The 144,179-nt window shown below is 40.5% G+C and overlaps 3 protein-coding genes, 3 long non-coding RNA genes and 1 pseudogene across 11 annotated transcripts; 3 read left to right on the plus strand and 4 right to left on the minus strand.

Annotated features, from left to right (window-relative positions):
- The first annotated feature begins 7,048 nt into the window (after window positions 1-7,048).
- DEK1 (calpain-type cysteine protease family) lies at window positions 7,049-23,764 on the plus strand. 2 transcript variants are annotated; one of them, XM_078572275.1, is made up of 33 exons: window positions 7,049-7,349; window positions 7,510-7,530; window positions 7,780-7,964; window positions 8,744-8,994; window positions 9,428-9,610; window positions 9,693-9,828; window positions 9,944-10,074; window positions 10,144-10,258; window positions 10,329-11,286; window positions 11,366-11,476; window positions 12,163-12,221; window positions 12,635-12,797; window positions 13,540-13,813; window positions 13,903-14,053; window positions 14,147-14,258; window positions 14,357-14,522; window positions 14,627-14,697; window positions 14,771-14,862; window positions 14,934-15,096; window positions 15,181-15,252; window positions 15,758-16,135; window positions 16,264-16,379; window positions 16,478-16,775; window positions 17,037-17,356; window positions 17,799-18,150; window positions 18,587-18,907; window positions 19,357-19,461; window positions 19,536-19,664; window positions 19,784-20,164; window positions 20,302-20,439; window positions 21,015-21,254; window positions 21,893-22,337; window positions 23,417-23,764. In XM_078572275.1, the coding sequence occupies exons 3-32, from the start codon at window positions 7,837-7,839 to the stop codon at window positions 22,193-22,195; spliced, it is 6,417 nt and encodes a 2,138-aa protein (XP_078428401.1). In that variant the 5' UTR covers window positions 7,049-7,349; window positions 7,510-7,530; window positions 7,780-7,836; the 3' UTR covers window positions 22,196-22,337; window positions 23,417-23,764. The 2 variants fall into 2 exon arrangements, with proteins under 2 accessions (XP_078428401.1, XP_078428400.1); XM_078572274.1 differs by lacking the exon at window positions 7,510-7,530.
- Window positions 23,765-24,447: 683 nt separating this feature from the next.
- On the minus strand, window positions 24,448-37,183 carry PPC4 (phosphoenolpyruvate carboxylase 4). Of its 2 annotated transcripts, XM_078572277.1 has the most exons (20): window positions 36,719-37,181; window positions 34,641-34,804; window positions 33,033-33,147; window positions 32,660-32,737; window positions 32,502-32,570; window positions 32,337-32,415; window positions 32,172-32,248; window positions 31,983-32,078; window positions 31,279-31,417; window positions 30,731-30,850; window positions 30,118-30,167; window positions 29,767-30,030; window positions 29,558-29,683; window positions 28,978-29,079; window positions 28,682-28,828; window positions 28,197-28,295; window positions 27,570-27,658; window positions 26,962-27,088; window positions 26,567-26,773; window positions 24,448-25,637 (listed from the first exon to the last, which is right to left on the minus strand). In XM_078572277.1, the coding sequence occupies exons 1-20, from the start codon at window positions 36,872-36,874 to the stop codon at window positions 24,831-24,833; spliced, it is 3,111 nt and encodes a 1,036-aa protein (XP_078428403.1). In that variant the 5' UTR covers window positions 36,875-37,181; the 3' UTR covers window positions 24,448-24,830. The 2 variants fall into 2 exon arrangements, with proteins under 2 accessions (XP_078428403.1, XP_078428402.1); XM_078572276.1 differs by having other exon boundaries at window positions 29,767-30,167; window positions 36,719-37,183.
- LOC144700765 (uncharacterized) lies at window positions 24,842-33,181 on the plus strand. Of its 2 annotated transcripts, XR_013580846.1 has the most exons (4): window positions 24,842-24,962; window positions 30,303-30,358; window positions 32,687-32,799; window positions 33,043-33,181. It is a non-coding gene; the product is annotated as an uncharacterized LOC144700765 (long non-coding RNA). The 2 variants fall into 2 exon arrangements; XR_013580847.1 differs by lacking the exon at window positions 30,303-30,358 and having other exon boundaries at window positions 24,843-24,962.
- LOC144700767 (uncharacterized) lies at window positions 26,684-27,129 on the plus strand. The gene is made up of 2 exons (XR_013580848.1): window positions 26,684-26,816; window positions 26,901-27,129. It is a non-coding gene; the product is annotated as an uncharacterized LOC144700767 (long non-coding RNA).
- A 3,922-nt stretch (window positions 37,184-41,105) lies between the features above and the next one.
- LOC144700768 (Transducin/WD40 repeat-like superfamily protein) lies at window positions 41,106-77,774 on the minus strand. 3 transcript variants are annotated; one of them, XM_078572278.1, is made up of 16 exons: window positions 77,478-77,774; window positions 76,285-76,671; window positions 75,957-76,080; window positions 75,826-75,863; window positions 74,926-75,019; window positions 71,665-74,054; window positions 69,998-70,129; window positions 69,193-69,262; window positions 59,141-59,180; window positions 58,888-58,960; window positions 52,848-52,913; window positions 51,952-52,029; window positions 51,693-51,865; window positions 42,062-42,108; window positions 41,771-41,963; window positions 41,106-41,670 (listed from the first exon to the last, which is right to left on the minus strand). In XM_078572278.1, the coding sequence occupies exons 2-16, from the start codon at window positions 76,464-76,466 to the stop codon at window positions 41,399-41,401; spliced, it is 3,972 nt and encodes a 1,323-aa protein (XP_078428404.1). In that variant the 5' UTR covers window positions 76,467-76,671; window positions 77,478-77,774; the 3' UTR covers window positions 41,106-41,398. The 3 variants fall into 3 exon arrangements, with proteins under 3 accessions (XP_078428404.1, XP_078428405.1, XP_078428406.1); XM_078572279.1 differs by lacking the exons at window positions 76,285-76,671; window positions 77,478-77,774 and having other exon boundaries at window positions 74,926-75,014; window positions 75,957-76,058; XM_078572280.1 differs by lacking the exons at window positions 75,826-75,863; window positions 75,957-76,080; window positions 76,285-76,671; window positions 77,478-77,774 and adding an exon at window positions 75,768-75,824 and having other exon boundaries at window positions 74,926-75,014.
- Window positions 77,775-79,307: 1,533 nt separating this feature from the next.
- LOC144700771 (uncharacterized) lies at window positions 79,308-83,432 on the minus strand. The gene is made up of 3 exons (XR_013580849.1): window positions 83,035-83,432; window positions 82,240-82,343; window positions 79,308-80,053 (listed from the first exon to the last, which is right to left on the minus strand). It is a non-coding gene; the product is annotated as an uncharacterized LOC144700771 (long non-coding RNA).
- A 22,003-nt stretch (window positions 83,433-105,435) lies between these two features.
- On the minus strand, window positions 105,436-106,189 carry LOC144701484 (heavy metal-associated isoprenylated plant protein 39-like; annotated as a pseudogene).
- Window positions 106,190-144,179: the final 37,990 nt, after the last annotated feature.

Below are 144,179 nucleotides of genomic sequence, written 5' to 3' on the forward strand. Positions count from 1 at the left end.
CGTTATGCTCTAAGAATGGCTTGGAAGCAGAATGGAGGACGGTGGACTCGATTACTCAAGTCTGGGAGTAGGAGGATCGGTGAGTGGTCCGAGTATTATCTCGGGAGGATCTCAATTTTGATGGTGCACTGCATCAGTGCAATGCTATTAGTAAAACAGCGGTCGATGCGTTCGTACATACGCGCGGCTGCTTGGCGTGCATTACACCAAGTCCACTTCTCCCTGACGGTAGGAGGCTCCGCAAGTGATGTTTGGAATTAAATCGTTTTGCATAGATTGTGACTTGGGTGGGCGGCCTCCCTGGCATTCTCTGACTGCTCGTATGCAGTTGAAATCCCCAGCTAGAAACCAAGGGAGATCAACAAGCCGTGAGTGGGAATGGATATGTAAGGAGAGTTCCTCCCAGAGGGCCTCCCGCACTAGGTGCCTATGTGAGGCATAGGCTACAATAAGGATGTAGGTCTTCAGTGAGTATGGTACGTCAAAAGTGGCGTATTGAGTCCCTTCGGCCAGGAGTTCCAACGAATAATTCCGCTTCCAGAAAAGCCACAGCTTATTCTAGGGATGACAATAAACACGATCCATTCCGAGTTTCCTCGCAATGGTATGGGAGCTCTCTGATGTAGTCATCGGCTCAATAAGTCCAACTATTCCTAGTTTGTACTTATTGATTAGGGAGAGGAGGTGTTACCGGGTTAGAGGGTTGCGGATCCCTCTACGATTCCAAACAAGACTTGAAATCATAAAGCTATCAACTCGCATGTCGTACCCTCGATCGGGTGTTATAGATGCGATGTGTATGTTGGGTGTCCGAGTGATGACCTCAAGAAGGGGGGGTGTCCACGTTTGACTCCTCGGAGATAGTTGGAACGAATGAAAGAAATTGATTTCATGATCCATCAATGTTGGTTGGGTTTCTTTGCTGATTGAAGTTAGAGAGGAAAAGAGAAGTGGGGGGGGGGCAAATTGGTTTCAAAGAGAAGTTCGCTGATTTCATGATCCATTCATTACACCCACTTATTTCATTCATTCATATATAAATGTTCTACGTATATGTATTTGAATATCATCCTTCTCATCTCACCACATTATTTATTAATAAAATATATTTTATCATTTCCTAGTCACTCGATAAATGACGCTAAAGTATTCATATATAATCCATGTGAAGATGACCCTAGCTCATCACTTGTTAAGTTTTTATGAGCCACGTTGCATAATTTTTTATTGATTAACTCAAATAACAAACACTTACTATCGCCCTAAATTTGAGTTGATCAACCATATTAACTCAAATAACAAACACAGACATTAAGGAACATGCATAGAGAGGAAAGGGGTACACAAACTAGGATCAGATGTCCACATCTCATTAATAGTGTGATTATAGCTAAAACTTGGCCATATTCATTTGATCCTATTTTCTGAACTTCCATTTGGCCCATTTAACGCATACACCTGATGTTGATTGGATGTTTCACCATGGGGAAATTTTTGTTTTGTTACTTCTGAGATAAATGCAATAAGTGGCATATGTCATGCAAAAACTAGTGTACTTCCTCCACTTTTCCTTGTGACTCATGTGACCGTGATATAAATATTACTATTAAATTTATACTGCTTTGTCACATTTAATCCATAAAATCATGTCATAGTGCGATCAATTATCCTTGACCATTCCTGATGGAATTATGTGGCGAGAAAGCCAATAGCATTTCTATGTATAACTTGAGTTATTTAAAATAAGTAATATTCATTATTATTAGCAGCTGATTTTTATAATGATTTTCAATGATACACATAATAATGAGTTAATGATGCAACACGCTCAGCCGGGATCGGCAGCTCGCTTTGCAACACAAGGCGTAGGGACAGTCAATACGGAAGCATTCACAAGATGATGAGATGATGCAAGTTGAGAAATAACGAGAAGCACATTCCACGACCGAGTGGGGCGAGGTCCTGGCAGGGATCCGTACGTGCCACGTACGATCGGACTCCCAATGACCTGATAGATCACGATGAACACCGACGGAGCGGGTATCCTTGATCTGACTATATATTCCCGGTGTTAGAGGGAGTGGAAGGACTCAATGGAACTCTCCCCAACCCCACAGAGCGAATAGGCTATGACGACTAATCGTCGGCGTAGGAGCACACGAGAAAATATTGGAAGAAGTAATGATACTCAAAGGGGGTATAGATGATTGACCTGCGGGACCGTAGTCCGGAAGGCCGCGGTGGACCGAAGGCCGGTGACTGGTGTGCGTTGGACCGTGGACGTGGTGAGCGAGAGGTGGCAAGCGGCGCTGGAGGCCGTCCGATGATGATGTTGGTACGGCGTCTCGGGAGGAAGTCGTGGCCCTCGGACACGAGTGCCGGGCAGTGGCGATGGCACGAATGCCAACAGTAGGAGGGGCCGGAGCTCTGGACGGGCTGGGGCGCGCAGGGGCACGGGCGGAGCGCGGACGACGCACGGACGCAGTGGCGATGTGCGGGCGCAATGGGCGGCGTGCGGGCGCTACGGGTGGCGCGCGGACGCGGCGGGCGGCGCCTGGGCATTACGGGCGGCGCGAGGTCGCTGTGGGCGGCACGCGGCTGCGCCGGGCGAGATCAATCCTTCTCCCTAGGGGCTGGCGGCAGGCGGAGGTCTTCTTCTCCTCCACAATCTGCAGGCAAAGCTCACGGCATCTTTCTTCCAAATCAATTGATAATCAGCAAAAAAACTTCATCCCTTCCTCTAGGGCATCCCTTCTCGCTTTTATAGGAGAGTGGAGAACCCTAGGGGTTGGCTCTAATTAGGGGAGAAAACCCCTATCCGAGCCGTAAAACAAGACATGGTCTGGGACAGAGGGGGCCAAAACACAGAGGCCCTCCCAAAAATGCGTTAATGAAAAATTCACGAAGATGAAAGGAAATGGTCTGGGAAACTCCCTCCTCAAGCCGTATACTTGAACTCTGCATCCTTCGCGTCGGCTCGAGCTTCACGACGTGGTTGCTCGTGGGTCGCAGCGGGCCGATCTTGTGCCTCGGCTGTTGGATGGTCCCCCATCAGCTAATTATGATGATATCATACCAAGATGGTCACTTAATCTTAAACATGTCTCCTAAAAAATCATATTCATAGTACATTAGAGAAGGAAGCTGATAAAACCAAATATAATAACACTATCTACTCATGTTCATATGATGTAGATGGTTGATCTCAAAACCATTAAGGTGAGATAAAGAGTCATCTTTAGGGAAATATTTTAAAAAATTTAGTTGTATGAATCACTGGATGGTGTTATACCAAACTGTATGTGAAGTCCATGGAGGTCGGTCCAAAGCTATGGTTTAAATAAATACATTATACCAAACTCTTTATCTTGTGGGCTTATACTTATTTTGCGAGTGTGACCATATATCTAATTATAAGATTTCAAGTAATACTAGTTTAAATTCAGCAATGAGTCCATGGAGGCAACTTTATAGTCAATATGGGAATTTACTCCCTTTAAATATGAAGAGGCATAGTCAAAGAATGTGGTGTGATAAAGTGGTAGGTTAAAATGATGGAAATATCAGATTATGATTTTTTGATGATTTCTAATTGCATCACTTCTGACTAGAAAGATCCATTAGGGTAAGAGACGTGTTCATGCCCTACATCATTCTCATAGTATCACGTCGAAGAGGGAATTTTCGTACATGAAAAAAGTGATATTAGACATGTTCTAGTAAATGGTTCATTAAACCCCTTGTACCTTTGGTATGCACCGTGTATCTAGGCTTCACACATATCGGCGACTCAACCTTTTTGGTTAGGTGAAATATATACATGATTAATTAGTCTATATACTTTATAATATTTATTTAATTAAGTTGGACAATGAAGAATTATTGGGCTTATCGAGTCATCAACTACACTAGGACGTGGGTATTGGGGGCTGATTAACTCACATTTAGGGTGTTAATTTATCATTCATATTTGAGTTAATAAATAACAATTTATAAACCTCTTACTCATCAAATAAATTGACTAGTTGGTGATGAGAAAGGATCTTCTCCATAGGTAACATATATCAGGGTTTAAATACTCTTCAAGTGGTGATTCAAGAAGGATGAGTGAAGATACATTTAAAATAGGATATTGTGATATGATGGATACAAGGTGGTTAGAGGGTGATAATACCTATTTAATAAGGATGACATGAATAACAATATGAGGAGTAGGTAGGAGGATGTGGATAAATCAAATGGAAATGAGCAAGTGAGATAGATGAATATGGGAAGTGATGATGATGAAATGGACAAATGGACGTGAGAAGATGTAGATGGATGATGGTGGAAAAAAATAGTGGAAGAATAAATGATAATAATCTAACTAATGGATATGACAAAAGAATAAAGGTGGTTGTGATATGGAAAAGAGGATGATGGACTAAATGATTTAGGGTTTTTATATGAGATGAAGGTGATGAGATTGAGATTAGAGATGGCTGTGGTAGGTGAGATGATGAAAGATGGTGATGAGAAGGAGATGATTAAAATAAGGATGTAGATCTAACTAAAAATATGTAAAATAGAGAAAGAAATGAAAGGTAAAAGGTTAACATTAGATTCCTATGTTTTGCCGGGATCAAGGTGCTTTCCTAATGCAGATCAGCTTCTCTACTTCTCTATTGATCTTTCCCACTTACTCAAGACATCGAAAACACTCTTGATAGACCTTCAAAACTTTAATTTCTTTCAATCTAGCTATCTAGGAGGAAGTGAGCTTAAATATAATTTTATAAAATCAGAGGTTCTAACTATATATCCAACCAATGAATGGAAATAGACAGGAAAAGGAAGCTCCGCTCAAAAGTTTCAGCTCTGAACGAACACCTTCTGAATCACGAGAGCTTGTGATTTGAATTTGGATCATTCTCAGCCCTTCGATTTTTTCTCTCCTCCAATTTTATTTGTCCTTGGATTTTCGAAGTCCAGAAAAATCAACGAGTCATTAAAATTTTCAAAAAATAGATATTAGTTCATAAAATGTTAAAAATATATAGTTTGAGTTTAGAAAATGATCTCTTCAGATATAATGCCAAAAAATTACATAAATATTATATTTCAACTAAACAATTATGTTCTTTCATAATTTGACATCATAAAATCATTACTTAAAAATCCTTAAATTCAAAATATCATTATAAAAATAAATTGAATCATTTAGGCTCGATAACACCCACATATTATCAAGTTAATGCAAATAAACATGTAAATGTGATCATGTTAACCTGCCAAAAAGCACACTGTTACGGGCCATGCATCAAAGTTTTATTGGATGCCGGATGATATAAAGTGCGAATGACTAATACGAGAAAATATAGAACAAACCGAATGATCTAAGGTGCTTAGTTAGAAATATCTGCTCAATTTTCTCCTTAGGCACCAACTTCTTCTCCCTTTCTTACTAAGAACCCTTCATGCTAGTGTGACTTGAATGTTTAGAATATCATACATAACCTTTATCAACACTACTTGAGAAGGAAATGATGATAGCAGATGTTTTGTGGAGTTGTGGGCCAGGCAGATACATCTAGAGGCCGGGAATTTTTATGGGTCGAGATGACTTAATCGAATACTTATAAAATCACATATTTCAATCTGTGCTAGGTGATTTGATTTTCAATATGCTTCATTTTATCTTTAATAGTTTTATTTGAATTTATTTTACTGGACAATTCTAATTAAAGATGACTTGTGGCTGGACCCAAAAATTTCCCATCTCATTCCTAGCTAATTAACAACCTTCTTCCACAAGGATGCGTTAAGATCACTCTCTACCTATTGCTTGTCTTTCTCTATTCTTTTCGTGATTCAAACATTTCCTATAAATCAAAAATATAGGCTTTTCTTATTTTGGCCCCATTTTTTAATTATCTGGAGAATATTACGAGGCTTAAAACTACGATAAAAATTTCCCATAGGGATGTAGGCTTAATGAATTTGGCGTTTGATTTTGATTTTTTTCAAAGCCATATTACATGAAAATCATATTTTGACAAAATTCAAACCTCTTAATTTTTTTATATGTTTCAGTAACACATAAGTCAGTCCAGACACTGTTTATACACTTGCTTACCAAAATAATACATGTGAAGAGACCTGGCAGATAGGGGCTATAATTAGGCCTCACATATGTTATATTTCCCTTTAGATTTTGTTTGAGCCCCAATAAGGAAGAAAAAAATGACCCACTGGAGCTAAACTATCAGTACAAACATAAACAAAAAAATGATAAGACTACTAAACATTAACATACAATATAATTATTTGATGACATTGGTCGAAAGACAAGTGAAATATACCGTAACAGAGACTAATCTATTTACTTATCTCCCACTTTCTAAGTTTATTCTAGACATCATTGGGTCCACACATTGTATAAAAGGCGGGGGCTTATGTCATATTGGATCATTTAGCTGCTAAGTGTATAATGTGGTGTTTTGTCTATCAATTACTTTCATAATGTGAAAACCTATTTGAGATTCTACAGAGTAGGACTGGTTGCATTCAATTAACTAATTTCATATCTAATTCTAAAATTTTCCAAATGTATAGTACCATCATGTGGGTTGGAGGTCATCCTAAATCATCACATTTAAGCTGGTATGGTAGAATACTCGGGTATAATTCCTACACAGTATACTACCATCATATAAATATTAATCTCCACGACATTTTTATGGAAATAACTTATATTCATGCTCCTATCCAGTTAACATTCATCATAAATGTACAAGTATTTTTCACAAGACGATATAAATTGCACATCAAATAATCATATATATATATCTATCTAATTTGTCTAGAATAAGGATATTCAGAGCAGTAAAATTTAGCAAATCAATAGTCCGCCAAGCGCTGGAGCACGTTAACTCTGAACTTATTTTTGCCAGCCTTTAAAATGTTTCGCAGGTTTAGCAGACCGCCAGATAAATGTCCACGCTTTACCCATGATTTACCCCCTCCCCCCCCCCCAAAAAAAGGACTAGACGTTTCAGTCGAGGTAGACAGAAGAGAGAGAAAGTAGAGCGAGAAACTAGAGAGAGAGAGTAGAGAGAGAGTGGTGGGGCTAGAGAGAGAGCGGAGAAGATAGAGAGGAGAGAGTAGAGAGAGAAGAGGAGCAGGGATAGATGGGGGAGTAGAGAGAGAGAGAAGAGAGAGAAAGGGACAGAGCTCGTTTTGTTGGTATGCCAATCGGAGCACCGGCGCCAACCCTGTCGCCATTTTCCTCTTGTCTGCGGATCCCTTGAAGCGGATCGAGCCCAGATGCAGAGTTTGAGCTCAAGCTGCTGCCTTTCTCTCTCTTCCCCGTGTGTTTCTCTCTCTTTAAACCCCCCCTCTTTCTCGCCCTTCAATCTCCTCCCAAGAACTCCTCTTTTCTCCCGGATTCGTCTGCAGAAGTGCATTTCAGCTTCCCCTTTCTCTCCCCTCTTCGCCTTCTAATCGGTTGTTTTCCCTCTCTGGAAATAGGGTTTTCTGCGGAGCGCGCTGGTGAGACTTGGTTTTCTTCTGAAACTTCGCTGTTCTTGGGTATTTGGGTTTTCCCCGTTTAGGGTTTTGATGGGTCCTCTTCGAATGCTTTTTGTTTCCTGTTGAACTGCTGGTAGAACTTTTAATTTGATTATCTAGCTTTCGGCTGTCTGTTGGGGTTGTTTTTTTACCTCTTTCTCTCTTTTTTTTTCTTGGCACTATTTCGATTGAGATTATATTTTGATTTTTTTTTATTGATTTGATGTACAGGTTATACTAGCATTTGTAATGGTTTGACGGGGAGAAGGGAGAGGGGCAGGAGAAGTGATGGAAGGAAATGAGCATCACCAGTTGGTGGTGATATCAGCTATATTTGGGAGTATTTTCTCAGGGCTTGGTGTGCTCAGCTTCTCTCTGCTCTGGGCTGTGAATTGGCGCCCTTGGAGGATTTACAGGCACGCCAATCTTTTTTTATTTTCCTTTTTTATTGTTGAGTTTATAGCTCAGCTTTTGATTCATCTTCGCTAATGATGGAATTTTTTTCAAAATGTTTTTTCAAAGAGTTGTGAGCATTTTTCCTCTTTCATTTGTCTGGTGTTCGTCTTGGGGGTATATAACTTTATAATGGCGTGCATTCAAATTAATACGGAAATTAGACGGAAAACAAGTTGGACGTAGAACGAAGAAAACAGTGTCAGCTTTGTGATGCCGACTGCGACATTGGCTTTGCAATTACTCATAAAATTGTGACTGTCATTTGATTGCCAAACGTAAAATTATGTACGATGGAAAAAACCCAGAAATTAAAATGAGACAAATGAAAAGATCGGCCTTGAGCATTTTTATTAGAGTATTCTTGGCTGGAGATACTGTTCGCCAATGATGAGAGGACAATGGCGAGTCTTCATTGTCTCTGTCATTCGTCCTCGCCATGATGAGGGTGTCGACGTTGATTGAGTCTCGCCTCCCGCCCCTTTGTTATCCTCGCTTATGTTACAGCTCAGTTGATGAGAGACGATGACAAAATCATTGATGTCATTGCCTACCGTGCGATGACAATGATCAAATCATCAACATCACTCGAGCCATGTGCGATAATGACGACAGGTTTTTGATGATGACGAAAGTTTTCTTCATAGTCCGCAAAATTTTCCAGTAGTTAATGTCGCGCGTGGATTAATTTTTATTAAAAAAATGCTCGTCATAATTTTCAATTGTTTTCATATTGGTGCAGTTGGATTTTTGCAAGGAAGTGGCCGGACTTCTTACTTGGACCCCAACTTGGCATACTCTGTGGTTTCCTTTTTCTGGTTGCATGGGCAATAGTAATTTCGCCCGTCATAGTCGTGATCACATGGGGAAGCATCTTAATTACAACGCTGGATCGGGACATCATTGGCCTAGCTGTGATAATGGCCGGAACAGCGCTTCTACTGGCATTTTATTCTATAATGTTATGGTGGAGAACGCAGTGGCAAAGCTCAAGTGTGTATTACTAATCTTCTTATGGTTCTCATGGCTCTTTCTTATTTTATCTGAAAAGTTGCATTAGCTTTTCTTATTTTATGCATTCTGAACGATTTCACGTGGGATGTTTTGTGGCATTTTTCTGACGTTGACTCAAAATTGGTCTTGGCAGCCACAATCCGTTTTGTCTCATGGTTCTTGTCTTTTAACGTAGTGAGGCTATTAACGACCTGGCAATTCATGTTTTGAAATTTTGTTGTTATGAGCGTTACATGTCCTCACGGTTGTTTGATGGTTCACATATTATAATACATTTATCTATTACCACTAATTTATGGGGATTCCATAGAGTAAAAGAAATGCATGGTTAATCGAATGATACAATCTCTCCGTTATGGCATTATTGTTGTAGATTTCTTGTCACTGTTTTGAGTTGGCGCTCTGTTTACAGGAGCTGTCGCTGTTCTCCTTCTCCTTTCTATGACCCTGCTTTGCGCGTACGAGCTATGTGCTGTATTTGTCACGACAGGAGCAAATACCTCTGAGCGTTATTCTCCCTCCGGATTCTTCTTTGGAGTGTCTGCCATAGCGCTAGCCATCAATATGCTTTTCATTTGCCGGATGGTATTCAATGGTAAGTTAGTAAAGTGGACTGAATAATGATCTGATGAAACATGTCCATTTTTATCGAGCTTTTTTACTGGTTATCATTGAAGGAAACGGGTTGGATGTGGATGAGTACGTACGAAGATCATACAAATTTGCTTACGCGGACTGCATTGAAGTGGGACCAATTTCCCGTGTTCCTGAACCACCTGATCCTAATGACTCATATGTCCGGAAATCCAGCAAGTGAGTCCATCTCCGACCATGAAGCACTTCTGGGTTTTATTTTTTGTTTAAATTATTGTCTTACCTAATATTTTTTTCAAATGAATTTTTTTTTTTGTTCGCGTAATCGATGCAGGGCTTCTCATCTGGGGCTGCTTTACTTTGGTTCCCTGCTTGTGCTGATTGTTTACTCTATATTATACGGGATGACAGCTAAGGAGTCCCGTTGGTTGGGTGCAGTAACTTCAGCTGCGGTCATTGTTCTCGGTATGTATGGATTAAATCCAGGTTGTACTTAATGATTATTATATGTTTACCGAATCCTTTCTTTCTTAGACTGGAATATGGGTGCGTGCTTATTTGGATTCGAGCTTCTCAAGAGCCGAGTTGCTGCATTGTTTGTTGCGGGGGTTTCAAGGGTTTTCCTCATCTGCTTTGGAGTCCATTACTGGTTTGTGCTTAGTTGACAATGGTTCTATCTCCCAAACTTTCTAGTCATACCTTTTCTTCTCCTTCTGTAGGTATTTGGGACATTGTATAAGCTACACTATTGTAGCGTCTGTTCTATCTGGGGCTGCTGTTTCCCGCCACCTGTCAGTTTCAAACCCTTTAGCTGAAAGGCATGATGCATTGAAGAGCACAGTCATTCGCCTGAGAGAGGGTTTTCGACGAAAAGATCAAAACAGTTCGTCTGCTTCTTCCGAAGGCTGCAGGTCAAGTGTAAAATGCAGTAGCAGCAGTGTTGAGGCTGGTCAACTCGGTCGACCCATTAGTCAAAACAACTCGCAGCTCGTAACCGAGGCCGGTGGTTGGGCTAATAGTTCCCATGAGAGAATAAACAGTGACAATAGCGATAGCGGAAGGCCGAGCTTAGCTGTTCGCAGCAGTTCTTATCGTTCTGTTGTCCAAGAACCTGAAAATTCTGCCTCCACGTGTCAAGGTGCTGTTCTTCCTTCGAACAGTAGTGAATCCAACGTGAGATTACCCAATCAGTTGGCGTTGGAGCTGAGTTTAGCCCAGGTTTTCCAAGAAAGATTGAATGACCCACGCATTGCTTCTATGATTAAGAGAAGGGCTAGGCTGGGTGAACAAGAGCTGGCAAATCTACTGCTTGATAAGGGTTTAGACCCCAACTTTGAGGTGATGTTGAAGGATAAGGGTTTGGATCCTACTATTCTCGCATTGTTGCAAAGAAGCAGTCTTGATGCAGATAGAGATCATGGGCAAGCTGACGATGTCGCCTTAACAGAATCTGATAGGCTGGATTTGATGTTCACCAATCAAGTCTCATTTTCTGAAGAACTTAGACGGCATGGTCTGGGAAAATGGATGGAATTTTTAAAGCTTGTTTTGCACTATATGGCTGGCACACCTGAGCGTGCCTGGGTTCTTTTTAGTTTTCTCTTTATTCTTGAGACTGTATTTGTGGCAGTGTTCCGTCCGAAAACTGTCAAATTGATAAACGCCAGGCATGAGCAGGTAAGATTGTGGGTTTAATTATTTCTCTGCTGATTTAAAATAATCAATTTGACCTGCTTTGCCACTTTGGCTTTTGCAGTTCGAGTTTGGCTTCTCGGTGTTGCTTTTATCACCTGTTGTGTGTTCTATTATGGCCTTTCTTTGGTCTCTTCATGCAGAAGAAATGACAATGACTTCAAAGCCCAGAAAGGTATTTAATGGCTTACTGGGCCTTTTGATCTGTCCATAGTATGCTGCCTTAGACTGCCCTGTGCGCTTATGAACTCTTTGCATTTGATTGTTTTACCCTAATGTAGTTTTCATTCAATCTAATCTTGACTTGGACAATTGTGAGATTTATCTGCTGATGTAGAATTATCACATGTGTTTGAGTATATTAATATTTGTGTAAGACCCAGTGTAGCACTCGTTTTATTTTATGGATATTTCTTTACTTTAATTTCCTGAGGGAGACAGCTTGATTTTTCTTACCCGTTGGAAAGTGAAAATTCACATTCCAATCTCAAACCCAAAGTTTATTCACGTTGTATCTGTCTATTTCGTGACTAACACTTGTTTTTTTGAAAAAAATCGTGCGGAACTCTTGGACTTAACATTTCAAAGTATCATTTGGTTTTTCATTCATCTTTTCATTACCCATTCAACCTTTCATAATGTACTCAAGGTATTGTATCAAAATTTGAATTTCTTCAAAAACACTTAATAAAAGTGGTTGCACCAAACTGAAGTGTGAAATCCTTGTAAACTATCTTTTTCGATCTCGTTCTGCCATTATTAGGGTGGTCTTCCCTCTTTTAATTCAAAAAAAAAAAATTCATGTATGTAATCATGTAATTTTCTTATTCTTAACGCGGCACTACATTTCCTCGATTTCAGTTCGGCTGTGTTGCATGGTTATTGAGTACAAGCGTCGGCCTTCTCCTATCATTCTTGAGGTACACATCTTATTCACTAACTTGTTTTAGTTGGACGCGTCTTCTTGTGCCTTGTATCCATCGCTTGAATTATATGTTTTGTGGAAGGATTTTTTTCGCATTACTGTGGCAGTAAAGTGAGTTTTTTGAAAGTTTCTTGAACTTGTGTCATAATTCAATACGTTTTATCTGTACTTAACTATGCTTTGCTTTGAATTGGAATTTTACCGTGCATGATTTTCCATTTATTCTTAGCGAGATGATTTTTTTTTTGAATTAAAAGCGAGATGATATTTTGGTATGGTGTTTATTGTCTCGTGGAAATATTTCAAAAAAAATTGTATCGTGGAAAGTTAATTTTTTTACTCATGATTTTTTCTTTGGATTCTCAGAAATACAGTGCCTGATCTTTTTTTTCTCGTTTGGTTATTCAGCAAGTCGTCCATTTTGCTCGGTTTAGCATTGACTCTTCCACTTATGGTTGGATGCCTGGCCTTTTCCATTCCAATATGGATGCGCAATGGGTATCGGTTCCACATTACCAAAGGAGAAAACTCCAGCCGGCAAAATATTTATCAGCGTAATTGGAAGAAAGAGGTCTGTCCGTTACTGAATTTTTTAACAGAGTAAAATATCATTAGGCATTTTTTCATTTAAAATACATACTTCAAATGCATTACTAGTTTAGTGATTCTCAAAGTTGTTTAAATGCCGTGAGCAACTGCAACTTTCTTAGTCAGTAATTAATTTAATTTCTAAAAAACAAAACCTTGAAGAACGATATGAAAGTGTAGCTGGCCTGTCAATGGGAGAGTTGCCAATGATCGCTAAGACTCCCAGACAATGCCGAGTTTGCCAGAATGAAAAAGGACGCAATCGTCATTGTCATCCTAGGCACATATGATGATGCAGATGACTTGGCATAGCCCCTTGTCATCTGGAAGAGTAAACATGGAGAAGGTGAAGGTAGTATGATGGCAATTCATTATCTTCATCTGTCAGAAATTGGGAGGGTCATCGATTTTGTGTGATCTTTCCTATGTTTCCTAAAAAAGGGTCATCTGTCATTCATTTGCTGCTGAAAAATGATGATGACGATGATGAGTCATCATTATTCTCTCTTCCTTGTCCATGGCGATAGAAAAACTGTATGACGACATCCTTTCCTAGTTGTCACATTTCCCTGGTATTCTTGGTAGTGGAATAAAAAACCTGATTATGTTAGTTATAATTTATTGACAGATCCTTCAAGTATAATGTTGGAAAAATATCCTAATGTTGTTCATTACGTTTTTTTAATGAATGCAAGGTTCTCACCCCATTTTTATTCTGATTTCAGGGAATTGTTCTTACTATCAGCTCAATGATCTTTGCGGGGTTGATCATAGCGCTTGGTGCAATAATATCTTCACAAGCATTGGATGACGTGGGCTATAAAGGATGGAATGAGAGCAAAAATATCAGTCTTTCTCCTTACACATCACCAACGTATATCGGTTGGGCAATGTCCTCTATCGTGACTTTGTCAGTTACTTGTGTCCTGCCGATTGCATCTTGGTTTGGATCATATCGTTTCTCTTTCTCTTCTGCAATCTGTGTCAGTATATTTACAGGTAAGTTTTTTTCTTTTTTAAACGCTGGATTTGCATTTTCATTATTTTATTTCGTAATTGGACTGAAATAATTTCGTTAAACAATGTAGTTGTTCTTGTTACATTCTGTGGCGGGTCATATTTGAGGGTGGTCAACACTCGGGAAAGTGGAGTTGCCATAAAAGCTGACTTTCTCGCGGCCCTGCTGCCTCTGTTGTGCATTCCGGCAGTTATATCACTTTTTATTGGGCTATATAAATGGTCAGTCAATGATTTAAGTTTCTCATTTTTCTCTTGGATTAAAAATAAAATGATTGTTTACAGCGGCTCACAAATTTTCATCGCTGCTTACAGGAAGGATGATGGCTGGAATGCTTCTCGAGTTGTTTATGGTTTTGTTGGCGTTGGCTTTCTTCTACTGCTGGGGGGCATATCAGCTGTCATAGTGACAATCAAACCATGGACTGTATGTGAACTCCATTTTTTTTCCAAAAAAAACAATTATAATTTTTGTCATTTCCAGAAATTTTTCTTCTTATTTTTGTATTTTATTTTTGGTTCCAGGTTGGTGTTGCGTTTCTTTTAGTTATTCTTCTGGTTATCTTAGCCTTTGTTGTGATTGTCTACTGGGCGTCAAATAACTATTATCTGACGAGGACACAGACGTTCATTGTCTGCTTCATTGCCTTCATGCTGGCATTGGCAGCTCTTTGCATCGGTATATTTCATGGTAAAATTTTTCATATGGCTTATTCAAAATTTTTCGTCATATACTGTTTCGGCAAGATCCTTTCAATCAGAAAAAATCTTTAATTGGTTGTTTTATTTTAACAGGCAGTCCTTTTGTTGGGGGCTCTGTTGGATACTTTTCATTCCTTTTCCTTCTTGCTGGACGTGCATTGACGGTAGTTATTTTTATTATCAATACAATCATTTTTCAACCAATTGTCTTTAACTGATCTTCGACTTTCTTTTCAGGTGCTTCTTTCGCCTCCTATTGTGGTATATTCTCCAAGGGTGTTGCCTGTTTATGTTTATGATGCACATGCCGATTCAGCAAAAAACGTCAGGTATGCATTTTAATATCCTTAAGATATGTTGGATAGTATTTTAACAAATTAAGTACCCTTCATTTGGTCAGCGGTGCGTTTCTTGTTCTGTACGGAGTTGCTTTGGCAACAGAAGGATGGGGAGTAGTAGCCAGTTTGCGGTTACACCCTCCCTTTGCTGGGGCTGCTGTATCAGCCATTACGCTTGTTGTATCCTTCGGGTTTGCTGTGTCTCGTCCTTGTCTTACTTTGAAGGTTTGATTCTCCCTGAAGAATTCTGAAAATTATCTACAAAATCAAATCTATTTTTGTGTTGTTCTAACATGTCAACTTTAACAGACGATGGAGGATGCGATACACTTTCTCAGCAAGGACACAGTTGTTCAAGCGATCACCAGGGCTGCAACTAAGGTGATTAATTTTTTTCATGAACAATTATATTGATTTGCTCTCTATAAGGTTCAAACACTGATTATTCTACTAGTCAGAGGAAAGAAGCATATTTTGTTATTTATTATTCGTTAAAGAAGACAGCTTGTCAACCATAATTTCTTCCGTTGATTATTCTATCTATTAGTTTCGTTAGATCCGGAACAGTTGCAATCGAAAATAAAGAAGGATGTACCCTGGTATTTATTTCTTTCAAATTTTGCCTCGTATTCTTCAGGACGTGATCTGTTTAAATTAAAATCTTAAATTAAGCATCTTCAGGTGTTTTCTGGTTTTTGGCTCTCTTTACGTTTCTGCCTGTAGTATTATGTTCTTCCTTTATCCAGAGATGTAAGAGGTTAAGTGTATCTGTTCGTATGGTTGACTATTATATTAGCACATCTTCTATTCTTTTTTCTTCAAAAAAAATTCCTTCTATGTTTCCCTCAAACTTTTAATTGACAAGTAACAATATTCCTCCACGTAGACAAGAAATGCTTTATCGGGGACCTACTCAGCCCCCCAAAGATCTGCAAGCTCGGCTGCCCTTCTTGTTGGAGACCCTGCCATTGCCCGTGATAGGGCTGGAAACTTCGTTCTGCCTCGGGCTGATGTCACTAAACTCAGAGACCGCCTTCGAAATGAAGAACTTGCGGCAGGTTTAACGTTGAGCTGCGTCAAAGGCGGGATGACACATCGACATGACTCTTCCCTAGATGTGGGATGCAGGCGGAAAATGTGTGCTCATGCTCGTATTCTAGCACTGGAAGAGGCAATCGACACGGAATGGGTTTATATGTGGGATAAATTTGGGGGGTATTTACTTCTTCTACTTGGTTTGACTGCTAAGGCCGAACGTGTACAGGTATGCATAACCCCGTTTTAAATTTTCTTAATTTTCATTTGTTAGTTATTTTTCCTTTACCTTTCTTTATTTTTTCTTACTTTTATGATGATACATTTCTACTATTTTAATTCACTTTTTCTGTGTAGGATGAAGTTCGGTTGAGACTTTTCCTGGATAGCATAGGGTTCTCTGATTTATGCGCCAATAAAATAAAGAAATGGTTGCCAGAGGACCGGAGGCAGTTCGAACTAATTCAAGACAGGTCACTATTTACTCTGATTAGAAAAATAATGTTTCTGCACACAATCTTTATTTTTAATTCTTTTCTGATTTATATTATTATTACTTGGTATTCGTCAGCTACATTAGGGAGAAGGAAATCGAAGAAGAAATTTTGATGCAGAGGCGAGGCGAGGAGGGCAAGGGTAAGGAGAGAAGAAAAGCATTGCTGGAAAAGGAGGAGAGAAAATGGAAGGAAATAGAATCTTCTCTTTTGTCCTCGCTACCAAACGCTGGAAACCGAGATGCAGCAGCCATGGCTGCTGCAGTCCGCGCGGTTGGCGGTGATTCTCTCTTGGATGACACTCTTGCTAGGGAGCGGATTTCCAGTATTGCCCTGCGTATCCGTACGGCTCAATTGGCCCGTCGAGCCCAGCAGGTTTGGATTCTTAATCCCTGTTATTTCATGAATCGTTGAAGTTTGGGGCTTTATCCCAACAGGAGCATTTTGGTCATTTTGGAAATAGTTGACTGCCTTGGTGATCTCCTGTTAATTTAAACCATAACCATCCTAAATCATCCAAGTTACTGCCATTCTTTGTATATGCTCGACTCAGAGTATAAATTGAGACGTGAAGATCATCAAAAGGTTGTGTTAGACAAATTATCGTCTAAATATTGTACCTTTTTGCTCGTACAGACTGGAGTTGCGGGTGCTGTGTGCATTCTTGATGACGAGCCTTGCGGGGCGGCAAGGAACTGCGGGAAGATAGATCCAAGCCTCTGCAACAGCCAGCGGGTCAGCTTTTCCATTGCAGTATTGATCCAGCCAGAATCTGGTCCCGTTTGTCTGCTGGGAACCGAATTTCAGAAGAAGGTCTGTTGGGAAATCCTAGTCGCTGGTGGCGAGCAAGGATTCGAGTCTGGTCAAGTTGGACTTAGACTCGTTACTAAGGGAGATCGGACTACTACCGTGGCAAAGGATTGGAGTATCGGGGCTACTAGCATTGCCGATGGAAGGTTTGTTTGTTTCCATTTTTCATGTGGTATGAGCATGAAGTAGAAGAAATATAGGGTTCTGCGCTCGTCAACCATCTGTCAGCAGTCAACTCGTTAGCTCATGTTGACATTACCGTTGACGATGCCTTCGAAGAGGTCCCTATAGGAAGGGTTTCTCGGATGCACTCTGTCACAATGTTAACCACCAACTTAGTTAACTTCTTGGGAAAAAATCTTCAACTCCGCCAACATCCCTAGTTGTCTATATTGTTGACAAAAGTTTTAACCTATGAGCACTTGATGTTATTGCCATCATTGTTGAATGGTCAACCATCTGTCGACGTCAATGTCATTGCGATATGCGGAATCATATAAAAAAATGTCGACTTTCTTCAAAAAAAAATGTCAACTTTTAACAACTTTGGAAATTTATTCAAATAACACGTTTTCATATACCTTGCAGATGGCATATTGTCACTGTGACCATTGATGCTGAACTTGGTGAAGCCACTTGCTATCTTGATGGCGGGTTCGATGGTTATCAGAACGGACTGAACATACAGATGGGCACCAGTGTTTGGGAGAATGATACAGACGTGTGGATTGGGACGAGGGCACCAATGGATTTGGATGCTTTTGGAAGGTCTGACAGCGAAAGCATAGAGGCCAAAATGCAAATAATGGATGCTTTCCTTTGGGGGAAGTGCTTGACAGAAGATGAAATCAGCGTCTTCTATTCTGCCATAAGCCCTGTTGAATGTTACATGACTGATCTTCCAGAGTGCAGCTTGCCGGCAGCTGACTCGCCTCCCCGGGTATTTTTCACTTCTCTTCTCTTTGAGTTGTCTTACCGCATGACTTGATTCTCCTCATCAATAATTCGCTTCAGCGAACAATGATGCTGAGGTATCATAATGGTTGACACCATCTGTTGATGGCATTCTTCGACATCATCCTTCAACTCAGTAGATTCTTGTTATAAAATGTCCCCCCATCAATTCCGACATCATCTATGGGCCCTTGGTGATGATGTCGGTGACGTAAAAATTTCCTTAAGTACGGATGCTTGATGTTGTTGAATACATTGATGCCCTGTTGATGTTGATGACATCATCTGCCTCATATATCAGCGTTGTTTGGACGTGCCAAACCCGGCTGCTTTCGTCTCTAACAACCAATACTTGATAGCATGGGATTCACTTGAATTATAGAATTTGAACATCGTAAGTGTGATTTTTTCTATGGTTTCAGGGCAACGAGTGGGAGATGGAGGAGGCGGACATTGATATATATGATCGGGAAGATGTCGATTGGGACGGTCAATTTTCAAGTGGCAGAAAGAGGAGGTCCGACCGGGAAGGGGTAGCGCTTGATATGGAGACCCTTGGTAGGAAATTGAGGAAACCAAAGCTGGAGACGAAAGAAGAAATGCAACAGCGGATGCTGTCCATTGAATTAGCAGTGAAGGAGGCCCTTTCTGTAAGAGGAGAAACACAGTTCACAGACCAAGAGTTCCCGCCCAGTGATCGCTCTTTGTTCATTGACCCTGATAATCCGCCTTCAAAGTTACAGGTATATCCATCATACTTTGATAACTCTAATCTCTAGACCCTAAGCCCTAGTCCCTTCAACCCTAGGCCTCAAATCGTAATTCCTTAATCTTAAAACTGGGGTTTGACTCTCATCAACATCATCAACCCTTGGTGACAAACAATTACATTGGCGAATTTTAGGATAGTTGATTGACAATATTTCTGTTGATGGTTGATATAAAAAATGACGGGTATATCCGACATTGATGTCACCTGTCAATGTTGTCACTCTACTTAGTAACATCAATGTCCCTCAACAGCAATGTGAACATCATCATCGTCATTGTCTTACTCATTTTCTTTGAGTGTGGACAATGGTGACATCGTCATAGGCAAATAGTCAAAATCAATGTCACACGCCAAGTTTTGGACACGCCTAAAACCCTAAACAATATGGTAAAGGATAATTCTTTGCATTATGAACTCCAGGTGGTGTCCCATTGGATGAGACCTACTGATATGGTGAAGGAGAGCTGCAAGGACGCAAATCCATGCTTATTTTCGGGTCCCGTTAACTCTTCTGATGTTTGCCAGGTTTTATTTCTACTCATTCTATAATTTAGTTCGTAACATGACGCCAATGGATCATAATATGTATATTTTTCCAGGGCCGCCTGGGAGACTGCTGGTTCTTGAGTGCGGTTGCTGTTCTCACTGAGTCATCTCGGATATCTGAAATCATAATCACACCCGAGTTTAATGCAGAAGGCGTGTACACCGTTCGCTTCTGTATACAGGTATTACACAAATAATCATGTTTGGGCTATTTTTTAACCAGATAAAAATACAAATTGAAAGGTCCTTATCTCTTCTTAGATTGTTGTTTCTTAGAAAGGTCTTTCCTTTTTTGTTTCAGGGGGAATGGGTTCCAGTCATTGTTGATGATTGGATCCCTTGTGAGACACCCAGTAAGCCTGCTTTCGCAACGAGCAGGAAGAGGGACGAACTCTGGGTTTCCATACTGGAGAAGGCGTATGCTAAGCTCCATGGCTCGTACGAAGCGCTAGAAGGTGGTCTGGTCCAAGATGCACTCGTTGATTTGACCGGTGGGGCTGGGGAAGAGATCGATCTTAGAAGTGGCGAGGCACAGATTGATCTAGCTAGTGGGAGATTATGGTCTCAGCTGCTACGGTTCAAGCAAGAGGGCTTCTTGCTTGGTGCCGGTAGTCCGTCGGGCTCTGATGTTCATGTTTCTTCCAGCGGAATCGTGCAGGGCCACGCATACTCTTTGCTTCAGGTACTGATAAAAAATAGCCCTGAATCATGATCTTATCATCTAATGATCCGTTTTATCAGATCTAGGTTTAGAATTTGCTGACCGCCTACAGACCATGAGAATTTGCTCATTCATTATCTTTTTTGATATTTTCTCAGATACGAGAAGTGGACGGCCACAAACTCATACAGATTAGAAATCCTTGGGCGAATGAGGTGGAGTGGAACGGTCCTTGGTCTGATTCGTCGGATGAATGGACGGATAGGATAAAACACAAGTTAAAATACGTGCCCCAGGTACATCTCCTTTTTCCCCTCTTTCCTCTTGTTATTTCTTTCTCTATTTTTTTCGTTATTTTATATAGGGTTTGCTTTATCTGATAATGTTGATGTCAATGAGTAGTCATTGTTTTCGTCATTTGTCTGTCTCAAGATGGCGATGACGATTTGTCTGCCACTAGGGTAGCCGTAAAAAATAATCATTGTCATCTTAGTCACCCTATAGTCGTTCTCTATCTCCACTTTCCTCTGTCTCTCTATCTCAGCTCAAGATCCTTTCAGGCAAGTTGTGACTCTCTCTGTCCATCTCTCTGGTCTCTCTGTCTTCCACTCTACAGTGAGTCCAGGCTCTTCCATCTCTTCCTCCCTTCTCTCTCTCAATTTTTAGTCACTCGTCATCCAGTTTTCATTGAAACGTGTCATCGTCATCATCACACACGATTGTGACATTTGACTGTTTCTGGATAATGACGACTACATGCTGGAACCGCAAACCGTAAATTCATTGATTAGCTTTCAATTCTAATGTCGAAAACAGTTGGTGTTGGTCTAAATACTACATTTTTTAAAATGGGTTTTTGATTATGATGCAGTCCAAGGAAGGGATATTCTGGATGTCATGGCAAGACTTCCAGGTGCACTTTCGGTCGATATACATCTGTCGGCTGTACCCACCAGAGATGTGTTATTCCGTGCGCGGACAATGGCGTGGTTACAGTGCCGGTGGTTGTCAAGATTACAACTCTTGGCACCAAAACCCTCAGTACAGACTTAAGGTTGTCAATGGCCCGGATGCTTCATCACCTATCCATGTCTTCATCACTTTGACCCAGGTAACTACATCAGTCTAACTGACTCATGTTCCCATCATCATCGGAAACTGACATCGATGGTTCTTGATCTGTGTCATGATTTAAATTAAACATTACCTCTCAGGAAGTAAAAATGAGATGAGCATTTGGGTTTGAGTTAATTTTACTCTTATTTTCCGCAAAGTGTGTAGCCAGTTAAAATGCAGATTTTCCCAGGTAACCACAGTATTGAACCATACCTCATGTTCACATCATCATTGTAAACTGATACCAATGGTTCTTCTTCTTGTATGTTTCTAATTTAAACTAAGATAAATGGGCAGTTGAAAAGTACCAAAAAATAAGATAAAACGCTGATTTTTATTAAATTTTCGTTGAAGTATCTTGATAGATGCATTTTTTTTGAAGAAAATATGAACCACGTCTCACGGTTTTATCTGACATCATTGATTTTTCTTCATGTACGTTTATGATTTAAATTGAAGATTATGTCGCAGTTAGTACCAAAAATGTGATAAAACCGACTTTTTGTGAAATTCGTTCTTATTTTGTATATAATGAATAATCCTTTAAGTATGTTGTCCAAATCAAGCATTAAGGATTAAATTACTAATTTCTTTCCCATACCCTTCATGCTGACATCTTATGTGGAATACTAGGGTGTGAGCTTTTCTCGAAGGGCTGCGGGATTCAGAAACTTCCAGTCCAGCCATGATTCCGAGCTGTTCTACATTGGTATGCGGATCCTCAAGACCAATGGCTGCCGGGCATACAATATATACATGCATGACACTGTCGGGGGCTCAGATTACGTCAATTCGAGGGAGATATCTTACGAAGTGGTATTAGAACCCCACAGAAAGGGCTACACCATCGTCCCCTCCACTCTTCACCCTTGCGAAGAAGCCCCCTTTGTGCTTTCCGTCTTCACCAAAGCTGCCATCACGCTTGAAGCGCTGTAACCACACGTGCAAGTTCCAGTGTTGACTTTGCCTCTCAGAGTCAGCGTTGACACGCAAGGGTCCGCTGACCTTGAGCTGCGTGCTTCTCCCTCAGATCAAGCGTGACGAGCAGGTCGGTGATTGTTCGCATGCAACTGGCATGGTAAGCTTCTTGATCCTTCTCCTTGGAGTGAAGTTGCATTTTCTGTTTTTTTTGCGATCATTAGTTCTTTTTTTGAATTTAATATAGAATTATTTGAATTTTCAGTGTGCTTTTTCTACTTTTAGATGCTCTTGTATTTGTCATATTTATGCTTCGGCTTCTAGGATATCATGTTATGCGCATTTGCATAATTCTTTTATATTTACTTCCTCATCCACTCATGTATAAATCTCCTTCATGAGCCTGTCAATCTTCTACTCATTTATTAACCGACCTAGTTTTTCCTACTCTATTGATCTGGGAGAGAAAAATACTAGCGTTATCATTTCATAATTCTTTATTTTCCTATGCAGCTTATTTTCTTCTTTGGAATTAGGGCACCAGGTGATTCTTTATTAAAAATTACCGATTCTTAGTTCTCATTCTTGTCATTCTGATCACCAACCATTTATAGATTTTAATTTTTTTTCTATTTGTCTTTGCTGTACTGTATCATTATTAGCTATTCTATGCACATTTTTCTATGTCATCCCTTGCATTCAAACAATGAATTGGAGGTAAATTTATCTTATATTAGCATTATTATTATTATTTTCATAACTCCATTTTCCATTGTGTTTAATTATTTTCTTTGGGATATTGGCAAATAGAAAAAAATTAAAAGCCATAAATGGTAGGTGACGATAATGACAAGGATGAGAACTAAGAATCGGTTTCTTTTTATAAAGAACAGTTACAAGAGGCGATGCTTTACCCAAATGAATGACCAAATCTAAATTCTACTTTTATTTCTATTATCATTAGTCCCGATCAATCGTTGATCCCAATTCTTTTTTTTTGTTTCTCGTGTACTGTACTATCACCACTCCCACTCAGAAACTCTTTGAAAACGAAGCACCAAGCTATTTTATGCATCTTATTCTATTTCTTTGTGTATTCCAACATTCAATGAGCGGTTTTTTTTCTTTTTTAAGAAAAAGAGGGAAGATCACCCGGTGATCAACCTGAATTAGTTAATATATATGATCATGAAATACATGACTGACCCAAAATGGTTCTCTTTTCTTGTGAATGTGCAGATTTTTGGAAGATCGGATAGAAGGATTGAAGACTATAATGATCATGATCCGACTGGCAGCTTCGGTCTGGGGACGGTAAAGCCTGAATGAACATATATATTAGAAGGAAAATGGATGAGTTTTTGGGCGATTCTTCATCAAATAGAGGTCGAGAAAGCTCAAAATTGGGGTACTTTCTTGATCTCCTCGCCATTCCTGCCGGCTCACCCTGTAAATATATATACATATGTTGCATGTAAATGAAGGCAAAATAGGGACTGACGCCTAGAATAACCATATTTTTTGGTTTTTTTCTGGGCTGCAGTTTTGTAGTTTCATTGACATTCTAATCACATTATTTTTCTCTAACGATTTGTTCTATCATTTGTTGATATAATGCCTGATTGTCTCATGTTCCAGAACTGACATGGGAATATATCATGCGTATGGTATAGGAATGGTTGGTGACCAGGATCTATGCCGGAAACAACACAAAAAATAAGGTTATAATTAAGGGTTTCCTGCTTAAACGGTGTCATTAGCAACTGTTTCTGTAAAATAAATTCTGCATAGCCTCCTGATTCTTCGAGAGGTCAGTTCAATCAGAAACTATAAGTTTATCTTGTGTGAAAAAAGTAGGTTAAACAAGGGAAAGGAAATGTGAGGGAAGTAATATGAGAAACAGTGTTACCTAAAAACAAGGACCTGCTAACATCTATTTCTGAAAGTTTGAGGGAGGGAACATAGTATAACAGAATAGAAGATTTGTATAAAATATAAGTTATGAAATAAGGATAACTAAAGAGAGACAATACTTTTCCAACTACAAAAAAATGAAAATCAAGTAATATTGTCCAAATTATTTTACCAAGTTCTTTGCATGCAAGAACTTTTTTGAGTGTTCAAAAAAGTACCCGCTGTCTAATCTAGACATTAGACATCCGGTAGAAGGATCTTTGTGTATTTGCTGCTAACAAGCCTTGATGATTAAAAAAGATTTGGGGTCTACTTAGTGCATAAATAATTCATTACTGATGTTTCTCAAAATGATGTAACCACAGACAAATCTTTATGATCTTGTATGATTGTTTAACCATGGACAAATCATAGATGACCGACAAGAGTTTGATATTTGACTATACCCTAAGTCATCTTAAGAACATCAAGTGGATGAGGGACTAAATGTACATGGTAACAGATGACAAACAAATTCTATGAGCAAGTCGATACATAATAAGAAGAAGAAGAAGAGACGGCGAGACAGAGAGACGGAGAGACGCAGAGACGAAGAGACGGAGAGACGGAGAGACGCAGAGACGAAGAGACGAAGAGACGGAGAGACGGAACAAACGATGATGATGATGATGATGATGATAATAATAATAATAATAATAATAATAATAATAAGAAGAAGAAGACGAAGACAGCGGCTTCATCAGCCGGTGTTCCTCATGCCGGCGGCGACGCCATTGATGGTGACGAGCAGCGCGTCTCGCAGGCGGCGATTCTCCCGGTCGCGGCGGAGGCGGCGGAGGATCTCGACCTGCAGCAAGTTCAACGGATTGAGGTAGGGCAACCTCCCCTCGATGAGCTTCCTCAAGCTCCGCTTCCCCTCCAGCACAACCCTCTCCTGCCCGCTCGCCCCCATCACCCTCTCCTTGGCCATCGCAAACTCCCCCCTCAGCCTCTCCCCCATCTCCGCCATCCCCTCCTCCTCCGTTGCCACCAGCCCCCTCTCGTACCGCCGCGCGATCGCCATGTCCGCCTTCCCCAGAACCATCTCGATCAGGTCGATCACCCCCCGGAAGAAGGGCCACTCCCTGTACATGGCCGCCAGCTCCGCCTCCGAGGCCGACCCCAGGCCCGCGCCCACGCCGAGCCAGGCCGGCAGGGCGGACCGCGCCTGGGTCCAGGCGAAGGTCCAGGGGATGGCGCGGAGGTGGCCGATCTCCGTGGGGGGGCTGCCCAGGTTGAGGAAGGCGAGCTCGGCGTGGGGCGTGGCTTGGTGGAAGTAGGCGGGGAAGGCGGGGTTGTCGAAGACGGTGGATCTGTACATGGCGCAGCTGGCGGAGGAGATGGTCTCCATGATCGTCCGCCATTGCTGCTGCCGGGGCGGTGGCGGAGGCTTGATCGTCGCCAGCAGGACCGCCGTGGTGTAGATCTCGAGCTGCCGGACTGCCGTCTTCGGCAGCCCGAACTTGGCCTGCACCATCTCCCCTTGCTCCGTCGATCGTAGCGTCCCCTGCACTAAGATTTACGGTTTAGGTTTTACGGTTTAGGGTTCTCGGTAAAACGTGTTTGGGGTTTAGGGTTTCGGGTGTAAAGCATGTTTAGGGTTTATGGTAAAGCATGCTTAGGGTTTGAGGTTTAGGGTTTTCGGTGAAGTATGTAAAAGGTTTTAGGTAAAGCATGTTTAGGGTTTAGATTTTATAATGTAAAAGGTTTTAGGTAAAGCATGTTTAGGGTTTTCGGTAAAGCATGTAAATGGTTTTAGGTAAAGCATGTTTAGGGTTTAGAGTTTAGCATGTAAAAGGTTTTAGGTAAAGCATGTTTAGGGTTTTCGGTAAAGCATGTAAAAGGTTTTAGGTAAAGCATGTTTATGGTTTAGAATTTAGGGTTTTGGGTAAAGCATATTTAGGGTTTTGGGTAAATCACGTATAGGGCTTAGGGTTAAACATGTCTAGGGTGTAGGGTAAAGCATGTTTAAGATTTAGGGTGAAACATGTTCATGATTTAGGGTTTAAGGTTTAGCATGTTTAGGGTTCAGAATAAAGCATGTTTAGGGTTTAAGGTTTATGGTAAATCTATTTTGGGTTTAGGGTAGAGAATGTGTAGGGTTTAGGGTAAAGCATGTTTAGGGTAAAAGGTAAAAACATGTTTAGGGTTTACGGTAAAGCATGTCTAGGGTAAAACATACTGAGGGTTTAGGGTAAAAGGTAAAGCATGTCTAGGGTAAAGCATACTGAGGGTTTAGGGTAAAGGGTAAAAACATGTTTAGGGTTTAGGATTTAGGGTCACACACCATGACATGTTTAGGGTTTAGGGTAAAGGGTTTAGGGTCATGCACCATGACATGTTTAGGGTTTAGGGTTTAGGGTAAAGGGTTTAGGGTCACGTACCATGACATGTTTAGGGTTTAGGGTTTAGGGTTTAGGGTTTAGGGTCACGCACCATGACAGTGCCTGGCGGCTGGGATTGGATAGCGAGGTAGGTGGGGCCGCCACCCCGGCCGATGCTTCCGCCGCGACCATGGAACAGGGTGATCTTTATCCCGAATTCTTTGCAGACCGCAGCGATGTTTTCCTGCGCCTTGTACAGCTCCCACGCCGCAGTCAATCTGCCGGCGTCCTTGCCCGAGTCCGAGTACCCCACCATCACCTACTTCCCCGCAATAGAGATAATCATTAGGGAAGAAGATACCGTAAGATTACTAGTAACTGCTTACCAACTGCGCTAAAGCCTATATCTACTACTAATAATGACACTACTTTTCATCTTTAAGCAGGATGTTGTGCTTCAACAGATTCGGCACTATTTATACCTCTTTGAGATGATGCTATTTATACCTCTTGGTGGCCGTTGTGGTTCTTGATTATGTGATTCCTGTACCATTCGATGGAAAGGAGTTTCCTAATGACCGATCCAGCCGCACGCAGATCTTGAACGGTCTCAAACAGAGGAACAACCCTCAGCCTGTAATCGAGAAGAAATGCCAGTTAATTTGATTAGTTTTATTGAAAGTCATGTTTCTCGACGAGGAAGAAAGATGGAATGATGACCCAGAAATTATCGTCATCCTCTTCCAAAAATTATCATCATCCTCATCATCATTGTCATCCTAGTTGTGGACCAATGATGATGACAATGATGAGTAATAATAATCCTCTCATCATCTTTTCTTAAAAAAAAACCATCCTCTTATTATCTTTGACAAGGATGAGAAGGCCGAAAACAATAGTCATGTCATCAGCAGACTGGTGAGAAGGGAAGAGGCAGAAGTGAGAAGCTCGACATTGAGGCAAACCCAACACAGGGGCCTCTTCGTCATTGTCATGCTATTGTGGATGAAAGACAAGGATGATGACGTATTGACATCGATGTCAATATCATCATGGAAAACAAACCCTACCCAATGGCTTCTTCAGATGAGAAACAAGAAATAATGGGATCTTACGTTGTCCCAGGACAAGGCCTCCCGAGTTCTCCACTAACTGATAGTCGTGCATCTTTTTGCAGCAGCTCCACAGCCAGTATGTCACTTGCCTGTGGGTCAAGGAAATGGTCGCAATAATTATTCGTGATGATTATAATGATGCTGATTTCATTGCATGATGGTAAAAAAGATGGCCATAGTCTGTGGCTATAATGAAAATGAGTATCAATGATCTTGATAATGATGATCATAATGATTCTGGCGCTGTCTGGTTACATCGTAATCTGAAGCGCTTTGAGATCACTGAGCTGCGATGTTTTTTTTTTTTTAAGAAAAAAAGAAGATCACCCAAGAACGGTGATTGACCTCACTGAGCTGTGAAGTTATTTCTGCCAAAGATAGTCTTGTGATGATCATGGATGATGATGGCAATGATATCTGGTCAAAGTATGCTCTCAAACAAGAATCTTCATAAATTATCATTACTCATTCTAAATCAACTTTTCCCAAATATGCCCCCGTTCTATGGTGCTGATAACGACTAATGACGGAGATGACGATTATGACCATATTTGGTAGCATGATGACGATGATGGTAATAGACATAAAGATGATGGTAGCGGAAGAATGTTTTTTCATGTTCCCTACATTGGAGGCCATGGAGATCACATAAGCACCGAGTGAGTCAGTCCCAAGCTCAGCAGCTATGAGAAAAGTGTCAAGCACCTCCTTGATGTCAGGGGAAACCTACAGAGAAGTAATAACCACTTCCAATCATCAACCACAGAAAAATAAAATGTTTTTTCATGTTCTCTTCATATTTTTTCATGAAAACTATAAATCTTAATTTTTTTCATAATAGAAAACTAGTGTCTTCTCCAGATGATGACGAAAGTCGTCATCACCATCCAAAACCCGTCATCACGATCATCTGCAGCTTGAGTGACGATGATGATTTCATCAATACAATTACCTTCCTGATCGCAGACTAATGATGGTGATGGTGATGATGACACATGAGACAAAGTCGTCAACATCATCATACCTGTGAGCGAGAGATGACAAGGATGATAGTTTCATCATCATCCTCTTGTCATTGTCATCCTACTAGAAGAACATTCTTGTAGACAAACCTCAATGGATGGTGGCACCAGAGGCCTCTTCCCCTTGAGTTCCCTGGTCAAAAACTCCAACTTCTTTTCTTCATCCCACTCGCTGTAGACCCCCATATCCAAATAGCTCGTAATGGCATCTAAAGTATCAGCATGCCGCCCAGATTCCTAAAGAGTTGAGCCCACAAAATGGGAATAATTCACATTGTGTAGACAAATATGAAAAAATAGAAACGAAAATAAAAATATAAGCAAATTACACACTCCCCCTTGATGAGAGGGAGAGTTAATGCCTGATATGGAAAGGATTCACTTGCCTGGCGGAGGTCTAGTTTCATCAGAATCATACCAAAAGTGGCGACTCTGCGGATCAAATCTGCCAGGCGCCCGTCTGCCAGTGCCCCAGACCCACAAGATTGCTGCATGAAAAGAACACCATCACCACCCCATTCTTTTTTAATTGGTGACACCCGGATCTTTATAATTTTTGATTATATGTTTTAAGTTTGTCCAGAGAAACTACTGTTCAGAGATCCTGTCCTAATGATCTGATCAAAATCGGATCAATTTCATGGATCCATTGTTTTCAGCTTTAAACTGAATCCACTAATTTTGATGAAGGCTGGGGATATTTTTTTAATTTGGCTTGACTTCACTTTATTTTCAGCTTTATTTTTTATCTATCAAATCCATTGAGCGATTGATGGACCAATGAATCAAGATAGATCGACAAAAAACCTTTTTCATCCCATCTAATAGATCTTTCCATCAATCAGAATCCTGTCTAACCTTGCAAGAAATGAGCTTTACCATCCAATCGTGCCATGATAAGGTACATCCTGATCTTAAAATCAATTTTGATATCTCCTTTGAGTAGAAAGAAAATGCATGCCTTACCAGGGATTCATAGCAAAGAAGGAGCGGCTTCAGAAGCTGCTCTGCAGTTTCGTAATACTCGCATGGATCTTGATCACAGGGAAGATCCTCGAGCATGAGCTCTACTCTCCTTCGAGTCATGGTCAACTGAGATAGAGTTTTCACTTTAGTTGACTTCATGCTTTAATAGTGTAGGAGTTGACCATAAACAGAAGTTGACTTCTTCTGACCTTGTCTTTGACATGGCCCAGAACAACTCTGTAGGGAGGGATTCCAGGGCGTTGCGGTTGACTAGGTTCTAGAAGCTTCTGGAAGCTGAACCTGCCGATTTCTGATTCTGCATAGAGTCTTCGCTGAGCGAGCTGCTGGGCGGAGTTGAAAGAAGGATTCTTGGGAATTGTGCTGGGCTTATTGAGCTGATGATATGGCTTTACGCGCCTCTCATCAGAAAAAATTCCATTTCCAAAGGCTTGCATCCCCTTGGAACCATCATTCTGGCCAAATTGTAGACTTTCAAAGCTTGAGCAGCTGGAATAAATCAACAGCATATTATGAACAAAGGGTAGAATTTGGGGACCCACCTGAAGATTCTTGCTTCCTGGGAGTTCCCGCCTGGGATACTGAGATTCTCCTGGGTTTCATAATAATGTTATCAGAAGAAAAGAGAAAAATAAAATATGCATGTACAGCATATGTACCGATATTTCTAGTTTCATCGACATTTATTCATATTGATCTCAAGAATTATTTTTCACATGGCTTTCAGATGAAGGGTTGCTGAGTTTTTACAGTTTGTTCTTAAAGAAAATAAATTTATTCATGGTGAGTTTGATAGTCTTAATAGGATTTGTTCCTTTTAATTTTGAGAATTTTTCTCATTTTGAATCTAGGTGAAGTGAGGCTGGCAAAGATTTATGCATGCCAATCTGCACTCTCTATTGATCTTGCTCTAGAATTTCCCACATTTGCTGAAGAAAATTAAAGGCTGTTCGTTTTACGGTGCTTTTTATTCGTAGGAAAATCAATTTCTTGAAAGAAAGAAGTGCTTTTCAATTATGAGATTCCTCTCTGTATTGAATAATGTGCTCGGATAACTGAATCATTTTTTTTCCAATTTATTTTTCAGAAATAAACACTTATTCATACTTGCAAAAAAAGATTAAATCATTAATCACCTTTTGAGTGAGAAATTACCTGCGCAAGAAGGCAAATCAGCACCGGTGGGTAGTTGAGTTGGCAGGGTAGACAATGTTCCATTATTACAGCTCTTTGTTTGACTCCAATTCTCGCCCTGGCCAGAATTTTTGGGAGACTCTGAAATCAATGAGCATAATATTAATATAAGAAAGAAAATCAGTAGAAATGCAATTATATCATACATTGGTCAGAGGAAAACAGATTTTATTAATTTTTGAACCGATTTTATTTTGCCAGGGGTAAAAATACTTTTAAAGATACTAAAAAGATGAAAACTGGCCTGCGAATCCCGACATCAAAATTTGTAGCGACTTAAATGTTTCTGCTTCCTCAATGAATATCATAACATTTAGGATATTTATAATCTGGAATATTTTCTTTACCCCATTGATTATCAAAATGCAGAAGGTAGAATAATATTCTTGATTCTCTTGTTGGATTTAATTTTTTTTCTGACATGGAAATGAATGCAAATATTACATGGTTTGTGAAGTCAAATAATTCGAGTATATATTTCTCAAGGAAAAATCAAGAGAGACGAAAACCTTGAAGAATCTCATCAGCCAGCCTTTCCAAATCAGTGCTGCATCTGTTCATGGACAACTCAAATCTCAGGTTGTCCACTTCCCGAATGTACAAATCAATAGCCATCCATCTCGATAGAAGTGCAACATCTTTTGTCACCTACAAAAAAATTATTCAACCATAAATAAATAAAAATTTAAAAATATTTCTGATTCCTAATTGTGTAAGGCTAGCAGAAATATCATATGGAGACATCACACAGACATACTGATATAGTCCTTCAAAGGACTTATCAATGAGTAAGCCTCAGGCTGGAAAAACGATAGATACTTGGATAGTCATAGGATTATAATTACCCCTTGTAAAGACATTTAAAAAACAGGAGATGAATGATTATTGAGGTTCTTCTTGGGGGCTGTATTCTGTGTTAGGGCAAGCGTTTCCGTATTTGGAGATTCTTGAAGCTTAGGTCGTTCTTTCTTCTCATCTTATTCTTCTTCTCTCTTCATTCTTGATCCTCGATAGATCACCATGGGCCATCATCTATCACATACCATTCAGATATTGCAAAAAAGATAGATAGTGACATAGATAGAGATGTAAATGGAGTGGGAGATGGTAATAATTTGATAATAATTTGATGCAATCATCTATTAGAGGGAATGCTGGCATCATTAAAGGACTTTTGGACAAAACATCCAAGCATAAATATTTAAAGAACCACCTTATGGGTCACATTTGGGTTTCCATCTCTGTCTCCTCCCATCCAAGAGCCAAATCTGATTGGTGTGGCAGTCAGAGGAAGCGGTTTGCCTGTGTGCTGGAAAATAACAAACTAGATCATGCTCAAAATCTCTTAACAGGTTAATTTAATATTGAAATATCTTTACTAATTGGATGATTAATGATAAACCTTCCTCAGGGCTGCACTGACGCGGCGCAAGTAATGAGGTACTGCTGTCCACAGAGATTGTTCCACTATATGCAGTCCTAAAGAAGTAGAAGTGTATCAAATTATTTATGCAAAACAGTTAAATAATGAATACATCGTTAAAATGGAATTTTTATGTGAATATACCTGCTCTGGCCTCATCAACTGGAGTAGGTGTGTGACGCCTTAGTTCATCTGTTTGCCAAAGTGCAGTTATCTCTCGAACCTGATTCAGAGAAAAGCAGAAAACATTAATAACACATTGTATGGATAATTATACAGTTTCTTGGACCTTTTTTTCCTAATCTGTACCAGATCTTCGATCACCATCTCTCTATCTTCACTTGTGAGATCGGGCCTCTCGTTGAACTCCAGAAGATGCTGCATTTATTTCAGAATATTGTCTCTTAAATATGATTATTTCATTTTTGATGAGTCATAGATGAAAAATCGTTAAAAAAGTGTCCAACCGCAATTCTGATATGCTTGTACTGCAGGGTGCGTCTGTTTATTTGTGTTGGATGAGCAGTGAGTACGATTTCAACGACCTGAAAAATTAAAAACAAGTTATCACTGGGAGCATTCTGGGGTCTTAAAAGTATATCACAAGGTATATACATTCTCGTTTTTTTAGATCATGTAACCAGTTTGTATACGGTTAAATTGTATAGAAATATATATAGTTTCCATTTTTCAAAAAATCATGGAACTAGTTTGCAGATGCTTAAGATTATCACAGAAAATATAAGATTTTCATTTTTCTTGGAATCATAGAACATGTTTGCATACAGTCAAATTTATAAACAAATGTATGGAGTTTTTATTTTTCTGAGATCATAGAACCTGGTTGCAGACGGTTTCATGGAGGACCTCCGGAAGAACTCCACCTTGGATCAACTTGTCAAATATGTCGTCGCATGATTTAGTTAAAGGCACATTTTTCCGTACCTTTCTGACGCTGGTTTCAGAAATACGTTTTAAGACAAAGACAGAAAAAAAGATTAGATATCTACAATAGAAGCTCAAAAAATATTTCAGAAGTCTGACTAACTCATAAATTTTAAAAAAATTTAGAGTATCTGATTCATGAATCATGCCTTCGTTTGAAATCTTCCAGTAAAAAACCAGCATAAAATAGAGTTAATCTCACTCTAAGTCGAATTTGCATAATTCATTTGCCGTGTTATGAGGGGAAAATCGATCTAAATGATTCCCTTCAATGCACCGAGTTTCTTTTATGATTTATGAGCTCGGCATGAAATTATCTATCCATTGAAAGTAAAAAGATTGTTAGATAGAGAGTAGATGAATAACGAATAATTTCCAACACCAATCTGTAGGTCTGTCAAATTCATATAAATTTTGAGTGTTTCAGATTATCTGATTCAGGAATCAGGAGTTCTTTTGAATTTATTAAAAAATAATCATATGTTTTCACTACTCATTCTCAACCAGTTTTCCCAATATTTTCCCTGTTTTATGAGAAAATCAATCCATGTAATTCCCTAAAATTACATATTTATTCGATTAATAAGAAACTAAATGATTCTTGAGGTGAATTAAGAGATGTGAGTAATATAAGACACGAAATCACATAAATGTTTTAAAAATTTAGACGCCTATGTAATAAAGCATACACGCCCGTAAACTGGAAATCAGAGTGATAAGTTAAAAAATAAGAAATATAGATAGAGTCTATGATAGAAAATCATATTTTTAAGCACCCGCCGAATAAATTTTTATACAGAGAAATGCCATGATTCTTAAGTTGAAATAAGAGAGATAAGCCAAAAAATAATATAAACCATATAGAATTACCGTAATCTTTTGCAACTTAGGAAACCCACGAAAACAAGCATAAAAATTTAAATAATGAGAAATTACAAGATTCTTCAGTTGAATTGAGAGAGCTTTGTTTCTAAAAAAATAAAGAACGGATAGAAACTTTGATACTAAATCATACTTTGATACTAAAAAAGTAAGTCAGTTTGCGAACTGAGAGATTCCTTGATGCTGTCGTTTAACTAAGAGATGTATGTTGAAAAAATAAGTAAAACGGATATAGAATCTATGAACGAAATCATGGAAATATTTTAAAACTTTGGACACCCAAAAAAAATCATATAAATCGCATACTGATAAATTCCATGATTCCTGTGTTGAATTAAGAGGGATATATTATATAAAACTATAAATCGGATATACCCTTCTGTTCGAATCCATAAAAATCATCTAAAACCTAAAAAAACCCACTAAAATAAAACATAACTGACAGATTCCGAGATTATTGAGATGGATTCAAAGAAATGAGTTTAAAAAACTCATTTATCTCTATTTATCTCTCTCTCTCTATCTCCCTATCTCTCTCTATAATAATAGTCCATGATAATTGGGATGAAATCAAACAAATGAGTTTAGAAAACATATAAAATTAAAGAATCTTAATGTTACCTGTGGTGGGTTTCAGCAATTCCCATGAGATTGAGGTGGTGGCTGAAAGCTCTGGCCAAAGTCAACGCCTCATCCAAGGTCATATTTGATATGTCAGAAGCCAGTTTGTTCTCAAGAATCTCAGCCACGTCTTCAAGGCCAGACATTCTCATGTTGACGGCGCTCTAGAGAGATGAATGATGAGAGAGAGAAAGAGAGAAGGGAGTTTGAGGGTGAACAGAGTTTGGAGGAGTAAGAATTAGGATATCATTCAACCATTAGAAGAAAATGATCTATGGAGAGGATTGTAGATGGAGAGATGTATCTAGAGATGGGTATTGAGAGAGAAACCAAATGATGTTATAGAGAGAGACATAGAGGCAGAAGGATTGATAGAGAGAAAGAGATGGATAGAGGGAGAGAGAGTGAGAAGAAAAGAGTTTTTTTTTTTTTTGAACTATAGAAGAAAAGAGTTATAGGGAGAGATAGAGGGACATAGAGATTGAAAGAGAAAGATCCATAGATAGAGATAAATTGAGTTATAGATAAATTGATAGATAGAGGGACAGAATGAGAGAGACATTGAGTTAAAGATAGAGACAGAGAGAGGAAGAAAATAGACAAATTGATGGAGATATAAACATAATTATAGATAGAGATAAGGAGACAGTGATTATAAAGAGAGAGAGGGCCAGAGAGAAATAAAGTTCTAGAGAGAGACAGAGAGACAGTGAGAGCTCCAAACAAAGAGAGAAATGGAGTTATAAACAGAGATAGAGAAACAAGCGACAGAATGAGTGAGAGAAATAGAGTTATCTAGAGAGATAGAGACACACAGACTTATGGAGAGAGAGCCAGTGATAGAAAATGAAGTTCTCAAGAGAGAGTCAGATATTAATAGAGAGAAGAATAGAGTTCTACAGAGATAGAGATATAAAGAATTAAAGAAAGTGAAAGAGGCGTATAGATTAATAGAAGAGCCAGAGAAAGAGAGAGAAGTACAATTATAGAGAGATATAGAGACAAAGATATAGACAGAAAAAGAAAGAGTTACAGAGAGGTGGAGAGATAGAGAGACAGAAAGATGGATAAAGAGAAAAGAGTTACAGAAGGTTGGAGAGATAGGGAGACAGAGATTGATGAAGAGATAAATAGAGTTCCAGAGAGGTGGAGAGATAGGGAGATTGATTGAGAAAGAAATAAAGTTATAGAGAGGGAGAGAGAGACAGAGAGGCAGATATATTGATAGAGAGAAAAATAGGGTACTGAGAGGTGTAGAGACAGAGATTGATAGAGAGAGAAATAGAATTATAGAGATACAGAGATATTGATAGGGAAAGAAATCAAGTTACAGAGAGACAAAGAGATTGATAGAGAGAAATAAAGAGGTAGAGGGACAGAGATTGATAGAGAGAGAAATAGAATTACAGAGATATTGATAGAGAAAGAAATTAAGTTACAGAGAGATTGATAGAGAGATAAATAGTTACAGAGAGGTAAAGAGGAAGAGAGATAAAGAGACACGGAGAGAAAGAGGGAGAGGGAGAGGGTGAGAGTGAGGGAGAGAGAGCGTAAGAGAGAGAGGATGAGAGAGGGAGAAAGAGAGACAGAGGGAGCGTGAAAGAGAGAAAGAGAGAGAGGGAGAAAAAGAGAGAGAGACAGAGAGAGAGACGGAGAGAGAGAGACAGAGAGTAAGAGGAGGGACAGAGGGAGAGATAGGGTGAAAGAGAGAGAGAGAGAGGAAGAGACAGAAGGAGAAACAGAAGGAGAGAGAGAGAGAGATAGAGATAGATAGAGAGAGAGAGAGATAGAGATAGAGAGAGAGAGAGAGAGAGATAGAGAGAGAGATAGAGATAGATAGATAGATAGATAGAGAGAGAGAGATAGAGAGAGAGAGAGAGAGAGAGAGAGAGAGAGAGAGAGAGAGAGAGAGAGAGAGAGAGAGAGAGAGAGAGAGAGAGAGAGAGAGATAGAGAGAGAGAGAGAGAGAGAGAGAGAGAGAGAGAGAGAGAGAGAGAGAGAGAGAGAGAGAGAGAGAGAGAGAGAGAGAGAGAGAGAGAGAGAGAGAGAGAGAGAGAGAGAGAGAGAGTATGTGGAACCTGGGCAAGCGTGCGCTTGCGTTCAATGGCATCCATGGCTTCAGGGCCGAGCTCTCGCAGGAGAACATCGTTGAGGAGGCTGCCGAGCAGGCTGCAGTCGTCCTCGAAAGCCCGGAATGATATTTCCTCCGCTATGTCGTCTGTCGTGTCCGTCATCTCTCTCCTTCCAACGACTGAGATAGAGAGAGAAAGAGAGCAAGAGAGAGAACGAGAAAGAGAAAGATATGGACTATGAAGTAGCCTGCGCTGGTGCAAAGCGAAGAGAGAAATTAGAAGGTCGGTGGTCTGCAAGGTTCAAGGAATGGCCAAGAGAGAGAGAGAAAGGAGAGAAGAGAAGAGAAGAGGAGAGATGAACAGAGGAGAGAGAGAGAAACTGTGAAGAAGTCTTCTTGCTACGCGTGTCATGGGGAAATAACTGCAGGGATAAAGAGAGAAAAACAGGAGCTGTAACGAGAGAGAGCGAGAGAGAGATATTAGATGGTGTGGTCTGCAAGGTTTGAAGAGTGGCCGGGAGAGAGAGAGAGAGAGAGAGAGAGAGAGAGAGAGAGAGAGAGAGAGAGAGAGAGAGAGAGAGAGAGAGAGAGAGAGAGAGAGAAGAAGTCTTCTTGCTACGCGTGTCATGAGCAAATATTGCAGGGACAAAGAGAGAGAAAGAGAACTGTAAAGAAGTCTTCTCGCTACGTGTATCATGAATCATGAGGACGGCGATAGAGAGAGAGAGTGAGAGAGACGGAGAAAGACAACGACAGAGAGAGACAAAGCCAGAGACAGAGAAAGACAGAGGAGAGAGAAAATATTCACGAGTAGATAAACGCCAAGTGAGCGCGCTCATGCGTCTGAATTAAATGGGAAGCTCGAGAATCTTGAATCTTGATCCAAACATGCTTTGAGAGTTTACCCAACTGGTATCCGTCCATCATCCGGTATCTGACAACCGATATCTGATATCTGATATCCACCTCTGTAGGGGTGGACGAATACGGGTACTGGATACCGTATGCGGAGGGACGGGATGGATACCGGATGCTGGATAACAGCAGAGGGTGAGAGAGAATGAGAGAGAGATAGAATCAGAATGTAAAATAAAATGAGAATTATAGAGTCAGGGAGAATGAGAGGGAGAGAAGAGAAGAGAGAGGGAGAAGTAGAGAGTTATAGAGGGTGGCAGAGAACGAGGGCGAGAGATGGAAATGTAAGTCGAAAAAACCAGCAGAGGGCGAGAGATGGAGATTTTGAGAGAATGGGAGAGTGAAATATGGAGAATTTAAGAGATTGGAAGAAGAGAGAGTGGGAATTAGAGATCATGAGAGAATGGGAGAGTGAAATATGGAGAATTTAAGAGATTGGAAGAAGAGAGAGTGGGAATTAGAGATCATGAGAGAATGGGAGGAGAGAGTTAAATATGGAGAATTTAAGAGATTGGGAGAAGAGAGAGTGAGAGTTGGAGAATTTAAGAGATTGGGAGAAGAGAGATTGAGAATTGGAGAAGAGAGTTAGAGAGAAAAAGAGATTGAATTAAGAGATGTGAAGAGAGATTGCAATTTAGAGAATTTGAGACTTCAGAGGGAGATTAAAGAATTTGAGATGGAGAATAAGAGGTTGAGACTTGAGAAGAGCGGGTTAATCTCACGTATTGCAAGAAGTTGCATAATCCTAATGAAAAAATGACAACTATGAAGTATGAAGATCACGATTTACTTATATTCATTTGAAGAGAAAGATAAGAAGACATACCGCTGTAGCCACCGCCGCCATCTGTCGCCGCCGTCTGCCGTCCACCTCTGTCGTCCTCCGCCGTCTGCCGTCCACCGTCCTGCTTCGTCTGAGGTCTGACCGTGTATTTTCGATTCAAAAGTTTGAATCGAAAATACACGATGAACCTATCAAAATAGGTTAAATCTGATATGGATATCGGTTTTCGATATCCACATCCGATATCCAGTATCGTCATCTGTCCCCTTGAGATGGAGACGGATGCCGACATCGGGACGGATATCGGTATCGGATATCGACACTGTAGCAACCGATATCCGATACCGATATCCGATATCCGGATATCAAAAAAAACGGATCCCGAAAATTGCCTTTCCGGTATCCGATACAGCATCCGTCCCGATACCGGCATCCGGTACCGGTATCAGGACGAGCGAACAGCATTGCTCTCTCTTTCTCTCAGCTCTTTCCCTCTCTTCCTTCTCTTTCTCTCTCCTCTTCTTCTCTCTGCTCTCCACTCTTCTCTTCCTTTCTGTTATCTCTCCTATCTGCTCTCTGTTCTCTCTCTTCTCCTTCTCTCTGCTCTCTCTCTCTCTCTCTCTCACTCTTCTCCCCCTCTCTGTTCTCTCTCTTCTCCTTCTCTCTGATCTCTCTCACTCTTTTCTCCCTTTCTGTTCTCTCTCTTCTCCTCCTCTCTGTTCTCTCTCTTCTCTTTTCTCCCTTTCTGTTCTCTCTCTTCTCCTCCTCTCTGTTCTCTCTCTTCTCTTTTCTCCCTTTCTGTTCTCTCTCTTCTCCTCCTCTCTGTTCTCTCTCTTCTCTTTTCTCCCTTTCTGTTCTCTCTCTTCTCCTCCTCTCTGTTATCTCTCTTCTCTTTTCTCCCTTTCTGTTCTCTCTCTTCTCCTCTCTGCTCTCTCTCACTCTTTTCTCCCTTTCTGTTCTCTCTCTTCTCGTCCTCTCTGTTATCTCTCTTCTCTTTTCTCCCTTTCTGTTCTCTCTCTTCTCGTCCTCTCTGTTATCTCTCTTCACTTTTCTCCCTTTCTGTTCTCTCTCTTCTCCTTCTCTCTGCTCTCTCTCACTCTTTTCTCCCTTTCTGTTCTCTCTCTTCTCCTTCTCTCTGCTCTCTCTCACTCTTTTCTCCCTTTCTGTTCTCTCTCTTCTCCTTCTCTCTGCTCTCTCTCACTCTTTTCTTTCTTTCCGTTCTCTCTCTTCTCTCCCTCTCTGTTCTCTCTCACTCTTTTCTCTCTTTCTGTTCTCTCTCTTCTCCCCCTCTCTGTTCTCTCTCTTATCTTTCTCTCTGCTCTCTCTCACTCTTTTCTCCCTTTCTGTTCTCTCTCTTCTACTTCTCTCTGCTGTCTCTTCTCTCTCTTCTCCTTCTATTTGCTCTTTCTTCTCTCACTTCTCCTTCTCTCTGCTCTCTCTCACTCTTCTCTCCCTCTCTGTTCTCTCCCCTTCTCTCTGCTCTCTCTTCCCCCACTTCTCTCTGCTCTCTCTCACTCTTCTCTCCCTCTCTGTTCTCTCTCCTCTCTGCTCTCTCTTACTCTTTTCTCCCTCTCTGTTCTCTCTCCTCTCTGCTCTCTCTATTCTCCTTCTCTCTGCTCTCTCACTCTTCCCTCACTCTTCTCCCTCTCTCAATTCTCTCTCACTCTTCTTCCCCTCTTTGTTCTCTCTATTCTCCTTCTCTCTGCTCTCTCTCACTCTTCTCCCCCTCTCTGTTCTCTCGCTTCTTCTCTCTGCTCTCTCTCACTCTTCTCCCCCTCTCTGTTCTCTCGCTTCTTCTCTCTGCTCTCTCTCACTCTTCTCCCCCTTTCTGTTCTCTCACTTCTCCTTCTCTCTGCTCTCTCTTCCCTCTCTTTCTCTCTCCGCATTGAATCATTTCAGAAGGGTTTGTTTTAAGTTAATAAAAAGTATACTTCACTTTCGAGCACTGAAATCAGAGGGCAACTCACCCATTTATTTTAAATACTCGACCCACAATTATAGGTATTTAACAAATTCAGAATATTGTGGACAACCATTATAATTTTGAAGTTGAAAAAGCCAATCACCGACAACTGCAATAAACCATTCTATTCCAAAGTTTTGTGCCGATAAAATATACATGACTCATCACGTAAAATATAATCAGCTTTCGAATTAGTATTGACCGAACTTATGAAGATTTATAATATTTCCCTCTACAGTTTTAAAAAAGACAAATAAAATATTGCCTGAATATTCTTGTGTTTGACCATTGCGATTGCAGTCCCGTTTAATTTATTATGAAATCATAAAGTACAGGAATATTTCGTACGTTTCCTCCGTTTCTTTTAATTCATTTTCAATTGACGAATTAAAGAATATGATCCATGTTATATTCTTATTTGGTCTGTAAGAATCTCCAACTTGCTCTCTTGAATTTCGGTTAGAGGAACCCTTTTTCATATTTAAAACAAAATTAAACCAATTTACAAACATTGACCCTTTCCTCCAAGGATGCCATAAGCCGTGGTTAAAATAGAAAATTATATGAACCGGTATTTAAGAATGATCTGCGACCTTTATCCTAGTTTAAAATGAACCTAAATCATGGTTCCAAACAATGTATATGTATTTGAGACGGATTATAGTTTTTTCTTTGTTATTTAAACATAATTCCGTGCAACATCATTTCCTTTCTGTCCCTTTCAAATCAACAAGAGAAATCTCAAAGTTCTGTCACTTATTAGACAATCATTCATAGGAAAATAAGGCCAAGAGTTGGTTGAAGAAAAAACACCATTCTAAGGGCAACAAATTTATTTGTTTTACATTGCTGGTATCACTCTCATTGATGCCATTATTCTAAAATGAATAATCATAATGATTGAATGATCCCCTGGGACAGATAAGATGCTTCCTTCATCTTTTTCCCATCTCCCAGAGAAGAAATATAATCTAACCCACAACCCATAAATTAAGAGATAACTACTTTTCCAAAAATAAGCTTACTTAGGGGTGTTGAAGATCGATCAACTGACAACGGATGATCCCAGCCGCCCCCCCAGAGCAAAGCCACCGCTCACTTCCGGGGTTCGTGTTCCACCTTACTCTGTGCATCGCTACAATCTTTGGAGGAAAAGCTAAGAAATCTTCATCATTCTCTTGTTCATCTGCGGCGACAATGGCGTCCTGGCTCTTATTTGGAGCCTTCTTAGATGATATTCTTCTCTTTTCTGGGGGATCTAATACAGGGCTCTTGAGATCATCTCCAAACTCTTCTTCTGAAAGATAGACACCAAAAATTCTTTGCATGAACTTTTATATAGGTAATGCATTAATTATAAGATGGGTCAGAGACGTTTCTGGCTATAAAGATTTTACCTTTTTTAGAAATTTGGAATTTTGAGTGTGGTGGGACACCGCGGGGGCGGCGGGGTAGATCAGGAATTGCAGTATTTGGGAGAGGAGTTCTCACAGTGAGGTCATGAGGCTCAGCTTCCTGGTGGAGGGTCCCACATAGATAATGAGGCAAGCGATAGCGTGACTTGTCCTTGTCCACAGATTTTTCCGTCATCTGAGAAATTTGAAGAATTTAATAATAAGTTTAATAAGTACATTCAATAATGAGACAGATGAATCTGGTATTTGAGAGAACTGGGGCTGAGGTATAACCTGAAAGCAGAAGGTGGACCCGTCTGCACAGCAGTAGGCGGCCACCGCTGGAAACCAAGAGGAAAGAAAGATGTCAATCAACACAATCAACAACCAAAAAAATAATTAATTAAAACACTTTTAAGTACATAAATAAGTTGGGAATGAATTCTCAGATCATGCTCTTATCTACAGTTTGGCCATTAAATTGAGCAAACATGCTTAACTCTTGATATTAATTGTAAAAAATCAATAAACATCAAAACCGATTATGTGAATGGATACCAAAATAATCCAACGTAAAACTCATCATTACAGTAAATGTCAACATTTAATTAAAATTATCAAATTAAGTACTATAATTTCAGTATTAATTAAAAAACGATGACCTATGTACTTGACACAACGTAAAATATCATTTAAAAACTGTTGAATATATATATATATGTAAAACATGGTGTTTGTACAGGTCCAGTCATGTATCAGATAAGTAACGGCTAGTTTAAACTAGCCGTTAATAGCCGTTGACTAGCCGTTATAAAACAGGTTATTTAAATGTACTCTTTGTGAAAAATGAAGTAGACGTTTTGTGTGTTTTCTCTATACTCTTGCTTTATTCTTTGCATCCTTGGAAGAATCTGCATATTCGTCATGGTATCAGAGCGAAGTTACGTGACTGTCTGAGAATCCAGAAGTTTTCGTTTGACGGCGAGGTCATCCTCCGGGAGGACAGTTCAAGCTGTCGGCAGCAAAGTCCGGGAGGACAGCTACGTCATTCCTCGCTTGGCGGCGGCGGGAGAACTTCTGGCGTTCGGCGGGAGAACCCATCTTCCGCCCGGCGAAGTCAGTCCTTGCTCCGCGGAAGGAAATTTGTCATTCGGCGGGAGAACTCACCTCCGGGCGGCGAAGTCATTCTCGTTTGGCGAGAGGATCCTCCCGAATCATTCTTTGACCGCCGGCCTCTGTTGCTCGGCGGGAGAACTCTTCGCTCGAAGCTTTGCTCGGTGGGAGGACTCTTCCGCCGGCATCTGTTGTCCGAACAGCTTTGGGAGGATTCTCAACTGGAGATATTCAGGCTAACGATCAGCCGTCGGATTTGAAGCTACAGACCATCCTTCGGGAAGGTTAGCAATCAGTCTAAAATCTCCATCTAGCTCAGCATCAACCAATCTATGGCGGTAGGAGAAGACACGACAATAATTTCCACAGAGCTAACTGCTCAACCAGTTCAACAGACCTCTTCCGGACAAGTTGTGTTTGCCGATCGATGGATTACCCAGCTTCCAATTCTGGCTAAATGCAATGTCTTCAATGGGAAGAATCTTTTATAGTGGGAACGCACCATTCAAGCAGCCTTGGAGCCTCGTAAGCTTCTAAGGTATCTCACAGAAGAAGCTCCAAATGAAGATCATCCTCAATATCCAAAATGGATAATAGAGGAAGAATTTGTGTTTGCATGGATGTTAGACTCTATAGCATCCGAACAACAAGCCAGGTATTCAACGTATGGAACGTCCAAGGCATTATGGGAGGCAATACATAGAAGCCATTCTAAAAGAAATGATAAGACCAAAATTATTGATCTGATTATCCAGTGTTACACCCTTAAACAGGGTGCTATGGATGTCCTAACTTATTCTAATAAGTTAAGAGACATTCATAATGAACTGGATCACTGTCGTCCTCCATCCACTGATCCAGTAGCCTGAGCACATGAAGCTACCAATCGCCTATGTCAGTTCCTACAAGGGCTCCGACCTGAGTTTGAGATGATTAGAAGCCAACTATACAACAGGGAGGAGGAGCCGACTTTTGATGAGGGAGTATCTAAAGTTATGCAAGAAGAAAGCCGCCTGAATGCTACTCGAGGACATACTGAAAATTTGGCATATGCTATGAAAAACCAGCATCAACATAAGACTGACTCAGAAAAAGGAAATAAAGAAGACACCAAGGACATTATCTGTCACTACTGTAAGAAGAAGGGGCATGTGAAAGATAAGTGTTGGAAGCTTCATGGGAAGCCACCACATATAGCACGAGCGCATATGTCTCAACAGGGAGCACCCAATTCAGGGGATGACCTCCCCACAGCTCAAGACTTTCAGAAGATGATGCAAGAGCTCCAGAGTCTGAAGTCTATAATCAACTCAGGTTCAGTTATTGGGTCAACATCTATGGCCAATTCTGGTAAACAGGAATTTATTACTAATGCTGCTTTACTTACTAAGGATCCACGGAATGCCTGGATCCTTGATTCAGGAGTAACAGACCATATGTCATCAAGAAGAGATCTCTTCATGACATATGACAACATTACTCCTGGTAGGTATGTTCAAATTGCTGACGGCACACTTCTTAATGTAGTTGGTGTTGGCAGTATGAATATACAACCAATTGGAGACTTAAAAAATGTGTTATGTGTGCCCAAATTATTTGTCAATTTAATTTCAGTACAAAAACTTGTGAAATTAGATAAATAAAATGTCATGTTTGATAATTTGGATGCGTATTTATGTCATAAGGAGCTCGGGTGGAAGATTGGACTAGCTAAGATTCAACAAGGCCTTTACTACCTACCTTCGCAGCACACAAGGTGCCTATCAGAAGATATACCCAAAGTGGCAGCTGAGAAGACATCACCCCTAGAAACCCTTATGAGTATCCATCAGCGGATGGGGCATCCATCTTATCATCTCCTAAAACACATGTATCCTCAATTGTTTAAGGATGTTATGGTAGAAAGTTTAATCTGTGAATCTTGTCAGTTAGGAAAATTTAAGCGCGTTACTTATCCGCCTAGTCAAACCAGAACGACTAAACCATTCCAACTAATTCATTGTGATGTCTGGGGACCATCTTCCCAAATAGACATACTAGGACATAAATACTTCCTAATATGTACTGATGATTACAGTAGGTATAGTTGGATATTTTTACAGAAGAACAAATATGAGGTAACAAGGAATATTCAAGGCCTATGTACTTTGATTAAAAGACAAATTGGAGATCAAGTTCAAGTATTAAGGACGGACAATGCTAAAGATTTCCTGAACAATGAGTTGAGAGACTTCTTTACAGCTGAGGGCATAAAGCATGAAACTTCATGCCCTTATACCCCACAACAGAATGGGGTGGTAGAAAGAAAAATAGGAAATATAGTGGACAAAGGGAGAACACTGTTGATACATGGAAATGTACCTGCAAACTTATGATGTTTTGCAGTCTTGACAGCTACCCATTTGATTAACCGGTTTCCATCAAAGATGTTTAACTTCAAAAGTCCCTTGGAAATACTTGAAACATATTACCCCACCGTGAGACTGAAAACTGGCCTACCGGTCAAAACCTTTGGATGTGTCGGATATATATACAATCATGCTTATAGACAGAACAAATGGTCATCAAAGGGACTCAAATGAGTCTTTGTTGGATACGCGGTTACTCAAAAAGGATATAAATTATGTCATCCTGTTACTCGTAAATACATAGTTACTAAGGATGTAGTATTTGATGAAAATTTGTTTTATTACAAACCCAACGGGAGTGAGACTCATAGAGATACATCTCATCTCCTCAATAGCGAAAGTATCAGTGCAACACCTCCTGAACAATCTGCCGAACAGAACATAGTATCTGATGACACAAGGGAACGAATTACTATTCCTAGTTGCCAAGATGACTCCAACATACCTGAATTGCAAGAAGAGCATGAAATGGTAGAGGATATCTTGACACATGAGACACAAGAAACTATCGGAAACCAACAACCTACTCCATATCCAAAGTATTATCAGCGAAGGAGAAAGGAGAAGGCTCCAGAAATTTCATTTTTGGACAAAGGAGGAGGAATATCCCAAGAAGGGGGAGTAATAGCTTCAGAAGGGGGAGAGATTGCGGATGGTAAAGAAAATGAATGTCCAATTGCCTTGAGAAAAGGAACTAGAGCATGTGTGAAACCGGTACCTTATGATATGGTAAGTTACCTGAATTATCAGAATATTCCACTTGAACACAAAGTATTTCTTACGAACATCCAAGATGTTCCCATTCCAAAGAACCCCAATGAAGCAATGAAGAACATTAGGTGGAAGGAAGCAATGGATGAAGAGATGAGAGCCTTGTTAGAAAATAATACTTGGGAAGTACTTGAATGTCCAAAAGACAAAAGACCCATAGGTTGTAGATGGGTATATACAATTAAATGTAAATCAGATGGCACTCTAGACAGATATAAGGCACGGCTTGTAGCTCGAGGGTATACTCAGACCTATGGAATTGATTATCAAGAAACCTTTGCTCCAGTAGCAAAGATTAACACTATTAGGATATTAATCTCTCTAGCAGTCAATCTAGACTGGCCATTAAACCAATATGATATTAAAAATGCTTTTCTCCATGGAGATTTAAAGGAAGAGATCTACATGGAGGTTCCCCCAGGATACAAAGAGGAAGAAAAACAGGGTAAGGTATGTAGACCTAAGAAAGCACTGTATGGTTTAAAGCAATCTCCTAGGGCATGGTTTGGAAGATTCACTCAAGCTATGAAAGTGTTGGGAACACAAGTTATTCTTCAAGAATCAGAATTTAAATCTGATTACTATTTCGATCGTATATGTAGATGATATTATAATTACTGGGAATGATCTAGAAGAAATAGGATTTCTAGAAAAGCATCTGGATAAGAATTTTCGAGTCAAACAGTTAGGACCCCTTAATTATTTCTTAGGAATTGAGTTTGTGCAATCAAATGAAGGTATTTTAATGACTCAGCAGAAATATATACTTGATCTCCTTGATGAAACTAAACATAATAACTGCCATGTCAATGAGACACCAATTGAGGTTAATCATAAGTTAACTATTAATGAGGAAGAACCTAGAATAGAAATTAGTTCGTATCAGAGTACTGTAGGAAAATTGTTATATTTGACACATACGAGACCAGATATATGTTATGCCGTAAATGTCTTAAGTCAGTTTCTGCACTCACCTAGAAACTCTCATTTTCAAGCTGTCAACAGGATTCTCAGGTACTTGAAAGGAACCACAGGATTGGGCATTGCATACAAGAAAACAGGTAAACTTGATCTTATTCTTTATACAGATTCTGACTATGCTGGGTCTCGACTTGATTACAGGTCAACTACGGAATACTGTACAATTCTTGGAGGAAATTTAGTAACGTGGAGAAGTAAGAAGCAGAGTGTTGTCTCAAAATCCAGTACCGAGGCTGAATTTAGAGCCATGTCAAAGGGAATTGATGAAGCCATGTGGATAAAATACTTACTGGACGAGTTAAAGATTCAATATGAGAAGCCAATCGTTATCCGCTGCGACAACAAATCAGCTATAAGCATAGCCCATGACCCAGTGAAACATGACAGAATGAAGCATGTGAATATTGGTAGATTCTATATACAAGACCACCTGGAACGAGGAATTTTGAAGACAGAGTATGTAAACTCCGAAGATCAATGTGCTGACATCTTCACTAAAGGTCTCCCCAAAAAGAAACCTACAGCATCTGGTGTCCAATCTTGGAATGTCCAATATACATTCCTGCACTTGAGGGGGAGTGTTGAATATATATATATATGTAAAACATGGTGTTTGTACAGGTCCAGTCATGTATCGGATAAGTAACGGCTAGTTTAAACTAGCCGTTAATAGCCGTTGACTAGCCGTTATAAAACAGGCTATTTAAATGTACTCTTTGTGAAAAATGAAGTAGATGTTTTGTGTGTTTTCTCTATACTCTTGCTTTATTCTTTGCATCCTTGGAAGAATCTGCATATTCGTAAAAAACAATTGGTACAGGAGGGGCACAAAGAAAAAAAACTTCACCTTAACATAATGAATTTTAGTCCAAGATAGTAATGAGAGTGAGATATAAAAAGAGCCCAAAAATTCAAGCATGTCGCATACGATAAGGCAATAAGTGGGCTCAAAACATTATTGTCTCTCAGTTCATCGGACCTCTATACCTCTATGACATGGATAAAGGGAAATCAATGTATTTTTTAACCACCCACTTCATTTTAGAATTTTTATTAATCTCAATAAAATAAAAAGAGGAATACAAGATCTAAGATCATTAATCATTGGACAGAGGGACCCCACCAACATTCCTGCCAAATCCATTCCTCCAACCCACAGGACGAATTAAAAAAGGCGAATACCTAATTATCCTAATCAAGATGATAAGATCCTCGAAATCACAATGAATAGGACAGAAATCTCCGAAACAAATTTCCTGAAAATAGTACACCAATCAATTGGGACAACAAACAAACAGGAAAGATAATACCATAGCGGACGTTCAGAGGGACGATTAAGAAGAGAAGTGGAAAAGGAAACATAGGAGCAACCTTTTTTTTGAAATATAAAAGGGATGAACACCCGACGAATTGGTGAACCTCCCATCAGGACCTTACAGTCCTTTCACCATCAATCTGATCATATTCCAAATCTCCCCTCTTCGTCTGTCACCCGTGGGAGCCATGCCGCCTTAAATCCCTCTGCTTTGTTTATAGCTCCATCTGTTGAAGCCGTTCTTCCCCTGAACTGCACCTCATTTCTGTGCAACTAGATGGCCTACAACACCACCAAAACTCGGCCACTTTCTTTATGTCCTCTGCTGCTGCAATTCTGGACAGAATCCCAAAAAAGCCTCTTCAGATGTCATCTTCACCCTTGATATTGCCTGGCTGGCCAAAATCGTGCAAGCAAATGAACACTCAAAAAAGAGATGATTGCAACCTTCTTCCCCATTTGAGCATAACATGCATTGCGAGGATGTATCTGGATATAGTCTTTCACGAAAACTCTTGTCAATAGTCTTAGTCGTGCTAGCAGCCATCCAAAAATCCTCACCTTCAATGGGACTCTTTGTTGCCGTATGAATCTGCCTGCCCAGATTAATGACCCGTCTTCCTCTCACCCCTCCCATAGCTTCGCGTTGGTCGTCTGGACCGAGAAGGGACCATACGTCCATGCCGAGCTCATCCAGCGAGGAGGATCCCCTGCTAGCCCCAAATCATGAGGGCGACTCCTATTTTCAAGAAAAGCCAGTGCAACGTTTCTTGATCATGGTCTTTATTTATTGTCACCTTCTTACCCCCCATCTGTTGCTTTATTCTTATCCTCACATGTGCCTTAGTGAGTCAGACATGTGACAACCTTTCTCTGTTTCTTTCTCTGATAGGTCTTCATAAGGTTCTTATCACAAGATTTCAGATTAAATGCAGGTAACAAAGGAAAACCAGATTGCACCTGCTCGCACTTAATTAGACCCTATAGGAGAACTGCATTATTACAACTGGAGGAGGAAGAAAAAGAAAAAATAAAAGACATGTTTCAGCTTAACATCTTCCATCATTTTCTTGGATGACTCGAGTCGAAAATAATGTGGGACAGGTTAGATGGGTCAGCAAATTGACAAAACCCCTTTGATAGAAAAATGACATAAAAATTTGAAAATAAAGCAGGCCAAAGTCATTTTGCCACCTTTTCTTCCGCCACCGCTCTATTATCTTCTTCACCTTCTCAATCACTGGCTGTCAATCTGTGGTCGAGAGCCGTAGCATAGGTAATGACCTCCTCCTTAGTTGACAGCCCAAACCCTACAAATTCTGAATTGGCTCTATGAAAATCTGCAAATAGGTCTCATGATGTGGAGAGGTTCCAGGCTTTATTCACAGAGCCTTCCATAAACGATGTGGTGTAGCCTGCGTATTGGAGTAATAAAATGCATTTAGGGTACCTCTCTGTCTGAAACCCATCAACAGGTCAGGTGCACATGCTTGAATGGCATATGAAGCCAGGGTACAGTATCCACTACTCAGACAAACAAAAATAGTTCCAAGGGTCATCCCTACCTGACCCCCCAATTGCGGATGGACCCAATCCCCCTTTGGGCAACCATACACCACTATTGAAAAGGAACGGGACCATTTGGTCAGAGGACCACAAAAGATCCAGTCGAGGGAATCATCTGCCTTTGCTTTTCACATGAAGCCCCTAGTCCTCTTTCTCTTCCATACCACTGGAAATTCACCTGCCAATATTTCAGCGCCCACCAGCTGCCTGCAGGGAATGAAGGCTGACTGAAAAGGTTTGAACAGATCTCTGATCACCCCTTTAACCTGCTAGCTAAAACCTTTGCGATGATGGAGTATATGGGAATTTAGATAGTGAGATAGGCTGAAAGTCACCAACTTTGCTACAAGGAATAGGAGAGATCTATTGATTTTCTCTAGGCTTTAGTTTCCCCTTCGAAACTCTTCTAGGGTGTCCATAACCTCAATCCTCACCGACCCCTAGAACTCTATAAAGCCACGTGGACCTTGAGCCCCTTCTCAATTGAAGCCTTGATGGCATCTCTAACCGACTTTCTTGGGACCAGTTGCTTCTGCGTCACTCTGGTCCACCCTCTACCACTCCATTGCCTTTGGCTTCAAGCGAGAGAGAGGTGTGGCAGCCCCCTGGTGCTTTTCCAAGTGTATAACAGTCTGTAGGCCTCATTTCCTGCAATCCTGCCTCACATAAAAAAACGAAAAGGTGGCCAAACCCGGAGCTTCATGCCAGCTCCGTGAGGTCTATCCTCCATCTCTAACGTTGCATTGAAGTTCCACCAACCAGTTATCGGGACTTGCAGAAGGAAGAGACCACTTTAGTATGAGATTAACCGGACCGTAGACCGATGCCGCAACCTACTCAACCATTCCTCTGCCTTTTCAACTTCACTGCTATTATGAACTGGCAGATCCGTGGACCCTCTTCAGAAAACACCATCTTGTTCGAGGCCACCACCAAGCCCCTCAAATCGACCAACTACATTCACTGCTAGGAAATTCTCAAGGAAGCCTCGTCCTACCAGATTCCATTCCTTTCCTAAACAGCTTTCTATGCTTGTCTCTTACAAGCACACCACTGTAGCATCTAACTTGTGCAGGTATCATCCGACCACTCTGTGTCGCCATGCATCGCAGAGTCCGTGCAAGTTCCATGTGTCGCCCCCTGCCTCCGCACCCGCTGCAGCTCAGCTGCCTTGACTTTGACCATTGTGGATGCGTGGAACTTTCTGCCTCCTCACTCTCTCTGCCGCAAGAGAGGCCCTGCTCAACCTCCTACTCCATATCTTCAACCAGCCTAATGGTATTCCCCTTTGAATCATGTCTCAGCACAACAGTCTTCCCGGCAACCTTGCACTCACTACATCCTCTCCAATAGCCACAATCTACCATCTTTCCTGACCACCTCATCCCTCAGTGCCATCTTTCCCCTTCTGTATCCACCACCTTTGTATTGTACATCCCCCTTTTTTATACGCCTTGTCCTCTGAGGTGCATACACTCTCCAGTGTGTGTTGGCCTCTCATTCCACAACACAACGAGCCCATACGAAATGAATATATTAGAAAACAAAAAGGATACTTACAAGTATATGAAAATCTAATTGCTGTTATTGAAACCAAATATCAATAACAGTTGCTCTGCAGCCCAAACAGTTGACATTTTCCTAAAATGACCAGCAGCCTAATTCTTTCATGAATCATTAAACTTCGCAGAGAGAATAAGAAGTCATGTAAGTTTTTTAAAGGGATAAAACTCAAAAACAGAGGTGAAAACGGGATTGCTAAAATTCTTACCGGTTACTGGAGATGCATGAACACTCCAAATTGCAAATTGGGATCGATAGTAATTGTGTAAGACCCCATGTTTCGCACCATCAAATGGTTTTCCTGTAACATGCACATTGCATGCTGCTTTTGACAGGCTGAGGGTCTTTAAGGATCCATCATCAAACGCAAAAATAAGACAGCTGCAGAAAAATTGAGAAGAAATCGTTATTGCCAAAAAAGTTAGTGCCACATACTTATAGATAACTCCCAAGGAAGAATATGTCACCTGGGGTGTAGTAACCAGTCCAGACTCAGAATTATTTTTTGTGCAGGGTTAAAGTCCCACAAAGGACGATAAGGATCACTGCAGCAGATATAAAACAGCTTTCAAACCCTAATGACTGAAACATAAGATAGTCGTGCACTGCAGAGGCAATGTAATGTAGAAATATAAGGCTGGTCTCATAGAGCCAGGGGCTATGACTAGTCATCATTATCCTCGCCATTCATCCATGGAGAGGATGATGATGATTTTTTCCTCATCATTCTGTCCACAAACGAGGTTGAGGACCCTGACAGAAATCCTTGTAATCATTCCTCCAATATGACAAACTTGTAATTATCAGAGAACTGTAAATACATGTCTTGTGCAAACATATCTAGTGAATGTTTTAATATTGTTGAAGTTTTATTCAAATCTAAATGATAGTTTTCTTTGTATTTCTACCCTAGGAAAAAATCGACCATCTGATAGGATCCCCGACCATAGGTTAGTTCTATAGATAGAAGTAGGGAAGATGCAGCTTTCTAGGACAAAGTACGAGTAATGCCTTTATATAGAAGTAGGGAAGCTGAATATGGCCTAGAAATAAGTCCCTAATCTTAAACAGAAACAATGGACATGCGAGCACATAAAATCGGTAAAGGATTCAAAGAGACTGACAAGGGCAGGTCTGTTTTACAGCATAAGACATGCCTCTTCTGAAGAGGCATTACTCATGAGAGAAAAGGTAATGTAATAGCTCCAAGAAGCATCTACAAACAGCAAATGTGAAGCTAGACAGGAAAATAAAGATAGGATATTAATCATTTGAGGAATCCAACAGCTGGGAATTTCAAATACAAATAATGAGATTTTTTTACACCTATTTTAAACAAACAAAAGGAAAAATAACTCATTACCGTAAGTCCCAAAACTTTATGCCTTCATGTCCAGCAGTCACAAAAACACTTGGCCGTCGAGAATAACTGCATAATTTCAGCAAGTGTCATGCCAGGATGAACATTAAAGCTTGTTAAGGAGAACAAACACAATATGGACTTGAATATTCAGTTATGCCCTTTAAAAAAAAGAACACTTCTACCATGTTCTACATTTGTCCTATAAATGATACTACCGGGTTGGCCAAATGCTTTTACCATGGTCTCCATCTTCTGCAATGTTTGGTAACCCAATAGGACTCCTTTGACTTCTATTATGACTGGCCTCGGATCTCTCCCCCCAAACACCATTTTCTGGGAAACCATCGCCACCGAACATTGCTTCCCCTTTGATTCTTTGTGTCCAACCACAAACCACTACGTATGCTGTGATGGGGGCTCCTTGGAGGAAGAAAGTGTCTATACCCAAATTCTAGACTTTGGCACTCGTTGCTGGGAATTGCTTCAATGATTCTTGTTGGACATCCTCAGGCCTGGGGATCCTTTGACCACTTCCCCTATCAGACACCCATAGAGGAGGGTTCAGCCTAGATCTTCTCACCCAACCTCATCCAAGATCCCCATTGAACCTTGTGCAGGCTTTGATCTTGCCATCACCTGCTCCTAGATCCGGCTTTCCTTTATCCTTCCTTCTTCTTGTGGACATGCAAACCGCCAACGCCCCGTTCCTCAACATCACTGGCAAATAATTAATTCTCCACATTCTGGGACATAATGCCCTCTCAATAAGCATCTGAAACACCCACCTTTCCCTTCATTAAGTATTTGGGCCTCGTCCCCTGTGCTTGCACCTCCCAAACTCTGACACCCTCCAGCGTCTCTTTGGTGACACTGGATTACTGGCGCTCCATACCTCTGACCCACTAACCCTTTACTATTGTATGATTGCCTTCTTATCAGATTTCGTAAAGTGCCTGAGTGATACTCAGACCAGTCGCGACTTTGACTATCTGGTTTGGCTACTTGAGGCACTTGGTTTCCACCTGGTTGAAATGTCACAATTACTTTGGCGTGTAATACATTACCAGGGACAGAAGGCGAGTTGAAGATCAGGCCAAAATCAGGGTTTTGGATGACCTAGAAGATGTTAGAGTTTTATCACAGGATTAAGCAAGAGAGTGCCATAAACTTAGAGAGACAATCGCCGCGGAGGATAAGAAAGTGGAGATGGATTGGAGATGCCAACACAAGATTTTTAATCTCATAGCAAATGGGAGGAGGCGAACAAATCAGATATTAAGGGTGCTCGCAGGAAACCATGAGTAATTCGGTGCCCAAGCTGTTGGCAGAGCACTGACCGATCAATTTAGGAGCTTCTCACGACGAGGGAATACACACCAATGGAGGTGGAGCGGAAGAGGAGCAACTAGACTAAGTGAGACACAAAGGAGAGACCTGGTGTGTCCTTTCTAAGAGACAGAAATCCTAGTGGCAATCAAGGGACTGAAAGGGGAAGGAGCCCTGGGGCCTGATGGCCTCCCAGTCTTCTTTTCTAATGTCTTATAGGAGACAATCAAGACAGATGTAATGACTACAGTGGAGGAATATTGACAAGGAAATTTTGGTTTAGAAAAAATCAGCCGTGCTTATCTGGTTCTCCTCCCAAAATGTCATAGAGCTAATAGAGAAGGAGATTTTGGCCTATTGCACTATCCAACTCCATTTATCTTATCATAGCCAAGGTCTTGGCCAATTGGTTCAGGGAGGTGATTGGCGACTTGGTTGGTCCTTTTCAATCTGCCTTTATTCCTGGAAGACAATTGATAGTAATCTTGACTGTGTCGAAATGATTGAAAGTAAGAGGGTTCATGTGGAAAGCGGATTTTGCAAACGCATATGACTGCCTTGACTGGGACTTCTTATGGCCCTCTCTGTGACGTCATGGTTTTCTAGCTGAATGGGTGAGGTGAACAAAAAGTTGTATTATATCCCACTCTTTCGCAGTGCTCGACGGCCCGAAAGAGGTTCGATTCAACCCCAAAGAGGGGTTAGACAAGGATGCCCTCCAGCCCTGCTACTCTTTGTCTTGGCCGTGGATGCTCTTGCCATAAGAAAAATGGAGGCTTGCTCCAATGGCTTGCTGAAAGGTTTTCAGACCCCTAGTTTCCCGGCAGGTATTCCTCTTCTGCAATATGCAGATGCTACCACTTTTTTCATAGAGGGTGCTGAGGAGGAGGCTAAAAACCTATCCATCCTGCTTGACCTTTTCACAGACTGTTCGGGACTACACATTAACCGCGCCAAATCAGCCTTTGTCGGTTTTGGATTATCACAAGTGGAGGACGCTCTCTGTTCTAGAGCCTTGGGGACACCTCGTGGTACACTTCCTATGAAATATATGGGTCTCCCATTGACAGGGGTTTGTATCAAATCTATAGACTGGCATCCAGTAATGGAGAAGATAGAGTGGAAGTTGGAGGGATGGCAAAGCAGAGTGTTATCAACAGGGGAATGGTTGGTGCTACTACGCCACGTGCTGTCAGAAATACCTATTTTCTACCTTTCAGAGTTGAAACTACCAGTGGGGACCAAGGGCATCTCAAAAGTATGATGAGAAGATTTTTATGGAAAAGTTCAGGATCGGAGGAAGGGAGAGGGATATCCCTCGTATCGTGGGATAAAGTGTGCAGACCAATTTGCTTGGGGGGTCTGGGAGTATTGAAATTGCAAGATCTCAACCTAGCATTACTCGCCAAGTGGGTTTACAGACTCATGGGACAGGATACATCGATGGCTTCACTAGTTTTGAAAGACATGTATGGCTCGCGCTTGACCGATGAAGTTTGTGGATACCAGTCCGAGCAGCCTCGGCATTCTGGCAAGGGTTGGCGTATGTGTTTCCTCAAGTCCGTGATTTCTTTGAAGCCAAGCAAGGAGATGGCACAGCATTCTGGTTTTGGCTGGACGCATGGTCCCCCTAAGGCACATTGAAGGCAGAATTCCCACACTTTTATGCCCTTCCAAGGACCCCCCATGCCACAGTGAGCGAGTGTTGGTATGGCACATGGACCCCATGCCTTGGCGACACCCTATCCAAGCAAAGAATGGAAGATTATACAAGGTTGCAGCAAACCCTAATCCACCTACACCTGCTAGGAGGACATGATGGGTGGAAGTGGATAGGTACATCCTTCTCTGTTCGAGATGCTTATGTGATGCTCAGCCGTGGACAAACAGCGGAGAAACTGAGGATCCTCTACGCTTGTCACATCATATGGCGACAAAAGTCCCCCCTTAATGTGAAAATTATCTGTTGGCTGCTCCGTCGACGAAGAATAGTGACGAAAGTTATTCGGAAGAAATGGCTCCAAGAAGCTTCCGCATTGTGTGCTATGTGCACAAACGGTGATGAGGATTGAGCTCATTTCCTTTTTGATTGTTCTTTTGCCCGAATGGAATGGACCTGTGAGCCACTCCAGGGGGTGGATGTCTCATTAGAGGTGGCGTTTTGGGACTCAAAGCAAAGTGGAGCACCTAGGGGGCAAGAGGGACAGGTTCGACCCTTCGCAGTGCTATGGGCACTATGACAAAAGTCATCTTCAATGAACGGGAAGCATCGACAGACGCAGTGATACAAACAGCTGCAGGTTTTACCGTAGCATGGGGTAAAAGCCCAGGGCCAAGGCCCTGGCTGGCCTTATCAATAATGTATTTTTATCTCACTGGGTGGGTCGCCGACTTTGTGTGATCTCTCCTATCCTTTTTTTTTTAAAAAAAAATACATTTACCATGCATTCTTGATTCTCTCTTCATTTCCCCCCATTTCCTTTCCTGACTTGTACTGCCTTCTAATCTTATGATGTTATGAGCCTTGGAGTTCGTAATGGGAAAGATGGGGTGAGAAGGGATGAAGGGAGATGAGAGGACAGAAACTTGGGTGAGAGAGTCCAACGAAGAGGAAGGCATCACCTGTGATGTGTTACAACCAGCTAACTAAGAGTGACTATAACCAGAATATTGCTTCTCCATTTGGCTTCCATCGCCCTCCTACGAGAGGGCTACTCAAATAAATATTTTGTTTTTTGAGAAAAAGATTGAAAATTACCCAAAATCAGTGATCAGCCCGAAATTAATAAAATACATGACCGACCATCCTGGTCCCCTTGCCGTCCTCCCTTCCTGCTAAACAGTAGGAGATACAATTCTCCATATCATGTGGTACCGAGTCCAGCGACACACCCCTTCCCTTACACTCCATCTCGTTGTGGTGCAGCCAAAACATCTATAGCACCGCGAGGAGCTTTCCCCACCCCGAGTGTCCTCTACCCCGGAGCAAGCTCTAACATGCCACGTGGAATATCAGATCCACACCAATGAGCTGCTGCAATCTCCAAACTGTCTGTGCGGAAGAACAGTTAAAAAACAGATGAGAGGAGTCTTCATTGCCTTATGCACGCATAGGCCACAATAACGATATGCCATGGATCATGCGCTTTCAAAGGACTTGTGTCATAATTTGTCTCCTTGTAGACAGCCATCCAAAACTTCCGCTCTCTCTGCCATGCCGCTATGATTTCCCTGCCACTTCCCTGCTATCAGTCAACTGCCAACCTGGTATGAAAGCGGACTGAAAGGGTCCAACAAGATTGTCAATCGTGTCAATCATCAGCTGGAGTTGGTTGGCCGGTATTTTTGCCAAGATGAGGTAGATGGAGTTTGACAACAATATGGGCCATAAATCACCAACTCTAACGACCCTTGTCATGTAGGTAGAAGAAAGAGGTGTGACACCCAAAACTAGCTGAAGAAAAACACCAGGAATCCATTGGGACCCAGAGCTCCCTCTCTGTTTAGCCCCTTGATGGCTTCTTCCACTTTGTCCACAGTAAAAGGGTCTCATCAAATCAACCTGTTAATCTTGTGTCACCCTGGTGGATCCTCTACCACTCCATTTCCAGCAGCTTTGGGGTCCTGCGTCGCCCTGGTGGATCCTTTATTTAAATGAAGACACAGAGGGGAAAAGATCAGAATCCTCTGAATGGGCTGCAATGATAAAATGGAGGTATACAGTCATATCATATGCCAGGATGAGTGATTATGTTGGACAATGTTTAGTCCAAGGTTAATCTTGGCCTTCTCCTCATTGCAAGGCATGGCCTCTCAGTGCTGCATCAGGGTTATGAGCAGCCTCAGTCATCCAGCTTTTCCTTTGTTTCCTGGTTGAGACAGAGGTTTGTGACGCCTCCTGGTTCTGTCCCAGGCTCAGAACAACTTCACCTCATTGGCTCTCCTCCATCAGCTTCCCTCTGCCCATGGGCCTTTCTTTTATCTGGCAATGGGGTATCTATGACCTCAATCACTGAGTTATTTCCTCGTAGAGGGATGCTCCCCGTAAACCATTTTACCTCAGCTTTCTCTCCAAGTAGCTCTTGTTGCATCAAATATTTTAGTATTTTGACCATAATTCCATGGTGCTGGCCAGCATGGCATCCCTGATCTGAGGATAATACAAACCCACATTCTATACAGGGTTAGTTTCATCATGTTAGTTTACCCGGGCATTTTGGTCATATGGCCCTTTCTATGTATTCCGTTTAAATAGGGCAGCCGTGCTTCGAGGGGACAGCCAAAAAGAATGAAGTTGAAGTCCCTTCTCTATCATCCCCTCTTTGTTTATGTCCCATCTCTCTCTATCTGTGATCCCTATTCCTTGCGATTGTCTCTACTTAACCACGTCTTCGGGTGGCTTCTCCCTGGTTGATCTATACCTCCTCAATTTGGCCTTCCCTTTCGCCCCTTTCTCAATATGAACCGAAGTCAAGGTTCACATAAGAGTGGCCTTGCTAGTGTCAGGGACTTCTCACCTTTACTGGGCCTTCATCTTCCATCTGATGTCAGCATTCACGCCTCCTAAGTGAACCTTGATTAGATAAAAGAAAATTTTGCTCTATTTATGAAAATAAAAGAAGAAATAATATTGACACAGACCTTCTGGGTCAATAAACTCCATAGAACAGCAACAGGAAATTTAAGAGCATTAAATAGATGAAGCTTAAAATACCTCTCGCCAGGGGCCCAGCAAACAGCTCTTATTGGAACGTTATCAGCAGTAAAGCACAACAAAGGTCTTGTATCTGCAGCAAAATACAGGGAACATAGAGATTCCTTGAAGTGAGAATGATTTGACTTAAAAGCTTCATCGAATACTAGATTGAGGTGTTTTTTCACGAATTTTCCACATAATGAAAAAAATTGCGAATAAAATTTGAGAAAGGATTGAAATTCAATGGAAAGAAGAATCATGACACAAATACCTTGAAACGAGTCTCCAGCACAGAACTTCCACAAGGCAACCTGATAACGCACGAAAATGCCCATTAGAATTCTAAACTATTTAAATGTTATTACCCATAGTTACTCAGCCTAAAAACAGAAAAAGGGAAAATATAATAACCCCAGAGAATAAAGTGGCTGCAGAATATTACAACAGCTGATAGAGAGGGCACCTTGAAGATAAAAAAATTCTACAATAAACATCTATCTGTCTCTTGGACCACAGAGGCAGCGAAGAATGCCGCAGAGAAGCATATTTTTCTTCCACACGATAACATGATAAAGCAACAGCCAATGTCAAGCGGCTGCCACATTTTAGGAAGGATGATAGGATCAAAGTTCATCTACAAGCATTGACTAGCTAGAAATGCTGTTACCCATGAAAAGGAATTTTTTATCTCTGCTGATGTTACAGATAACAAAAATGAGAATTATTTCTCATCTTCAGAAGGGATGCAAACAGACGCTGGAGAATCATCAGGCCAGATTATGCTATAATGCAGCTAAGGCCAAACTGGACATACCACTAAAATTGTCCAGGCCATACCTGTCAGTATAGGATGTTGACTGCCTTTTTCAAACACTCATTGTTGAAGAAGCTCAAAAGAAGTTCACAACGATTGTATTCAGAAACCTTACCCCAGTCACGGAAGTGCTATCACACAAGTCACTAAGCAGAATCTGTTACTATTGAATATGTTTTTTTTCTTCTTTTACTTATGTACCCCTTCCTTTACTCTCTCTCCTCGTCACTATATGTATTCCTGGTGGGGAACCTAAAACCTAACGAGAACTTTTAGTTTCTTCTCATCCCATCCCTCCTCTCTGGGTTTCTACATGGTATCAAAGCCATTGTAGTCAAGCTCTTTTTGTTTTTTTTCCCCTCGTTCTTCAAGCTTCTTCAAGCTTCTCGCCGTCGGGATTCGGCCACCGGATTCGCCGTCGAATTTCCACGGGATTCGCCGTCACATTTTTGGCTTCAAGCTCCCTTTGGATTTTCCCTCGGCAAGCTCCCTTTGGCCGTGATTCTCCCCTCGTTCTCTCTTGGCGGTCGCTCTGGCTTGGGATTCTCTTTTGGCCGCCGTCAACTCTCTTTGGCGGTCGTTCTCGCTTGGCGGTCGTTCTTGTCTCTTGGCGGTCGATCTTGGCAAATCTCTTGGCGTTTCTTCTTGGTCGCTCTTGACGTCTTAGACGAAGTAGAGGACCTTCTTCTTGAGGAGGAAGTTGTGCTCGACGAGACTGCTACGGAAGACAAGGGACTTGGAGCGAGGACCAGGGCCAGCCAGACACAGATCCTGATGCTGTTCTTGATGCCGTAGACGAAGTAGAGGACCTTCTTCTTGGCCATCCTTGAGTTCTTGGCGGTCGTTCTTGGCAAGTCGCGGTCAAGGCTTCTTTCTTGGCGGTCAAAGGCTACTTGCCTGATTGTCAAGTGCTCTTTGGCTGTAAAACATCCTTTGAGAATCGCCTCTGGAGGTATCAGAGGTCGTTCTCGGCTTTGGAATCGTCTTTGGAGAATCGCCTTTGGAGGTCGTTCTCGGTGAACCTTTGGGAATCGCCTTGGCGAGCCTTCTTCAAGCTTCGTCGAAGGGAGCCGCAGCCTTCTACTTGACCTTCTATTCGGCATTCTACACAGTCTTCTACTCGACTTCGCCGATCCCATCGACTTCGGTCAATTATCTTTGTGTGAACTTATTAACTCAGATCGAACATCACCTTGGCTGTTCTCTGGGTTGCTTGGTTATTTCAGTGGTTCTTCGGTATTCTGTGTTACTTGGGCATTCTATAGTATGGCCTCCACCAATTCTACCACTTCTACTATCGCTCTACCTCCGGGGGTACTGTCTCTCTCATCCGAATTGAGCTCCTTACACTACTCTTTGCCACGTATGCCTTGTGAATTTCGATTCACGGGGTTGAATCTTCTTCAATGGCGTCAGTATGTTCAAATTACCTTGAAAGGGAAGCTCATGAAGCATCTTGTGGAAGCTCCGCCGTCTCCTACTGCCCCTCACTATGAGCACTGGCTTGATGTTGAAGGTGTAGTCCACTGGTGGCTGCTCGACAGTATCAGTTCCTCATATGATGCTGAATTCCTGTCCTTAAACTCAGCGAAGGAGATCTGGGATGCCGCTCAAGAATCCCACTCGAAGCGGAATAACTTGGCCATTATCTATGACCTCGTTACTCGCTCCACGAATCTGACCCAGGGTCCATGCTCCGTTGGGGCCTATCATTTAGAGTTGTCGTCTCTTTGGGCTGAGTTGAACCACTACATGCCCCCCCGACCCTCATTCAGTTGACCGTGGATATGTTCTACAGCTTCGGGTGTTCAAATTCCTCATGGGACTGAACCCTGAATATGAATCTTTACGCGGCCAACTACTTCATCGGGAGAAGGTTCCTACCTTGAAGGAAGCCATGGTGGCCGTTCAGATGGAGGAGACTCGCCTCGGCATCTTCCATTCTGAACCCACCTCGGTGATGGCTGTTCAACAGCTTGGGAGCTCACGGCCTACATCCGTTCCGGCGGTGTCGCCGTATATGTCCTCTCCTAAGGTGTCGCCAGCGAACAGGAACTCCACGGTCCAACAATCGGCGTCTACAGGCCATGGCACTCCTGGTAATTCCTCTATTTTCTGCAACTATTGCAAGAAGCGAGGTCACACCAAGAAGACACATTACAAGCTCCAACGGAAGAATGCCCATCAAAGCCACTTGGTCTCTCATCTTCCGTTTCAGTCCAGGCAGTTCATGACTCCTCCTACATCTATTCCTGAGATACCTCAACCAACTGCTCAACCAACTGCTGACGCCACATCTTCAAAAGGTTGCCCAGCTTCGACATGATGAAATCAATCAACTTCGCCAACTTCTTCAATCCAAATTAATGGACTCTACTTCCCTCGTTCATCAAGGTACTTCTTCTTCTTCCAATGTACAGTGGATAGTTGATTCCGGTGCCACCGCCCATATGACTCCTTTCTCCCAATGTTTTCTTACCTACACTCCTTCTCTTTGCCCTCATCACGTCAGTCCTGCATCTGGTGCTCTCCTTCTTGTGGCCGGTGTGGGAAGTGTCCAATTGACTTCCACCCTTACCCGTAGCCATGTCCTTCATGTTCCTCGTCTTACCCTGAATCTCTTATCCCTTCATCACCTTGTCCGAGATCTTGGTCAAGCTGTCTATTTTACTCCTAATTCTTGCTTCTATCGTGATAAGGTGTCGGGGCAGATGACTACACTTGCTAAAGGGCATGGCGGCCTCTACATTCTCCATCGTCCTACACCCGCCTCTCCATTGGTCCCTACTCTCGGCGTAGCTCTCTCCACGGTGGCGTTGGATCCTCTTTGGCTTCTTCACCGTCACTTGGGCCATCCTTCTTTTTCTACCTTGAAACTTATGTTTCCTCGTTTATTTCATGGACGTCCTGTGGACAGATTTGTTTGTGAACCATGTCGGTCAGCTAAACACACTCGCACCACATCCTTCCTCAGATCTGTCTTCACGTTCAACGTCTCCTTTCTCTCTCATTCACAGTGATCTATGAGGGCCTGCTCCCGTTCCGAGTGTTTCAGGTGCTCGCTATTTGGTGATTTTTTGTGGATGATTTTACTCGCGTTACATGGGCATATCTTCTCAAACATAAATCCTACCTTTCCCAAACTATCATTTCTTTCCACGCTTTAATCCAAACTCAATTTGCTACCTCCTTCCAACGCTTCCGCTCCGATAATGCCCGTGATTACGTTAATTCCACCCTCTCCAACTTCTTCACCTCTAATGGCATCGTCCATGAAACCTCCTGTCCATACACTCCTCAACAAAATGGGCTTGGAGAGTTTCGACACATCTTTGAAACCACTCGCTCCCTTCTTCACATGGACATGCCTAAATTTTTCTGGGGCGAGGCTTCTCTCACTGCCGTCCATCTCATCAACCGTCTCCCCTCTCGTGTCCTCTCTCATGTTTTCCCCATTGATGCCCTCCATCAAGCCTACCCCATTGTTTCTGTTGAGTTATGTTGTACTAACTATGAGCCTAAGGCCATGTAAATGCAATAAACTAACTCTAGGCTGATAATGAAACTGCTAACACCTCTAGAAGACTGCTAATGGACCACTGGAAGGCCCATTAGCAGCCCTGTAATGGTCCCTTAAGGACCATTACTCTCCCACTAAGGGCCCATAAAGGGTCCCTTAGTGAAGGCCCACTAGGGGCGGAGATATCAGGCCCTTAGTGGGCCTGATATGGTCTGGGCCTGTCCTAGACAGGCCCAGAGTCCAACGGCTATTTAAAATAGCTGTTGGACAGGCCCTCCAACGGCTCCTTTTCAAAAAGGTAGCCGTTGGAGCTTACTTGTAAAACAAGTAAAGGATTACTTGTTTTACAAGTAAGCCTCCTAACTACTTGTGAAAGGGTCTTTTAGACCCTGGATTTATTTGTATAAAAGGGGAACTTCAGTGCAGTAAAAGTCACCTTTTCAGCCCCAACCCTTGTGCACTCTCTTTCTCTCTCTACTTTCTCTCTCTAGACTTTCTCTCTCCTCCGAATTCTGCTGTTCTACAGTTTCCTTGAAAACTAACCTCCTTCCCCCCATTTTTGGGTGCACCTGCTACGTCCCTAATCGTCATCCTACTCGGGACAAGCTTGACGCTAAGGCGCTCAAATGTGCCTTTGTGGGTTACTCCTCTCATCAAAAGGGGTATAAGTGCTATCATCCTTCTACTAATCACTTCATTGTCAGCAAAGATGTCACCTTTGACGAATCCACTCCATTTTATGTTTCGTCGTCTTCCTCTCCTTCCTCTTCTCCTTCCTGTGCTGACTCTCAGGATTTTCTTGTACCCCATCTATCTTACTCCTTGTCTCCACTCCCTGGGCCATCTCCACCTTCTTCTCCTCTTTTGGTTCCTCCCTCAAAATTTGATGGCACCACGTACCATTGCCGTCCGCGTTCCTTCTTACCTGTCCCTGCCCCAACACATCCATCACCATCCACTTCTGACCCGGCCCCTCCTCCCGCAGGTGACGATCTTCCTATTGCCCTCCGCAAAGCCACTCACCAATGCACCTCCACCCCTTTGTACCCTTTGGCCAATTACCTTTCTTCCCATCATCTCTCTCTGTCCTACCGTGCTCTTCTTACCCGTCTGGATTCCATCGCCATTCCGAAGACTGTGGCTGAAGCGTTGGCCTCCTCTGACTGGCGACGCGCTATGGACGAGGAATTAGCTGCTTTGGATAAGAACCACACGTGGGATCTAGTGTCTTTACCTTCTGGCAAGCACCTCGTTGGATGTCGATGGGTCTACACCGTCAAATATCAGTCCGATGGCATTCTTGAAAGGTAAAAGGCACGCCTTGTGGCTAAGGGCTATACTCAACAATTCGGTGTTGATTATCTGGAGACATTTGCTCCCGTGGCGAAGATGAACACGGTTCGTCTTCTTCTCGCGCTTGCGGCTCATCGCAATTGGCCTCTTCAGCAATTCGACGTCAAGAACACCTTTCTTCATGGTGATCTCCATGAGGAAGTTTATATGGCCTTGCCTCCTGGCTATGTGGCTCCCCCTTCGGCACCTCCCTTGGTGTGCCGTCTCAAGAAGGCTCTCTATGGCTTGAAGCAATCTCCTCGGCCTTGGTTCGGTCCTTTTACGCACTCTATGACCTTATTTGGCTACTCTCAGTGCAATGGTGATCATACACTTTTCTACCGCCATTCCACGTCCGGGGGAGTCACCATCCTTCTTGTGTAGGTGGATGACAATTGGCGACCTATCTTGCTGGTGTGTTTGACATTAAACATCTTGGTGTACTCCGGTACTTTCTTGGCATTGAGGTCGCCTACTCTTGGACTGGGATTTTCCTTTGCCAACAGAAATATGTTACTGATCTTCTTCAAGAACTTGGCAAGGCAGACTCCCAACCTCTTCCTACTCCCATCGAGGTGAACCATCGGCTCTCTCTAGGGGATCACGAGGAGGCTGTTGATCAAGGACGGTATCAACGCTCGGTGGGGAAGCTACTCTATCTCACTCATACTCGTCCTGACATTACTTATGCTGTTGGCGTCTTAAGCCAATTTATGCATTCTCCGAAGGTCTGTCATATGCATGCTGTCAACCGTGTAGTTCGCTATCTCAAAGGCACTGTTGGTCTCGGTCTTCAATTCAAGCGTAAAGGTGGCCTTCAGTTAGATGTCTATACTGATGCGGATTATGCTGGCTCTCATGTTGACCGTCGCTCCACCACGGGTTACTGTACCTTCCTTTGGGGAATATTATCACATGGCGAAGCAAGAAACAACCTGTGGTCTCTCGCTCTAGTGCTGAGGCAGAGTTTCGTGCTCTGGCACAAGGCATCTGCGAGGCATTATGGGTCACCAATCTCCTCACAGAGTTAAAGCTGTTGTGTGATCAAGCTACTCAACTATTTTGTGATAACAAGACGGCTATCAGCATCGCCCATGATCCGGTACAACATGATCGTACTAAACATGTCGAAGTGGATCGTCACTTCATCAAAAAGAAGCTTGAGTCCGGACAATTTTGCATATCAGATGTTCCATCCGCTCAGCAGAGAGCTGATATTTTTACCAAAGGCCTGTCCGCTGCGCGTTTCCAGGAATTGTGCGGCAAACTGGGAATGGATGATATCCACTCGCCAGTTTGAGGGGGACTATTGAATATGTTTTTTTCTTCTTTTACTTATGTACCCCTTCCTTTACTCTCTCTACTCGTCACTATATGTATTCCTGGTGGGGAACCTAAAACCTAACGAGAACTTTTAGTTTCTTCTCAACCCATCCCTCCTCTCTGGGTTTTTACAGTTACACATGCTTAAAACTAGAACATGCTAAGGAAGTGATTGTGTGTTTGTCATACTGCTATGTCATCAAACTGAATGTGGCATGAAAGAGGTTGTACGTTTGGCAATGTTTCAAGACCTTTCTTTGAGCTTCTTTGACAGCGAGTATTTCAAGCAGGCATGGAAATATGTGACCCACACAGATGGGTATGTCTCCAGCTTAAAGGCTGTGAAGAAGCCATGGAGAAATATATTTTTCAATGATGGACAAGCTTGTGAAAAGGATCCCCAATGTGCACATGTTGTCACTCATTGTGGACACATGGACCGCAGAGAAGAACTGTAACCAATTGGGTGCAACTGTTGAATATATGGGCTAAACCAGGATGTGAAGACAGATATCAAGATAAATCGACAATAACCATGCACCAGGTAGATGCGGAATGGAATGAGTACGAGGCTTTTCTTTCATTCCAAGAGCTTGTTGTGAAGCACAAGGGCAATAGCATGGACCAAATTCTGTCAAAAATTCTTCATGAGTCTGGGTTGCAGACGAAGGTCATAAAGTACTACAAGTTTTCTATTGTTTTCAAATTCAACAATGACTTCTTTCTTGTTCAATGCACTTCAATATAATGACAGCAGACAATGCGCCTAACAATAAGATGGTCAGAATCCTAGCCAAAAACTTGAAAGGACTAAATCAACTATTTTCTGTGGTGATGTGCATCATGTCTGGTCCATAACTGAAACTACTCGTCCAAGCTAGCATGAAGCATATTAGAACAATGAAGTCATCACAACCTTTTTTTCAAGAAACGAAGTCATCACAACCTGATGACACTGAAGAAGATACTAATGAGAGAGGCCCCAATTCTGGATTAGAAGGGACACCCAAAACTTTGCCCTTCCATCCCTCGGATAGATAGAGAGGGTGGGCAGATTTTTGGTTTTTTCATGTTGTCAAACAGTTGAGCAATGAAAACAGAAGGCAAAATCGGCCTTTCTGAAGAGGTTGACACATGTTAAGAGGTTGTCACATGTTAATGCAGCTGTTTGCCAAACGAGCACCTTGCTAGGAGAGGCAATGGATAGACTAAGATGGTTGGTTACTGCACTCTGCAGGTCACAAGTGGAACAATCTGTCAAGACATGCCTGACGTAAACTTTCTACCATTTTGAGGAGATATCTGGAGCAATATGTCAATATGTCAAGACATGCCTCCCACATTCTGAAGAATGGACTGTGGTATGATCCCGACAGACACTAACCCAGAACTAGAATAATTTTTTCCAATAGGAAAGCGAAGACTCAAGCACAGAGTCAGAACAACAACATCCGACAAGACAGAGCACAGGACATGGGACTCTCCAAATCCCTCAACCAAATTGACCCCCTCCCAATCCATGCACTCTCAATCCGTTTAGAAATTTTAAATATTTGATCACATGATTAATTAATGAAGCACATGAATTAGGCTTCATTTCTGGCGAAACTGATCCACTCTCTGCTGGCACTTAGTTAATGCCTTCACCCATCACTTTAAGCTTTCAGTCAAGATTAATATGGGAATCGGTGAATGTTGTCATGATAAACATTGTCAAGATTAATCACTTCTCATGATAGGTTCTAGGTAGAACATTATCAGGGTGGCAGAGGGAAGTAGACCGGTGAACGTGGAACAAAATGAGAATTTCATTAAAAAGGTAGTTGCTTCAGCTTTAGCCACACGAATTTTCAATATTCCTTTTTATTTCTCATCAAATGAATGGTATTTTCTTCTGGAAATCCTTGCTATTCTTAGCATGATAGTGGGGAATCTCATTGCTCTAACTCAAACAAGCATGAAACAGATGCTTGGCAATTCATGCATCGGTCAAATTGGATATGTAATTATTGGAATGATTGTCGGAGACTCAAATGATGGATATGCGAGCAGGATAACTTATATGCTGTTCTATATCACCATGAATCCAGAAACTTTTGCTCGCATTGCATTTTTCGGTCTACGTATCGGAATTTAGGGTTACATGTGCAGATATATGTAGACAGAGCGAGAAAGAGAGACCTAATAAGAACATAAAGGTGTACAATAGAAATAGGTTATGGCCTATTTCAACACTTTCATTAAGTAAATAAAAGGTGTAAGATAGATATAGGTTAGGGCCTATTTCAACACTTCCATTTGATGATAACCTCCAAGCCTGCCTCAGAACCACATCAGGAAACAATGTCCTCTGCTTTCAGTAGCCACTCCAGCTCCTACGTCAGGTTTGGTGGGATTTGCACTTCTTGTTCTGATTTTTCCTAAAGCCCTGCGCAATCAATACATGGAATACAGAATGAACGCAATAGGAGCTACTGCTAGACTGTAAGCTACCAGTCTGATGCACTGTTTAATCTGAAGTGGTCTGAAGTTCTTGAGCGTTAACGTGGTATTACTTCTTAAGGTCATAGACTTCACTAGATAAGGTCTGAGCTTGAGCAGTGCCGAATCTCCTACTTGATACAGTATGTTCCTCTGTTTTCCACCTGCTGACACCAACATTTGAGGAGATTATTCTATTGAAGTAGTATTCTTTTCAGAATTTTCCGAAGTCCCCAAATTCCAAAAAGCACCTTCCTCTGCCATTAACAACTGTTGGAGCAAAATACAAGTTTTTTTACTTATACGCAGCAGACATTCGGAAATAAAAGTTTACAGATCCAAGTCACTGACTTATAGAAGCTTTCTGAGGAAATTATTGTCAATTCAAAGATGAAGTGCGTGTCCCAGTAATGGTTCTGGCGTTGTGTTACAGAAGCTACCACAGAAATGGGAGCTTCCTTCAACATCAACGAGATTTTTCTTAAAGTGTCTATTGCGTTTACACATCCTTTAAAGCAGTGGAATATGTGTTAGTAGACCCAATAAACACTGGGATATGAACAAGTTTTGATAAAAATACAGGCAACAGCTGTAAATGACACAAATATATATATGAATGTTTAACGCTTCCGTATGTAATTTTTTTTGAAGGATCCAAATGAAAATTTTTGATACGTAGTAAAAAAATATTAAGTTATCCCCCGTTCACCTGTATGCATAAAAACGTTAAAATAAATAATGTTAATTTTTAATTCAAAAAAAAATAATGTTAACTTTTTCTCAGAGAACTCTCACCTCATAATCAACATCATAGCAAATAAGAAAAACTTGAGGTGTCAGAATTAAAACGTACAGTTCCATCATGGCATCCGACTAAAATTAGATCAGGCTCAGGCTTTGACCATTCCAATGTGAGGGGAATGCTGCATGGTAGTTGTAGTCAAAAGAAAGAAAACGAAAATGCAGAAAAGAGTATCACCAGATTGCTGTATCATTAAGGACGGAATCATGGATAAAGACGCTGATGATAATGGTTATTAACGGAATGAAGATTTTTTTTTGAAGAAACGGAAAGAAGAATAATTGTTTATGACGCCCTACGATAATATTCAAAAGAGTCAAGATATTCAAGGAGTATATCAACTTTATTTGATATTCAAGGTTAAAAAAAATATTATTTGACTGATTAAGAAGGGAACTATTTGATCTGACTCTGCACAGTTCATAACATCTTTGTAACTCTTTTTCAAAATAAACATCTCTGTAACTCTGGAAGAACTTTACTAATCCATTTATATATATGGTACATTTGAAGTCTGAAATCAACATACTAGTTAAATACGAGAGAAATCTAATTACAAACACTGAGATGAGAAAATGATACCACCGCACAATAAAATCGTCATTTCCCAACTCATTCGGTTTTGAAATTTATCAATGGAGCTTTTTGAAGCAATTTATCAATGAAATTTACGTAGGTACTTTCAACAACCCAAACCCGAGACAACCTAGTTCATGAACTTTTTCTTTGGAGTTTTTAAACCAAATTCAATCCTGATAACTGTTAGTCAAACTCAGATCGATATTCTGTTAATTACAAGATAATTGTGACAAAAAATTCAGCTACCTTTCAATCAAACAGGGAAAGTTTTTCACACCTTTGTCTGCTCCCACATTTTATTTCAGAACACTTAAAGACTGGACGGAGCTTTACAAAACGAGGGTCAGTGCCACCTTCCAAGGAAGACATGTATAAGTTCCTGACGAAATTAGGAGTTGGGATCTCCCACCTGAATTGAAATAATACTTAACATTTTAATATTAAGCAAAATACGATCAGGAAATTGAAGCTAAAAAGTAAAAAGGTAATAAACAGAACAAACTGTCATCACTACAAGGCCAAAGATGCGTAAAGAAAGATCCAAATCGCAATATTTACTTTTTTCAATAGGTGAAAATATTAATGGAGCACCACCGTCGAAAACGAGACTTGGAACTACAGGATTTTCAGACCAAGATGCAGAGGGAGAAGCATCAAGATACGCTCCTGGAGATACACGATGATAACTGACAAATCTTGAATCAAGATATTACTCCAAACAGAAACCCCCCCAACCAATGAAGACGAAAGTAGAGTTATTGAATCGAGAATACAAGCAGAAGAGACAATACGACGGACCGGATCGGTCAGTCATCCTCTGGAGAAAGGGAGGATCTCCCTATTCCAGCCAAGCAAGTGCATCGGAGTGTGCGGAGCTCCCCTCCAAGAAAAGTCAGTTAGCAGCCTCCTCCTTGGCTTAATCCTCCCCTCTTATTTATAATGTTGATCATTGTATCTAGTCTTCTCTCATGTGCAGCTCCGCACAAGTAGGCCTGGCACACTTCTTCCGTCGCACATAGGTGCATGAAAGAGTCGTATCACATTGCATCCAAAAAAGACCTAAGACAAGGGTTTCAGAAAATAAATAACTAAGAGAGGTCCATTAAATTTATGTTGAACACACATGTTCAGCATCCTGTGTTCCATGAACTCTCTCCTATTTTTTCTAATTAGTGAACCGCTCCCCGCTTAACTCTGCCTTATTCATTAATTACCCAACTTATGAATAAGTCATTATTGGTTATGAGATATTTATACCAGAATTGTGCTTGTCATAATTGCGGATTTTCATTTTCTAAATCCTAGAGCTCCACAACAGTCACCTATGAAGGACACTCTGATGTCTTTGACAATTTACATCAAAGGTTTCAGGCACTTCTAAGGTTTCTCGATTTATCTACCTCCTAATCCGAATCAGATGAGATCTTAATTAACCGACTATTTTGCATGAATTTCATGCAATACTAATAGACAAACTTCAAAATGATATGACAAGCACAAACTCAAATGTGAATAATATTTTTCCTAACAGTCATAGCAAAATAAACTGTTAAGAATCGGTGTGTTTTCTTTGCTATCCTTCACTTACACAATACTGTAAATATACAATAACTAATGTTATGAACTGACCATCACTGACAGTTCACCAATGCACGGAAGGCCTCCCCACACTAATATATAAGAAATTGATTATTTCATAAGAAAAAGAAATTGATTAGGCCCAAATATATTGCATAACTTCCATCTTTCATCTCTTCAACTTCCATTCTTGCCCTCAGGTGTGATCCACGTGATCATTGGTTTGACTCATCACAAATCAATAGAGTAACGGACATAAAAAAAAATATAGTATTCCATTGGAAGAGAAGGAAAGTAAACCAATCATGTTGAGTTATAAGTAAAATATGTGTGCAAACATAGAGGAATGGTAAGAAAAAAGCATACACTTCCAATGATCCATCTCCCAACACCGCCGCCAGGTAACCCAATCGATGATGGGAGATCTCATCATCTTCTGTACAAGGCCTCCATTTTACATCCCATGCGACTTTTCCATTGTGGCCCAAACAAAGCACAACTCTGGGAAGAACAAGATCGTCCTTTATGCTTGAACAAGCACTATCATCAATGCACATGAGTTCCCTCAAACCTGTAACTTCGTCTTTATGAATGACCTCAGCTACCTGACCTTGTCTACCAGTTATTTCCTCTTCAACCACAGATGTAGGATAGATGCTGAAGATTTCATTCTCACGAGTCACAATTGCTTTTGAGTTTTCCTCATGAGATGAACTTCTAATATTCTTGTCGAGAGATCCATCATTTGTCTGATACTCCTGGAAAACATCATCAGATGCAATTACAAAACCATCAATCCAACGCATTTCGATGTCGTCAGCAAGACATGAATTTTCAACGATGCTTGTATCCAATGGAAGCTCTTTTCGACCTGGGTATACAAGCTCAGCCACACTATCTTCACATAAACATTGCAATAACCCATGCTCTGATTTTTCCAAGTCTTCCTTCAGGGTGGAAGATTCACATGCAAGAATAGACGAGTTGATTGCTAGAGAAGAAATACTTTTCACTGGGCTTAAATCAGTCGCAGTGCCCAATGGATCCGAATTTGGATTTTTATCAGTATTCCGCATACTTTCAATTATACTCCCAAATGTACCATCCATTCTGACAGAGACTTTTCTGGGCCTTCCTCTTTTTTTGCATGGCTTTGATGTTGATTTACCATTCAACAAACTTATAGCAGGCTCTTCCACGTTGAATTCATCTATATGTCTTCCATAAGAAGTTGACTCTCCTTTGTTTAATTCTTTGCCTTCCTCTTTTCTATTTGTTGTTTCTTTATTTTGAAGAACTTTTCTGGGCCGTCCTCTTGGCCGCTTTGAAGGCAATATACAACTTCCAACATTCAAATCATTAACAGAATCAGGAAAAACAAACACCTTCTGGGGCCTACCTCTTTTCTTATGGAGGTTTGACTTCAAACAATCACTTAAATCTTCCAAAGGCATCAAAGAAAGCACGGATTTTTTAGGTACTCCCTTAGGTTTTAGAGGAACTTTGGATTTTCCGGATAGGCCTCCTAAACTTCTGAACGATCCATTAATGGGCCTCTCCATGGAAGATTGCTTTTCATAATCAAAATTTGTATTGACTTCGACAGGAACCACATGATGCAGGTTCTTCCTAGGTCTGCCTCTAGGTTTTTGAGAAACTTCAGACTCACTGCATAGACCTTCTGGACTTCTGAAAGATTCATTCATGGGCTTCTCCACGGAAGATTGCTTTCCATAATCAAGATTTGTATCGACTTTGTCAGGAACCACATGAAGCGGGTTCTTCCTAGGTCTCCCCCTAGGTTTTTGAGAAACTTCAGACTCGCTGCATAGACCTTCTGAACTTCTGGAAGATCCATTCATGGTCTTCTCCACGGAAGATTGCTTTCTATAATCAAGATTTGTATCGACTTTGACAGGAACCACATGAAGCGGGTTCTTCCTAGGTCTTCCCCTAGGTTTTTGAGAAACTCCAGCTTCGCTGCATAGACCTTCTGGACTTCTGAAAGATCCATTCATGGGCTTCTCCATGGAAGATTGCTTTTCATAATCAAGATTTGTATTGACTTTGATAGGAACCACATGAAGCGGTGTCTTCCTTGGTCTCCCCCTAGGTTTTTGAGAAACTTCAGACTCACTGCATAGACCTCCCAGACTTCTGAAAGATTCATTCATGGGTCTCTCCATGGAAGATTGATTGACGTTATCAATAATTGCATTGACTTCGAAAGGAACCACATGAAGTGGGTTCTTCCTAGGTCTTCCCCCAGGTGTTTGAGAAACTTCAGACTCATCGCATGGACCTCCTAGACTTCTGAAAGATCCATTCATGGGTCTCTCCATGGAAGATTGATCGTCAAAACCAAGATTCGTATTGACTTCGAAAGGGACCACAGAAAGGGGGCTTTTTCTAGGTCTCCCCCTAGGTTTTATAAAGCCTTCAAACCCGCCGGGTGGACCTCCTGGACTTCTGGAAGATCCCTTTGTGGGCCTTTTATGGGAAAATTGTTTGTCGCAGTCAAGATTTGTTTTTCTTGGCCTCCCCCGAGGTTTTTGCAGAATTTGGGAGTTGCCATAAAGACCTCCTGGACTTCTGAAAGATCCCTTTATGGGCCTCTCTTCGGAAGAATGTTTGTCAAAATCAATATTTCTGCCTGATTCAGGAATGCACCAAATCTGAATGATTCCTCTTCCTGTCAAGCGGGCTCCTATGTTGTGATATGATGATCCTGTTGGGTGCGCAGAAACAGCAAGGTACTGAAAAAATTAGCAGAAGAAATATGTCAGCAACCGGAAAGAGAATTAAGCTTCATTTGCTTTGCTAACAACGCTGATATGGTTTTATCATCATATCATAGTAATATTATAAGCAATAAACATTTTGGTGAGTCATCTGCTGGATAATGTAACAGTCCTATGAAAATCTGTTGTGATAATAAATACAAAATCTCTTGAAACCCTAAGGAAACTCAAAGTAGGGTTTCAACCCAAATATTATATAAATAGTGTAGCGAAACAAGGAGATTTCTTTCAGTACCTCTCATGAAAGCCTTGGACGCTGAAACATTCAAAAGAAATGCGTACACGATGGGCATTCATTGACTATTGTGAGATCATAAAAGTTTCCTAACAATGGATGTGGCAAGAATTCGCCACATAATTTTGGCAGACAAAGGAATCAAGCATTGTCTATTGTCTGCGAAGGGTTTTAGGGTTTGTTGACACTATAATAGAGCATTAAAAAGTAACCTTCAATGTGTGCCTTCTACACCAATCACTTCCCTCTAACCAATTAAAGATTATGACACCTACTCAGCTAATCTACTTCTGCGACAAATACTAAAATAAAAAATATTGGAAAGATATGCCCTAATACACAATCACAGGCTTGAATCACTCCGCATCACTCGCTTTTCATTCATGTCTATGAGCCTTCAACGGGCAAATAGGTGATTACAGAATTGTACAAAACACCCTACTAATAACTGAATGATCATTCACAAGCTGCTTTCAAACACCTTCAAATTGCCATTATCTTAAAAATTAGACACTTGAAGGAATCACCGAAATTTTTTGAATAGGCTTCCAATAGAAAAGAAAATATGCCTAAGAATAAAACTTTGATCACCTCACATCGAGGTGCATGCTGAAGCGACGAAGCTACTCTTGGACACCAATCCATCGCCCAAACTGATCCACCAGCGTGCAATACAAAGTCTTTACTGTGTCAAAAAACATAGGTAAGTAAATGTCTAGCCATACAGCAGAGCATCAAAGGAAAGTGTCCCATCAGATAAATGATGAACAACATAAAATCCATTCATTAATGAGGTGCAAATCTTCCCCAAAAAATCAAGATCATGAAGGCAACTGACTTTTTTCATCTGTTTTCAATACACCAAGTAAATTGACTGGCTGTATTCCGACATGAGAAAAGAACGCAATAGAGGAAAAGCAAAGTGGAAACTTTTACAGTAGGACAAATCCATAGAAAAACTGATTCCCAGTATTGGACCCCCACGGACTGTAAACCTTAGGAAAAAATCCCCTTCTCTTGACTTTTGGGACTAAATAGGATTAACAATCATTTCTATCAACAGAGTTTATTGAACAAACGGCCTTGATCGAGGATAGGATGGCCCAAGATGATCAATCGACTCGGCTGGATCTAAATCAGAACGAGTCACCTGATCCAAACAAGAGTCCTTTTAGATCAATAAACTCTGTTGATACAAATGCTGATGATAAATGGGCTTGAGGAGGAAGAGGGCAGAGAGGGAGCAATGAGACAACGACCATATACAGAGAGAGAGAGAGAGAGACGGGGAACTTGGAAGAAAGGTAGGAATTTTCTTCAACCCTTATTGATCAAACTGATAGATCCATTCCACTGATCAGGGATCAGATCAATACTTGATTAATGAGGATCAAGAGGGTCGACTTTATAGAAAGTGCATCAGATACCCGTACTTTAAGATTACGATTAACCAATGACTAACTCTTGAACAGAGTATTATTGCCACCATACCGGTCAATTGTGTCCGCAGCACCAAGTGGTCGGCCCTTCTGAAACCAGATAGAACAGCGTGATCAACTCATAAAATATCACTACAACTCTTATCTCTGAAGAAGGAAATGCAATGATCGAAGGAAAATAACCTCTGGAAGTGCAGCAGACGAAAACTGAGGTAGTTTTATTCCTCTGTTGTCTTTTAACTTTTGAGATTGAGCCTCATACACGAAATTTACAATCTTTGGTTCAGAAAGGAAATATCTCCATTCTCTGCCCATTGAAAAAATATTACACAAGTATAAAAACACTCGATCATGGCAACCAAAATTAACATTTGATACAACTCAAAATCGGAAAGGATCAAACCATGTCAAATTTACAAACAAAAACGATAAATCTCTCAAGAATTTTGGCAATGGTTTTGGCATAAGAAACGGATTTTGAGGATAAAAAATTTAAAGGAACGACACTCACTTGAGAAATTTGATCATGCTCGATAACCTCTGTAACTCATGTCGATCTAGGGTTTCGTCTCGTGATCCACACAAAAAAGAGATTGCCTCCATTGTGCTCATGAACTTCTCAGCTGAGTCCTCGAAGTAGGAAACCAAGACCCCATCACTTGCAATATTATCCTGCTCTTTTTCCACTCCCATGGTCGCAGTGGCTATCCTACCCTGATGGCTCCCACTTTGTTTATCTCTCCGCCAATGAACTCCATAAGTTTAAGCAGAAAAACCAAAATCTAAGGCCATGAGAAACATCCAGCAGTCTAAGAGGAGATGAACTTTATAATTATTAAGCCCCGATATCAAGCCTTGAAGCTGAAGCAGCAGAGACTAATTTGTCAGATGTCGTTTCCTGCAAAACATCGCCATCTTATTCTACTCAGATGCCGAGAACATCCGTATGAACCCTTAAGAGAGAGAAATGACAAGAAATATTGAACATTTTTTTTACTTCTCACACTGAATAATAACAAGAAAAAGTAATTTTAAGTTCTATTACCATATCGATGATGGAAAGAGGATTACAAATATAACGACGCTAAGAGAGAGAGAGAGAGAGAGAGAGAGAGAGAGTGAGAGAGAGCATTGCATTCCAACTACCACCGCTATGGCAAGAAATTCCATATGAACTCTGAATGGAGATAAATGCCAAGAAATCCTTGAATTGGTTCTAATTCACTCACTGAATAATGGCAAGAAAAAATAATTCCAAGTCTTGTAAACAGATTAATGATGGAAACAGGAAGACGGGGAGATTCTCTTTCTACATCTCCCGAATAAAGTGGTCACGATGAACACACCATGAATTACTTAGATTTCTATATGATCAAAACGCACCACTTAAATATATGGCGAGAAATACGATTCAAGTAAAAACGTTCTTCGCTCAACCTCCAATACGAACATCCACCTTTCCCAAAAACTGATTTTTACCCATTCATCGAGGACAAAAAACAGATCGTAGTTACCTGTTACGTTGACACCAGAAAACTCGCAAGCAATGATAATGGGGTTATCATAAGCCTAAATATAAACAGAACCCTTCGGAAATGAATTTGGAAGGTTTTAGAAACGCGGCAAAATAACAGAGAAGAAACAAAATATGATAAAAATCCGTACAACATATTGGAAGAACAGTATAGAACGCTACATACACACCTTCAATGGATGCTCGAAGCCGCTAGAGCAAGGGAAGCAGAAGAAGCCCAACAAAGAACCGCATTAGAAGGAAAAGCTAGCAAGTTTACCGAGATTTACAAAGCCGAACAAAAAATAACGCGCTTGTTTAATCGTGATCTGTAAACATCGCTCATGCGCAGAGAAATGAAAACTTTATATTCAACTCAACCCGATTTTCATGGTGAACTGCACACTATAGAACGCCCGGTTTTCGGAACATGTTATCAAATGGACATCGACCCAGATGAACAAAAGTTGAGATTTTTAACCCTGGACACTTTATAGAAAGTTGGAAAATATTTAACGTATTTCATCGTGAAATTATCGACTGTATTCTGAAATTTTAGTTCACGACTTTAAACCCGATTAATGTTTACTAACATAGTTCTGATTCGACTTTGAGAAATCACTATAATCTTCCAGTGAATGCTTTCAATGGATATCACCTACTATTTGGTGGGTTCTAGTACTGTATTTTTTTCTTCTTGCAAATTTGTTTAGAGAAATAAAAGGAAGTGAAGGGATCGTTTTTACACGATCAGGAAAAATCAACTGACTTCGTAATTTTTATATCTTTAAATGATTCATACTATTTATATGTTCCATGCTTAAATATATCCACTATTATGGCTAAGGACTCTAAGAAATATATTCAAGGACGATCAGTAAATCACGGTATAGAATGCTACATGCCAACATACATGATGAAGTGAAGACTCTAGATCCACAAGAGGAAAAAGAATTACTATGTTCATCATCGCCGACGACATTCATACGAGGACGTTTTGTCACTTCCAACCTTATGTACCTCCTCCACCGGATGAATAACACTCATATCAAAGGTGGTGGCCGAATGGCCAAAGAAATTTTGTAAAGTCACGTTTTATATCAATGAAATGTCAATATTGAAAAAAAAATGAAAAAAAATATAGATAGATAGATAGATAGATTGACAGACAGATAGATAGATAGATCGATAGATAGATAGATAGATAGATAAATAGATAAATAGATAGATTGATAGATCGATAGATATATAAATATATAGATAGATAGATAGATAGATAGATTGATAGATAGATAGATTGACAGATAGATAGATAGCTAGATAGATAGATCATCCCCGGAAATCTCAAAGTTTTGCTTATACTTCCAAAGATTGATGACGGATTTTGCTCTGCTGTTCTTCGTGGAGGTTTAAAATGGCAGAAAATTCAATCCGTCTGCAGATGATGACGAGGATGACAGCAACGATGATGACCAATTCTTCATCTTCTTCTCTTTGACTGTGGAATATCGTATAAACCGGATATTGTTACTGTTCCTCACGGCAAACCGTAACCCTAATTCACCAGATAGACAGATAGCTAGATTTATAGATAGATAGATTGACAGATAGATAGATAGATAGGTAAATAGATACATAGATGGATGGATATATATATATATATATATATATATATATATCAGATAGATAGATAGATATATAGATAGACAGATAGATAGATAGATAGATAGATCGATAGATAGATAGATAGATACATAGATAGATAGATAGATAGATAGACAGATGGATAGATAGAAAGATAGACATACAGATAGATAGATAGATAGATAGATAGATAGATAGATAGATAGATAGATAGATAGATCGACAGATAGATAGATAGATAGATAGATAGATTGATAGATAGATTGATAGATAGATTGATAGATAGATAGATCGACAGATAGATAGATAGCTAGATTTATATATAGATAGATTGACAAATAGATAGATAGGTAAATAGTTTGATCTTACCACGGGAAACCTCAGATCATAGTTTGATCTTATGTACAAAAAATGACCAACCGTTGACAATAAGGAAACCCCCATTTAGATTCCAATCTATGTGGGAAACACATAAGGATTTTTATCCATTCATACAAGAGAAATGGTCACTATACTCAGGACTTTTTAAACATCTTCCCCCCATGGTTAAAATAGGAAAGATTTTGAAACAAATGAAACAGGAACTAAAGACATGGAATAAAGAAGTGTTTGGTCATATAACCAATCATATTCAAGAGCTACAAGTAAAGATTGCAAAGACAGAGGAGGAACTTCAGATGGAATGGAATCAGGAAAAGGAACACCTTCTAACAAGGCTGCAAAACCAACTCGAAGAAAGACTCCATCAAGAAGAATTATTCTTAAAGCAAAAGGCCAGAATTCAGTGGTCCGCCGAAGGAGACAGAAACACAAAATATTTCCATACACTTTTAAAATGTCGACATTCACATGATCCTTATTCATTCATAAAGAGAAAGTGTTTAGCAGAGGGCAAAAGTATAATAGATGAAGCTGTTCAGTACTACAAAAGTATGTTTACAACCATTCAGACCCATATTAATGATGATTTCTTAAGCATTCTACCACCACTAATCTCAGAAAAAGAGAATGATACTCTCACTGAATGTCCCAATGCATCTGAGATAGAAAGCACAGTGAAAAACATGAAGCCAGACAGTGCACCAGGGCCTGATGGATTCACAGCAAGATTCTTCCAAAGTTGCTGGCATATTATAAAAAAGGACGTCATTGAAGCTATCCAATCCTTCTTTCACACTTCTTCAATACCAATATCTTGGAAAAGCACTTTTATTTCTCTAATTCCTAAAGTACAAGTACCAGAAAACTTTTCACAGATGAGACCAATCAGCCTTTGTAACACCATATATAAGATCATCACTAAGATACTGGCAAAAAGACTCTCTATTGTTCTTCCCAAAGTCATATCCAAAGAACAGAATGGGTTTGTACCTAATCGATCAATACATGACAGTATAGCACTTGTTCAAGAAGCTTCTCAATCAATAAATAACAAATGCAGAGGGCATAATCTCATCCTCAAATTAGATATGGAAAAAGCTTATGATAGAGTTGATTGGGTATATTTGGAAAAAGTTTTATCACAATATGGATTTAGTAGAAAATGGATATGGATGATTCAGGCATGCATTAGCGATATCCCATTTTCAGTCATTGTAGATGGGAATTCCTCACCATTCTTCCAAAGTTCGAGGGTCTAAGACAAGGATCCACTCTCAGCACGCCTATTCATACTAGCGCAAGATGTATTAAGCAGACACATATCGAGCATCATCTCAACAGGGCAAGTGAAACATTATCATATCAAAAGGGTATGTCCTTTAATTACTCATAGCTTATTTGCAGATGATACAATTATTTTCTTAAACAGTGGCATCAACTCTATTCGTAAAATGATGAAGCTTATTCAAACATTTGAGGAGGTGTCAGACAGAAAATCAATAAGGATAAGAGTTCCTTCTACACAAAAGCAAACACTGGACGAGCTAAAATCTCTAAGTTGGAAGAATTGACTGGTTACAAAAATGGAAGCTTTCCTTTCAAGTACTTAGGATGCTCAATTTTCACAGGTAGATCCAAAGCATCTTACTTTGAGCATTTGACTACAAAAATTACAAAGAGGATAGAGGGATGGAAAGGAAAACTTTTGTCTGTAGGAGGTAGATTGACTCTTTTGAATAGTGTGCTAAATAGTTTTCCAATCCACACTCTATCAGTATATGATCCACCAAAATCTATATTGAAGTCTATCAAGAAGCATCTCGCTACATTTTTTTGGGCTGGAAACCTTCAGAATCATAAAAGATCATGGATAAGTTGGTCAATGGTATGTAGGCCATATGCAGAAAGGGGACTAGGCATTCGAAAGGTAGAAGATATACTCCAAGCACTAAAAATGAAAAGGGTATGGAATCTTTTAAATAACTCCTCTTTATGGAGTCAATTAATAATTGCCAAATATGGTCACATAGAGGATTGGGCAGAGGACTCAACTTTACCGCATTGTATTAAATCATTGCATAGTGTATGGTTACAAATGATGCCTATCATTCAATGGGAGGTTGGAAAAGGAAACATAGATGCTTGGAAAACCAATTGGACAGGATTGGGAAGACTTTGTGACATAGGAAATATCTCTCGTGAAATATGCAATTCCTCTGTTGCTGAATTTTTGGGACAAAATTGGGAAGAACTATTGAAAAGAGCTAGATTTCCCGAAGCTTATATTCACACAATTAAGCAGAAAAAAGTCAGTCTCTCAGACCGTGATGATAAACCAATCTGGACTATAGAAAATTCAGGAAAGTTTTCCACAAAATCAGCTTGGGCATTTTGCAGGGATAGTAATGCAAAATCATTGTTATTCTCAACTATTTGGAATAAAGTCTTACCCACAAAATTCAGTATCTTCATGTGGAAGCTTCTCCATAATAAACTTCCTCTTGACAAAAACTTCCAGAATGTAGGAATCAGTTTAGCCTCAAAATGTGTATGTTGCAATAATTGGCCTCAAATAGAAGACAGATTACATCTTTTCTTCAATAGCCAAAGTGCCAATAATACATGGGACTGGTATTTAAATCAATGGGAGTTGCCAAAAAAAGTACAGAGGCATTTGGTGGTTGGTTTCAATTCTTTTGTAAAAATCCATCAGGAATCAAAAGCCCAAATATTGAAAAGAAACTCTTTCTTTACAATATTGTGGGAAATTTGGAAGGAACGAAATAATGGAAAATGGAAAGGTCAGGTTTTGAACGAGGCTTTCAGATATAGGCTTCTAAATACAATCAAGTACATGGATAGACAAGTCCAACCAAAGAAAATCACATGTATTCAAGAATTAAAAAGTCTGAAAAACTGGGGGCTCACCGAGGGACCAAAGATTTATATACATTCTGTTAAAATAGTCACATGGCAGAAACCTCCAACGGGTATTCTCAAGCTTAACATTGATGGAGCTTCTAAAGGCAATCCTGGAGAAAGTGCAGGAGGAGGAGTAATCAGAGATGAAAGAGGTTTCGTGGTAGCTGCATTTTCAAAAGACTACAAAGTGCAAACGAGCATGGTAGCAGAAATCAGAGCGCTTTTGGATGGACTAAGACTATGTAGAAGTCTAAGAATAAGGAATATAATTGTTGAAATAGACTCACAGTCACTGGTTGAAATGGTACAAAAGCAGCATTGTGCCATTTGGAAAGAACAAAAAATATGGAATAAAAGTTTAAAACTGCTTGAAGGGATACACAACCAAACACATCTATAGGGAAGGGAATTCAGTTGCAGATGCGCTGGCTAACCATGGCATTAGGCTAGGTAGGAAAATATTTTTTTCATCTATGCAGGAATTACCACTTTCATGCAAGGGGGCTATCAGGACAGAGCAGATGGGATTACCATATCTTCGGAAAACTAAAAAGATCGAGAAACCTTTGTGAAGAAGTTCAATCAAATTTAAGACATGAAACTTGGCATCAAAATTCCAAGGTACGCACTTTTATGGACCAAGTACATTCATAGATTTCTATGCGCTGCTTTATCTTAACACTAATGTTTAGATATTTAGACTCAAAATTATTATGGATGGCAAAACTTTTTAGTAACATCGGAATGCAATGAAAAGAAAATAATGCGGTTGAAATCAGAGAGGAAAAAAGATTTTCTAACCTTTTTGGACATGGAAGCTACTTCCACCTTTGGTTTATTAGGACCGAGGATTTTTTGATGCATCTTCTCAAGAAGTTACTAGCTAAGTACTCAATGATGCAACCCACCTATCCGGAAGTGACCAGGAGAACCAATACCAAAGTCGCGGGGGAGAGAGGAGCCAACAACGAGGTCTCACCATAAGCGTTCAAGCAATCAACAAAGGCAAACCAAATGACTTGGAAACAATACTTCACAGTCAAAGTCAATATTGAAAGATATTCAATTGCGGTCAAGAAAGGACAGAACAACAAGGAAACAACAACAAATCAAACTCAAAGCCGAACTTGATTTGGAATTATATTCAGCTATGATCAAGAAAGATCAAGACAACAAGCAGACAACAACAAATGGATAAACTTTTCTACAAAAGCTTGAAAGTTTGCACCAATAAAAAACAGCAGGAATCAGTACAAGTATCAAAAGATGACAATGAGGGAAATGTACAACGGTTTGTGGATTATTTTCAGAAAAGTGTTGAAACCATCGTATGAAGATTCTCGATCTCCCGAGGAATGTGATGCTAATCCCCATCACCACCGGATAGTGTTGGGCCAAATCAAAGAAGAAAGAGCGACACATCTTTAAGGGTAGTGCATCAACATATCATTGTACCCTAGGAGACCAGTGGAGGTGGTTTGTATTGATCCTGAAGGCATGGAGAAACTATTTTTATCTCAGATTTCAGCACATAAATCATATATTGATGTAAAATAATTATGTTAGCATTTCTTTTAGAAATGATAACATAATTAAATGATACTATAATTTCTTTAAGAAAACCAAAATTAAAAAATGGGATACCTATCTTGCATCTTAAAGATTTTAAATTTTCTTATCTATATTCTTGTTTATGAACTAACCAAAATTTTATTAAAGTTCAAGGTTAGCCTTGAGACATAGCTTGATAATTTCAGAAATAGGTAAGAATTACAGCACCGCAACGTCCCAAGAAGATTTGGTTGAGTCCAAGCATCCGCGGTGATCGAATACACTTTAAATACGAACCATAGGGAACAACCACGACATACGAGAGAAGACAACATGAAAAGAACGTGACAGCCAACAAATGAACCCAAACATCAACAAAATGAGGAAGGAAAATCTGACAAGGAAAATGATTAGATTACTCTACTTTGGTTTTAGCTGAAGGGAAAAGAAACAGGGGAGATGCTGCCAAATATTTTTTGATTTTCTATCCCATCTCTCTCAGGTGCTTGACATCTGGTCAGCTCCAACAAACTGATGTACAAATTTTTATATTTGATGAAATTTGCTTTAAAAAAAAAAAAAAAGATAGATAGGTAAATAGATAGATAGATGGATGGATAGATATATATATATAGATAGATAGATAGATAGACAGATAGACATATAGATAGATAGATAGATATATAGATAGACAGATAGATAGATAGATAGATAGATCGATAGATAGATAGATAGATACATAGATAGATAGATAGATAGATAGATAGACAGATGGATAGATAGAAAGATAGACATACAGATAGATCGATAGATAGATAGATAGATAGGTAGATAGATAGATAGATAGATAGATAGATAGATAGATAGGTAGGTAGATAGATAGTAGATAGATAGATAGATAGATCGACATATAGATAGATAGATAGATCAACAGATAGATAGATAGATCGATAGATAGATAGATAGATAGATAGATAGATCGATAGATAGATAGATAGATAGATCGATAGATAGATAGATAGATAGATAGATAGATCGATAGATAGATAGATAGATAGATAGATAGGTAGGTAGATAGATAGATAGATAGATAGATAGATAGATAGATAGATAGATAGGTAGGTAGATAGATAGATAGATAGATAGTAGATAGATAGATAGATCGACATATAGATAGATAGATAGATCAACAGATAGATAGATAGATCGATAGATAGATAGATAGATAGATCGATAGATAGATAGATAGATAGATCGATAGATAGATAGATAGATAGGTAGGTAGATAGATAGATAGTAGATAGATAGATAGATCGACATATAGATAGATAGATAGATCAACAGATAGATAGATAGATCGATAGATAGATAGATCGATAGATAGATAGATAGATAGGTAGGTAGATAGATAGATAGTAGATAGATAGATAGATAGGTAGAGGGGGGGAAGGGTGAGAGTTGAGGATTGGAGGGACGCACTAGTGAGGAAGGGAAGGAGGGTGAGGTAGGATGAGGGAGGAAGGATGAAGGAGAACGAGGGAGGGAGAAAGAAGGACGTGGAAGGAGTTTGGTTGAAGGGCGGATCTAGGGCGAGGACGGGAAGAAGGATTGAAGGAGGAGGGGTGAAGGAAGGTGAGGGATGGTGAGGGTTGGAGAAAAAGGGGTTGACGGTGAGGGAGGGGCGAGGGTGAGGATTGGAGGAGAGATTGACCATGGGGGATGGGTGAGAGTTGAGGATTGAAGAGGTGGATTGAGGTTGAGGATCAGAGGAAGGTAGGGGAGTTGAGGAGGGTCAGGGCGAGGGATGATGGTGGTCAAGCAAAAAGAGAGAAGTTGAAATTGAGGGGAAGGAGGGCAAGGAGGTGGAGGGTGAAAGAAGAGAGTAGAGGATCAAGGTGGAGGGGAGATCACAAAGACAGATAGAGACAGTGGGGATAGACGAGCTTCCAGAGGAATGGTAATTCTTCAGTACTTTATCCAGGCAAAAGGAGGATGAACAATGGAATTTTTAGAAAATAACTCAGCTTCAAAATCAGGTATAAGCACATGTATGTTCTGACAAATCAAGAATTTCATTATCGTATTTTTTGTTTTTGTGGCTGTCGTATTTTATAATATCATCGTGATTCAAGTAGGTGAATGCATGTATGTGTTTTGGTTGTTTTGCTGTTGAGGTCTAGCGTTATTATTGTAACTTTCCTTTACAAATAGTAAAATTAAAGCACAACAAACCAAACTTACTTACAACCTGCGCTAGAAATAAAACCAGACCTAAAAATGACTTAGGATTATCTATATGTTGACAGTTAATCCTCTATACCATGCATGTAAGTGAGTGAACAATAGGAACGACAAGTTTTTAGAACGAAAAGGTTGGAAATACTTAGTTAAGCACATCCACCATACCTGTCCGATTAAAGGTATGGACCTGTAAAATTACTCTCAAAACTATTCACCCTGTATTCGAAGGAGAAAGATGACAATTGGCCAAGAGGAATTGGTTAAACAACAGAGTGAGGAGTTGTAGTCTCGATTGGAAATCAATGATGTCCAACTTCTTAGAAGACTAGATGTGATGCAATATGAGGATCTGCTGAAGGAAATGGGTTTATGGAGATTAGCACTAATAGAGCCTAAATCCCCCATTCAGAGAGAATGACTAATCCACTTAATAGTCACTATGAAGCTGTGGAACGTAAAACTTGGATTAAGGACATGAGGATATCTATGACACAACCTGATTTAGCTAGAGCTCTTGGAATAAATTGGAAAACAGAAAAGGATGTTAATGGGAAGATAATCCAAATGGGTATGATCCGAGAGAATGCTAAAGAACTTATTGATATCTGTCATTTGATAATTACCGATTGGTATGCTATAATCGGATTAGAGGCCTAGAAATTTCTGCCTGCGCTTGAAACAACAAAAAAATTATTAGATGCAGGAATTCCTCATACTATTGAATGGAGTGTCATACTGTGGGAAATGATGGAAATAGAAATCGTTGGACTCATGGAAAATAAAGGATCAAGGACATGTAACTTTGCGCATGTATGGCAGTCTATGGTACAGCTACAAAAACCCAACTGATGGTGGAAAAAAAGAGACAAATGGCAGAATATCTGGAAGCAAGTGAGATGGAGAGTCCAATTGAGGTGAATAAGGATATTAAGAGGAAAGGGAAAGGAAAAATGGTGGATATAAACATTGAGACTACTAGTGATGTAGTAGAAGAGATAGGAGAGAAGGTTTTAAACATGTATGTGACCAATGAATATGAAGGAAAGGCCGAAAGAAAGGAAAATATGGAGGAAAAGCCATTGAAGAACAGAAGATCCAAGAAGGCAAAAAAGGAATATAGGACCATACAGAATCAGAGCTATCGTAGAGTTAGACTGCCCTACAACTTCAAAACCTTAGTTCGACGTTGGGGAACAAAAAGACGTGGAAAAAAGAAGAATGGCATAGAAGTAAATCAGATTACAGAACCAAAGAGAATCCCATATTTTCCAATGATAGCGAATACAGATAGAATGGAAAGAGAAATAAACAGAAAACCTGCTACCATGGAAGGATCCTTATCAAAATTATCATATAAACAAGCTTTAGTCAGACCAAAAGAAAAAGGTTGGAATGATAGAGAGAATAGAAGTGAGCAACGTCTACAAACTATTAAAAACTTGACCCCACAATTCACTCAATCCATAAACCAAAGATGATATGCAATGAAACATGGACTAAAAATCATTAGCTTCTCAGATACGGAAATTGAGGAAATGGCAAAACCTTTGCAAGATTCCATTATGGTAAATTCACATATGGGCACCCTGAGGTAAGCATAGTGCATGCAGAAATGGAGATGCTCAATATTTTCAAGGACGAATTCTCGATTAGTGCAATTGATGATAGGCATGTGCTGATTAGATTTGTAAACAAAGAAGATTTTGAGACTGCCTGGAGTCGATCACTTTGGAGATTAGAATCCTGTACTATGAGATCATTCAAATGGACACCAGAGTTTTCATCTGAGAAAGAGTCTACCAAAGTACCAATATGGATTGGACTCCCAGGTTTGCGATCTCACTTATATGCCTAATGCCTTTCGATCTATTATAGAAATGCTAGGCACCTTTATCAAAGCTGATGAGGGTGTTAATAAGTTCTTGAGCCCAGGCTATGCAAGAGCATGTGTAGAGATAGAAATATCTCAAAAAATACCAGAGTATGTCCTAATCCAGCATGGATCAAGAGAAACAATCAAACAAAGAGTTATAGTGGAAAAACTGCTACGATCTTGTGAACACTGTCAAATTACGGGACATAGTATACCATATTGTTGGAAAACCAAAGCTCAATATGGACATCCAAAACAGAATCAGTTTGCGAATCTTCCCATGAAGATAAAACAAAATTTTAAGCAGGAAATTTATGGGAAAACAAAACCTAGGATGGAATGGCGAGGGAAAAAATCATCAAATTCTCAAATAGATCAGCCAATAACACAAGGTGACAACACCCTCAGAAGCAAGAATGATAGTATGATTAATGTCCCAACTGTAGATTTACATAATAGATTCTTCATATTTCAAGAATGCAAAAGTATCACCAATGAAAAAAATGAGACTGTAGACAACTCTGAAGCTTATTCAGCACATAGAAGGTGCAACTCAGACCCTTGTAGGGAACATAGTGGAATGATAGTAAATAGACATACCCGATCTGCGGAAAATCAAAAGCTTCACTACAAAGCATCTTTAGATGAACTATTTGAGAGGGTTACCTCTGATGAATAATCCCCTATATCGAGCCTCTTAGAGAATTTGGGGCGACTATCAAATGTGATTAAATGATCAATACTCTGTGGTGGAATTTTTGGGGTATAGCAAAAGCAGAAACTTATAGAAGGATAAAGAATATGATTTTAAAGTATAAGTTAGAAATAGTAGGAGTTATAAAACCCATGACTGATAGAAATAAAATAGATAAATATAAAACTAAATTAGGTCTACAGAATGGAGTGGCCCAAGGTCGAGGGAAAATTTGGATCTTCTGGAGTACAGATGTAAACCTGAAAGTCATAATTGAATGCTCCCAAAGTATAACAGTACAAATTCATGCAAAAAATTTCTCTCTATTTCTTACCTTTGTATATGCATCGTATCACCTAGAACTGAGAACTGAACTCTGGAACAATCTTACCCAAAATTTTAGTTCCACAGCATTACCATGGATTATTGGAGGCGATTTTAATATTATTAGGAATGTAGGGGAAAAAAGGCGGGAAAAGACGGAATACAAGGGACATAGAAGTCTTTAATGAGGCCATCATGCATTTAGACCTATGGGAACCAATACATGAAGGAAACATACTATCTTGGTGCAATGGTAGAAAAGGTAGCCAACGAATTTATGAAAGGTTGAATAGAATTTTAATGAATATTTATACGAAAAATTTACCTAGTTCTATGGTCCAATACCTTCCTCAACGACTGTCTGATCATAATCCAATATTAATGACATTTCAAAAGCCTTGCACTACTATAAGAAGGCCTCCATTTTGATTCCAAGCAATGTGGATAAAGCACCCGAACTTCTTGGACTTGATTGAGTCAAATTGGGGCGGTAGAGTATCATCAGAACCGATGCAAAATTTAAGTAATTAACTGAAAAACATAAAACACATTATTAAATATTGGAATCACACCTCATTTGGGAATATCCAACGAGAAAAAGAAAAAATTAAAGAACATATTGACAAGTTGGAAATTGAACTACAACATTGTTGGGATGAGAATAAGCACGGATTATGGGATAATTATAAAAAGGAATTAGCTGAGCGAGAAGAACAATATGCACTCTTTTTATGGTAAAAAAGCTAATATAAAATGGATGGAGGATGGGGACAGAAGTACTAAATATTTTCATTCACTTATTAATGCTAGGATTAGAAGAGATCATTATTCCCAAATTCGGGAACAATATAACTATAATAAAAAATCTAGAAAAAGGAGCAATGGACTTTTATTTGTCTTTACTGGCTTCACAACCATCTTATCATATCCATGAACTACTAGAGACTATCGATCCTGAGGTGACAAATTCCAACATGCAAAGAAATTAAAGACACCTTAAATGAAATGAATCTGGATAGTGCGCCAGGTCCAGATGGATTTACACCACATTTTTTTACGACATGTTGGCATATCATTCATCAAGATGTTTGTGAGGCTATCCAATGTTTCTTTGTTTCACATTATTTACCAAGATCATGGAAAGCAACCTTTATTTCACTTATACCAAAAACTGAACTACCCATATCCTTTGCTGAATTTTGTCCCATTAGTTTATGCAATGTGGTCTATAGAATAATAACAAAAATTTTGAATAAAATATTAAATCTGCTACTTCCACAATCATATCAAAAGAACAATATGGATTTGTTAAAGGTAAATCAATTCATGAAAGTGTAAGTTTAGTTCAGGAATTAGCTCAATCTATAAATTCTAAAGTGCATGACAAAATGTTATTTTGAAATTGGACATGGAAAAAGCTTATGATAGATGAGAATGGTCCTTTCTTTTTATGGTTCTTCAACAATTTGGTTTCTCTAAACAATGGATTGATATGGTTAAAGTATGTGTCGAATATAATAGTTTTTCAGTTCTGGTGGATGGAAACTATATCACCCAGTCTTTTTATCCTAGCACAGGAGGTACTGAGTAGAAATATTTCAAAAAGGGTAATATCGAAGAGAGTAGGAACATACTTCACAAAGAGAGATGCACCAATTATCTCTCATTGTTTATTTGCAGATGACACAATAATATTCCTGAATGGCAAAAAATAGTCGATTAGGAATATGATGAAATTACTAGCAGAATATGAAAACATATCAGGACAAAGAATGAATAGACCAAAAAGTGCCTTCTATGTATCGCTGAAAACTAGTAAAAGAAGAATCAAGCCTCTGGAAGAAGAAACCTCCTTTGTACACGGTTGTTTTCCTTTTTCGTACCTGGGAAGTCCAATTTTTTCAGGTACTGCAAAATTGATTTATTTTGACAGAGTTTTGATGTCCATAAAGAAAAAAATGGGGGGATGGAAAGGTAAATTGATTTCTCCCGGTGGAAAAATAATTTTGATAAATCATGTTCTGAACAGTATTGGACTTTCCCAAAAAAGTACTAACATCTATCAAGAGAATTATGGCCCAATTTCTTTGGTCAAGTCATGAAGGAGAACAAAAAAGGCAATGGACATCATGGAACAATGTATGCTATCCAAAGGAAGAAGGTGGTCTAGGGATAAGAAATCTAGATGATGTAATGAAAGCTCTGCAAATGAAATGAACGTGGAGTCTTTTCGAAAATAAAGCACTATGGTCAAAACTTATTCGTGCCAAATTTGGGCATTGGGATAGAGAAAACTGTCAAAGAACCATGCCACAGAGAATTAGGAAATTGAAAGAAACATGGGAAGAGATGAAGAAGTTGGTAACATGGAAAGTCGGAAAAGGGGATATAAACGCATGGTCGACGGACTGGACAGGATTGGGATGTTTGGAGAATAATCCCAGGTTTAGTTGTCATGAATTGCAACTCTCAGTCAAACAACTTCTTGAACAAGATTGGGAAATATATTTGAGGCAGAGCAGTATTAAGGAAAACACAATCAGCACTTTAAGAAAGAATAATTTGCAACTGAGTCATGCAAGGGATTTGGTTATTTGGAGTATCACCAAGCATGGAGGATTTACTCTAAAATCAGCATGGCAGCATGTGCGCAATAAACGCCCATAGCAGGGGATCGCAACTGCTATCTAACAAAGTGGTGTTCCCAGCAAGCTAAAATTTTTCATGGGGAGGACAATTAAAAATATCTTACCTCTTGTCAGAATATACAGAATATTGGAATTGCTTTAGCATCAAAGTGTGCATGTTGTTTAAGACTCCCTCAAAGAGAAGACCTCAATCATATTTTATTTGAAGGAGAATGGGCTACACATACTTGGAATTGGCTCTTGGACTCTTGGAAAATCACTCAAACACCGAGATTTTCAATACAAAATTGGATCAAACAGACTCTCAAATCTAAAGGAAAAGAGAGCTAAGCTTTCATCGGATAAAAGCTATCATGCATATTTCTTCTTTGGGAAATATGGAAGATAAGGAATATGAGGAAATATGTGAATGAGCATATTGGATATGGATCAATTATTGAAAGGGTAAAGGTTTGGATACATACATACGAGCACCATATCAAACCTACAACAATTATTAACAAAAATGAAATTCAAGGGCTATTAAATTGGAAAATAAAGCCAGGCATACAAGAATATTTTCACTCTATAGTTCTCCTCAGGTGGATACCGCCAAAAAAATTTCACTTAAAGCGCAATATAGATGGAGCTTCGAAAGGAAATCTTGGGAAAGCAGCATGAGGAGGTATTGTGCGGGATGATCGTAGTACACTGATATTTGCATTCACACATACCTATGAGGAAAGTACAAACATGGAAGCGGAAAGCTGGGCTCTTTTGAATGGACTCAAAATATGTCATCAGAAAGGTATAGAAACAGTTATAGTAGAATCGGACTCGGCATCACTTTGTCAAATGATCAACAATCGAACATGTTCATTATGGAAACTACAAAAATGGTGGACACATATGCAGGTATACAACACTAAAATAACACAAATGAATCACATTTATAGGGAAAGAAATTCTGTAGCTGATGCCCAGGCCAACTATGCTATTAAAGAGGAAATTTTTTTTTATTTCGATCAAAGGTTAGGCTTACCTTCAAAGGAGCGGGGTTGCTATAGAATAGACAAACTAGGTATACCAAATATGAAATGCACTAAAACATTGACTAGAAGAAGATCAATACCACCTAGTAAAAGAATGCAGTCTTGAGAGACGGTTTAAGATGATGGGGAAAGGTATAACATAAGAAAGATTATGCAACACAACAAGTCACAATACAATTGTCAGCACACAATCGATTGATAAGTAGATAGCTATTTTTCTAAATAGATGGAGTGAGAAGAAGGATAGTCTGAAAATAGATAGATAGACAGATAAATAGATAGATAGACAGATAGATGGATAGATAGTCAAATAAATAGATAGATAGATAGATAGATAAATAGATAGACAGATAAATATATAGATATACAGATAAATAGATAGATAGTCAAATAAATAGATAGATAGATAGATAGATAGATAGATAGATAGATAAATAGATAGACAGATAGACAGATAGACAGATAGACAGATAGACATACAGACAAACAGATAGACAGACAGACAGAAACACAAATAGAAACACAGACAGACAGAAAGACAGAAAGACATAAACACATACAAGAAACACAGACAGACAGATAAACACACAGATAGGCAGACAGACAAATAGACAGACAGACAAACAGACAAACAGATAGACAGATAGACAAAAACACAGACAAGAAACACAGAAAAACAGATAAACAGACAAACAGACAAACAGACAAATAGACAAACAGACAAACAGACAAACAAACATACAAACAGATAGAGAGACAGACAAACATACAGAAAAACAAACAGACATACAGACAGAAGACAGAAACACAAACAGAAACACAGACGTAAACACAAACAAGAAACACAGACAGACAGACAGATAGACGGAAACACAGACATAAACACATACAAGAAACACAAACAGACAGAAAGACATAAACACAGACAGACAGACAGACATATAGACAGATAGAAACATAGACAAACAGACAGACAAACAGACAAACAGGCAAACAGACATACAGAAACACAGAGAGACAAATAGACATACAGACAGACAGACACATAGACAGACAGACAGACAGACACATAGACAGATAGATAGACAGACAGATATACAGACAGACATACAGACATATAGACATACAGACAGACAGACAGATATACAGACAGACATACAGACATATAGACATACAGACATACAGACATACTGACATATAGACATACAGACATACAAACATACAAACATACACACATACAGACATACAGACAGACAGACAGACAGACACACAGATAGAGAGACAGACAGACAGAAACATAGACAAGAAACATAGACATACAGATAGACAGATAGATAGACAGATAGACAGACAGATAGACAAACAGATAAATAGATAGATAGACATATAGAAGGATAGTTAGTTAGTTAGTTAGGTAGATAGATAGATAGATAGATGGATAGATGGATAGATGGATGGATGGAGAGAGGGATGGAGGGATGGATTGATGGATGGATGGATAGATAGACATGTAACATAGAGATAGAAAGATAGAGAGTTAGATAGGAAGATAGAAATATTGTAAAAAAGATGGAGATCTTTTCTGTGCAGGCTATGAAGATAAGAGGCATCCCTCACATGGAACGGATGGGATCACGTTCATCAAGCCGCTGGCAAAACAAAATTTGACATACCAAGGAATAGAAGAACTATCACAAGTGACATGAGGAGGAATCAGAGCAACCAAGAAAATGCAAGAAGATGGAAATCAAAAGCTTAAAAGAATATCAGGTGAAATATTTCCTTTTACAAAGTTTCTTTAAAAAAGAAGTTTTCTTTAACCTTTCTTTAACGTGATTGATCGATGCTCGCACTGGCCCCATCAATTTACATATCCAAATATATATATTCATGTAGCAGATTTTTAGTTAACATCAAAATTTTGAGAACTATCATTTGCCATCCCTTTACTCTATATCATGTTTAAATGACAATATCATTTTAGATAGTTAGCGATAAATTGCAGAGGAAACAAGATAGGAACTATGGTCTTCTATGTTTAATCTGGGAGTGGCAGGTATAGTCATTCAAGGAATTAGAGCATGATCTGAGTCAACTGTAACTCATGGTGTAAGCTTGGGCCAATGACGGATGTAACCAGAACAATAGTCAACGAACGAGGGAATCAAAATCAGAGATGAATACTGGGAGGAGCCTATCGAAGTTAAATGGGGGATCATCACCAAGGAATGGAGTACAAATGAAGAAAGAAAGAAAGTAAGTGATGAAGCTATCTCCAAGAAAAGGAGCACAGAAGTATGGCGCAAAGAGAAAAAAGAAAAAAAAAGAAGGTAAAACCAAAAAACGAAAGAAACGCCATAAAACTGCTATTACTAGGGAGAAGGAGCTTACACACACAAGAAAGTAGAAAATATTGCTATCCATGGTGCCAAAGGTCTTCTCATCAGTATCAACAAGATTCTCAGTCATTCATCAAAGATCGACGCTAACCTTCTTCAAAGACGTTTGACTTTGGGAACTGAAGTTGGGGGAACAGGAGTACAAAATGAGTTTTCATTTGATTCAAATCATGCTCTAGCAATTGGTTGACAACATACACGCCTATACCTGAGAGAACATAGGTGAAATATGGTTCCATTCTGTTTTTAAAATTCATATATCTTTTATTCCAAAAATTACATAATGGCATGAACTAATATCATAAACCGAGTTAAATTTTTTAAAAGGACTTGTGAAGAGTTTGCCCACAGCTGTTTTAGATACCTCTCTATTTTACAAGTTTGGAATTTTGTGCAGATAATTGAATACACTAGAAGACAACATAAAGGAGGTAGAGACATCCATATTATCTGGATGGTAATGTGACGAGGAAGAGATGGAGGAGCAATCAAAGCTAAATGAAGAGATAACCAAGAAGAAGAGATGCCGACAGAAGCAATGTCAACACAAGAGAATTCAGATTATTGTCTAGAGTGGAATGCCACACAAAGATTGCGTAAGGGACATCAATGCTAAATTTATAATATGAAAGGAAGTTGAAGAGCTAGAGGAAGAGTTCAAGCCAAATGAAGAGATAGCAGGAAGAATATATGGAGCCCAAGAAAATTCAACCTAAGAGCAATACAGGCAGCAGAACAAAGCTACATGACATGATGAAGACTGACACAAAGGATAAATGCCGCAACAGTCATATGCACATTTGGAGAAAGTGGTGAATGCTAAAGTTAATGTACACCAGCATAAAGAATCTAATACCTATGGTGTTTATGCCTAAGGGCACTATTAGACAATGTATTGTCACGTTTATATCAATAAAATGTCTATTACAAAAAAGAAAGAAAGAAAGATAGATAGATAGATCGATAGAATGGATGGAGAGAGAGACAATGAGAGAAAGAGAGAGGTAGATAGAGAGGGATTTAGAGTTAGAGGGAGAGAGGAAGACAAAGAAAGATAGAGAGAGAATGGGGGAGGTTTCTAGGTACCTGAGACCAAGGCGTGTCTGGATTAAAATAGGTCTCAAGAGAGAACTATAGAGTTCAAGTCATTCACCAAAAGAAAATATTTTTCTTGACAAGGAAGAAAAAGACTTGGTTGTTACGACGTCTACTTTGTTTCATGAGTATTGACCGAATATTATTTCGATCGTTGAAACATTCAACGGCTTAAAATTGAATAGCTGCGAAGTTACCGCGGTTCCTTTTTTTTTCAATGTTTACTACTACAAAGTCGATGATGATACTTTGTCCCCCAATAATAGATAGAGAGGGCGAAGCAAAAAGTCAAGGACCAGACTCCGATTCGGACGTACATATTGAGTGAGAGAGATGGAGATAGATAGAGAGTGGGAGAGAGAGAGCGAGAGCTAGATGGAGAGAGCTAGAGATAGAGGGGGAGAAAGAACGCGAGGGACAGAAGGAGAGGGAGAGCGAGAGAGAGACGGAGAGGGAAAGGGAGAGGGATGGAGGGAGGGAAAGGGAAAGTCAGAGAGGGAGAGGAAGAGGGAGAGAGAGAGAGGGAGAGAGAGAGAGAGAGAGAGAGAGAGAGAGAGAGAGAGAGAGAGAGAGAGAGAGAGAGAGAGAGAGAGAGAGAGAGAGAGAGAGAGAGAGAGAGAGAGAGAGAGAGAGAGAGAGAGAGAGAGAGAGAGAGAGAGAGAGAGAGAGAAGATGAGGGGAGCGAAAGCGAGAGAGAAAGAATAAGAGGGAGAGTGAAACCGAGAGAAAGAGAGAGAGGGAAAGGAAGAGGGAGAGAGAGAGGGAGGGAAAGGGAGAGAGAGAGGGACGGAAAGGGGGAGAGAGAGGGAGGGAGGGAAGGGGAGAGGGAGAATGATAGGGAGAAAGAGGGAGGAAGGGAAAGGGAGAGAGAGAGAGGGGAAGAGAGAGGGAGGGAGTGAAAGGGAGAGAGAGAGAGAGCGAGAGAGAGAAGGAGAGGGAGAGGGAACGAAAGAGAGAGAGGGAGAGGGGGAGAGATCACAGGAGGGAAAGGGAGAGAGAGGGAGGGAGGGAAAGGGAGAGAAAGATAGAGAGGGAGAGGGAAAGAGAGAGGGAGGGACGGAAAGGGAGAGAAAGAGGGAGGGAGGGAAAGGGAGAGAGAGAAGGAGGGAGGGAAAGGGAGAGAAAGAGGGAGGGAGGGAAAGGAAAAGAGAGAAGGAGGGAGGGAGAGGGAGAGAAAGAGAGAGAGGGAGAGGGAGAGAGAGGAAGGGAGGGAAAGGGAGAGAAAGATAGAGAGGGAGAGGGAAAGAGAGAGGGAGAGAAAGATAGAGAGGGAGAGGGAGAGAAAGAGGGAGGGAGGGAAAGGGAGAAAGAGGGAGGGAGGGAAAGGGAGAGAAAGGTAGAGAGAGAGAGGGAGGGAAAGATAGAGAGAGAGAGGGAGGGAGGGAAAGGGAGAGAAAGATAGAGAGAGAGAGGGAGGGAGGAAGGGGGAGAGATGATGGACTTAGGAGAATACCTTTAGGTGCCATGACAGCGGAATCAATACCTTCACCTCCTAGAATCACCTTTGGAAAAGGATGAACGGGATCCAGCAAGCTTGAGGCTCCCTTTATGGCTCAAGGACGTGGAAGACCAGGTAAGCAGCTTGTTTCACAGGATGCTGGTTGCCCTAATTCGTATGCATTTATAGGGATGAATCATAACCTCCCTTAAGCACACTAAACCCTAAGTGTACTCGTGTACCATGGAAAAGACGATGATGCCCATAACCCATGAGGTCAATAAGGTCAACAATCCAACAATCTCCCACTTGACCTGATTGAGGGGCCTTTGTGATAATATCACTATTCAGGGATCATCAATACACATCACATATGATCATAACATCTCTTATAAATACTGGTCATAGCAGTAATATACCTTCAAGGCATAAGTCCCAACTATGCACCAAATACTTACACAAAACATTAAATATCAATATGCAGGGCATTGGATAAACTCATTGTCATGAAAGTGATTCGAGTTTCATTCCACCAATTTGTAGAAAACAAATTATGATTCTTGAAGAATCGATCAGAGATACAAAGTAATATCATGTGAATGCATCAGTATCTTAAGTGAGAGCTCTCAACGCACAAGTCAAGGGAAACTGATCAGACCCATACTTAAGACATGACCACAATAGGTATACCAGGTGGGAGCGCCTTAGTAAGCGGGTCAGCTAGCATTAATCCAGTCCCAATGTGCTCAATAAAAACTGATCCATCTTTGATCCTCTCCTTTACAACCAAGAACTTTACCTCCATGTGCCTACAAGCACTTGAGCTATTGTCGTTATTGGAGAACCTTACATAAGCTTCATGGTCACAATATATTTGAATGGGCTTCTTGATTGAGGAAACAACTCCAAGATGTGACATGAAATTTCGTAACCATATGGCTTGTGAAGATGCGTGGAAACAAGCCACATACTCAGCTTCCATCGTGGATGCTGCGGTCGTCTTCTGCTTGATAGTAGACCATAAGACGGCTCCCCGAGCAAGTACACAAATATAACCAGATGTACATCTTGTATTTAGACATCTGACAAAGCCTGAGTTTGAGAATCCCATGACTTCAAATTGATCTTATCGTCTGTACGTGAGCATCAAATCTTTTGTTCCCTGTTAATAGCGTAAAACTTTCTTGGCAGCTTGCCAATGCATGAGTCCAGGGTCACTTTGGTATCTTCCACGATATCCAGTAATGAAAACAAGGTTGGGTTGTGTACACATTTGAGCATAGTTGAGACACCCAATAACTGCAGCATATGGTTTATCCTTCATAGCTAGTCGTTCCTCGTCAGAATGAGGACCTTCTAATTTTCTTAGCTTGTCGCCCTTAACAATAGGGGCCTTTCCTGGAGAACAATTTTCCATCGAAAACCTCTACAACACATTTGATATGCAGGACCTTTGTGATAGTCCTAGAGTGCCTAGGGATCTATCTCGGTGTATTTGAATTCCAATACAAAGTGGGCTTCCCCCGTGTCCTTCATATCAAAATGGCTGGATAGGAAATCTTTGGTCTCCTTTAACAAACTACAATTTGAAGTAGCAAGTAATATATCATCAATATACAGCACTAGCAAAATCCAGCTGTTCCCACATTCCTTAAGGTATATACATTGATCAACAATGTTTTCCTTAAAACCGAAAGTGGTGATAACTTCATGAAATTTGAATTACCATTGTCTACAAGCTTGCTTTAGCCCATATATAGATCTATTTAGCTTGCAAACCATATTTTCTTTCCTTTGATCTCAAAACATTGAGGTTGCTGCATGTACACCTCCTCCTTCAATTCTCCATTTAAGAAAGCCGTTTTCACATCCATTTGATGCAACTCTAAATTGTATTGAGCTACTAAGGCCATTACTATTCCGAATGAGTCCTTTGATGAGACAGGAGAAAAGGTTTCACAATAGTCAATGCCTTCTCTTTGTGTAAACCCTTTTGCAACAAGTCTGGCCTTGTACCGCTCGACAGTCCCATTAGGGTTAAGTTTAGTCTTATAGACCCACTTGCGACCAATTGGTTTCTTCCCTTATGGTATGTCCACGATCTCCCATACTTGATTACTATTCATCGATTCAAGCTCCTCCTTCATTGCCTGAAACCAATGAACAGAGTTTCCAGAGTTCATGGCTTGTGAAAATGTACTAGGGTCATTTTTCCCTTCACCTATATCTTCACCTGATAAGTACACCACATTATCTGACGAAATTGCTGGCCTTCATTGTCGAGTAGACCTTCTTAGGATAACCTATTGACCTTGATGTAGATTTTCATCTACTTGAGGTTCCTCTAATGGTTGTGGTTGAGGTTATTCTTGGACTAGCACACTCACCCGTAAAGTATTATCCATTGTTGGAACAATAATTGGCAAGTATGTGCGAGTCAATTGAGGATGGTTGACACCAATGTCCTCTGTACCGTGATGAGGTTCCACTAACACAACCTTCCTTCAGGAATATGGCCCGATCAGACTCAACAATTCTACTGGTATGTGTAGGACAATAGAACTTGTAGCCCCTTGACCTCTCTGGATAGCCAATGAAGTAAGCATTGACTGTCCTTAAATCCAGAGACCTCTCCATCGGATTGTAAAGCTTGACTTCAGCTAGGCATCCCCATATATGCATGTAACCTAAAGAAGGTCTTTTATCAGTCCATAACTCATAAGGAGTTTTCCCTATAGACTTGGTAGGAACCTTGTTTAGTATATGCACGACTGTTTTCAATGCTTCACCCCACAACGAGATTGGAAGGGTCGAGTGACTCATCATAGCTCTAACCATTTCTTTAAGTGTTCTATTTCTCCTTTCAGCTATCCCATTCATATTGGGTTTGCCTGGCATTGTGTATTGTGGAACTATGCCGTGTTCCTTTAGAAATAGAGCAAATGGTCTTGGCATTTGTCCTTTATCATTGTATCAACCATAGTACTCTCCTCCTCTATCAGATCGTACTGATTTGATGGATTTAACCAGTTGGTTTTGTACCTCCGATTTGAAATTCTTAAACATCATGAAGACTTCAGATTTCTCACGTATGAGGTAAAGATACATGTATATGGAGTAATCATCTAGGAAGGTAACAAAGTACTTTTGGCCGGTGAAGCAAGGGTCAAAGGGTCCGCACACATCAGGGTGAATCAAATCTAAAGTATTCTAGCTTCTATTAGCAGATTTCTTGAAGGTATTAACTATTTCGGCCTTTATACGGTCAACACAATTATGGAAGTTAGTGAAATCTAGGGAATTCAAAAGTCCCTCCTTCACTAGTCTTTCCACTCTTGCTTGGGATATGTGTCCCAACCTTCTATGCCATAGAATACCAGAATCCTAAGCAACTCTTGTCCTCTTGAGCGAGTTAACCAAAGAAGTGGGTGTTTTGATTGAAGCAATGTTAAGCTTAAATAATCCATCTATTATCGCTATACCAATAGGAGTGTTTCCCCTCATTAAAGACATTCCAGATGAATCAAAAGATACTCTATAATTGTCTTTAACCAGTTTGGTTACAAAGATCAAATTTCTTTGAAAAGATGGAATAAAAAAGCAATCCTTCAAGATCAGCACTTCTCCGGTGTCCAGGGTGAGGCGATAGTCTCCCACAAATTTGACACGCGACCGCATCTTGTTGCCTGAGACGACGAATGCTTCGCTTTCATTTGGTGTTCACCTTGTCTAAGATCCCTACAAGGTGGTTGAAATGTGGATAGTGGCACCAGAGTGAATCCACCAACTCGATTGATGAACAGAAGCTAGATTTGATTCATGTGTAGTTACGTAGGCTACAATACCTGACTGACGCTTGGCCATCCATGCCTTTCTCTTAGTGCAGTCTTTCTTGGTGTGACCAAGCTTTCTGCAAAAGTGACACTTCACTTTGGGGGCCAAGCTCCTGGCCTTTGGGTGTCCCTTTGTTGCATTGCGCTTGGTCTGCAAGTTTCTTGACTTTTGGTTCATATCATCGTGAATGAATAAATTCACATTATTCATCTTAAACTTGAGCATACTAGCAGCCTGACGTTCCTCCTCTTGCACGCATTTGACACTTAACTCATTAAGTGACCATAACTCCTTGACCGCATTGTAGGAGATTTTAAAAAGGTCAAAAGTTGCTGGTAGCATTTGTAAGATGTAATGAACCACATATTTTTTCTGCATGTGTATGTCAAGCGCAGCCATTTGCATGACGATGTCACGCATTTGCATGATGTGTTCACGAACGCTTCCCTGTCCAGTGTAGGGAGTGTTGCTGAACCTTTGAATCATCGCTCTAGCTTTGACTTTCTCATTTCCAACAAACTATTGTTCTACAGTGTCTAGATATGTGGAGGCTAGACAGTCCATAGAAATAGGGCCCTTATGTCCCTTGGGACATGGTGCAACATATAGGATAGGGACAATTTATTGGACTTGACCAATTTGGCATGATATGCCCGCGACTCTGCATCAATTTCCTCAGTGGGATCATTTGGCTTAGTTTCATTGAAACATAAGTCCAAATCCATGAATCCTAGTTGGAAAAGCAGTGCTTCCTTCCATTCAGGAAAATTGGCTCCACTTAGCTTGGGAACCCAAATGCCGATGTGCTCTGTAGGAAGTGATAAAATAAAACACAATTTAAAATTTAATGTTCAATATGAGAGCACGTAGGTGGATGAAAGCAATAACTCATTATGAAGTTGAATATGGACCTATTGAGTTATGCGCAAGAAATTTATAGAGCATAGTACCGTAGGGTACTTTATACTCTATATTTAAAGCACATGCTAAACATTCCACCTATGTTACTACGAGCATAATAGTCCCACGTAGGTGAGTACATATTAATCTCAATTATTAACATACAAGTTTGAAAGCCATTTTCATAGATTAAATCTACGTTATGTAATTCAGCAAATAATCCCTCTTATCTGGTGCCACGTAGGTGATCGCCCAAATCGTCCTGATAAAATGCTGAGATTACTTAGCATTTCAGTTTTGCAATCATACCTTTACCATTATTACAACATGAATTTAAACTGAACATGTAGGAAAATTCATCACAATAATTATGGAATTAAAGACTGCAAACCCATGTATAGAAACAAACTATTGTAATTAATCAATAGAAAATTATGCTTAATCCAATAAAAAATATCTATAAACACCCATTAAATCACTTTGATTTAATTTAAGCAGTGAGGATATGGGCCATATAAATTGAAATAAATCAAATGCTCAAATTATAACAATTTTGCAATTAAAATTACCATTTCGTGCCTTTCCGTAGTGGGTTGTTTCAAGGGGAAGCCTAGCTGGGCAGCCCAGATGCCAGCCCTTTGGGTTAGCGGGCTGCCCTTAGGGGCCACCCAGAAATGCAGCCCAAGAGCCAACCCTTTTGGGCTTATCGGCCCCCCATAAGGGGCTGCCCAGGCGCAAGCGCCTAGGCTTATCGGGTCCCCTTCAGGGGCCGCCCAAATGGGCAGCCCAAGCACAAGAGCCTGGGCTTATCGAGCTCCCTTAAGGGGTCGCCCAAATGGGCAGCCCAGGCGCAAGCGCTTGGGCTTATCGGGCTCCCCTTAAGGAGCTGCCCAAATGGGCAGCCCAGGCACAAGCGCCTAGGCTTTTCGAGCTCCCTTAAGGGGCTGCCCAAATGGGCAGCCCAGGCGCAAGCGCCTAGGCTATCGGCCCCCCTTAAGGGGACGGTCAAATGGGCAGCTGAGGCGCAAGTGCTTGGGCTATCGGGCTCCCTTAAGGGGCTGCCCAGCCAAAGCTGCCCAGGCGCAAGTGCCTAGGCTTGGTGGGCCATTCAAAGGGTGGCCTGAGCGTTGGCCCCTTAAGGAGCCTGCACTTAGGCATGCCCTTCCCCTGTTTGACGTAAAGCCTGAACACGGTCGCCGTCGCCGGAACGGCGACGGCGGATTGATATATCATTGGAAACTCTTCCAAAGATGAGCATCTTAATCTGATACCACTTGATGGACATAGGAGAATACCTGTAGGTGCCATGACAGAGGATCAATACCTTCACCTCCTAGAATCACCTTTGGAAAAGGACGAACGGGATCCAGCAAGCCTGAGGCTCCCTCTAGGCTCAGGGATGTGGAAGACCAGGTAAGCAGCTCGTTTCACAGGATGCTGGTTGCCCTAATTCGTATGCATTTATAGGGATGGACCATAACCTCCCTTAAGCACATTAAACCCTAAGTGTACTCGTGTACCATGGAAAAGATGCTGATGCCCATAACCCATGAGGTCAGCAAGGTAAACAATCCAACAAGAGAAAGATAGAGAGGGAGAGGGAGAGAGTGGGAGGGAGGGAAGGGGAGAGAGAGAGAGAGCGAGGGAGAGAGAGGGAGGGAGAGAAAGGGAGAGAGAGAGAGAGAGGGAGAGTGAGGGAGGGAGGGAAAGCGAGAGAGAGACAGAGCGAGAGAGAGAGAAGAAGAGGGAGAGCGAAAACAAGAGACAGAAGGAGAGGGAGAGGGAACGAAAGAGAGAGAGGGAGAGAGAGAGGGAGGGAGGAAAGGGAGAGAAAGATAGAGAGGGAGAGGGGGAGAGAGAGGGAGGGAGAGAAAGAGAGAGAGGGAGAGGGAGGGAGGGAAAGGGAGAGAAAGATTGAGAGGGAGAGGGAGGGAGCAAAAGGTAGAGAGAGAGGGAGGAAGGGAAGGGAAAGAAAGATGGAGAGAGAAGGAGGGAGGGAGGGAAGGGGAGAGAGAGAGAGATAGGGAGAGAGAGAGAGGGAGAGAGAGGGAGGGAGGGAAAGGGAGAGAGAGAGACAGAGAGAGAGAGAGAGAAGGAGAGGGAGAGCGAAAGCGAGAGACAGAAGGAGAGGGAGAGGGAACGAAAGAGAGAGAGGGAGAGGGGGAGAGATCACGGGAGGGAAAGGGAGAGAGAGAGAGAGAGGGAGAGAGGGAAAGGGAGAGAAAGATACAGAGGGAGAGGGAGAGAGAAAGGGAGGGAGGGAAAGGGAGAGAGAGAGAGAGAGAGAGAGAGGGAGGAAAAGGGAGAGAAAGATAGAGAGAGGGAGAGAGAGGGAGGGAGGGAAGGGGAGAGAGAGAGAGAGAGGGAGAGAGAGGGAGGGAGAGAGAGAGAGAGGGAGGGAGGGGAAGGGAGAGAGAGAGAAGAAGAGGGAGAGCGAAAGCGAGAGACAGGAGAGGGAGAGTGAACGAAAGAGAGAGGGAGGGAGGGAAGGGGAGAGAGAGGGAGGGAGGAAAAGGGAGAGAAAGATAGAGAGGGAGAGGAAGAGAGAGGGAGGGAAGGGGGGAGAGAGAGTGAGATAGGGAGAGAGAAGGAGGGAGGGAAGGGGGGAGAGAGAGGGAGGGAGGGAAAGGGAGAGAGAGAGAGGGAGAGGGAGAGAAGAAGAGGGAGAGAGTAAGCGAGAGATAGAAGGCGAGGGAGAGAAAGAGAGAGAGAGGGAGAGGGAAGGAGGGAGAAAAAGGAGAGAGGGAGATGAAGAGGGAGAGAGAGAGCAAGAGGGGAGAGAGAGAAAGAGAGGGAGAGGGAAAGGAAAAGGGAGAGAGAGGAGGGGGAGAGAGAGAAAACGAGAGGGAAAGGGGGAGAGAGAGAGGGAGAAGGAGAGAGAGAGGAAGGAAAGGAGAGAGAGAGAGGGAGAGGGAGAGAGACAGAAAGTGGATTTTCACTCTCTTTCTTGTCTGCACTTTTGAAGCATTGACCGGGTAACAATATCTGTCAGGAAAAAAAACTGCCTTTCAAGAAAATCACTGCTTGGGTTCTTTAGCTAATAGTTAACTCATATACTTCACTTTACGAATGAACGAAAGGATAACTTTGCATTGAGCGTCCCCCAAAATTATCTCCGATTGATTTACATGAGCTGCGGCTACTCAATTTCGATCCTGTACCACATATTAGGTTTCAGCAGATGACACAGGAATTGGGGTCCTCTTCTTTGCTGATAACCGTGAAGTGCGTGGTCAAGTGGGGATTGTAGGCTCGGTAGACATGCTCTGCAGAGTCCTTCGGCTCCTCCATTTTGTTATCTGTCTTCGTGGGTTCTTTCTTGGGACCGACGGTGATAACATGCGTGTTCCAGCGCTTTCTGAGCTTCTCCACAACCTTGACGGGGTCGACCGTGCTGATCACGGTCATCTCCTTCTCCTTCATGTCCATGGACATTTAATTGATCCCTGGAGAAGACAATGACCGAGAAGACGATCAGAAACGATAAATGTTCCTCTGAAACATGGCAGAGAGGGATAGAGAGATTGAGAGAGCGAGAGAGAGACACTGATATATAGATTGATAGATAAAGAGAAAGAGCGAGTGAGACACACACAGAGGGAGAGAGGGAGATAGATGAGCGAGAGACAAGGAGAGAAAGATAGAGAAAGGCAGTGATAGAGAAAGGAGAGAGAGACATGCAGAAAGAGTAAGAGAGAGAGACAGAGAGAAGAGGTAACTCTGTACCTGAGAGCACGGAGACTGCCCTCATTGCCTTTTGCTTCTCATCGTCGTCGGCAACATCCACCTTCACTACGATCTTCTGTAATCAGATTGAAGGATCCCCGTTAGACGAACCTATTGCTTAGCGGTATCTGATTTTATAGATTGAATACCAAAGGGTAAAATGAGAAATCAAACGGTTTGGGATACGCACCTTCTCCGCCATTCAAAGTTGTATTCTGAGTAGCCGAGCTCGTTTTTCTAAGAGTGATTCTTCTCTTACGAGTCAGACTATGACCAACGGGATGGGGAGAAGAAAGTACGTAGGCAAAGAGTTGGGCTGTGCTGCTGCTATAGCGGAGGACTGAATGGTGCAGGTTTATTGGAGAAATGAAGCGAAAGAGAAAAACAATAAAAACACCGCGAGTCGCGTTCGCGTGCAGGTTGTGATACTATGCTGAATAAGCAGTCGTCACCTGAACAGAATAGGCAGATGTCATCATCACCTGCAGTCAAGCTCCACCCCCATCTTACGCCATGATAACCACCGCCATCACCTACAGTCAAGCGGACTTTATCAAACTCATTTTCTCTAATGTCTAAACTTAAACACTTGTACGACTATAAATAGCGTGGTGTATAACCTGTTCTGATTACGAAGACAAATACACTTTCATCATTTCTGTTTCTTCAATATCTTCCTGGTTTCAGCACTCATCATCGTCTACTCTCTTCTTCAGGGCTCTGACGAGCCCTGACAACGCGTTGATAGCGCACGCCATCTTGAACCATCGATGACGCCATCCGCGCTGCCCGCCACCGTCGTCAACAGTCGGGTGCAAGCATGATCATTATCGTATTTTCATTTTCATCATTTTCGTTGTCGTGTTTTGTGTTTTTTCCGCTCTCGTCGTCCTATTTTTGTCGCATTGCGACGCGTCCCATCCACGCCGCGTGTCTGTGACATCATGTGGGAGGTGGGTCCTTTGTAATTTGGACTCCCCCTCCCTCATTCCCCTCTTGTCTTTTCTTTTTATGCCTTAATTTCCCTTTATCTTGTAATGGGGGGTCCATTATATAAGGGTCCCCTAATGGACCATACTTCCCTTTGTTGACCCACTAGGAGGGCCCATTTGACCTTCCCCTTTATAAGGGAAGGATGGGCGCCCTAGGTCAGGCCGACCAGGAATTTCATCAAGCAGCAGTTTATCGCATTCTTGGTTTTAGCTTGAAGAAGACAGGGAGACAAGGAGGAATGGGAAGAAATTGCAGCATGTTGCCACGGGTGACGTCAGAAAAGAAAGAGACCCGCTAGGGTTGTGGAATTCCTCCCCGCGGGTTCTGTGGCGTCACTACTAGCCTCAAAGAACCCCTCATTCCCGTATGGGCGGCGTGCAGTGGTTGCACCGATCGTGCTCGGGGGGAAGAGTAACCGACCAGGACAGTAGCTCCAACCGTGCACGGTGGGTTGCTCCGACTGCATACCGAACACTCCGACCATCCCGTGCCCCGCGAGGGTCTAATCCAGGCCTAGGACCATTCATAGCCCCAACCACCCATCCCCAGCGTAAGAGAAGAAGAGGTAATAAGAAATTGGAGAGCGAAATTAGACAGAAATGGTGATAGAGATGGGATAAAGGTGATCCCATGGAAAGGGAGATAGAATGGCTTGGGAGATGGCTACCATCCATGAAAGACTGTAGGTTAGAAAAAGGTTCATGGAAGTGGATAGGTGTATGGCGTATGGTATAACAAATGGAATGGCATATGCAATGGCATAGTGGAATGGCAAGGTAGATGGAGAATCAAGAAAAGGAAATTCTGTGCTAAAAGATTTGGAGAAATGCCTATCTTCCACCCTAAAGTAAGATTGACTCAATGAAAGAATAAAAAACATTCAAGTAGGATCGGCTAAGTGAATGGTGGCGTGGTGGGGGTCCTCAATTCACTCAACTCTCTACCATTTTGAGTCATAGTGCTTCAATCCTTTGATTTTCCTATCCCCTACACACCCACTAGATACCCTAGCCATTTGGAAATTGACTCCCACATTATCCAAAATCAAGGTTTGTTTAATTTTTGCATGATCATGATCCGCTATATAAAGCCAAACTTCCCTACACATGTAATTCAAATTCATGGATGAAGGTCTCCTAAAGGTGGGTTTTCAATTATAAATGAAATTTATATGACAAAAACCAAACAAAGGGTTGAAAATCTAAGCTCATGAAATGTCCCCCCCCCCCTCACTAAAGTATGCAATGTCCTCAATGCATGGGAATGGATCACAAATGTAATTCAGAAGTTCAGAATTGCAAACCTGCTTAGGCGTGATCTTTGAATTTCTTTGAAGAACTTACTAATGATGACTCAACATCTTGTTATCATGTTTGCGATTTGCGCTTCTTCTTCTCTTTATTCCTGGAAAACTAAAAACCAAAAGCAAAACAAAATAGTAATCTACGAAAATAGATTTTTCCCATTTTTTATGAATGTCAAGTGAAATCAAAGAAAAATACAAACTAGACAAATGTTAATATTTAAAGTCATACAAATGGTTCTATAATGACCTTTGGAACCCATAATTCCTTATGCGACATTGTTTTAAATGGTTCTAAGATAGATTTGGGAATCCACACTCTTCGCCCCTTATTTTGGGTTGAAATACCTTTTGTGATCGTCAACATATATCGCATAGGAATCCATCTTTTGTGCTCATACATCCCATGATTCCCTAAATACTTCTATGATCCTCATATCTCCTTATGTCAAAACCTGCAATCTTCCTTTCATTTATACATCTATTTTCCTTCTTTAGTAAGGCAGCAAACTTTTTAGTCAATGATTCATTCTCCATTTTTAACTTTTCTGACCTTTCTTGCATCTCACTCTTTTGATCATTTAATTTCTTCATATCATTTCTCAAGTGGAGATTAACTATTTTTAATCCAAAAAGTCCCACTTGAGATGATATGCATCATGGTTTACAGAAATTATGAGAAGGTGGACTAATGGATGATGATGATGAATCAACTGTTTTAGGAAAAGAACTAGGCTGAGAAGATAAATCATCTACCACTGTTTCTTCCTTGGGAATGTAATCCTCAAATTGTACATTTTTGCTATCAGAAATATCTAAACTAAGGGACACAATATTATCTTATTTTCTAAGGATCACCTCTCCCTCCTCAATATCAATCATAGCTCTAGCTGTTTTCAAGAAAGATCTTCCAAGAACTAAGGGGGTTTTCTTTGATTTTCAAGGATCACAAAATCAGATCTGAATCAAAACCCCTCTATATCAATACAAATATTGGAAATTTTTTCTTTAGAAGCTATCTGGACTCCATCATCAAAACAAACAACATCAGAAGAGGGAATTACCTTTCCTATAGGGTGTCTCGCAAACATAGAAGAAGGTATGATATTCAGATGGGAACCAAGATCTATAACAACATTTTTGAATCTTGTTCCTACAATTTCACATGCAATTTTGTACTCTTTGTTCCAAAGACTTCTTATATAAGTTCCTTCTCCTAGAAGGTTTTCTTAAAGGTTTTTCTAATGTGACTTGAGGGTTTTGGAGTGTTGGCTCTCCTACTTTATCTCCTAATTGAACTAATCCTCCACTATTGTCTTTGCTTACTATATCTCCTATAGGTCCTTGACATCTATCATTCTCTATTTTTGTAATTCTTTCATTGAACTCCATCATATGATCCTTCACTTGAGACATCATGGATATCATAGTTTGGACAACCGAAACTATTTGAGAATGATCAGGGACAGAAGCACTAATAGGTGAGTCATTGGTTGTTGGAGAGCTTGACCTAGTAGGGATATTAGTAGTGGTGGTATTAATTTGGGAGCTACTGTTCACATCCATGATATTAGTAGAAGAACTTATATCTGGATTTGTGGCTATAGGAGATTGTGGCTTTTGATATCTAGGATAATTTAGAGGATCCTGAAACTCAAAATTAGGGTTTTCAAAAGATTCACTTTTCCTTTCCTCAAGACCCTTCAAGTTTTCCCTAGGATCATCTCTATGATTCCTATAAGAATTTTCCTTAAGTGCAAGGTATTCTTCAAAACTTCGTGGCTCATAAAATTCTCTAAGTTTCCTACGAGCAGTATTTTCATGCGAATCTAAAGGATATGTAGGAAATTCCATCATTTCTCTAATAGTTTTACGCTGCGTACCTTGTCCAGTGATTGTATTGCTTGTCGGTCTTCTATTATGTTCCATTTTCTTCTTTAGAAGATATTCTCTTTCTGTAATATCAGAGGGTGAGAATGAAAAATAAAAGTAAAAAAATTACCGCAATGAATGTGTAGAAATCCCAATTATGATGACCACCTTCTTTTGTAACACAAACACTCAAGAAAAAATTATTACACGTTAGTCCAATAAAAGTAAATAAACAAATCACCGATACTTTCTTTTTAAAATTCCAATCTCTGATAGCTTGTTTTGAAGACGAGTAAGATTATCTCAATCAACAAAATCAAAACAAAGAAAAAAAAGTTGACAAATTTTGGATTTCCACGATGTGTTTTGATAAAATTGATAAAATTCAAAATTCTGAATTTAAAACAATATTTAACCACAAATTCAGAATGTATCAAAACAATTATGATCAACAAATTTGTATCTCTTAATGTAATTTCAGCTACTCACCGTGCCTCCCCGGCAACGGCACCAATTGATAAGCCTAAAAATGCGTGTAAATATGTCGTTGATTTGATGTTTAGACTTATACAATAAAATTTATAAATACCCTTAATCACTAAATATAGAATATAGAGCAAGCAAGGGTTCGAACTACAGGGAGGCACTTTTAATTCATAGAAGAATTAACTATGCACTTTATAAATCTTAATTATGCTTAATAGTATTTTTATTAATCAAAATCAAGTAAAATTTAATTTTGATTTTAGAAATTTGGTCAGAAAGCTCAAGAGGGAAGTATTTCAATTATAAGATCAGATTAATTTGGATTATTAATTTCCCAATTATTATGAATTAAAATTTTTATGATCAACAAAGGGAATTAAATAATGAAGAAAGGCATTTTTAAATTGGACTTCAAGATGGATGAATTTTCGAAACAAATTATAGTTTTAGGTTTTTATATTTTAAATTAAATTCCTAAAAAATAAAAATCAAAATCTAGAGAGAGAAACTAGACAAATTAACCTAGAGAGAGAAAGTGAAGAATTTGGGGAAAAGATGAAAGCCGACCGAAATAAAAAATCTAATGATGCAGAAATGTCCAAAATTGATGTAGAATTAAAGATCAAAAAGTAGATCTTGAATCAGAATCAAAATGCAGTGCTAATTCAATCAAAACCAAATTCTAGGGCATGTACATTTCGCCCATGCCTTGGCATTTTAGAATTGTTCAAGAAGAAGATTGAAATACAAATCAGAAACTTACAACTTTGAGTGCATAATCAAGAACTGTCGACTTCCAAAGCATCCCTTGTGTCCTTCCTGGCCAAATCCTTGGAGAGAGCTTCAAAAAGTGATTTTCGCCCATTTTCAAACCTCCATTTAAAGATCCAACCGTCTGGATTGTAGAGGGAGAAAAGACGAACATGCCCTCAAAATTTCAGCTCAATCGGACGGTTAGATCTCAAGATATCGTCATTTTACTAGCGCTTAATCTCCACCGTTGGATTAATTTATCTCTCCTCCAAGAAGCTTCGAAATGGCGCTTTCTGATTGGTTCCACATGATTTTTCTCATTTTTCGCCTTCTCGGATCACGTTCTTACACGTGATTGTCCTTGTCGTCGGCGCGAAATCATTGGGCGTTTGAATCCCTTTTGAATGGACACAAACAAGCCATGTTGCCCTTCTTTATTTAATTTTTCTAAAAAAAAGAAAAGGCCAAAGTTAGCCGCAATTGTTGATTTTTTTTCTAGCCACGTATGTCGGTTGCCGCGTGCATTAAATGCACGAGGCAAATCAACGCCGAATGCACGCTGTTTCACCTGTCTGTTAGCGCGTACATTAAATGTACACGCTAACGACTAAAACAATTTTTTTTTAATCTTTCCTTTTGTTGCCTTCTGCGCCATATAAGAGCTAATGATTGGCTTGTTATGGCATCGCGATTTGCGATGCCATAATGAGCCAATAATGCTCACTTTCTCTCTCTCTCTCTATTCTTTTTAAATAAAATACATCCATTTATTCGGCCGAATTTCGGGCGAATGACGTGGATGCCCCTTGATAAATATAGAAATATATTATAAAATGCCAAATAAATTATATATATATTGTTTAAATATATAAAAATCATTCATTGGCTATATAATGGTAAAAAAATTAGATATAAATATGAAAAAAAATCCAGAAAAATTAGGAAAGCCCTTACCAACCTTTAGCCAAGTATTTAAGGCCCTGTAAAAAATATTTCTTCACTGAAATGAGGTTAATTCCATGTAAAAAATGATAAAAAATCAGAAATAATAGTAAAATCAAAGTGTAAGTGATTTATCTTCATTTTTATATGATAACATGCAAATATAGTCATTAAAACACATAAATATAATATAAAATTCATTAATTAATCATGTTAATTTGCAAGTTATCACCGTTGGTTCTAGCCGAGGTCAACGGCCATCCATAACTCTGACCGTGCATGGCGAGATCGAGGTCCACGAGGATCTGATCCCCCCCCGCCATTGGACTGAGGAGCGGCCACTCGGGCAGATCTGTTCCTACGATCTAGACCCTCTATGGCCATTTTTTGAAAAAATGGTGTATAGGAGTTAGAGTACCAGGGAATAAGTTTAAATATATGGCGACATCCATGTTTGGTTGTGAGGATGCCCACTAACCGGAGTTGATCTGTCCAGGGGACAATGGATCTCCAACATTTGGGCGCCTCCATCGACGACAGGCCGCCCTCCGGCACTGCGAAGGACCACGTGGTTGCTACCGGCACCTATTGGATTGGGAACTCAACAAGATCTTCTGACGATCTATGCTACGGTGTGTGGTATTCGTGGAATACTGGATGGCTTGTGCGCCCGCAACGACCGCTGTTCTGTGTTGACAACGCCACCGATGAACAATTTCCCAACTCGCGCCAGCCAATCGCTAACACAGCAGTAGTCGCCGAGTTTCAGCCAATTGTTCGTGCCGACTCCTCTTCGCAGTTCTAACAGTTCGGCTCCTCCCTCCGACCTCCGTTATCACTCTTGCATTGCCATGCCAGTTGAGTCGCCATAGCTCTCTTACGCCTCTCCGCCACACCCGCTCCGACCGCCGTAGATTGTTGACGATTCTGCACCGAAAAGCCACATGCCGACAAGGTACGCCATCCTCTCTCGTCGCTCATTAATTATTCCTTGTAGTATGCTTTCGTCTTGACTCCATCGCGCTCGAGCTAGGTAGGTGAGAGAGGCAATTGAGAGAAACTACGACATACTTGAGCGTCTTGAGAGTTTGGACGAGTCCGTCTGTTACGTGCGAGCCCTACGGATTGATTCCATTCAGCCGTAGACGTCCTCATCACTCCGATGAGGTTCCAGAGGCTATCGCCGACGTCACTCGACAACCCCGTCCAAGCTTGGAGCTCAGCACCTCCCTCGAGTCGAAGCCTGCATGTACGACACGTAGCACACATTTTTCATCACGTCGTAGCTACATCTACCCACTTAGGGCTGATTTTCTATCGGACAATGACACCGTCGACGTTCGATACCACTATCTATTTTTGGTACGGAGCCATCATACTCGGTACCAACCTCACGACGTCCGCGACATCGTCCACCATCACATGTCCTCAGATGAAGGAGTCATTCAGCGTCAAAGGTGACAAAAAACTCGATCGCCAACAAAAACTCCAACGCCTCACATTCCACAAATTGGAATCAAGCTCAACCGGACAAACTACCCGATGTGGAAGCGCTGTGTACAAGTAAATATCATAGCCCAATGGCTTGGTAAGCATTTAACTCATGAGAGACCATCATCTGAACCTATGTTTTCAGATCCAGAAAGTAGCTGGTGGAAGAGGGACATGATCATCATGGCTATCCTGATGTCGTCAATAAGCGACGATGTTCTCCCAATCATTAAAGACAGTGTCACAACTATTGATGCATGGAGAACTCTCAACAATGAACTCTCCTCAAGTTCAGAGGCAAGAGTGATGGAGTTAACGAACAAGTTGTATAATATCTGCAGAGATACGTGGATAGTCTATGAATGCGTTCAAGAAATACGTAATACCTCTACATCTCTAGGCGCCATAGGGGACACAATCCACTAGCGCACGTTGAAATTTACCCTACTTCGAGGCTTGGGGCACAAGTATCAAGCATTTAGAACCAGCGTAAGTACGCACTCCAATTTTCTTTCGTTTGATTCTATTTTTGCCATGCTTCGAGCTGAAGATCAGCCCCCTCCTAAAGCAAATCAGAGACATACTGAACAGCCCTCAAAGAAAAATAGAGGAAGAGGAAATCGCGACAAAGGACGTGGTTGACATGGTGGAAATGAATCCACCAAGACAGGTCCAAAATCTCAAATATGCGGAAAGATTGCTCATCACGCTGATATCTGTTACGACCGATTTGGACCAAGAACTCCACAAAATTGGTCCCCTAATCTGATCACGAAGTTCAACTATCCCCCTGTTCAGGCTTATTTCATGTCATCAGGCGAACCATCATCGACACCATCAACTAATGCTACTCACTTGTACCCTGACAGTGGAGCCACCCACCACGTCACTACGGAACCACAGATCGTAAATCCATCCACTCCCTATAGTGGCATGGACAAGCTCTACATAAGAGACGGATCAGGTTTGCCTATTAAAGCCAAATGTAAATCTACTTTATCTACAGCTATGAAATCTATACAACTTCAAAATGTCTTATATGTTCTTAAAATCACAAAAAATCTGCTATATGTTCGACAACTTACTCTTGATAATAACATGTGTGTTGAATTTCACCCTCATACCTGCTTTGTAAAGGATTGACAGAAAAGGGAAATCCTTCTCAAGGGTGATGTCCAGAACAGGCTGTATCATATGGTTGTGTCAAAGCCACCACAGGTTTTTTCTGCGCGGGCCTCCTACGAGCTATGGCATCAACGACTGGGCCATCCCACCTTTAAGATTTTGAACAATATCATCTCTCATTTTGGAGTTCCATTAACTGATTTACCTAGACATAGCATATGTGAATCACGTGCCATGTCCAAAGCAAAACAGTTACCTTATGAAAAGTGTAATCATGTTTTGTCCAAACCTTTGGAGTTACTTTACTCAGATCTCTGGGGCCAGCCCCCGTTATTTCGCATTTAAAATTTTCTTATTGTATAACCTTCATTGACGCATTTAGTCATTATACCTGGTTATTTCCTCTCAAGAAGAAAAGTGATCTATTAGAAGTCTTTACTGTATTTCAAAAGACAGTTGAATGACAGTACAACTCCAAGATCAAAGCTCTACAATCCGACTTGGGGGGAGAATACAGGTCTCTACATGAACATCTTCACATGGAAGGCATCAAACTCCGAGTCTCCTGCCCGCATGCTCATCAGCAGAAAGGAGTTGCAGAACAGAAACACATGCATGTCATTGAGACAACCCTCTCGCTCATGCATCATGCAGTCATGCTGCAACGCTACTGGGATGAAGCAACGGTTATCGTTGCCTATCTCATCAATAGTCTCCCTATGACTCAACAGAACTTCCGATCTCCATATGAGGTACTCCACTCTCAACCCCCTAATTATAATTTTCTCAAGAATTTTGGATGTTTGTGTTACCCAAGCCTCAGGCCATATGCTACTCCAATATAAAGCTCCCGGTCAAAGAGGTGCATCGTCTTCGGGTACAACACTCGCCATCACGGGTACAGATGTCTTAATCTTTGTACAAATAAAATAGCTATCTCTCGTGATGTTGTTTTTCATGAGAATGTGTATCTATTCAAATCACACATCCCGTCTACGCTGCCTCTATCTAACCTACCCCTACCAACATACTCCCCTATTTCCTCAAGAAGACAGCATGCACATGAGCCGCCGTGCTCACAACCACCGGCCGATGAACCTCAAACTCCCACTGCTGAAACAAGCAGCGAAATTCCAGCAAACCCTGTGTCCCCAAACACGACGTCCACACTGCCCTCCTCCACACAACCCAGACGTTTTAGAAACCTCTCTGAATTATATTCCTCCTCTTCCAAAATCCCATTCACTCATGCTAAACTATCGCCAAACTACCATCAGAACCAATTAGTGTGACAACCACACTCAGTGATCCCTTATGGCGCCAAGCCATGTCTAATGAATATGCAACTCTCATCAACAACTCCACATGGGATCTTGCCCCTCCCCCCAAGGAACGTAAAGCTGGTCGGCTATAAGTGGAATTTTCATACCAAACTTCACTCTGATGGTTCACTTGATAGTTGCAAGGCTCGCCTGGTGGCACAAGGTTTTACTCTAAACCCATAAGTGGACTACGACGAAACCTACAGTCCCGTCTTAAAAATGGCATCGCTACAAATACTCCTTTCTTTAGATGCCAGTCGTCACTAGCACATTCATCAACTTGATATTTCTAACCCATTTCTTCATGGTGATTTTGATGAGACCATTTAAATGTCATAATCTGTCTCTCTTTCTTTTTCTCTCTCTCTCTCTCTCATTTTCCTGCACTCTCTCACTTTCTTTCTATTTTTTCCCTCTCTCTCCTCTTTCTTGCACTCACTCTCTCTCTCTTTCTCTTTTTATCTCACACACTCTATCTTAATTCCTACTCCCTCCCTTTCTCTCTTTCACTCTCTAGCCCTCCGTCTCTCCTCTTTCTCTCTCTCTCTCTCTCTCCCTTTCTCTCAATTTGTCGCTCTTTATATTTCTTCTCTCTCTTTCCTCACACTCCGTCTCGCGGTCTCATCTCCTATCTCTCATTCTCGCTATAAGAGTCAGATCTTCATCAGGAGAGAACAGTAGAAGGAGAAGAAGGGAGACAGAAGAATTGAGAAGAGAGAGAAGAGAGGGAGAGGAACACCGTGAAAGATGCTTAAATATCTCTTATTTCCTCAAAAAAATTTCTTTAACATTGGTTCATATTTATATAGGTTGTAGTTTTTACATATAGTTATTCTGTTTCAATCATAGCCATTATAACTAGTATATCGGCTTGGTTCGAACGATCTCGGCTTTTCAGGTTGTTTAAATCATAGCCGTTATAACAAGTATAACAGCTATGACTTGATCTAATCCTAGCCGTTGAGTCATATCTATCTTTATCCCTATCTATATTGAATCACAATCTATGTTGAAACTCGATCACACCCTAAATTGGGTCTTTATAACAAGCAATTGGCACAATTTTACGCATTTAAAGAGTTTAAAATAAGGTTGTTATCATATATTATGTGTTAATTAATTTTTCCAAGTGAATTATGATTTTCCCTAATTTATTGTGAATTTATGAATTTTATTGAATTTATTTAAGCTTGGAATAATTTTGTTTAAACGAAAATGTCAGGGTTAAAAATTAATTTTAATCTTCGATAATGTGGGGGCAAATTACTAAAATTTCTAGAATTTTGAGGATTTTATTATATTTTCCTAGGAATTATTCATGGAAGAAATGAATTTTTAAATGGGAAAAAAGTATATTTATAAGGATAATATGAGTTTTAAAGCAATTTCTGAACTAAGAGAGATTTTTCTTATTTTTTTTGCAATTATGCCCTTAAAAATAGCTCTCGGTCATGTATGTAGGCGTAAAGATACTATTAAAATAGTTACAGGGTTTTATTGCAATTTCTCAGGATTTTTTAATGGTTTTCAGGAAAAAATGGAGGAGAGATAAATCAAAAAGGACAAATACATAAATATTTTTGAGTGGCGTCGGTTTGCGCGCATATTTAATCAGGGAGATTTTTGCAAAATTCTAGGACATTATCTTCCTGGGAAATAAGTTCAGCTCTCGTGCTGTACATACAAAGCGCGCACATGGGAGGTGAGGTGGCATTCTATGACTGGGTGTAACGTAGAAGGCACACAGGTACGTGCAAAGCACAATATATGGTGTCCATTTTTATTGTTTTTCTCTTTATTTTTTATTTCAGGATAGTGGGTACGTGGCACTAGGAGAATGAAACTGATTTTTAACGTTCAAATGCATCGGCCAATCAGGGGATGACACAACATTGAGTGTAGAAAATAAATTAAATTAAATAAATGGATATTGATCCAACGGCTTTGATTGGTCAATTTTCATTCATTAATAACTTTTCATCTTGAAGTTCGATTGAGATGATTTTTTTATGGATTTGCTCATCTTGACCTCCTCCTTTTATATTATGGTTGGATCATTTAGATAAAGCCTACATTAATGGATAAAAATTAATTACTGACTAGGGGTAAATTGGTATTTTTTACCATTCAACCTAAGTATAAAAGCCAAAATTTAAGAGGAGGGGGTCATTTTGGAGGTGGCTTTATCACAATGCAAGACAAAGAGAAGCTTCAAAGTGGAGCAACCCTATTTGGTTTTTTTTGCTTCATTGTATTTGATTCTTAGCGTGATTTGGATTGTGTTAGTAAATTTTTTGATTGTTCTTCTTTATCTTGGTCTGCATTTTTAAATTGCATGGCTTGAGTGCAATGTACAAGCCGATACTTATCACTTGGATTGAGAGGATAAATTATGAAATTAAATTAGCTATTCCATTGGCACATTAATAAAAAAAAATTTAAAAATTTTAATTTCTAGGAGATATTAAATTTCCCTTTATGATCTAATATTTAGTAAATTTTGATACCAACTACCCAAGACGAACTAAAACTAAATCAAAATTTCTTCTTAATCCCTCTACTTGACTCCTATGATTCTTTAAATTGGATCAAAGAATTCAATTTCGAGCTACCTATTTCTTCTATTCTTCCCATCTCTTGTAACCTCCTTTCTGAATTCATAATCTAATTAGGGTTATTTTATCTTCATTGAATATTGAACTAACTCTAATTAGGGTCCAACTATTGAAGTAGATCACTAATTGAATTCCTTACTAGCTTCCCCTAGACGATACCCATACTTATCACTATACATCATAAGTAGGGTTTTGATAAATTTTATTGTATAAGCTAAAATTAACAACGACAAGGAATTAAAAGTTTTTCAAAATTCACCCGTATTTTTGGCTAATCAATTGCCGCCGTTGTCGGGGAAGCAGCGCTAAGGAAATTCAATTGGTTCTTATTTCTATCAATTTAGTGCCTTAAAATTATGTTCAAAATATTTTTGATTTAATGTGCTTATTATTAATCTAACATATATTTTTTTACTATATTTTATTGTTTATAATAGACCATATTTTCTAAGCACATGAAGGAACCATGTCTCACTATTATGGGAAAAGTTCCCATTATCATGAGTTGCACCAAAATTATCACCATGGTCATTGTTTTTATGAAAGTTCACAATCTGCGTATTTTATTGATCATAGAGATTCCTTGCATCATGGTGAAAAACTACAGTGTGACATCAATCCTTATATGTATGATTGTGACCGTTCACACGAGGCCTTCCCCAATTATCATGTGCGTTCGTATAATCTGAAATCTACAGAGTCAACACCCCCTAAATTTCTTTATTTTAGTCTTTATTTTTGTTGTCCACTGAAGAAGTCAACAATGTGTTGAATGATCAGATGTCGAGTGAGAATTTGAGGAATTTTCCAATGAATTGTTAACTGAACGCGTCAACGTTTTGTTAAGGCTTTCAGTTGATCTAGAATGCAGTTGATCATTAAAATGATCAGATGCGAAGTGTGATTCTGAAGATTTTTTTGGGAAATTAGTGTTAATAGACATATTTATATGTATTGGATTAGCAGATGGGCCATTGAAAACGCTTTCAGGAAAAGAACTTAAAATTCCATGCGAATGATTATTTTGATCTTTCTTAAATGGAAACGAATCTTCATAAAATATAACATGAGGAGATATATAAAGCTTACCTGTCTGGAGTGACAAACACCGAGATCCAATATGCATTGAACTATATCCAAAAAAATGCATGTTTCTGACCTGTCTTCAAGTTTATTATGTGCATATGGCCTTAAGTATGGATAACAAAGGCAGCCAAAAGTTCTCATGAAAGTGTAATCAGGTAGAGTTTTGAATAAAATCTCATATGGAGATTTAGTTTTCAGCACATGTGTAACTAGACGGTTAATAAGAAAAACAAAGGTAGCAACTGCCTCATCCCAGAAATATTTTGGATATCAGCATATCTTAATAATGCAAGAGAAGTTTCAATTATATGAAGATGCTTCCTTTCAGTAGTATCATTCTGCTCAGGTGTATGAGGACAAGATACTCTATGAATAATGCCTTTTGATTGTAAATAAGAATTCCCTCCCCAATCGAACTGTAAATATTTAATTTTGGAACTTAACTGGTTTTATACACAATTAATAAAAACAACATAGTAAGAAAAACTTGATCGTGAATAACTTCTGAACATTTATTTGAAATATGATTAGTAGATGAAAAAGTTAGTTTGTGAGATTTTGCTAAATTTCAAGGTTCACATATGAAATTTGAATTGTTTTGAAAAATAGGAAAACCAGATTTATTTAAAATTGAGTGCAAACTTCTGAATTGAGGATGCCCACACATAAATTCCAGGTTTCTGATGACGCCTTTTCTCAAATTAGATCTGTCTTTCTAAATCTTTTATTTTCAAGACGATAAAAACCATTCTTAACTTTCCTGTTGAGTAGAACATGATGAGTTGCTTTGCCCTTCAAAAGACAGTAAAACATGAAATTCAACAAGTTTATTATCTTTAGTAAACTTATGAACAGATAATAAATTCTTTGTAATATTAGTAACGTGCAGGATATCTGACGATTCATTAATCATGTTTGCATATCAACATTTCTTAAGGTTTTATGAACTCATTCAAAGAAATAAACACGCATTTTTATGTTAAATTCCATTTTCATGCTATTATTCAGTCATGATGTAAAATGTCATATTTTTAATGGGTTTTTGCATTGATAAACATAGTATGAAATTTTTTGTTGATTAAAAAGAAAGAAAATAAACAAATAAAAATTAATAAGAGTAAAATAATAAAAAATATATACATAAAGATTGGGCCTCTAAAGAGCCGCCAAGGCTCAACCAAGGCCGGTGCACCACAGGCGCCACCCGCAGCAGCAGCCGAAGCCGCAGCCGTAGGCGGCACTCGTAGTGCATCCATTGCCCAAAAGCCTAGCCTCAAGGCAGCCAAAGATACTCCCAATCAGCACCCCAAGGTAAGTGGTTTATTCATTTCAGAAAAATAAAAATGCGAAAGTTATATACTGTTTTCGTTTTCTGAAATGAGCAATATGGGATTGCGAAAACCTAGGTTTTCAAATCCGATCCGGCTGGGCCATCAGTCTCGTTTGAGATATGATCATGGCCCATCGGGCCGCGATCTTAAAAAATTCTCAAACAAAACCCTACTGGGCTTTGAGCCTACCTGACCAGAAGTCCATGTCGGTTCAGGTTTTTATTAAAAAGCATGTTATAATCTTGAGTGTCGATCTTCCTTCTGAAGATCGAATGGTCAGGATAGTCTTTTAATTTCTTTTCTCTTTTCTTTTATTTCCAGGCGACAGCTCATCACGGACACCGAAGTGGACAAGTCAGCAAAGAACACGTGGGCAGCCGATGCTGACGGTGCAGGGGTCCATCGAAATAAAAGGGGTCCACTGCTACGATTTAATCGTAGCCATTACACCCCCTAAATGTGAGATCTAACGGTCGAGAAAGACTCTACCGAAATCTCTTCTCCCACCATTGTTCTTGTCATTAGCGACGAGAAGGCATATTTCTATTGATTCATCGCCGGAAACTTCGCCGGAGTTGTCCCATACTGGTCAGGAAGGTTTTTGGACCATTCCTGGCCTATAAAATGGCTGTAAGTCACCGGAAAACTATCTTTGGCTGCCAGAATTCTGAATTAATGTTTAGAAATTAAATCGCCGGAGGAGAAGGTCCTCTGTCTTCGTCTCTTGTTTCCTGGATCTCTCGGTCAACAGCTGTGAGAGAGCCATGACCTGAAGGAATATTATTGAGGGAGAGGGGTCGAACAAGGAGAATAAATACTTACCTGAAGGACGACGCAGCAGGGAAGGGTCTGGAGCCATTGGTGACTCCGAGCTGGTGCGAAAATCTGGTAAGTACACGGCTTATCAAGAATTTTAATTGATCTAATAGAATATTACTCAAGTATTGAGGCATTATCCTCAATCCATTACTCGAAATCAATGTAGTTTGAACTACAGCAAAAGATAGAAAAAGAACTGAAAAATCTTTTAGGCATTACGTTAAATACTTAGTGCGCCTGTTTTCTAAGCATTACTTAAACAACCATTTTAAATACTTTCGACCCAATTTAAAGTATCTAAAAAATACAATACACTCTAGGAAGATATACTTCCTGATTTACATCCATATTCTGATAAAATACCATAAAAATTCTCTCTCGTTCCTTACAGAAGATCATAAATATCTCAAATCATCTTTTAGACATTTTAACAAACAGTTTGACTTCAATATTTGACCATGCATTTTCTCCTACAATTCAACCTCTAAAAATCCTAAAATGTTTTCCTAAATTCATTAATGTACTTCCTCGACCTATCTGTAAAATCTGAGGTCAAAATAAAATATTTAGAGAGGACTTCCTTTACACATCACTATTAAATACTTCGTTGTTCTCTCTATTAAATACTTTAGCTTTAAGTGCCAATCCCTGTGGAGATGACCTTACTCAACACTATACATTCCTGAGTAAGTTTACAAAATAAAATTTTATTTGATCGAAGCAAAAATAACAACGACAAAATTAACACCCCGTTTTTGCCTCCGTCAATAGCTTTTGGATGCAGTATTTGATTAGAAAATTGTACCATTACCTGTTTGTAGTTGAACATTTTGTGGGTAAGGCCTTGGTTGAGCTACTACATTTTGATCTGTTGTGACATGATGTGTTGGCCCACTATTAGGATACCATTCTTGATTTTCTGAGACAGTGGACATGAATACGTATGTATTTGGTTGTGGATTTTGACTCAATGACCTTGAATTCTGGTTAGACTTCTGTAAATCTGGGCATTCCCTTGCTCTATGCCCAAATTGAAAACATAGCTGACCTTTGGGTTGAAACCTTTGATCCCTTGCTTTTCCTCGTTCTCTGCCTTGGAAAGTATATCTGTTTTGAGCAAATTTTTTCCTTTGGTAGTTGAATCCTTGCTGGTTTTTATGATTGTGTAGATTGTTAGCTATAGGTGGGAAAGAATTACTTTCATCTTCTTGTTCGAAAACAAGAAAAACATCATGTGATTTCAAAGGAGGTACAAACTCATCATATTTCAAATGATAAAGATTAGTGTTAATGCTGACCATGAACTGAGCGTATGCAGATCCCAAGCCTCTTAAAAAAGTATAAATGACAGATGATTCATCCAAATGATGACCCATTTGCTCCAGTGATTCAACCACCTTTTGAAAATGCTTTATGTAATCATCGATTACATAAAGCATTTTAAATTGTGTACCTTTCTTCATGTTATGAAATTGTTTTTAAAGTTCCATGGCTCAGGCTTGATTCCACTCAACAATGGTATTTTCTAAACTTTCCCAAGCTTCAAGTAAGGATTTTGCCTTCTTTATGCATGGACAAACAGTTTCGGAGATTGTTTGATAAAGAAATCCCAGAACTTGTTGATCTGTTCTCCAACATTTCTTGAATTCTGGATTTTTGACCATGTTTCCTTGAGCATCTGCAATCACAATATGAGGGAAAATTCCTTCTATAAACTTCATCAGATCATACCCCTGTTACACTGGGAGCATTGAGCTTTTCCACATCTGATAATTCTCGTTATTCCACCTTGGGCTGATTATAATTATATGAGGAATCAATACCATGTAAGAGTTGGATCTTGCTCAGGAGAGAACAGTAGAATTAGAAGAAGGGAGAGAGACTAATTGAGAAGAGAGAGAGAGGAACATCATGAAAGATGTTTAAAGATCTCTTATTTCCTCCATAATTCTTCTTTAACATTAGTTCGCATTTATATAGGTTGTAGTTTGTTACATATAGTTTTTCTGTTTGAATCATAGTCGTTATAACTAGTGTAATGGCTATGGTTCAAACATTCTTGGTTGTTTAGGTTGTTTAGATCATAGCCATTATAAAAAGTATAACGGCTATGCCTTGATATAACCCTAGCTGTTGAGTCTTATCTATTTTTATCCCTATCTATTTTGAATCCTAATCTATGTTGAAACTTATATTGTATCCTATTTCATCTATTCTCTAATGAGTATAAGGGTATGTGTTTCATTACTACCCGCTAATCTTTATTAAGATTCCTATTGGTCCGCTTACGAGTTTCTTAGTGACTCTTAAGCTCTTTGCAACTCTTCTTCACTCACGTTCTCTCTCTCTCTCTCTCTCTCTCTCTCTCTGTCTCTCTTTCTAACGCACTCATTTGGTGACTCTCCCTCACTCTCGCACACTCTCGTTCTCTCTCTGGCCCTCTGTATTTCATTCTTTCTCTCATTCTCACGCTCTCTCTCCTTTCTATCACTCTTGCACTCTCCTCTGAACTCTTTTTTTCTCAGCTCCCCTTCTCTCTCTCTTTCTCTCTCTCACTCTCTTGCTCTTTCTCTCTTTCTCTCACTCGCTCTATGCGCTCTCTCTTTCGTTCTGTGCACTCTCTCTCTCGATCTATCTTCTCCATCCCTCTCTCCTATCTGTTTATCTCTCTCTCTGGCTCGACCTTCTCCATCTCTTTCCTATCTGTCTCTCGCTCTCTCTCTCCCTCACTCTATCTTCTCCATTTCTCTCACCTATCTGTTTCTCTCTATTTTCTTCATCTCTCTCTCCTCTCTCTCTCTCTCTCTATCTTCTCCATCTCTCTCTCTATCTTCTTCATCTCTCTCTCCTATCTGTCTCTCTATCGCTCTATCTTTTCCATCTCGCTCTCTCTCCTATCTGTCTCTCTCCCCCCTATCTTTTCCATCTCTCTCTCCTCTATATCTCTCTCACTCTATCTTCTCCATCTCTCTCTCCTATCTGTCTCTCTCTCTCTCTCTTCTCCATCTCCCTCTTCTATATATCTCTCTCTCGCTCTATCTTCTCCATCTCTCTCTCTCTATCTTCTCCATCTCCCTCTTCTGTCTGTCTCTCTCTTGCTCTATCTTCTCCATCTCTCTCTGCTATCTGTCTCTCTCTCTGTCTTTTCCATCTCTCTCTCCTATATGTCTCTCTCTCGCTCTATCTTCTCCATCTCTCTCTTATATGTCTCTGTCACTCTATCTTCTCCATCTCTCCTATCTACCTCTCTTTCTATCTTCTCCATCTCCCTCTCCTATCTGTCTCTCTCTGTCTTCTCCATTGCCCTCTCCTATCTGTCTCTCTCTATCTTCTCCATCGCCCTCTCCTATCTGTCTCTCTCTGTCTTCTCCATCACCCTCTCCTATCTGTCTCTCTCTATCTTCTCCATCGCCCTCTCCTATCTGTCTCTCTCGATCTTCTCCATCGTCCTCTCCTATCTGTCTCTTTCTCTCGCTCTATCTTCTCCATCTCTCTCTCTCTCTCCTATCTCTCTCTTTCACTCTATCTTCTCCATCTCTCTCATGCTCTCTCTCTATCTCTGATGTCGGACACAAAAATGGAATTTGTGAAGTTAATAAATTTACACAAATATATTATTAATCATGTGTTCCTTGAGGGTGGTCCGAATTCAGTTTAATCTTATAGAACGGGACTAAGTCAATGGAATAGGGATCAAAGACACTTTGGTAATGCTTGTGATATTCCTACCTTAATGGAAATAGGAGATTTGAAATTATCGACCAAAGTTTAACACACGGAAATTCTAAAGTAAGCAATCACTCAGAGCAAATTAACCATTACCATGAACCACAATTATCTCAAAGTTAAAGTGTTACAAAGTACCTCTGACACGGGAGCCTATAGCTTGAATGTTCTGATATTGAATGGGCTTGATTGATGTTGATCTGAAGCTTCATGAGCGGATGTGGATAACGAGAGGAGAAGAGGGAGAAGCGGATAAAGGGAGTGTGAGATCTGATTGGCACAAGAAGATGTTGATGTGTAATGTAAAAGTGGTGGAGATGAAGTGTGGAAAATGATTTACGAATAGGATGGGATAAGTCATGGGAATTGGTGAAGTTAAAAATGAGGAAGACAAAGAGAACTAGATGGAGATGATGAGGTGAGATGAAGGGGTGTGTTCAATGATGGGGTTGATGGGAATAAGATGATAGGAAAAGGATGGAGATGATAAAGTATGGAGAAAGGGAAAGGAGGAACTCTGGAGGAGTTGACAATGTTGAAGAAGAGAAGCCACCAAAGCCATTTTGTTGACACTTCATTGCCTGTTATTACCAGAAAATCACCAAGGAATCACTCTTTTCTCACAAAAAATTTCACATTAATTCTCAAGCAAAAATGTCCACACAAGCAGGCTCATGGCCCTTTTAAAGGAAAAGAAAATTGCATTTACAAAGAAAATAAACTGCCAATTCAAAATGATGGTTTAACAGAAAGTGGTAGATAGAATGGTGGTTCACGTAGAGAAAGTTGTGGGGAAAGGTGAGGCAGAGAGGTTATGAGAAAAGTCAATTTAGAAGTTATAGGGAAGAGAGAAAGAAAGAAAATTAAGAGGACAGAGAAAGGTGGAATAGCCAATAATAGTAGGCAGTTAAGAGAATGAGAGAACAAATATAAAGAAAGCGAACAAGTGGAAAAGAAAAGTCAAAGAAAGGAGTTGAGTGAGGAGAGAGAGAAAAAGAACGTGAGAGAGGGAAAAGAAAAGTCAAAGGAGGAGGCTGAGAAAGGAGAGACAAAGAAAAGAGAGAGAAGAGAGAGAGGAAAATGCTAAGCATTTCATTTCTCAGCCTCCTCCTTTGACTTTTCTCTTCCCTCTCTCACGTTCTTTTTCTCTCTCTCCTCATTCAACTCCTTTCTTTGACTTTTCTTTTCCACTTGCTCATTTTCATTATATCTGTTCTCTCATTCTCTCTTTCTCTCTTCCTCTCTCTCCATTCCTTAAGCTCTATTTACCGGGACAATGGAGAAAAGTCAGGGGTACAAAAATTTACCGCAGCATCAAAACGGTCCTCATCGTAAATATTATCTTGGGTCTTTTGATTAAAATAATCAAGCCTTGCATCTTGCTTCTTCTATTTCAATCATTTTTGTGGCACCCACCAGGGATTATTTCCCTCATAGTAGACGCCGGAACTTTGGTATTTACGACATTCAAAGATGGCAAAAAATATTTTTAAGCTCTCTCTCTCTCTCAGGGGACTATTGCTCTCTCCCTCTCTCAACACCAGCAAAATAGGTCAAGCTGACAGAAGCTTGAAGAGTCATTTCTTTAGTTTCAAATTATATGCCCTATGCAGTATGTTTTGAAGCATCGAGTGGGCAAGACCAAATATTTGTAGAAATTCAGGATTGCAGTCATTTATGTTTGATAAACTTTAAGGAAAATGGTACTCCCAAATAGTGTTCCTCCTCTCGCCTTTCGTGCAATAAATATTTGCTTTGCTCTCATGCTCATAGTCTCTCTCTTTCTCTTTCTCTCTTATGACCTCTCTTGCTATTACACTCTCTTTCTTCCTCCACTCACTCTATCTCACGTCCCTACTTTCTCTCTCTCTCTCTCTCTCTCTCTCTCTCTCTCTCTCTCTTTCTCTTTCTCTCGCTCCTCTTTTTATCTCTTTTTTTCTCTCTCTCTCTCTTTCTTTTTCTCTCACTCCTATTTCTATCTCTTTCTTTCTGTTTCTCTCTTTCTGGCCCGTTCTCTCTTTCTTTCTCTCCTCTCTCCTCTCTCTCACACTCTCTCGCATTTTATCTCCCTCACTCTCTCTCTCTTGCTCTCCTTCTCTCGCTTCTCTCTCTCACTATCATGCTCTTTCTCTGTTTCTCTTTCTTACTTTCTCGGTCTTTCACTCTTTCATTCTCTCAGTCTCTTGATCTTCCTATCTTTCTCTCTCTTACACTCCCTCTCACTTTCTCACTTTCTCACTCTCACTCTCTCTCTCTCTCTTTCCTTCTCTCTATTACTCTCTCACTCTCTCTGTTTCTGTTGAGTGGAGAGGAAGAGAGAGGAGATAAAGAATGGAGAAGAATATAGGAGAAGAAGTCAGCAACTTACGATCCTAGAGTGAAGGAAAGGAAGAATGAAGAACTAGGAAGAAAGAGAAGGGAGAGGAGAAAGGGAGGCTGCTGAAGAACTGTAATTTTCCATTCCTTTTTTCAAAAAGCATTCTTACTTGCACATAATTAGGGTTTTTACTATGTGGGACCCACATTTGACTGAGTTCACAACACTCTCCCTTGAAGATGTGATATTAACTAACATGCAACCTGACTAAACCATAAGCATCATTACAAACAACAAAGTAGTAACATCATGGATCATCAAGAAATCATAGAGCTCCGTGATTGATGAAGATATCATGCAACTTAATTTTAGCACACAAGGAAGTGAATATCAGTGAGGTCATCCGCTTTGTCCAGATGTTGGCAACTTGCTTAATTGAGCTAACATGTGTTAAGTACATGATACCAGTGTCCAACTTTTCCTTTATGAAGTGACAGTCAATATCTATATGCTTGGTATGATGATGTTGCACGGGATTGTTGGCAATGTTGATAGCAGGTATATTGTCACAATATAAGACAAGTGAATTAGGACTGAGTAGATCTAGTTCCAACAAGAGTGTCCATAGCCACAACATTTCACACACAATTGCGGCCATTGGTCTATATTCAACTTCAGCTATAGGTCTACAAACAACACTTTGTTTCTTTCTTTGCCATGAAACTGGATTCCTTCCGACAAATATAACGTATCCTGAAGTTGAGCGTCGATCGTCTTTGCTTCCTGCCCAGTCAACATCTATGTAACATTCCACTTTCAAAATCTTGTCATTCAAATATAGGACTCCACGACCTGGATTACCTTTCATATACCTAAGTATCTGCATGGCAACATCTAAGTGGCGGGATCTTGGATCATGCATGAAATGACTAACCACATTAACATCATAAGTAATATTGGGGCGTGTGTGTGAAAAATAGATTAATCATCCCACCAATCATTGATATTGTAATTTATCAACTTTCTCCCCCTCATTAAGTGCCATCTAATGATTATGTTCTATAGAATTATCAATTGGCTTACACCAAAGCATTCCAGTCTCTGTAAGAAGATCTACTGTGTATCTGCCTTGAGTGAGAAAGATACCTTCTTGTGACTGTGATACTTCAATCCCAAGAAAATATCTCAGTTGGCCAAGGTCTTTAACTTCGAAGATTTGTGCCAGGTTACTTTTCAATTCTTTGATTGATTTTCCATCATCACCGGTAATGATAATATCATCAACGTTTAATGAGGATAGGAATTTCGCCCAGGTGTCTTCGGAAGAAAAGAGTGTGATCAGGACACTACTTTCTAGATATCCCATTCCTACAACAACTTTGCAGAAGCGATCAAACCATGTCCTTGGGGATTGCTTCAAGCCATACAACAATCTCTTTAGACGACATAATTTGCCTCTTGTTTGTGATGCATCAAATCCTGGAAGAATGTCCATATACACTTCTACTTGGAGGTCACCATGTAATAATGCATTCTTAACATCAAACTGAGATAGATCCCATCCTTTATTTGCTGCACATGAGATAAGAGTCCATATAGAGATCATCTTTGCAACATGCGTAAATGTTTCCTCATAATCTAGGCCATAAGCTTGAGCATATCTTTTTGCCACCAATCTCACCTTGTATCGATTTACACTTCCATCTGGAGTTTGCTTTATAGTGAATACCCACTTACATCCCATCGACCCCTTCACGTCTCATTTTTTTAAGAGCATCCATTTCCTCAAGTATATGCTTGTTTCCACTTTGGCTCTTCCCACACTATGTTCCAGATATTGGGAATACTTATAAGAGCTTTGTAAGATGCAAAATTTTTTGTATCATGCATGTATCCAATTCCACTACGAAATCTTGAAGGGAGTACCTTACGACATGCCCCTTTGCGTTAAACGACTGGGACATCTAAGTCTCTTGCTCGCTCATTCGGCTGTTTCTCAACATGTTTAACATTATGTGGGATAGGTTGTGGAGTTACCTCCAGTACTACAGGAATATCTTCATCATGAGCATGAGTTTCTTGCAAAAGTTGCTCCCAATTTCCTTCAATTAAGATAGCTTGAGTGTCACGTTGGAGACTTTGATATACCATTTGAGGTTGATCTTCTAGTGCTGGTGGTGGCTCCTAAATTGTAGTGTTCCCCTCACTCGGAGAATTCCCATAAAATGGTTCATTCTCCCAAAACATCACATCCATACGCGCATACATTTTTTGTTCTTAAGGCAACCAACATCTGTATGCTTTTTGTGTGGGTGAGTATCCCACAAATATACATTTTATGGCGCAATGGTCAAGCTTACTCATTGAGGGACCATGATCCTGCACAAAACATACACAACCAAATACTTTGGGGTACAACAGATGAATTGTTACCTTGCAAATATTGAATGTGGCTGAGTATTTGTGTAGATATCATATTATAAAACTACTAGAAGCAAGTAAAAGCTTCATTTTTATGCTTATGAGATACACCCAAGTGAAACTACTAAACCCATCAATAAATGTAACAAACCATCAGTCGCCATAAACAGAGGGCATCGCACTTGATCCCCATATATCAGAATCAATAATTTCAAATGAGGATGAACTAGAATGTGCATAGATTCTGGGTAGGAGATTCTCATATGTTTTGCTAGTTCACAAGCATCACATAATAATTTTGATTTTGCACAGTTATTGAACAATAGTGGATAAATGCTTTTCAAAAATATCAAATGGTACATGCCCAAGCCGACAATGGTGCACAAGTAGTTCATGTTCAGGAGAAGAGAGTACTAATAACCCATGGTTGGTGTCGTCGTGATGGTCCCCAACATCCAGATAGTAGATTCCATTATGCATTGTGCTAGTCTCAACTGTGCGCCTGGTTTTGAGTTCCTAAAGGATACAACAATCTTCATAAAAATTTGGAACACAATGGAGATCACGGGTGGGGGCACTAAGAGAGAGTAAATTTATAGGGAACTTTGGTACGTGCAAAACAGACGGGCGAGTCATAGTAACAGTACACTTCATAGTATCATTGCCAGAAATAGAGGCAAATGAACGATATGCTGCTCCTACTTTATCAAGGCCAGAACATTTAGAGTATGAAATGAAGCTCTTTGAGCTTCCAGTCATATGATTAGATGCACTAGAGTCAACAATCCACATAGATAAACCATGACAACTTAGCGCAAATAGCTAACCTCCACTATTCAAATGTGCAAAATAACTCGCTGTGATTGAGCTGGGACAATGTGCATTTTTACTTGATGACCTTGTTTCTGAACCACGATTGGAGGATCCCATGCTCTCCCTAAAATGTTGGAGGATCTAGAGCTCTGACGTCATGAGGTCTTTCGGACTGAAGCGGAAAATAAATGGGCATAGTTGGGTGCTCACCCTCTGCCACGACCGTAGGTAGATCGCCCATTGATACTAGCTCATGCTTGACCTCTACCTTTGTGAGTGGAAGAAAAATTGGAAGTTGTTGCTCACCCGATACGATCGTACAAGGTCACAATTAACCCAACACGATCATCCAGGGTGAACAAGAATTGGGAATCGGATGCGGGCAAAATTCCCGCCAACCGTGTAAATCATAACAATATAGGCTTGTGGCAATAATCGTAGATCTTCAAGACGCGTCCCGGAGTAGAAGCTTCACTTTGACTCAACCCAGAAGTAATACTGCAAAAAATTAGAGGTTGGGCATGAGAGCAGATTGTGAGTCAAGCTGTTGGGACAAATAGATGCCACCTTCAGATGTGTTTCTTCCATAATAATCTTCAAAATAGCCTCGTCAAGAGTAGGCCATACTGTTGAACTGAGTATCCCTGAACGCCGATGCTCAAATTCATTGTTAAAACCATCTAGAAATTCGACCAACCGTAGACATTCAATACACTACCTAAATCTGATGAGATCATTCGGGTCAATGGGAATAAAAGGAAAGTAATGATCTTCCTCACACTCTCTCACACTATCGCACTCTCTCTCCTCTCTCTTTCTTACTTCTCTATCTCCTCTTTCATCTCTCTCACTCACTCTTGCTTTCTTTTGCCCCCATTTTCTCTCTCTCTTCTTTCTCTCACTCTCGTACCCTCACTCTCCCCCACTATCGTGCTCTATCTCCTCTTTCACTATTGCGCTCTCTCTCCTCTCTCTTTGTTACTTCTCTATCTCCTATTTCCTTTCTCTCGCCCTCACTTTCTCTCTCTCTTCTTTCTCCCACTCTCTCCCACTATCACACTCTCTCCTCTCTCACCACTGTGCTCTCTCTCCTCTCTCTTTCTTACTTCTCTGTCTCCTCTTTCCTCTCTCTCGCTCACTCTCACCCTCACTTTCTCTCTCTCTTCTTTCTCTCACTCTCACGCTCTCACTATCTCCTACTATCATGCTCTCTCTCCTCTCTCTTTCTAACTTTTCTATCTCCTCTTTCCTCTCTCTCTCTCACTCTCGCTTTCTATCGCCCTCTCTTTCTCTCTCTCTTCTTTCTCTCAGTCTTGCGTTCTCACTCTCTCCCACTATCACACTCTCTCTCCTCTCTCTTTCTAACTTCTCTTTCTCCTCTTCCTCTCTCTCTCACTCTCGCTGTCTCTCACCCTCTATTTCTCTCTATCTTCTTTCTCTCAGTCTCGCGCTCTCACTCTCTCTCAATATCACACTTTCTTTGTTAAGGAGTCAGCATCCCTAAATGAGACAGTCAACTTGCTACAGTCAGTGACCAGTTCGTTAGGGACTTAATCAAGATTAGATAGTAATAAATAAATAAATATTATATACTTGTTAGAGATTTAGCAAATAGGATTCAATATAGATTCAAACATAGATTAGGATTAAAGATAGAAGGTCAGGATCAAATCGTACATAGGAATGGCTGAGATTAATTTAGATATATCTGTGATAACAGATAAGTTTACATTGCCGATCAACGGCTGAGATCGGTTCACACATACCCGTTATAATGGTCAGGATTAAATAATCAATTTAAATATAAATACCCATTGTAAACTGTTGTAACGGATATATAATTAAAATAGAAAGATTCTATCAATAGATACTATATGTTATAATAAATAAACAACCAATGTAACGTTTAATAGTTGAGGAATAGAACGATCAGTCTCTCTCTACCACTATTTTTGGTGTCCTTCTTTCTTTTCTCTTATCCCTATCTTCTATGTTTTCTTCTTCTTCTGTCTTGTTCCTTTCTTTTCTCTTACATGGTATCAAAGCGGTGCAATTCCAGCATGGGAGACGAAAAACAAGCTTCCTATGTCGCCACCCATACTCTTCGAGCTCCTTAAGCATAACAGCAATTGAGCAAGTTCCCATCGTTATTCCTCCCAGAGTCACAATCTCAATCAAGCTTGACTCCAATAATTATCAAATGTGGACGAATATTGTCCAGCCGTTTCTAAACGGGTATGGACTAAATCGATTCATTAATGAGATCATATCTCCTAGTGTTTTTGTCACAGATCAACAACGTAATTCGATGGAAAATCCCAAATTCAAAAATTGGTGGAGAATTGATCAGCAGGTCCTTGGTTTCGTCCAATCAACCATTTTTATCAAATTCTACCAGGTGTTGCTAAGGCCAAATCAGAAAGAGAAGCTCGGGAAGCACTAGAAGGCACATTTGCTAGAAGAAGTCAGTCCTGGATAATAGAATTGGACAGACAGTTTGCCAACATTGGAAAACATATTATGTCAATTGATGAATATATTAAGCATTTCAGGTCAGTGGTGGAAGCTCTGGAGGTTGTGGGGCATCCGGTTAATGAGACTTCAAAATTTACACATTTTTGAGAGGACTAACCCCAGAATATTCATCGTTTGTTATCAGTATCAATGCCAACATTGATCACATGGGATTTGAGCAGATTGTCACGAATTTAAAAGCTCATGATGATTACTAAGTTCATCATCTTAAGGAAACACAAATGGCTTCCCGTTGATGGCAAATTCTGTTCAAAAACAAACTTACAGGAACAATGATCAAGGGCATGGCGCAAGATGATGGAATACTTGTATCTTTTCATGCCGATTCTGAGCATCCAAATACTCAGAAATCGGTCATAAATCCAGAGGCATATAATTATCCAGCGGACACTCAAAGTTCTAATTGTCACACGGATGTTGAGACAGCTGAATCCTTACACTCATCATCTGATTCTCAATCTACTCCTTTGCTATTACCCGACTCCTCCTCTATTCAACTTTTTAATCCTAATAATCCCCTAGAATCCAAAATTCCTATTCTGACTACTTCAGATTATTCCCTTGAACCAGGTGAAATTTTGTAAACATAACCCATCAAAGAAAAATATCAGATTATTCATTAGACATCCTATCCTTAATAGCCATTAGACATCCTATGCCACAACGTTTTTCAACAACTTTAACTCATACTAAAGAACCTCAATCTTACAGCATTGCATCCAAAAGTGCTGAATGGATCCATGCCATGAAACAGGAAATGCAAGCACTATTGCAAAATCAAACTTGGGAATTAGTCCCAAGAAATCCCAACTTCCATGTTATTGTATGCAAATGGGTTTATAGAATAAAATATAAACCCAATGGTGACATTGAGAAATACAAATCCAGACTTGTTGCAAAAGGCTGTAACCAACTAGAAGGTTTTGACTTCTTGACACCTTTAGTCATGTGATTAAACACACAACTATCAAATTATTGCTTTCCATTGTAACTAGCAATAACTGGGCAATTCACCAATTAGATGTCTCCAATGCATTTCTGCATGGGGGTCTAGATGAAATTATTTAGATGGAGCAACTAACTGAAGTTTTTTTTATTTTGCAAAATCATGGTGCCTGGTACTTCCAACCTTGCGATTGTGCTCGTAAACCAATCCATTCATGCCTTGGATGCCACCGAGGGGGTGTTTATTTATCAAATGTAGTGTTTTCATCATTTTTAGGCGTGGAGCGAGCCTGCATGTCCCAATTCACATGGACCCTACTCGGCCATGCCCATGTTGCAGGAAAGAAAAAGGTACATAAATGTAACCTAGTGAAGGCCGGGAGAAGGTCACTCGTCTCAAAAGGAGTTGGAGGAACCCTCATCGTGATGTGAAGTATGGAGTGCGTAGTCCACCCCGTTGCTCATAGATTTCATCATGGAGGTGCGTGACTTGACGGACTATTAGCCGAGAGGTGAGCTGTCCTGCCTCTAGCAATCTAGGCTATCTGCCACTCCCGCGGGCCTTCCTTCGACAGTGTGCGAAGCGTACAAAGAGTCGGCAAGCCGAGGTGTTCAACGTGATAGCATCCACGAGATGTTGGAAGAAGTGCCTGCCAAGAAAGGAAAAGGGAGGAAGGGTTTCTTGTGTGTACCGCGTGGTTGGCAAGGGCATCTACTATATGATTTCCTTTGCGCAATTGGTGACGAACACTAGTTGTGCGGCGGTGGCATCGCATGATGTCCAGCCATACGCATTTCAGTCACCACTGGAAGCATTAGCCAGCACGATGCATGTCAACTAACACTTGTGAGTCTGATTCTAGGGTAATGTGGTGAAGGTTTAGTTCCTCGTAGAGGATTAAACCATCACGTATCACCATAGCCTCGGCTGTTGTATTAGTTTATATGTCATAAAAAGAGGAGAAGGCAAGGAGAATACTATCTATATGATCCCATAGGATACCACCTCCCACTATTGGCCTGGGTTCCCTTTGGCTGCACCACCTACATTTAGCTTGAGCATGCTGATTGGCGGTGGGTACCATCGAACAATATGCAGTCGAATGCGGATGGGGGCGAGGGTCAACATAATCGTCCAAAATTGAAAGAGGTCGCACGCTGGGGCTGAGCTGCGGATGCGAGGTGGGAAGAGGTGGTGTGTACGCCATATCCATTGGTTGACTCATCCCATGATATCCAAGGCACGCATAGGAGCTCCTACAAAATGAGAAGAATATCACCCTTTCTGAATCTCTCATAGAAAGTAAGCTATGGTGACGTGTAGGAGGGGGCTTTGTTTGGATCTTGTTGGCAAGTGATACATCATGCCAAAACGCTCTAACGATGTCAAAGTAGAGGAGGTACCAAGGAGTGGATGCCAATGGTGTGTGATTTGGTACCAACAATCTAGAGTTGTCTCATTATGGAAGAAAAGGTGCTCCATAATGTCAGCCTAGGAAGATGTGGGGCAACAATGGCAACGCGAATTGAGAGATTGATCGATACAGGTCGCTCGATCATCATTTGGGAGGCCACGATGCAAGAGTCTCTAGAGGATGAAGTAGATCCTCACTCACGTCATTCAACTATGAGGCAAGGAATGAGCTATAAAATTCAACGTCAACAATCGCTAGATGGGTCATGTCTTGACTATCCCTAATAGGGTCGTATAATTAGGACGGGCTCTATGGCAAATCAAAGCGTGAAAGAATCGTCTGTTTTTGTCACCTTCTTGTAGACATTGGATGCACAATTTTTGGAGGTAGAAAATCTCTTGTCATCGCATCGCATCCTCAAGCTTCTCATGTAGCCTAAGCTTTCGCTCCCCCGCTTCGTTTGTCCAACCATAATGTAGCTGTCTCTCAATACCAGCTAGCTCTATTTTTAATGATTCAGTTCGTGCATGCACGTCTCCGAATACATGTCAATTACACCATTTCAGGTGGAACTTAAGCTTCCGTAGTGGTTGGAATGCCGAGATCATTCCATAACTGAAGTTATCCATAGGAGATCCCGAGATCATTCCATGCCAGTGGTTGTGCACAAAACTATGGAAGCCTTTATGCCCCAGCCACACAGCTTGGAATCGGAATGGGGGACCATGAACTCGAGTATTCGAGTCCAAGAGAATGAGGATCGGTGAGTAGTCCGAGTAATATCTCAAATAGGAGCTCAATCGTGATAGTGTGGTACACTAGTATAGTACCATTAGATCGAGTCGCTCGTACATAAGCGCATTTGCTTGGCGCTCATTGCACCACGTCCATTTGTACCCTATAGTGGGGCCTCCACTAGTGAAGCCTGATGTAGAAATCCATTGAATGCTTGCATAGATCTCGACCTGGCCGGATGACCTCTTTGGCGTTCACTAAATGCTCCTACGGAGTTGAAATCCCCCTCTATTAACCACGAGAGATCAACAAGACGCGAATGGGTGTGTATATGCTAGACAAGTTCCTCCCATAAGGCCTCTCTCTCGAGGAATCAATGTGAGCCATAGACTGCCATGAGTGTATAAGGCGTCGAGGAGGACTGAACAGCAAAGGTGACATGCTGGGTCCCTGCACCAAGGGGCTCCAACGAATAGTCTTGTGTCCAAAATAACCATAGCTTATTCACGGAGTGGCAATAGACGTGATCCATTCTGAGTTTCCTTATAATGGAGTGAGTGCTATCCGGTGTAGTTATCGGTTCAATAAGCCCAATTATCCCTAGTTTGTGCTTATTGATGAGGGACTGGAGATGGGACTAGTTAAGAGGGTTTCCTATCCCTCGACAATTCCAGATGAGACTAGGAATCGTAGTACTATCGGGTGTTATAAATGTGACGAGTGTGAGGTGGATCTGAGTGATGTCTAGGAGGTGGCAGGGTGTCAGTATCTAAGTCCTCACATATGGAGGTATCGTCATCCTCCTCTCCCATGGAAGCGAGTAAACTTGGGTCCCCACATATGGCATCACTAGAGAGAGAGGCTTGACGATCATTCAAGCATTCCTCCATAACAAGTTGTATATGGGATGGGTGGGTGATGGAGGCAAATTGTGGTGTTCATTTTAAATTGTCGTTGTAAAATTAATTTGCCTACAATCAAATAAATTTGATAAAATATAGAAACTTACTCAACTGTATAGTTGCAGTAAGGTCGTCTCCGCAGGAACTGGCCTTTAGGTTTATATTCAGTAATCGAGTTGTTATTTATTAAAATACAGTAATAATACTCAAGATAATAAGAAGAATTAAGTAATTAGTAAGTATATAGATTAATAGGTATATGTATCAGAGATACTACGAGTAATAAAGAGTTGAGATATTAGATATTATATTTAAGAAGGATAATAAAGTAGTTAATGAGAGAATAGATAAGAATTTGATAAGAATAAGTATTTTAATAAGAGTAAGAATAAGAAGAAGAAGCTAGATAGATATATTAAGATAGGATAAAAGGGCTAGAGAAGTATTTGTATATGTTATGAAGATAGATAGGGAGATATTTAAAGACTATTTAATCTTCATATACTAACTAGTTATATAGGTATATAGATATTAGAATAGGATAGACAGATTAGTACTAGTAAATAAGAAGTATTTATATAAGTATAATATTTAATCTAATAGTTAGTATATCTCTTCAACTAGTTTTTAAAGTTTTATATATTTTTTATATGGTTTTTCTAGAGTCGATTTAATGAAATACAGGGCGATTTAGTCGAACACCCGAGAGGTGTTCGACCAAATTCCCAAGGGATGGTCGAAATAACATATATATATATATATATGGTTTACTTAATTATTATCTGATTTTTCATGTAGTTTATATATATATATATATTGTTGATTTGAAGAATTTATGGGTCTACTTAGTCGAACACCCGAGAGGTGTTCGACCAAATGACCGATAGAAGATCAAAATGTACAAGATATATAGTCTATCTATTTTTTATATGCCTTTTAAATATTTCATATATATTTAATAGAAGAAAATAAAGATAAGCTGGGTCTTCTGTCGAACGCCCCTCGGGTGTTCGACGGAATGCCCCATAGAATTTGATAAGTAAAACAAGATAAAAGGGTGGTTTCTACCGAACGCTTGTGAGCTGTTCGACAGAGTACCTGATAGAAGTTGCATAGAGATTAATATGTTTTGATATTTTTATAAAGTTCACTAGCATCAAACTTATGTGAATCAAGATATATTCATTGAACACACTAGGTGTTTGATAAAATGCCAAACTGACATTAAAGTAACAATTGTTGGATCAAAGTGGATCGAGTCAAGAATTAAACGAGAAACATTCAAATAAAAAATACATAACAGTAGATCATCCAGATTAGGTGCAAGAAAACTTACCAACTGACCCTGAATCGAAGTAAGAGGGTGGCGGCACCGATCGCCCCCGCCTAGCTTCAGTATGCGGTTTGCCCCTTGCTTCTTTCCCGTGCTGGCATGAGTCTCCGTGTTTCGCAACCTCTTCTGATGCTTTCTGAAACTCTAGAAGCTGTTGGAGGGTTGTCACACCCCTCCTCTTGTTTCGCCAGCCTCAGACGATTCTTCCGCCATCTCTAAGAACTTTGGTCGAAAATTGATTCAAGGCATTTGAGGCCCCTTTAACGGCTCGGGAGGGATCCCTTAGGCCACCCGATGGAGGGCGACGGTCCTGGGGATCCTTTCAGGCCATTGGATGGCTGCTGGTCCCCCCCTCACCGGCCGAAAATGCCCTCCAGCCGGTGGCATCGATGGCCAGGGGAAAAATTGGATGAAATTGCCCGTGGCCGTCCAATCGTTCTAATAAAACTCCAGCAGTCGTGGACCCATCTTATGGTGCACCCACGAACCATGTAATCTAGTCTCATCAACATACCTAGTTAGCCTCATTTTCCTTCTGATTCATCCACTGATGGGCCCGCGATCCGTATTGGCATCCAACAGCCAACCAGGAATGCCTGCAATAGAAATAAAAGAGATTAAACCAGACGGCCATATCTCACCGTCTGATCTTCTTTAAGAAGATTGGATGGACAAGATTGTGTCCCGCTTTTCATGCCGGAGCCCCCTACAACCAGAAAGAAGGAGGTTATCCAGCGCAGCAGATAAATTAGGTTATCTAGCAGATAACTTTACAGACCAAGATCGGATTAAAGTAGCTCGCTCGTAACTAAAGTCACGCCTAAAAAATTCTCATGCGATAGGACTGAAAGGAGTGGTGTTAGATCCGTAGCCATAGAAGCTCTCCAAGAGCATTTAGTGCAGGCGTGAGTTTACAGGCGGATGCGTGGCGATCCTACTTTTCGCTAGGTTCTTTTTATTTCATAACTTTTATTTCCTCATAACGTACTGCAAGAACTTTGGAACCTTCCGCTTACGTTGGTCGTAAACTCAAGCCTCGTATTTCCTTCTCCCTGGTTGGTCTTAGCCATGTGGCAAGGTCCTACTATTGAGGTTAACCAAACGTAAAAGTTACCTTTACTTTTGTAACCAAATGTTCTTCAATCAAAGAAAGTGATGATTTTATTATCTTCAAGATAACAAAAGAAATCAAGACGATGAGTCTGGAGATGAATCATGTTCTTTCTCAGACAGATGTTCGGTAATGGAAATATCAATCCTACTTCTTTAATCTAACTAAATATAAACTTAGTATGTATGGCCCCTCCCTCCTTAAGTCGTGACCGTGCTCATTTTTTTTGTTAACCAAGACCAAATTCCAAGGCCTTGAGGGAATTGGCGTTCCTTCCTTAAGAGCAGATTCTGGAACTATAACTATGATGGAAGGCAGGTACATGATCTCGCAGGTCTGGTCCACGTGATGGAGGCATTATTCAACTGATATATCATAAGCGATGTGGTCATGTAAGCGATAAGCAATCAATGGGATGGAAGTCCAACATTTTCTTTCACAAGATGTGACATAGTTCTATATCCATAATTGTGACTGGTTCTTTGACTTCGAAAAGACAAGAAATAGATGAGGCGCGACTTTAGGAGCACGGAGTAAGCGGATAAAATAATGGGTTTCGTAAGCAAGGTGGGCACAACTAAGCAAGCATCTAAGTTCACCATGAACCTATAACCGGGGGACCAAACCTGCAACAATCAACTTAGAATACCTTGATAAATAAGAAACATCCGAAGAAGCTCTTTTATCATCAGCATCCGCTTCAGAAGAAGGAAACCCTCGCTTCCCATGTCAGTCAAAAAGGTGGGGAAGGTAGCTTCTTTCTATAGGTTTCGAAGGCGCGACTCTAGAAGCAAAGTCAAGAAAGCTCTGAAGGCGCGTATGAGCAGAAGTGACGCAGCAAGGTGCGAATTTATGAGCAGAATGCTAGCACACTACTTTTATGCTCTCTATCTTACCAATTGCTATCTAATTTCTTCTCAGAATCTGGTATGGATTCTTCTTCTTCCTCTTCAAGCCTACTTTGGAAGATGACTGTAATGAAGCTTCTTCTTATAAGGAAGATTATCCGATTGAGGAAGAGCAAGAACCTCTCCCCGAGGTTCAGCATGAACTGCAGATCTGCCCGGAAATTTCAATAATGATTGAGCATCGCCTGGAACAAGGTAGTACTTTCGCGGCTTTTTAAGAAGGCAAAATTTTTATTTTGAATTGAAATAACATACCTCTATAGTGCGTGTTTGAAATTTCCACAGGCGTCGTTGAAGGAGAACAAGACCCCACTCCATCAAAGATGACGTCGAAGCCCCCCGCCCTCGTCGATAACACCTGCCGGCACGCGCCCCGTCAGATCGGCCCGCCAAGGCGACGGTGAAGGTATCTAGATAGTTTTGATTTTCTCGGGCCATTATCCTCGCAAAGGCCCTTTTTGTTTGGTCATTTTCCCTTTGAACCCTCTTCACTTTTGTTTTGTTTTAAGATGTATGTATTAGTGATCTTCAGAGAGGGCTCCTTTCCTAATGGGTTCCCCCCTCTTTTGGTCCCTCCTTAGGGCCCATCACCCTCCCTACATAAGGGAAGGAGAGGGAGCCCTAAAGAAATGGAAGTCTTTCAATTTTTGGAAAGAAAGGATACCCCGTTCTGTCCTCTTGTGAGAGGAAGAAGAAAAAAAAAGGAGGAAAAAATAGAGGGCAATGGAATGGGATTGGGGCCAACATTCGTCACCCGTTCCCCGTTCCGTCGGGTCCCGTTCCGCCGGATTCCCATTCCGGCGTGCTCCGCTGATGGAACCCTAGGCGGCCACCGCTCCGCCACCGGAGCCCTTGGCCGCCTCCCACGCCGAGTTAGAGACCGCCGCCCCGAAAGCCGCTGTCACGCGCCTCCCTCCAAGCCACCCCTCACGCCGCCCTGAGGTCCGCACCTCTCCCCTGCCGACTTTGCTCCTGCACCACCGTCCTGGAGCCGCGTCACGCCACCAAATGAGTGACGCCGTGCCACCATTGGCGCAGATCCACAAACCCTGCCTGCTGGTATCTCTGCATCGACAAGTGTATACCTCCGGGACGACATTGCCAAGAGGTACCTCGCTCCTCTAGTCGGCTTGTTAATTATCCATTGTCATATATCTCTTCGATTTGTACTCCACTGTGCTCGGGGTAGAGTAGGTGAGAGTATAACAGACAAGAGAGTGTCCAAAGAGCGTCTTCTTTAGGTACCAGCCAAGCCCGTCTGTTACGTGAGAGCACCAATGGATTTAATCCATTCGGCATCGTAGATTCCTTCGTCGCTCTGACGAGGGTCAAGAGGTCTCCGTCATCGACATCCGTCACCTGCCTCAGAGTACGGAGCCCGGCAGACCCCACGAGTCAGGGCCAGCACGTACCGTCACCTAGGCTTGCATAGCATCACACAATCGCATCTCGATAGATCCTTACCGACAGACGCCATCTTCGACAACCTCCATGTATTATCTTCCTTGGTATCTGAGCATCGTTTTCGAATACCCCCCTTAGGGACGACTACAACGCCATCGTCCTGCATTATTCCCTATGGGCATGTTATCTTTAAGGCCGAGCAGATGTGCCTGCTGGGCGTACATGCCCTTGCCTGATGTGGATTGGCTTGAGCCGTGTGCTCTCTAGCCTACGACTGGCTTGGGCTCTTAGCCCCTGGCCGGCTCTTCAGTCGGCCCAATAAGCCCTATTTTATATTTTTATTATTCTTCCTCCCTTCAAAAACTTTTTTCTTTTACTTCGACTTCTTGTCTACTGAAAAATATAAACTTGAATACTAGATAGAGCATTAGAAATTAAACTGTCTTAAACATATTTTTGCTAACAAATTCTCATTTATAAAAAATGAAATAAAAATGCATTATTTTATCATTTTCTCTAATTACTGCATGAAATGCAAAATCCTATAAAATTTGATAAAATACACATGATATATACCCAAAATGACCTTAAAATGTGTGCGTTTACATGCTACATTTTGGGTCTATCACTGTGGTGGAGATCAAGTTGTGGGGCCAGTGGGTGGAGGAGAGAGGAGGGGGTATGTCGGAGGGGTGGGGGAGTGAACCAATGGGTGGGGTGAGTGGGAAGATGGGTGGGAGCGGATCAGTGGGAGTGAGTGGGAAGGTGGGTAGAGGGGATGGCAAGGGATGGGGTTGCTGGGAGGCATAGGCTAGCTGAGAGATGGACAGCAAGGGGTACGTGTGGTGGAGGGCTTTGGGACTCTTAGGAGAGAGAGTGGAGGAATGGAGTGGTTAACAGCAATAAGCGATGGGGGTAAAGGATGGTGGGACGATTGCTAAATAGGGGGTGGTATGGAGGGGTGGGAAGATATAGGCAGAGAGGGACTAGGGGAAGGGGAAGTCGGGGCAATGTGTGGGCCACTAACACGACTCAACCTTACCTCAAGGCGGCCATGAGTATCAGATCCATCCGCTACCTCTAAAAGAGCAAAGGTATTCAAGGTCAGTGTAGGGGACGGAACCTCTTTTCTTTTGCCTGATAAGTGGCTAGTAGATGGGGCCTCTTGTGCCCTAGGTTTGCACTTATCAACACCCTTCTTCACCCATTGTGTCACTGGAGGAGTAGGTCAAACCAAGATAGGTTTGATGAGCACGGGCCCCTTGGTTAGGGAGGGCGACCCACTTGATACACCCTATGGTGAGGAGGTCGGTCATGCAATAGGCAACGGTCTCTGGCTAGGGTGGCACCCTTGGGTAATGGCTTTCGCCAGTACTATATAGACATTGTAGGGCGATGGCGTAAGGTAGTCCATCTGAGGGCTAAAGTGGCTGTGTCACCTTTTGGCGACACGTGTGAAGGGTGTGTCCTAAAAGTGTGCAGTGTGTAC

This window comes from Wolffia australiana, chromosome 3 (genome assembly GCF_029677425.1).
Source record: "Wolffia australiana isolate 7733 chromosome 3, ASM2967742v1".
NCBI lineage: Eukaryota > Viridiplantae > Streptophyta > Magnoliopsida > Alismatales > Araceae > Wolffia > Wolffia australiana.

What these genes read in the sequence shown, in the direction of transcription:
- DEK1 (XM_078572275.1), top strand. Translation starts at nt 7,837, where the DNA reads ATGGAAGGAAATGAGCATCACCAGTTGGTGGTGATATCAGCTATATTT. An exon ending in TTGCCGGATGGTATTCAATG is followed by an intron (nt 9,611 to 9,692) that starts GTAAGTTAGTAA and finishes TTATCATTGAAG; the next exon opens with GAAACGGGTTGGATGTGGAT. An exon ending in AGTTAAAATACGTGCCCCAG is followed by an intron (nt 20,440 to 21,014) that starts GTACATCTCCTT and finishes ATTATGATGCAG; the next exon opens with TCCAAGGAAGGGATATTCTG.
- PPC4 (XM_078572276.1), bottom strand. Translation starts at nt 36,874, where the DNA reads ATGACGGACACGACAGACGACATAGCGGAGGAAATATCATTCCGGGCT. An exon ending in ATTGCTGAAACCCACCACAG is followed by an intron (nt 33,148 to 34,640) that starts GTAACATTAAGA and finishes TTCTGAAACCAG; the next exon opens with CGTCAGAAAGGTACGGAAAA. An exon ending in AGCCGCCAGGCACTGTCATG is followed by an intron (nt 25,638 to 26,566) that starts GTGCGTGACCCT and finishes ATCTTAGTGCAG; the next exon opens with GGGACGCTACGATCGACGGA.
- LOC144700768 (XM_078572278.1), bottom strand. Translation starts at nt 76,466, where the DNA reads ATGGGAGTGGAAAAAGAGCAGGATAATATTGCAAGTGATGGGGTCTTG. An exon ending in AAATGTGGGAGCAGACAAAG is followed by an intron (nt 69,263 to 69,997) that starts GTGTGAAAAACT and finishes ACTACCATGCAG; the next exon opens with CATTCCCCTCACATTGGAAT. An exon ending in GACTGGTTACTACACCCCAG is followed by an intron (nt 51,866 to 51,951) that starts GTGACATATTCT and finishes ATTTTTCTGCAG; the next exon opens with CTGTCTTATTTTTGCGTTTG.